This window comes from Mytilus trossulus, chromosome 11 (genome assembly GCF_036588685.1).
Source record: "Mytilus trossulus isolate FHL-02 chromosome 11, PNRI_Mtr1.1.1.hap1, whole genome shotgun sequence".
NCBI lineage: Eukaryota > Metazoa > Mollusca > Bivalvia > Mytilida > Mytilidae > Mytilus > Mytilus trossulus.
The window spans coordinates 10,870,524-11,014,702 of record NC_086383.1 but is presented as its reverse complement, the minus strand read 5'-3'; the positions used below and the strand labels follow the sequence as shown (position 1 = coordinate 11,014,702).

General features: G+C 32.4%; 5 protein-coding genes across 6 annotated transcripts; 4 read left to right on the top strand and 1 right to left on the bottom strand.

The window, feature by feature from the left end:
* The first annotated feature begins 9,605 nt into the window (after window positions 1–9,605).
* Window positions 9,606–11,748, top strand: LOC134689717 (piggyBac transposable element-derived protein 4-like). Its single transcript, XM_063549684.1, has 2 exons — window positions 9,606–9,781; window positions 10,428–11,748. Exons 1-2 carry the CDS (start codon window positions 9,606–9,608, stop codon window positions 11,746–11,748), a joined length of 1,497 nt encoding a protein of 498 aa, XP_063405754.1.
* A 351-nt stretch (window positions 11,749–12,099) lies between these two features.
* On the bottom strand, window positions 12,100–21,143 carry LOC134690725 (uncharacterized). The gene is made up of 5 exons (XM_063550757.1): window positions 19,884–21,143; window positions 17,222–17,332; window positions 15,597–15,683; window positions 14,220–14,315; window positions 12,100–13,635 (listed from the first exon to the last, which is right to left on the bottom strand). Exons 1-5 carry the CDS (start codon window positions 20,406–20,408, stop codon window positions 12,409–12,411), a joined length of 2,046 nt encoding a protein of 681 aa, XP_063406827.1. The 5' UTR covers window positions 20,409–21,143; the 3' UTR covers window positions 12,100–12,408.
* A 10,996-nt stretch (window positions 21,144–32,139) lies between these two features.
* On the top strand, window positions 32,140–42,291 carry LOC134690724 (melatonin receptor type 1B-B-like). The gene is made up of 3 exons (XM_063550756.1): window positions 32,140–32,251; window positions 39,295–39,586; window positions 40,424–42,291. The coding sequence occupies exons 1-3, from the start codon at window positions 32,219–32,221 to the stop codon at window positions 41,266–41,268; spliced, it is 1,170 nt and encodes a 389-aa protein (XP_063406826.1). The 5' UTR covers window positions 32,140–32,218; the 3' UTR covers window positions 41,269–42,291.
* Window positions 42,292–51,890: 9,599 nt separating this feature from the next.
* Window positions 51,891–87,128, top strand: LOC134690723 (cullin-associated NEDD8-dissociated protein 1-like). 2 transcript variants are annotated; one of them, XM_063550753.1, is made up of 32 exons: window positions 51,891–52,085; window positions 55,002–55,103; window positions 55,952–56,019; window positions 56,558–56,670; window positions 57,355–57,455; window positions 57,886–57,952; window positions 59,548–59,646; window positions 60,624–60,750; window positions 61,222–61,384; window positions 61,866–61,978; window positions 62,943–63,097; window positions 63,602–63,710; window positions 64,053–64,238; window positions 64,447–64,558; window positions 64,953–65,046; window positions 66,139–66,256; window positions 69,774–69,905; window positions 70,535–70,568; window positions 71,518–71,617; window positions 73,488–73,573; window positions 74,368–74,568; window positions 75,141–75,305; window positions 76,092–76,159; window positions 76,512–76,606; window positions 76,987–77,090; window positions 77,557–77,624; window positions 80,975–81,164; window positions 82,070–82,258; window positions 82,850–82,921; window positions 83,903–84,074; window positions 85,003–85,149; window positions 85,754–87,128. In XM_063550753.1, exons 1-32 carry the CDS (start codon window positions 52,044–52,046, stop codon window positions 85,882–85,884), a joined length of 3,723 nt encoding a protein of 1,240 aa, XP_063406823.1. In that variant the 5' UTR covers window positions 51,891–52,043; the 3' UTR covers window positions 85,885–87,128. The 2 variants fall into 2 exon arrangements, with proteins under 2 accessions (XP_063406823.1, XP_063406824.1); XM_063550754.1 differs by lacking the exons at window positions 51,891–52,085; window positions 55,002–55,103; window positions 55,952–56,019; window positions 56,558–56,670 and adding an exon at window positions 56,815–56,878.
* A 25,313-nt stretch (window positions 87,129–112,441) lies between these two features.
* LOC134689716 (ankyrin-1-like) lies at window positions 112,442–115,690 on the top strand. Its single transcript, XM_063549682.1, has one exon. The coding sequence runs from the start codon at window positions 112,442–112,444 to the stop codon at window positions 115,688–115,690; it is 3,249 nt and encodes a 1,082-aa protein (XP_063405752.1).
* The last annotated feature ends 28,489 nt before the right edge of the window (window positions 115,691–144,179 follow it).

Sequence of the window (144,179 nt, the reverse complement as noted above, 5' to 3'; positions counted from 1 at the left end):
AGAATTGGTTAAAAAGCTAACTGAATAACCCTCTTAAAATAGAGGAATGTTGATGTTGTTATTGATGTTTTCCTATCAGTGTGATTTCCAACTGGACAATTTGTACTGTCATTTAATTCATTATATATATATATATTTCGACATATATATATACTTTTTGTACGTTTCGACTCACGTATTAATGAATTTAACTTTTCCGGTTTTGGGGGAGGTATTGGTGAGGGAGATCGATTGTTTCTGGTGAAGAATAAATATTAAAAAAAAAATGCAATGAGTAGAGGTAGTAACATATTCTAGAACGTGGTTGGTACCACTATTGGTGCACTATTATATTCAGAGGCTGATAATACCCCCTCCCCCTCTCCACGTATTCAGGTATTTATAATTTGTTGGCGATCAATGTTTTAGATTTCGAGTTTTATGTCGAGGTTAATTTAGAAAAAAGCTTCGGTCGTATCGTTTATATGGGTAATGATAGGGTTCATATAATAGAGAAGTTATGACAAAATAATGTAATGAAAGAAGAATTGCAAAACAAGTATAGAACAGAAAATAATAAAATGCAAAAGAATGAAGGGTAACTGTAGAAAATAAATAAATCATAAAATTATACAATACAGAATACAGAAATAAGTTATATACAGCATAAAGAAATCGTATTTTTGCAGAAATAATAAATAAAAATACAATCGTTTTCATGAAAATATTACAAAATATGCGATATTTTCGAAGATAATGAAAAATACCTTAATAATTCACAGCAATTATCCTTGACGAATAAAAATATCAACCTTACCTCTTACTGACTTACCATTAAAGTGTTGTACATTCACTACCCTGTTCTCACAAAATATAACATGTTATAGATCAACTGTCAAAAATGAATAATTGGGACATATAATACATTCTATAGGGTCAATATGTAGAACATGACGATATTTTTGTTTACAAATACATCTACATGGATATGACATCATTTGGTTCTGTTGATCCGTTTTTTTTAATGTTTTGTGTATTGGGGTCTTTATTCCTAACTTGTTGGGCCATTATTCTCTTTTTTTCTCAATTTATTTTCCATTATTCTCTATTCTTTTCATTTCAGAACTCTATTATTCTCTATTTCTTTTTATTGCAGATCTATTTTTTATATGTTTTAATTTTTGATCTGCACTTTGTGTTCATTACTCTATATTCTTTATATCTAAGCACTCCGTTATTCTCTCTGATTTTTTCTTATTTTTCAGTTTTCTCTATTCTTTATTATATTTCTGACTTTTCTTGTGCACTTTTTGTTTATTATTCTATGTTCAGAAAATCCCATTTAAATTTTATACCCTTATATTAGCCAGTAAGGTAGATACACACATACAATAAATAAAACAAAGCCATAAGAAAATAAAAGTCTTTTTTACTGTAATGCAATTTTTATTTATATCAAAATGATGCATGTTCAAAATGTTTAACATCAGAATAAAGCTTGGTATATTTTCAATAACGATCGGTCAAATGTTCTCTTAAACATTATACATATTATTTTCCAATTTTAAACGATTTTCTACAATATTTTCTTTAAATGTTAGTTTGTTGTTACATCAGACCATAATTCTACGTAAACGTCATTCTCATGTTTTGATTCGTCAAAATTGTAAATTTTCGCTTTATATATCAACTCCTCACATCAGATATATTAACCTTTAACCTAGACTTACCTTGAAGAAGGTCTCGACAAAAATAATAATATATAAAGTGATTCATTTGACGTCTATACATGTTCAGGTAAACTATGTACCTGGACATTTATTATATACATAATTAATAATTATGGCAACACTTTTTATATTTAAAGATGAGAATTTTGTTCATACAAACATAAAATACACAAAAGCATAACCAATTTGAAACTGCAAACAATGTGCACGGTTTTTCCACAGTAGTTCTGGTTGATTTATTTATGATACTGTATATTTAATGCTTTTATCGGATGGCGCATGCAATTCAGAAGATAAAAAACTTAATTCAAATAGTTTGGGGGTGGGGGGTGGGGGTGGGGGTTGAACTGCCGCAAGATTTGGTCATCCGACATTGATTTTTACATATATCCATATGAGTCAATCAATTTTTCCCAAATTAAGTTAAGAGGGGGGGTAGGGGGGTCAGTGAAAAAAATCTGTGAATTAAGTTTTTTATCCTTCATTGAACTTTTGATGTCGCCCCTAAGATGTCAATGAAGTGAACATATTAGTTTTTCACAGATTATTTTGTTATCACTTAGGCCGTTAGTCCTGCCAAATGAATTATTTCTTATTTTGCATGACTAACGTTTTAAAGCAGACCATACGGATTTGTTTTCATTGTTAAAGGCCGAACAGTGGCCTTTTATTACATACATGCATTTAATTTATACCTTGATAGATATGTGGTGATCTCATGTGCTCTGGAAGGATAAGCAGATCCTACTCCACAGGTTGCATAGTTACACTAGAAATATTGTATGTTCTGTAAGTACTTAATCGCAATATCCCTTGATGACAGCAGTGTTAATTAACACTTAAAAAAAGTTAATTTCAATTTGTTGAATAATTCGTGAAATATAGCCTCATACTTTTTCCTTCACTCGCTCGCTCAACATAGGAAGAATGTCGACGTCGGACTACTCCCATAAACGCATATATGATGTTGACTAAAACCAAAGTTGATAGAAATGTTTCGAATTTGGAAGAGGTCACACTCAAGTGTCAAGAAAATTCCTTCCCATGACGTATGTGTGCAAAATACATTGCTGACATAATTCATGTATTTTATTACTTCTTTCGTATGCATAAAGCAAAACTTTAATCACTAGCGGTATTCCTTTACTTTTCATGAACAACACGACGGCTCCACATGTAGAGCCAGATCTGCTTACCCTTCGGGAACACCTGAGATCACCCCCAGTTTTTGGTTGGGTTCGTGTTGCTTAGTCTTCAGTTTTCTATGTTGTGTCTTGTGAAGTATTATCTGTCTAATTGTCTTTTTATTTTTAGCCATGGCGGTGTCAGTTTATTTTCGATCTATGAGTTTGACTGTCCACCTGGTATCTTTTGCCCCTCTTTCATGGTCAATTAGATGTGAAACACCTCATAAATATCCAAAGGTCATTCATTTCTAACTCTAGGAATATATTATCTTTATAGCTAGGAATTATATTATAGATTATCTTAATAGCTGTAATTGTGAAAACATTTGAAATTGTAAGCCCTCAATGCTCTTCAACTTCGTACTTTATTTGGCCTTGTTTTTTTGGATTTTTTTTTTTATTTTGCGTCACTGTTAGTCTGTTGTGGAAACAAACGCACGTCTTGTGTAAAAAATTTTAATCCTGGTAACCATGATGAGTCTATTTAATTTAGATATACATGCAACCTCAATACATTGCATGAAGCAACACAGTTCCCTGTTCTGAAATTTAGATTTATGAAGATGTGGTGTGAGTGCAATGAGACAACTCTCCTTTCAAGTCACTAGTTGTAAAAGTAAACCATTTGATGTCAAAGTACGGTATTCAACACGGACGATTAGCTCGCACCGAGTTGTCTTGTTTAATTCTTAGTTATGATAATTTGGTTTGATTGTATCGTCCATGCTCGTAGCAAACACGTTCCTAAACGTTATTCAAATTGTTTAATAATATTTTATGTTAAAAAAACAACATTATTTTTTTTGTGGTTATGAAATCATAGCTCCTCTACAGTTTAAAGTCAAGACTTTCAGTTCAACGAATTAAACAATGCTCTTGCATTTGTCATTTGAAATGTGAAATGTTGTGTATAGTTAGTTTTATTTATAGACTGTTTATCGTTCTATCTTAAATTTGTGATATATTTCTGTTCCACGGATCAAAAATTGTTTTTAATCTTTAAATCATATTCCCATGTAATTCATTGATATGTTATCTTTATTTTTTTATTTGTATCCTTCTTTATTATAGAATCTTAGTACAATGGAACCGTATAGAAGAATAGAATCTGAAATTAAGTGCGTTGGTACGCACAGAGACATATTAATAATTCTTTATTCCGTAAGCAAATATACAGCTCATAGGATTAAATACATACACAAATTATACAGTTTACATAAACATATACATAAACATATACAGCATTAATATATAGCGGAGTTTGGCATACAATTTACATTGGTAATAAAGGTACAACACAAAAATCAAGTGTTACGAATTTTCTCTGCCTCGTACAGATATTTACCCAGATTATTTAATTCTTTAATATTTCTTACAGATAATTGAACTAATTTGAAGGTTGATGGGTTTCTGTAATAATATATCTTAATATATTTACTTCTGACATTTACATATTTATCACACTCTAATATAAAATGATATTCGTCTTCGATTACTTTCTTATTACACATATTACAAACACGCTCATTTCTGGAAATATTAAAGTATCTTCCAGTTTCTACATTAAGTGAATGTGAATTGATTCTATATTTAGTTACATATGACTAATATAACCTGTTCAATGGTCGATTCAAATAAAATTGCAAAGTATGTCCATCATGTATATATTGATATAAATAACATTGTATTATATGTCTCTGGTATTAATTATTTAATATCGTATTTTTTAAAATACAATATCAAAAAATGTCTCTTTTTCAATAATACAAATAATCAAAATTAAAATGACATTGAAAAACATAATTACGTATGAACTAAAATTTTTCAATTAATTATGTTAAATTTAACACTGAAACAGTTAATTCATGCTTCAACTTCACCATTTCTTCGAGTACCTTTAATACTTTGATAAAGACTCTATTAACCACAGAAATCTCGCGAGATTAAAATCTGGCCGAGTGAAATCACGGGATTTCGCCGAGTTGCCAATCTCTTGTATTATATGTTTCTGGAACGTATTAAAGAGGTTCTGGATTGGGGTTTACATGATAGAGAATAATGGTCTGAAAATAAAAACAATACACTGACTCACGTTAATGTCACAAAAATCTCGCGTGATTTCACCTCAAATGAGCGGGAAAATTCTCATATGAAAATTTGAACTTCAATATCACTTTAACTGTACCACAAAAATTTGGTACATCAACTTTATTTTAGAAATTCTCGTGAATGTTCCGTTAAAAAATGCATGTGATTATCACGTGAATTAACGTGAAAATTGCATGAGTTTTACATTAGTTCTATGTGAAAATCACATATATTCCTTTCACTTGAGTTTCACGTATAAGCTCGTTTGAGGTGAATCCACGGCGAATTCAAGTGAGATTCACATGAATTTAAATTGATGTAAATTTCATGGGAGAGGAATTTCATTTTGTAGAGATAAATGGGCCAGACTTATTACGTAACAGAGAATAATGGAATGAATTTATAAATAGATTCACATTAGTGGGCAAAAACAAAACAAATTGAAGAAAAATAGCCTAACAAAATAAAGAAATGAAGGACCGCCATTAAATTGTAAAAGATGCAAATTCCTTATACAAAAAGATAGTTGTACTTAATATTTATGAGTTGTAAACGCTTCTACTTTTTTCTAGCAATATTACACATTTTACACTTTATTTGATAATTTTCAGCAATTTGGATGAGACATCGGTAAATCGTACTAAGGAAGTTTTAGCTGTTATTTGTTTTCATACGCGGCTTCCTAATAGATTTTGGATTTCATATCAATAAAGATCTTTGACTTTGACTTTTATAACAAAGATGTAAATATATATATATACTTATATTCTAGATTCATTCCGTAATGTAGTCTAAGTAACATATTTTGCCGAGTAATTATATAAACTGTGATGAACAGAGTTGATTGTACTAATGAAGCAAGGACCCATAGTACAATATATTACAAATTGACAACTATAATTTAAAATGTCTTACTACATAATTATCTGTGGAGAAAATATGAAATACAAAGAGAATATTAACAACAACGTAAAAATGAACTCCGTTCAGGTAGAATAATAAAACCTCACATAAATAACTTGTGACAAGCAGAGTTGACTGTACTGGATCGGGAAAAGTCTTGTCAATGGAACAATTCGCCGTTTCAGAATCGAATGCATTCTGAGTAATATTTTCAAAAGTGTACACCAAAGCGTGGTGATTGCGTTAAAGCGTCCCAAACAATTAAAATTCAGCCAATAACGTGACGTTATTTCCATATTGGGGTACGAACAATGAAATTACACATAGTGCTTTAGATTCTGAAACAGCACACATTAACATTTGGTGATTATAAATTCCTTACAAAATCTTTTGCAGGAGGGGAAAACAGGAAATATAAAAAAAGAAGATGTGGTATGATTGCTAATGAGACAACTATCCACAACAGACCAAAATGACACAAACATTAACAATTATAGGTCACCATACGGCCTTCAACAATGAGCAAAGCCCATACCGCATATAGTCAGCTATAAAAGGCCCCGATAAGACAATGTAAAACAATTCAAACGAGAAAAGTAACGGCCTTATTTATGTAAAAAAAATGACCCCATTAAAAGTTCAAATCAAAAAGTGGAGAAGACGATTAATTCTGACTGAACCAAACGTATGATTATGGTAACTTTATTTCCCTTTTCGACGAAAGTTTTGTGGCGTTATAAAAATAGTTCCACGTGTTAGAATCAGAGAGGAGACTGTTGTGTGCGAATGACAGATGACAGACTATACGTTAACAATACACAAGCCTTTAAGGTTTACAGTCGAAATTCGCCGTTAAATTCAGAATCTAATGCATCCTGGGTAATATTTTCATATGTTTACACCAAAACGTCCTGATTGGTTAAAAATGTCATAAACAATGGAAATTAAACAAATGAAGTGACGTTATTTTCAATTTAGGGTACAATGCAATTACCCATGATGCTTTAGAAACTGAAACTGCCAATTGTAACAATTCAAAGATTCAAACACATTACGCTCTCCGTGACATTTGTAAATTTTCTGACATATGCAAAGTTGTGTTTAGTAAATAAAAAAATGATATGGGGTATCCATTCATGACACAAAATCTTTACAAGCACAGCAAAATAAAAAAAACGAAAAATAAAAGTCACACCACTTGCAATGCTCTTTTTTGTTTGTTGTTTTCATCTGTCTTACAACTGTGGTATGGTTTCTTTTGTAATGACTAGTAAACTGATCTTTAAATCATTTTCCAGTGTAGGTTTTTAATAACTTAATTTGAAAAGATTCTTTTTTAATTTTTCAATTTCTTTGTTTTCCATTTTATAAGGGGAGTCTCAGATTCAGTGCAGTGCATTGTAAACAAATCAAATCTTTCAAACAAAATTGCACAATATGTCATATGGTGTTGATTTAATGTACAACAAGGATAGTCTTTCTTACATTGGGAGAAACCGCAGATCTGATGAGTTTATTTTCCGATGATAAAATCTCATGAAATCAATTAGAAAGATTCAATTTAGATAAAAAAATACTGAAGGAATCGTATGAACTGATAAATCGTAAATTATCTGCCTTTCCCTCGCAACATAACAGTTAAACAGATAAAAATACATTATTCCCAAATGTAGTTTCCGATTTATACATTTATACGTACATTAGTATGAATACTCATTGTTCGTGTTATAGCAATATAAGTTACTGTCATTCAACTCAATATAATATGTAGGTCTTTTAACTTTTCGATTGAAAAATTTTACGTTTGTGTTCTGATTATAACCCTGCCGTTTAATTAAACATATTTTTTTTTTAATTTTTATATTTATCCATTTTTTTTGTCCAAATGATATTGATCACTCATTTTACTTTGGCTATTTACTAAAGTGTGTAATATACCACTAACTTTCCCAAGGGAACCTCGGGGTACATAAACTGACCTCAGTGTCCACTGTATGAGGTACGATACCCAAGCAAGAGGAAATGTAGCTTGTATCAAATCGAAGTTGTCACCAATAAGAATGGGGGTTGTCTCTGTGGCTCGCTCTGTAGAACGTAAATGAACACTTATATAGATTAGATCCTTGGTTTTCCCGTTTGAATGGTTTTACACTAGTTATTTTGGGGCCCTTTATAGCTTGTTGTTCGGTGTGAGCCAATACTCCGTGTTGAAGGCTGTACAATGATCTATAATGGTTTACTTTTTAAATTGTTATTGGATGGAGAGTTGTCTCATTGACACTCACACCACATCTTCCTATATCTATTTACCACGACTCTATATAAGTGATAAATAGTTAAGCTGTTTACAACACAAAATGTCTGCTCTTTCCATCGTACCTTCATTTGCCTATCAAGAGTCTGTTATTTTGGCAGCCAACTCACATTACAAAACTTCATTATTGGCTTATTTTTTATTTGAGCTCATCTGGATGGTCTGAATAGGGTTTACAGATACATAATAATGGCCAAAAATTACTGAATATAGAAAAATAAAAAAAAAGAAATAAAGAAAAAAGAACAATGGGATGTAAAAGTATGAAGAATTACTATGAAAAATAATTGAACAAAAGTAACAAAATATTATTGATTACAGCGTTGTATTAACGTGTACAGATGAAACAAAAGCATGAAATACAATACACTTTATCTTTTCATGAAAATTTCAAATAAAAGGTTGGATTTTTGTTCAAGATAACGTAAAAAAACACTGTAATCATCAATTTTGCTACTCTACCTGCATGAGGCAACAATGAAATATTCGAATTTGAATTAAACTTTCAAAATGTTAACCTTTATTTTTATTGTAAATGAAACTGTTCAAATTATAGAGGTAGCAGGCTGAAATCCAGTCGAAATGTTTTTATTATGAAACAGAGTAACTTTTATAAGCCATGACATTTGCCTGTAAAAGTATTTGCATTAATTTGGATATACAGCATACTCATATCATATATTTTGTTTTCTCTAATTTTTGTGCTATTTTCACATTTCCTGACCGGTGTGAGAAAAATATTTCTCCTCACTAGTGAAAAATCTGTTCTCGGCAAATGATTAGTCGAAATTTGATTATGACGTCTAAATGTTTTGTTTTCTTCTGAGTTTTCCTATTGTGACGTCATGAAAAAAGGCGACAATGCCTGATGACGTCGCATATAAAGAACACAAGTTTCTGAAAATCTTTGAAAAAAAATCATTAGAGAAACAGATTCCGACACTATAACTCGTGTATTACGATATTTCTCCACTCTCGACAGTTAAATTTTAGTTATTTAAAGAGCTCGGCAAGCCTCGCGCTTTAAATAATAAAATTTAACTGTCTCGAGTGGAGAAATATCGTAATACACTTGTTGCAGTGTAGGAATCTATATTAACCCTTACTATGCCACAGAGCCTATATTTAGGCTTTCTGTACTCCTTTCAAAAGCCAAACGGTCTTTTTTTAGGCTTGGCAACGGTTGCTTATTTTGCCTGTTCGGTAACAATACACGCAACGTCACAGTTAAGGAAAGGCATATAAAGAGGCTCTACAGGGGATACGTATACAATTACATTGCACAAATTTTATTGTTTTTTGGATTGCATAAATTGGCAAGACTTGCCACTTTTGCCGTCATCTGATTATGACGTTATGATACACATATGACGTCATAACTGTTGACAGCACCAAAAAAAAAATATGGCAACTAACGCTTGGTTTAGAGTATATCCACCAGAGCCAGACGAAAACCTAGACCAAATGAGGACTAATCCAGGCACAAAAAACATGCCTAGACGAAATTCTGCGCCTATTACCTATTTCTACTTGATGTTTAGCATCAGTCTTCTGAAGAAAATAGTTAAAGAAACAAACAGGTAAATGTAGCTACATGTACAAACCGTCAACATATTTGACACTTTGAAGAAATAAAAAAAAAGTCGCTTAAATTTTACATGCTCAAGATTATCAGACGTCCAACAAATTTATAACCGTATTATGCATTCAAATATTTTAAAATAGCCATGTCAAACTGGCGGCAAAATAAATGACGAAAATAGAGAAATTACAACATGGCGCGATCTGTTGAACTGGTTTAGCACGAAGGATCATGTTCAATGCGTTCTTCATTAACCATGAACATTCAAATTTGTAACAGTTTGCAATTCGGAAATTATCTATATCAATTTTGTTTGGTCAATCAATAACGGCAATCAAAAATCAGCTCATTACATCCGAAACAAATTTAATCTTGTTGTCTATCTCTAAAAATTAGTTTTAGATTTTTGTCCATGGACTGATCGGTTTATGGCGACAATGTTAAACGCCCAACCATTTAAAATTTTGCAACTGAGTGGAGGAAAAAAGCACTTAAAATATCAAACATTATCAAAACTAAATATTTGTCGTGCAACGTGCCAGAACAGGAGCATTTTTAAAAATATTTCTATATTGCAAAATATGTTGGCTTAAATATTCATAAAATATTCATGCATTTGAAATAAACTAGTCATGTATTTGTAGGTATGCTAATCAAGTAATACAGAAAAAGATAAGAGAACATACCTACCATGCATCATCGCGTCTAAGGTTGTGGACAAAATTAGGCAAATTAACACTGGCAGAACTTAAAGGATTTTTGGCAACGATTTTTAATATGGGTATTGTTAGGAAACCAACTATTCCCATGTACTGGGTAAAGAGAAGTAGTCAGCAAACAATTTGGTTTAGGAAAATATTTTCTAGGAATCGTTTCCAACTGATACTCCGTTTTTTTCATCTTGTTGACAACCGGAAAACACCACAGAGAAACTCCGATCACTATAATCCCGCTGCATGGTTTAAACCCATTGTTGATCACGCAAACATGCAATTCAAGAGATATTATACGCCTAACAGGGAACTGTCTATTGATGAGTCTCTAGTCGGTACAAAGGCCAGAACTGTTATGACACAGAACATACCGACGAAAGCGCACAAATTTGGCATTAAGTTATGGATGCTTGTGGAAGCCACCTCAGGATACATAATCCATTTTTTACCTTACCGTGGAAAGCGGTATGACCCCGTACCGGCTAATGATACCCAAGGCAGTCATATAGTAAAAAAATTAATGACAGAAGCTGATTTATTTCACAAGAATTACCACGTCTTCTGTGATAATTTCTTTACTTCTATTCCGCTTGTTCGACACCTGAAAACGCTTAGAACCTACTTTACGGGAACCCTCCGTGCTAACCGACAAATGCCAGAGTCACTCCGGAACCCTCAGCTGCGGGAAAACGAGTCTTTATTCATTCGACAGAGAGAAATTATGTGCGTTGCCTATAAAGAAAGGCAAAATCGCACAACGGTTCGCTTTGTCACATCCGCCGTAAAAGCATCAACACCAGCACACGGACATAAGCCAGTTGTATCTACCGTTTACAGCAAATACATGGGTGGATTTGACCTTAATGATATGATGAGTGGGATATACGACGACAAACGAAAAACGAAAACAATGTGGAAAAGACTTGCCATCAACATTTTTCACCGTATGGTGCTTAAGGCGTACATTCTTTACACCAAAAACACCGACGGAAAATTACTTTCGAGGTTAGAGTTCATTCAGTCAGTTATTGACGCACTTGCAGCTGAACAAATTGAAAACCGACAACATAGAGACAGAAATGTACCAGCCGCCAACCGACCACAGAGAATCGAGAAACTGGAAAGAGGGAAACAGAAGAATTGTATAGTTTGCTCGCGCTTTAACCAACGCCGTAGGGCAAGTACTAAATGTGGAAAATGCAACAAAGGAATTCATGGCATGTGCTTCAATCAACATGTTTGTGAAGAATAAAAATACATAATAGTTAGTTGCTTTTTATACACATATTTCATTTATTTCCAGACTGACCCATATAGCTAGTCATAGAGAATTGAATCTTTAATACGTTTCACGGTAAAAATCAAAATACATTAAAAATTATCCATAAATGTACAAAAAAAAAACTTATTCATTTTAAAAAAGGATATGTTTCGATGAGACAAGCATAACAATATTCGAGTTTGACAGATTCACTTTTATTAAATGATTTGAATTTATATACAAAAGATCCCTAATTTAGCACTTCGAATCACTTTTGAACCCGTAGGCTTTCTGGTGTTGTCAACTGCGTTTGAGATCAAAACGTTGAAAACCATAAATCTGTACACACCTCCATCTGTGCCCCTCAATGTGACGTTCCCCCATTGTCGACGTCATAAGCGGTACAGTTGCAATTTGAATAGCTAAATTTGCCTTGGCAAAACAAAGAATCGCTGTGGCACTGTATATAGTTTGTAATTCGTCGTTTCAGAATCTAATGCATTCTGGGTAATATTTTCAAAAATGTACACCAAAGCGTTTTGATTGGTTTAAAACGTTATAAACAATGGAAATTAAACCAATGACGTAACGTTATTTTCACTTTGCGGTACGAACAATGAAATTACCCATGATGCTTTAGATTCTGAACGTTTAAAGAGTATCCTCATCTGATGATTCATGGTCGCCATTTTTATTCAACTGTTCAAGTCTATGTCCAAGTTTACTCTGAAACGATGCGGAATGATTCAACCGGGACTCGCCAGTTTTAAAGTCCTTTGGTTCCATTTCTTCATTGATCTGAAATCCTGCATTGTCTTTAACTTCAAAGTTCTCTGATTCACTTTGTCCATCGGAGTGGCACCCTACAATGGCTTCCGCTTGAAGATTTCCCGATTCCATTTCACCATCGGAGTTGCACCCTACAACAGCTACAACTTTAGGCACCACCGATTCATTTCCGTCAGAATGACATTCGCCAACGGCTGTTGCCACCTCTGATACTTTATCTCCCTTAGAAACACTTCTCATAATGATATCTCTCTTATCTTTATTCTGAATTGTAATATTATCATTTATACTTTCTTGTTTATTGTTTGTAGAAATCGGAGACTTGCTTTTAGTATTAGTTTTAGAACAAGGTGGTTTGCTAAAAATATCTGTATTTACATAAATTTGTTCCTCAGGCATCTGATTTCCCGTTATATTTGTATTTCCAAATGCATCCGACATCTGGTTCTTATGGTTCGCAATATTTCTATTCGGAATATTGTTACTTACAAGATTGGAATTTTTTTTCTTTAAAGGTAAACAATTTAACGCGTACATATCTTCATGAATATTTCCTTTTTCTACACTATTGCTGTGCATATAAGGGTCGCCATCTGCTTCTAAATTATTATGTTTCGCATCAGTTACCAGTCTGGATGCTGATTGGTCAGTTGTTTGAACGATAGGTTTCACGTTAGCCATAGTTTCGTAAAGGTCTGCATGATTAATTCCCGCCTTTTTTGAAATAATGTTTCTTTTTTCCTCATCAGTGCTATTACTATGAATTCTATTATTAGATTGCGGAACAGGTTGGACAGAGTCTGATCCTTTCTCTTGCCCTTTGGCAATGTCAGGTGGCTTAGTTTTGTTAATAGTGTCACCGACATGCATCGATTCATATTTAGCTGTCGACAAATGATATTCGTTCTTAGGAACTTGTAGAGTATTAGAATTTTCCTGAACAACTTCTTTTGCTTCTTGTCTCTTGAGTCCATGAACGGACATATATTTGTTATCGTCCGTTGTTATCTTCGGTTGCTCTTTTGGCTGTTGGTTTTGCCTACCTTTCTTTTTTGTCCTTACATACTCGTTTTGGATACTTTGAGTGAACTAAAAAAACAGAATTATTATTTACATTATAGCGTTATGTGGATAAAAATAATCACCGATACATATGATAAGATGATATGAACTGAATGAAACTTGAGTATAAAATTTGAATTGCAATGAATAAGGAAAATATAAAAGTTTCAACACTACATCTTCAAAGAACCAAAAGTATAAATTAATCTGTGGAAAATAAACGACTTAAATTATAGGAAATGTAGTAACGATTACAAAAATGAAGAATGTAAGCAATACTTTTAGAAATTGCAGGAAGATTTGATAGTAATATAATTTTCATCAGAACTTTATAGAAATAGAAAAATGCGATAATTATTAAACGAAAACAATACACAACATGTAAAACAGAGCAACACAAATTGAACAGTTTTTAGAGAGGCGAAAGATATTAGAGGAATATCATAACCCATTTGTCGGTGATCAACTGTCATAGCGATGGTAAAACAAGAAAAACAACAAAGACAAACAACAGTATACAAACACCACATAGAAAACTTAAGCAACACGAATCCTCCCCAAAAAAATGGAGTCATGTTATGTCATCAGGGTGGGTGTAAAAATGTATCAACCTGTGTTTCCTTGGTCTTGACTCTACATGGCAGTTCTTCATATTTATTCTCCTCAACAGTAGATCCGCTTGCTCCATTTGAAAAATTCTGTAAATTCTGGAATACAATACATACTATAAGCACAAGTTACAATCGCAATTCTAAATGTGAGGCAAACATTAAAGATTTCATAAAGAGTGATAGGGTGATATCGCTTCGGGTGATATCGCTTGATGTCAATTCGATGTATAATTTTAATTTATCATATACTTAGCATTAATATGATAGCTTTTGCATATGTGTAACGAACGGAAGTACACGAGCCATAATTGCCCACCCAGGCTGATAACCCATATCAGCCCTTTCTGATAACCCATATCAGGGGCGTCTCGTGAAAAACCCATAACAGTGCTTCTCGTGCAAGTTACTTCCGGTGTTTCCGGTATCGGTTGTTTACTTTTCCATTGTGACGTCAGATATTTTTTTAGGACGACGTCAAAATTTACGTGAACTTTTGTAGGGATAATTTTAAAAGTACTTGCTAACAAGTGCCATTGATAATTATAAATCATTTTATGGTACAACAAACCTGGAGTAATAATGATCATAAAACTCTTTCAAATTTTCAATGTTTCAAAATGCCTCTTTAAAGTTAGTCTATAGGAAATGTTACCATACATATATATGGAAGTAGTGATGCTGTTGGACAATTATAGTATATTTGGTTCATAACTTTCTTTTTTTAAACTTGTTTATAAAGTTTTTGACTGTTTTAGTTGTTGCATTTGATTATCTGCCTTACATAAAACTATTGTCGGAAGTATATGATAAAGCGATTAATACATGGCCTTTTTCATATCAGCCTGGGTATCATCCCTCGACCCATATCAGCGCCTCGACTCCGTCTCGGGCATATATGGGAGTCTCGGGATGATACCCAGGCTGATATGGAAAAGGCCATGTATTAATCTCTATATAAAAATAAATGAACCTCGTCATTGGTTGAATAAACATTGTATGACATTTTAAACAAATCAAAACGTATTTTTTTGTACGCTTTTGAAAATATGTTCACCACTGAACATTAAAGAGGTCAACAAAATTTTCAGAAACATTAAATCACATAGTTATACGACGTACCGAATATGTATGAAATATTTGTCACTGGACATAAAGAGAGCAACACCATTGTCGACAACTTTACATCACAAAGCAATGACCTCCTGAATACGTAGGAATTGTTTGCCATCGGACTTTAATTAAGCGAGCAACACCATTGTCATCGACCCTGGCTAAATCACAAGTTATGACGTCACAAATATCTATGAAACATGTGCCACTGTACGTTAAGCAAATCAATCACTGAATTACATAAATATGATACTATTGATTAAATACCTCAGTTCCCTTTATTTCATCAGGGATAGATGCATAAGTACCAATGTCTCCTCCTGTTGTTGTATTAATATTGACTGGGTCAGAATTCTACAACAAATGAATAATTCTCATCTTACTATACAATTTATCTATTTATCTATAATACTAAAATTACGAGGTCCAATTTGTCAGCCGTCATCACGTAAAAACGACGAATCACAGAATTATATATAACTAATATAGGACAGGGGTGTAGATTAAAAATTACACCACTCCAGGCCCTTTTGTTTTCCACGAAATTAATATTGCCAATAATTAAGAAGTTCCGGGTCGAGTCCGATACCGATACCAATAGTATATTCACCTGTTACCTATTACCTTATCTGTACGTTCCGCATCTGACAGGCGCACCACCAAACGGTGTATTCAGGATTAATATGCTATATACACGGGTCATAATCACAGGGTTGACACTACTAAATTGTCAAATTGCTACCTATTGTAGTATTTTAATCAGTAAGACTTTCTAAGATAACAATACGAATACTAAAAATCTGGACTAAAAATTAGACGTATAGGTACAGTTTTCAATTTGTTAGTGGGCATGACGTAAAACAGCGAATCAAAGAATTCATCTTTATTTATAACTTATATAGGACAATGCTGTTGACTCCATTCCAGAACCTATTGATTTCCAAATAATACATTTTACCAATAATTGATAAGTTCCAGTTCGACGGGTTCAAACAGAAAGATTTGAAAACAGAGAAAATTGTGTATCTTATAATCGGCATGACTTTATCAGATGACAATGCTAATACTTAAATAAGGCTTGCGCATAGTTATATACTTTAATTCAGTCACGGACCCGTGAGATCACGGGTGTGTTCTAGTATATTTTATATTTAAGTTATACACACGATATTGGGTTAATGTACACCAATATGTTTATAATTATTGCAATTTAACGGGGTTTTAATAAGTAAGAAGAAAGATCATTGATGCAATTGGTATCGCTGTATTGTATAGCCTGGTATAAATTACATTTTAATAGACATATTGGTTTTAATAAATAAATATACAACACAATATATGTAACTGATTTTGGAAACTTAAAATAATCACGTAAGCCAAGCATGACACATCAGTAAAGCTAAAAATAATGACTGACAGAAAAATCTCAAATATAGACTAAATTGTATGTTTATCAAGGCTATAAGGTTATCTCCCCTTGTATCTAAGAGAAAAATATCAAATATAGACTAAATTGTATGTTTATCAAGGCTATAAGGTTATCTCCCCTTGTATCTAAGAGAAAAATCTCAAATATAGACTAAATTGTATGTTTATCAAGGCTATAAGGTTATCTCCCCTTGTATCTAAGAGTTGAAACAGTTATTTTTTTCCCTTTGACTTTACTTTTTAAGCTTAAGGTGGTACCCAACACTTTTGCTAAAATTAATTTGGCTCGTTTAATTTTCTGCTGAACATCTGCTGTTTGACAATCTAATATGGTGGAATATGGATTTCAAGATTTGGGGTTTGCTCTTTCTTGATGAATATAAATTTGGAACAGCGCTTAAGACACAGCAATTGACAGGAATAAAGTATATTTTGGTAAACTGTCTTTATTTATAAGATAATACCTGAGAATCGACTGGTATGTCTGTATAAGTATTTCTATGTATGTCTGTATAATTATTTCCTTCTTCCACATTATGGTCTCGATTGGAGGAAGTTGTCGATAGTTTATTCCGCTGTAAAATTGTTAAGTTTGATTACCTATATGTAATAGTAATTGCGTTTCAGGTCAACGAATACTAAATGAGCTGGTGGTTTTTATTCAGATCATTTCTTAGTGTTTGTGTTGAATTCCTCATAATATGTTACTTTATGAAAATGCTTGATCAGTTATTCATAATATCAGCACTTGACAGCCAAAAAAATAATTGTAAATTGAAAATTAAAGAAATAAACTATAATTGCTACGAATATTTAGTATTCACATTTTTAGGTATACAATCAATATTTATTGAACACGTTTACTTTTAAGTAAAGAAGAAATACACGTGACATACGCACAATTTAATATTAGGGGCTTCAAAATAATTCAACAGAATTCGGCACTTTACGGCCATTCGCCACAACTCGACCGAGAGTCCGTTCCTCATTAGATAGAGAGCAGCGGGGTCTATCGAGGTTTGCCGATTGACGGTTGTATATATGCATCCGAAAACTGGTCCAATTCAGAACTTATTTTTAATGTTGACGGTTATGTCCATGTGTTTGTAATTAAAATGTTTAGTACCGAATAAAATTGAGAATGGAAATGGGGAATGTGTCAAAGAGACAACAACCCGACCAAATAAAATAACAACAGCAGAAGGTCACCAACAGGTCTTCAATATTGCGAGAAATTCCCGCACCCGGAGGCGTCCTTCAGAAGTACCGAAAACTGTTTCTTTTATAACATTTTTGGAATTTTGAATAATCAATACCGAAAACTGTTTCTTTTATAACATTTTTGGAATTTTGAATAATCAATGCTCTTCAACTTTGAACTTGTTTGGCTTTATAAATATTTCGATATGAGCGTCACTGTTGAGTCTAGTGTAGACGAAACGCGCGTCTGGCGTACTAAATTATAATCCTGGTACCTTTGATAAAATTGAGAATGGAAATGGGGAATGTGTCAAAGAGACAACAACCCGACCAAAGAAAAAAACAACAGCAGAAGGTCACCAATAGGTCTTCAATGTAGCGATAAATTCCCGCACCCGGAGGCGTTCTTCAGCTAGCCCCTAAACAAACATATACTAGTTCAGTGATAATGAACGCCATACTAATTTCCAAATTGTACACAAGAAACCAAAATTAAAATAATACAAGACTAACAAAGGCCAGAGGCTCCTGACTTGGGACAGGCGCAAAAATGCGGCGGGGTTAAACATGTTTGTGAGATCTCAACCCTCCCCCTATACCTCTAGCCAATGTAGAAAAGTAAACGCATAACAATACGCACATTAAAATTCAGTTCAAGAGAAGTCTGAGTCTGATGTCAGAAGATGTAACCAAAGAAAATAAACAAAATGACAATAATACATAAATAACAACAGATTTCTAGCAGTTAACTGCCATGCCAGCTCCAGACTTCAATAAAACTGATTATGATTTCATCATATGAACATCAGGCACTATCCTTCCCGTTAGGGGATTAGTATCATACCATCATAACATATATGAGAAGAACATAACCCGTGTCATGCCAACAACTGTTTTTTAAATAAATGTGTTTAGTTAACTTATTATGCAGTAAGTTTACTTCAATAAATAAAAATGCACAATTAGATTCAGCCACGATGATACATGTTCTGATCATCGTGGAATGGCTCTAATTTCAACATTCTCCAAATAGCAAATCCATATCTTGACGATTCGTAAAGATGCTTTTTCCAATAGAAGAACCCTCATCGACCGGCTGAGGCCACCCGCTGGGTGCAGAGTTTTCTCGCTGCATTGAAACGCCATTGGTGGCCTTCGGTTGTTTTTTTCTCTTTGGTCGGGTTGTAGTCTCTTTGACATATTCCCCATTTTCATTTTCAATTTCAGCAGGCACTTTGAGGAGAAAAGCAGTTGTATGATTTTAAATTCAAACATGAAAAGTTCATTTATTACTTTTCATCGCTTCAATGTTATCTTTTCGACAACGTAATTTTCGTGGCACTAGGTAATGATATATTGATTAGTGTTATACACCACTTTGACCACTATTGTGCTATAATGAGGAGCGGTTATTTATTATCTAAATATTGAATGCTTCTTTTTGTAAATTCATTGGGGTGTAAAAGCGGTGACCGAAGTACATTCTGTATGAAGCGTGGAAGCGCTTCGTTCGAAAAATGTGCGCACGGTCAACGCTTTTACAACCCTATGAAATTACTAAAAGAAGCATCCAATACTCAAAAGTATATTTTATCGCTATGATCATGAAAAATCGATTTTTATTATTGATTTCTTTTCAGCATAACCTGTGCACTGAAATACCCATAGAGAACCAACGACTTCGACAGGATAAATGAAAATCCTTGTCAGTTAAGTTTGATGTCGAGCTAACCGGCCTCAGCAGCGCGGGATTCGAAATCACAACTTCAAAAATCCCTACGTGAATATGAAAAAAATAAAGTCAAAGAAACAGCGCTTTTCTTACTGTTTTTCTTCTCATAAAACGTAGAATTAAATTGAAATGAAGACAGTACCATGCACCAATTAGAAATAATGAAATGTTTTACCACTTGTATGATGGCTTACATTTGGTACTTGAATCGTCTTTTGTAGTCTGTAGAATTTAGATCTCCACCGGCAGCAGCAGAACACAGATACTGTAGCTACAAATACGGCCAACCCAGCACTTCCATATACTATAATTTCTGCTAAAGATATATCACTGCTTTTTAAAACAGTATTTGCATACAAGATGGATGTCATTTGTGTAGATAATTCTGTAATTTCAAACAATGGCGTAGTTACTGTTGTCACCTCTGGACAACTGCAATTACTCTGTAATTGTCTGAACCCAAAGTTGATCGCACAAAATTTATCACATTCTAAACAAAAAGACGTATTAACTACTGTTATTCGTACAAAGTCTTCAGGACAGGACAAGACGCACATGTTTTTAATTGTTGTATTGCTATTGGATGAGTTACATGTCTCCGGATATATTTTGGATGAAAGCAGATGCATTCCGAATGGACACTGCAAATCACTTGACACATTTGAACAAACAGGTGAGCAGCAAGTGGTGTTTTCATTAATATCATATTGATAACACATCCGAAGTGATTTTACCTCCTATAAGAAAAAACAGTTAAATCGTGATAATGGTAGCAAAGTAATTAATTTCAGTTAGTATTAAATTATTGTTATTGTCGAAATGTAATTATACGAAAGGTTGTTTTAACAATTGTTTGTCTGGTCAGTTTAAAAACTAATTATCAAGGATGGGGTAGTGACTAAACTAGTGGACGTTTGTTGATAGCCTTTCGGTGATGTTTGCTCTTTAGTCGGGTTGTTGTCTCTTTGACATATTCCCCATTTCCATTCTCAATTCAACTGTCTATTTATTGTTTTATAATTCTTTATTTTATTAAATAATTGACATAAAAAATCATTGTAAGCATTGAATGAATTTCAAATTCGGCAAGGATTCATGATAGGTTAAATTAAAAGAATACATTTATTTCTATATACGATAAGCCATTTGCTAATTGTGTGCGTCCGTACAATGAACCTTAGTTACTCCAGTCATACATCAACGCCATTGACTCTTGTGGATAGTTGTCTCGCTGAATTGGCAATCCGACCACATTTTCCTTTTCTTAAGGTGGTACCTAACACTACAGGGAGATAACTCTGTAAAATCAGCTAAACGTTTTAATTACGTTGTGTTGATAAGGGAAAAGTAAGCTTCTCAATGATCAAAATTAGCGTTTGTCAAACTGCTATATAACAAGTGTATGTTTTCTGATAAAACGGTTAATTCAATTTTTTTAAATTTTATATATTTTTGTCAAAGGGTCAAATTAAATACTTTGTCAAAATTTTATGAAAATTTAACGAGCCAAATTAATTTTAGTGAAGGTGTTGGATACCACCTTAATTCGACATTATTATTATCTCCAAGACCTGTTATCTTGCCTTTATTATGAGCGAATGATGGTATTCAAATTACTGCGTTACTGTACGTATATAGAAGTTCAGTTTGATATTGCGGTACGAGTATTGAGTCTATCTATTGTCAATTTCATAAAACAAAAATCGAACTATTTGGAATGATAACCTGTAAATGTATAGATACTGCTTAAATTGCTGGATAAAAACAATATAAACGTTCTTATATATTGTTTTATAAAAACATTGGTATAAAAAACAGAATTATAGCATAGCTAAACCTTAAATTCTTTTTTTTTTTTGGCATATGTAAAAAAGAGAAAGAATAAAAATAATATTATACTAGATTTGTTTATACTTATCTTTAAAACGTATAGCAAGTAAAATAAAAAGATCATCCATAAAGATATAATGTACACCATTTCGCTGAGGTCAAAATATGTACGAAATGTACTGTATTATAATTCTTCCGGTAAAATCAAATTTTTGAAGGAAGTCTTCGTCTAAATTTATATATCAACATTCTTCTATTGTCATAACTACATGTATATCTATTTAAATTGTAAATGTTTCTCGTATTATCAACGCGGAAGGATATCACTTACCTATTTACATTATTAATATATACACGCATATACCTATTAAAAAGTTAAAAAAAAATAAGGAAATACAGGAAATTTCCAAAATTGTTTTTTGTAATGTAATTTTTCAATATTTTAGACATGAGTCACGTCGTGCAGCAATCTAATCATAATATCGATCTAACTTGTCGTAACTTGCGTCATATATGAGTATAACAAAATCAGAAGTCTTTATTTTAATTAGACTGGTCGTGAAAAAACCCAGATATTTTAATATGAATGGTAATTTTCCCTTTGATCTTCGAGTTGGTTAACTTAGTTAATTTTAGAAAAGTGCAATAAACGGACCGTTTTTTAGTTATTGAACTATCCGACCCCGCTCACGGTTGACTGATTTTTAAGGAAATGTAAAGAATGGGAAGAGATTAAACCGGCGCTAGCGCTTTCGTCCCTTTTTTTATATTTATTTTTTTATGAAAACGGGTTTTGTCTTTTCAAGATAAATGTGTCAAAACTATAAGCCATATGTGCAGTCGTTTAATTTCCTTTTCTTCGTGACATAAGCATGTTTAAAATATTTGTCCCTGGACAGTACACATCAATTGATCGTTCTTTTTCCTTGCGTTGGAAAAAGGCATGTTTACCCGTTTACAATTGGGTTTAAAAAAAATGACTATTCTTTTTACAATCTGTATCCCTTCTAAAGATACATGTTTTATTAGTTTTCAAAGCAGGCAACATACCTTAAAATATATTACATATATCCCCTCTTGTCATGGAATAAAGCATATATAAAAGAGGATATTAATTTTATTGATTATTATTCTCTTTTCTTTAATCCTTTTTTAATAATCTTCATTTTCCGTTATGGTTCAAGGTCCAATTAGTCTATATTTTTTTTTTCAGATATAAAAAAAGAAGATGTGGTATGATTGCCAATAAGACAACTCTCCACAGGAGACCAAAATGACACAGAAATTAAAACTATAGATCACCGTACGGCCTTCAACCATGAGCAAAGTACATACTGCATATACAGTAAGCTATAAAAGGCACCGAAATGACAGGGGTAAAATAATTCAAACGATAAAACCCACGGTCTTATTTATATACAAAATATTAACGAGAAACAAATATGTTACAAATCAACAAACAACACCTACTGAAGTACAGGCTCCTGACTTGGGACATACACATACATTCTAAACATGTTAGCGGGATCCCTACCCTCTCCCTAACCTGTGATAGTGGTGTAACAGTAAAACATAAGAAGAACTATAAAAATTAGTTTATATAGATATAGGAAGATGTGGCGTGAGTACCAATGAGACAACTCTCGATCCAAATAACCATTTATAAAAGCAATCCATTATAGGTCAATGTACGGCCTCCATAACGTATACCTGTTTGTCTCTCTATACTTTTTTAAAAGGGGTGTTATTCTGCAATGTTTCAAGATTATTTTCTAGATGCGGTATAGACGTCTTTGATATTGTTTTTCACTGTTTGTTGTCTTCAAAACGTTTTCTACCTAACCTTTTATTTTAGGATTCAAATGGAATTCTATCTATGTGAATTGTACGGATCCCCGCTAGGGACATGCAAAGAAAAAAAAATATATTGTGCGCACAACTTAAATATATTGTGCGCACAAAATAATATATTGTGCGCACAAAATAATATATTGTGCGCACAACTGAAATATATTGTGCGCACAAATTAAATATATTATGCGCACAACTTAAATATGTTGTGCGCACAACTTAAATATATTGTGCGCACAACTTAAACATATTGTACGCACATTATAATATACTGTGCGCACTTAAATAATATGGTGTGCTCCCAAAATTAGGAAAATAGTTTTCAATTGACCATGACCTCATTTTACGTGTTCGTGTTATGTGTTCGGTATCGTCATATCTCAGAATTGGTCTTTTTTTTTTTAAAGGTATACATGGTATAGTTAAACTGGATTTAATGTACAAAATAATTATAAGGCGCGCAAATCATATAAGGGCCCTTATTGTTTCTCAGATATATTTGGTTCTTCAATACAACAAGAAAAAATCCCGCACACAAATGCGTGCTTCAGCTGGCCTATAAACAAAAATATGGACTAGTTCAGTGAAATGGACGTCATACTAAACTTTACAGTTGTTTCTCGTTTCTCGTTTTGTATATAGATAAGACCGTTGGTTTTCCCGTTTGAAAGGTTTTACACTAGTAATTTTGGGGACCCTTTATAGCTTACTGTTTGTTGTGAGCCTAAGATACTTGTGAAGACCGTACCTTGACCTATAATGGTTTACTTTTATAAATTGTGACTTAGATGGAGAGTTGTCTCATCTGCACTCATACCATCTCTTCCTTTATCTATCCAAAGTGTATACAAAAAACAAAAATTTAAAATCCAACAAGATCAATAAAGGCCAGAGGCTCCTGACCTTGGACAGGCACAAACAATCGGCTGAGTTAAACATGTTTTGTGAGATCTCATCCCTCCTTTTATACCTCTTGCCAATGCAGATTAAAAAAAAGCACACAGCAATATCGACAGTAAAGAAGCACGTGTCCGTTGTCAGAATAGGTAATAAATGAACCTTAACAAAATGACAATGATACATAAAATAACAAGGACTACTAGCAGTTACTGACATGCCAGCTCCACACCTCAACTAAACTGATTGAAAGATTATGTTTTAATCATATGAATATCAAGCAAAATCCTTACCGTTAGGGGTTGAGTATCATGCCATCATAAAAATATATGAGAAGAATATAACCCGTATTTGTATGAGCTATGTTGTATATGTATATAGATGTCTCTTTGACAATCGCATCGAGGGTCACAAAGTTTTGAATAAATGATACCCCAAAAACGGACCATATTTGGAAAAAATGAATCATAATTGTGTCGTTTATTTTCAAAATATTCCACTGAGGAATTTCATTGGCTAAATTGTTTCGTAACATTTTAGTTTCAAAATGAATACGAACAACATACTGTAAAATTTTATAATGAAATCGATCAAAAATAGATACTATAAGTGACCTCTTATCCCCTCTTCTATTAAAGACCATTAAACAGAATGAAACTATAACTTGACCTGAAACATTTGTATTCAACGCTTAAAAATTTAAATCAGAATAAGCATACTGTTCAATGTCGGGAGCTTGTTATTCAGTGATTGTCGTTTATTGGTGTGGTTCTTATCTGTTTATCGTTTTGTTATAGTCATTTTGGGCCGTATAGTTTGCGATTTGGTGTGAGCCAACGCTCCATGATGAAGACCGTATTATAGACAATAATTGATAACTTTTAATAAATTATGAATTGGATGGAGAGCTGTCTCATTGGCACTCATATTGCATCTTCTGCTTTATATATGTACCCAGTTTTATCTTTATTTGATCACAACTTCATGGTGAATTTCGTAGACTGAACACACCGTCACATTTCAATAACGAACAGTACATTTTGGATGAGAACCTTACTTAACCATGATCAAACATAGTCATCTTTGATAAAAAAAAAAAAACAAAAAAAAACAACAACAACAAAACAACTTGTACGTGTATTCAGTTTTCAGTGGATTTGACTTACTTTACACTTTTACAATGATAGTACCTTCTTAGAAACCACATAGTTCATTGAAGTTGGTGACACTAAAACTTCATCATAAACTATCACCAAAACATTTACAATAAACAGAGACGGACGGATGAACGGACGTAAAGACTTTAAAATATACACAATGTAATGACCATCTCTGTCGTCGAACAGGGTAACAAAATCAAAGTCATGAATTGAGTATAAGTGCAAAAAGTACTTTTTGTCATATTTGTTACAAGAAAACAGGTAAAGCTATAGTATCAAAGTGTACATAAGTTCGATAGTTTCCTCGCACTTTTGCCAAGTCTTCAAACCGTTCCAATAAACTCTGATATAAAGTGGAGGCTTCCAACGCATTTGTTGGTAAACCAAGTGTCAGACGAAATAAACGTTACTTCTTCAGTATTCCTGTCAGGAGTTGATACAAATGCAGTGATGAATATTTCCATATATTCTAGCCCCATTTCAAAAGAAAACTTTTTGCATTTCTCCATTCTGTCACTTTAAAAAGGAGACATTGAAGACCTGTACCATATGTAAGGTCCAAGAATTTAACGCACACTAAATTATTTTGTGCGCACAATATATTTAAGTTGTACGCACAATATATTTAAGTTGTGCGCACAATATATTTAAGTTGTGCGCACAATATATTTAAGTTGTGCGCACAATATATTTAAGTTGTACGCACAATATATTTAAGTTGTGCGCACAATATATTATTTTGTGCGCACAATATATTTTTTTTTCTTTGCATGTCCCTAGCGGGGCTCCGTAGAATTGTCTGCTACACAATTGTATGTAAGTTTTTTGCGTGTTCTTTATTATTTTCAATGTCAATATTGTAAATGTATGTCAATGTTACGTGCTTTTATAAGCAAGATACATTGATAAAATCCTCTTTTTTCCAATGCGTTTCGATTAAAATCTATGTCTTATCCGTTACATTTTGTTTCTGCTTTCCGTTTCGAAGTTTAAGAATATTTTCCTGATTGTTTGCGTCCGGCCCAGTGACGTATAAACATGTAGGCAAACATTGGCGTCGGAGGCTCATTATGTGAATAAAAATAGTGCCATTTTTTTTTATTGTGTATTGGCATGATTGTCTTAATACGTAAATTACTTGGTCCAAAGTGCTTTGCATCTATGACGATTTAAAATGATTCCATGTCTTTATTTTATCCGGTATTTTATATTGTATATATATTTTAAATGTGGAAATAAAAATGGAAAAGAAAAAATACTAATGCTAATATTGATCGGAAGATGTATAAATTATGTGATTACTTTTGATTTTGCAAGTTCAATATCTCTTGATGTTGTTGCAGACTGATTTATTATATCTAACTGTAGAGTAAAGACGCTGTTTGTGTTTCCATCTTGTCTAGAGAGTTACATTTTGTGATAGAGTACAGGATTTGTAGAGACGCTGTGATGGTACCCATCTTGTCTGATTTGTAAAGACGCTGTGATGGTACCCATCTTGTCTGATTTGTAAAGACGCTGTTTATGTTTCCATCTTGTCTGATTTGTATAGACGCTGTTAATGTATCCATCTTGTCTGATTTATGAAGACGCTGTTTATGTACCCATCTTGTCTGATTTGTAAAGACGCTGTGTATGTATCCATCTTGTCTGATTTGTGAAGACGCTGTTTATGTACCCATCTTGTCTGATTTGTGAAGACGCTGTGTATGTTTCCATCTTGTCTGATTTGTAAAGACGCTGTTTATTTGTCCATTTTGTCTGATTTGTAGAGACGCTGTGTATGTACCCATCTTAATTGTCTGATTTTTAAAGACGCTGTTAATGTATCCATCTTGTCTGATTTGTAAAGACGCTGTTTATGTATCCATCTTGTCTGATTTGTGAAGACGCTGAATATGTTTCCATCTTGTCTGATTTTTTTAAAGACGCTGACTATGTATCCATCTTGTCTGATTTGTAAAGACGCTGCCTGTTATTTTTAGGATCTGGATGGGGTCTTCATTACTGTATATATTCCATTATTTTCTAGACAGCATGGCATTTATTGTGTAGCACTAATAGAGTTATGGTGACTCGGATATCAATATGAATAAGGTACTGTTGGTCACTTATGTTTTTGGAATTTACGTAATATAATATTTTTAAAAGAACAATGAACTCTATAGCAGAAGTACGATGAAGATTTGGCTGCAACGTCAAATTTCCAGATCTAAATATAAAGTTCTCGGTTACAAAAAAATACACAAATTAGAAAAAAGATGAACGAGATTTAAAGAAAACCAGTTTTGAGTAAATTTTAAGTAACAGTTAGGTTTGTTGTTTTGTATTAAGAAAATATGTTATGTTGTTCAGTTACTTCAAACGGACTAAGTCAATTAACACTAATGACGTCATAATCATAATGAACAAAAGTATTTTACATCATTGTTTATTTTTTCCCGGTTTTAAATTCTTGTCCTTTGTACATTTTGCATAACGAGGGATTCATTATTAATATCAAAATTCCGACTTCCTGAAATTGCAATGTAATCACTTGGAGAAACCATTTGAAAGCAAAATAGATATTGAAAATACTGGGAAAGCCAGAATGAAGAAGATAATGCAAGTCCAAAAGCAGAGAAGAGTGCACAAACTCCACGAGTCAGATTATACATTCATTCAGTATTTACCAGCATTTTTTTTAAATTTTTTTTGGCTTTTAAGTTTGTTGCTTTCTATTTATTGTTTTTAAGGTATAAAAAGTATAAAAAAATATTTATAAAGGAATGATCGACTGCAATCAACGTTCTTTCATGGTTTTCTACGGTTTACAATGGAATTTAGAATTAAAACATAAGAAATGACTGCAATATTTTTTCTGTCTATGAAAAAATAACATAAAAAATTTGGTGCACACCGAATAACGCGCTTATCGGGTTATTTAACAGTGTGCACCACATTTTTTATGTTATTTCGAATAGACAGAAAAAATATTACAGTCATTTCTTATATTTTAATTCTAAATTCCATTGTAAACCGTAGAAAACCATTAAAAAAACGTTGATGACGTCACGGCCACATGACTAAATTATGTCTATGGGCTCATAACAAAATAACGTCAGCCAATCAGAAGACGCGTTACATCCAAAATTAAACTATTTAATTTTTTTTTTAATAGTATTCAAATAAAACAAATTACTAATAGATATTTTCGAAATATCGTCCACTCCGTAGACACTAATATATATAGCGACATTGATACATTCCAGGGGCGGATCCAGCCATCCTTAAAAGGTGTTCCCGACCCGGGAAAAAAGGGGATTTTACAACTAAATGTATTATTTCATATGCATTGATCGATCAAAATATCAATATCTATGTAGCAGCTAGGCTAGCTACAGGTCCAAAAGTCATAAATCGCGACACTCTCTTTACACGAGACATTTAGCGTCTCCTATCTGACTGACGTGAGTGTGTACTTGTGCATCCAACTAAACCAAATGAATTCTCACTTTGGTCAGGGTAAAACTGTCGCTTCATATAGAATGCCTATATTAATCTGACCCTTGCAGAATATCGGAGAGGGGAGGGGTCGGGGTGCTCTTTCTTTGTATGTAATGTCATGATAGGGTCAATACAGTTTCCATAACTTCTTCGTCTTCCATCTTTCTTGGTATTCCCGGCTGTGTTTTAATCAACCAAGTTTTCTCTATTTTTGTCACTTTGGTATTCCATTTATACATTGCACACAACATGGAACCCAAACAAAACAGGAAAAGGTTCCATATTTACAATTTTCCCTACGCAATATATGAAAAGATTAACATTTTTAAAATCTAAATTAAATAAAAAGGGTGGCGAACCAGAACCCAGAGGCATCCCCTATCAATTGAGTATTTATGTAGCCCCTCCCTCCCTCCCCCTAGTTGAGAATGACACCAGTTCTTTAAAGTACATTTACAAAGACAAATACTGGGTCACAATCTTATAAAGAAAAAGTTTTCGTATTTGATAAAATGGTATTTCGAAAAATCTCTAAATATACTTCAGAAATTTACCCAAACGAACTTACTTTAACTAAATCTAACATAAACAGCAGCAGTTGTCCTTTTCTAGATTTAGACATTTCAATTTCAAACGGGAAACTTCACACTAAAATTTACGACAAAAGAGACGATTTTTCATGTCCTATTGTTAATTTTCCTTTTTTAGACGGCGATGTGCCGTTGGCTCCATCATACGGTGTTTATATATCGCAACTCGTTCGGTTTGCCCGTGTGTGTTCTGATGTCATAGATTTTAACGAACGTAATCAATGCATCACTGGTAAATTGTTGTGTCAGGGATTTCGATACCATCAATTACTTAAATCTTTTACTAAATTCTTTCATAGATACAAAGATTTGATAAGTAAATTTGGCTATACCTGTAGAAAGCTTATTAAAAATGGTATTTCACATCCTAAATTTTATGGTAATATTGAACTTAAAGCGAGGAAATCACTATGTGAACCTTGTAAACTCATCGAACCTTTAAACAAACTTATAAGTAAGAGTTATCGTACCAATATTGTAATTAGATCTCTGAATATAGTTCACATTGGCACTAATATTGATTTTGTCATTAGCAAATTAAAACATAACTAAATTTCATTATCTTTTGAGGCGAGATGTATAGAGACACAGACACGTTAACTTTTATTTCTATAGAAGTCGCTCTTCACTATACTACTACCTGTCGATACATTTATTTTTGGCATTGCACAAGTCATGTCTTCTTTGACTATTAATGACGTTAAAATACTAAATCCCTGTGATGTGTTTTAGTCGATTTTAGTCTCTGATGCATGATTTTTTACTATTAATTGGTTTTGTCTTTTAACTTGCTGTCAGTAACTGCGAGTACTCTTAAATCGTATTTTCTTGTTAATTCGACCTGTTGATACTGTTTATAATGCTTTTTTGTTATTTTTTTTATTTTTATGGATCTTGTCTGTACACCAGCTTTGATTATTTGTAATATCTTCAATTTTTCACTTATTCTTACAACATTTGTATAAAGTTCAAGATTATAAAAAAACGGTTTGTTTTCTAAAGTGAACATTGATTGGTTAAATATTTCTCAGTGTGTTTGAATTTGTTTGTTAGCTTTTTGGTCATGAATGTTTGTCTCTAATATTTAATTTACTGTGCATTTGTATTCAGATATCGCAGATCAAATTTATTCGTTCATCGTGAAATCATACGTTTTTTGATTGAGTTAAGTCTGCCAATTGATATTTTATTGTATGTTTTTCTATGTTATGTTATGCTATTGTTTCAGAAAAAGGGAGAAGGTTTGGATCCATTAAAACGTTTAATCCCGCTGCAAATGTTTGCACCTGTCCTAAGTCAGGAATCTGATGTACAGTAGTTGTCGTTTGTTTATGTAATAGATAGTACGTGTTTCTCGTTTCTCGTTTTGTTTATATAGATTAGACCGTTGGTTTTCCCGTTTGAATGGTTTTACACTAGTAATTTTGGGGCCCTTTATAGCTTGTTGTTCGGTGTGAGCCAAGGCTCCGTGCTGAAGGCCGTACCTTAACCTATAATGGTTTACTTTTTAAATTGTTATTTGGATGGAGAGTTGTCTCATTGGCACTCACACCACATCTTCCTATATCTATCTACGTAATTTGGGAATCCTTATTTTAATCATTTTCCAATTGTAACCCGGAGCCGTCTTAATATGTTGCTACACAAGACAACTAAAAGACAGGTACATGTAAGGGTCAAAGTAAAGTAAAAAAGATAAAATTGAGAATGGAAATTGGGAATATGGCAAAGAGACAACATTCCGACCTAAGATATAAAAAAGAAGATGTGGTATGATTGCTAATGAGACAACTGTCCATAAGAGACCAACATGATACAGACATTAACAACTATAGGTCACCGTACGACCTTCAATAAAGAGCCGATAACAGCCAAAAGACATAAATGGGTCTTCAACGCAGCGCGAAAATTCTTATGATGTTAAAATTAAGTAGGTAGGTGTATGTTTTGGTCGTGAGGTTTTATTATGGGTTTTTAATACATTTTTGTAAAGATACCCACAAAGTTCACCTTTGAAAATTTCTTCTAAATCTCTCACCTTTTACTCTGTATTAATTCAGTTTCAAAACAGGAATTAATTGAAAGAAAAGGCAAGAAAAAAGCAGATACCAAAGTCCAAGGCAAATTAATATGATTAAAAAGGGGGAAGTCAATAAAAATGGATACGTCCACCAATATTAATCAACGGAAACGTGGAAAACAACTTACATAGTCGTACCTAGGTTCAGGCATTTTTCGAAGAATCTAGTGGGTTAAAACTGGTTTTATAAGAGAGAAAAAATTAGACAAATTATAAATATTTAAAAAACATATGCGCTCGTCAATTAATACGCAAAAACCATAGGTGATAATTATGTGTATTTATCTTGAACGCTAATACTTATTTCTTTTCCAAAATTAGACATGTATTTACCATATTGCGTAGAAATTGACGAAATAAAAATTAACAAACGGTAAAAGGAAAAACAGGTGGTTGGTTAATTAGGTGAAAATATTCAAATTAGCGAGATTAACAACTGCTAATTATCCTTAATTTTCTGCAATTTATCGGTAATCGCTGTCATATTAAACAATTGGTTTTTTTTTAAATATGCATTAAAATTGCTATGATGTTAGCACAGTTGATATCCAATGAAAATGGATTAATACGTAACCATATAAAAGTGAATATACTTAATTAGAAAACAGTTGCAGATCAAACAGACTGAGTGGAAGATGGAGTCAGATATTAATTATCCGTGTCTACAGGTAAGAATTGCAAAATATATTTATAAGAAATCATAGGAATGTTATGTGATTCAACAATTTAATATATATAGGTAAGAAAAAGATATTCATTTATTAGGTTTTAAAGGGTCCTGATTTTAACAATATAATGAAGGGGAAGGTCCTTTTTAAACAGGTATGAAACTTTTTTTTTTATTAGAAATAAAAGCAAAGGTTCTGACTTTCAATAAAGCAGACCAAATGTAAAGTAAAAATATGTGGTTATTTTTAGAATTCCAAGAGGTAAGGATCTGATTTTCAATAATATATAAAGGAAAGAAATAAATAATATATCACTTAAAAGGTCCTAATTTTTTATAATATAAATAGGTAAGAAAAATGCGGATTTATTAGAATCCAAAGGAAAGGTTCTTATTTTCAACAATGTATTCAGGTAAGAAAAAACGTATGTAATTATGACAAATTAAAGCAACGTTTCTGATTTTCAATAAAGCAGTCAGGTTAGGCAAAGTATGTAATCATTAGAATTCAAGGTTCTAATTTTCAAAACAGGACCAAAAAAAAACCAACATGTATTTATTAGAATCAGTCAAAGCAAAGTTTCTAATTTTTGAACAAAGTGGACAGAAAATTAAGGCAATAATATTTATTTATTAGCATTCAAACAAAGGACCGATGCACAAAGGTCCAAAATTAAAAAAAAAAAAGCAGAACGTTAAACAAACATTCACCTTTTGCCAATATAAATCTTTAATGTTTTGAAAAAAAACCCGTAAATCTTGATTTATATTTAAACGTATTTGGCTCTTTCAGTAATGGTCAGAGTGAACTGTATTATAAATTATTAAAATAAAAGTAAGAAGATGTGGTATGATTACCAATGAGACAATATCCTCCAAAGTTAAAATGGAGTGGGTGTAAGCAATTATAGACAACCGTAAATCCTTCAATAATGAAAAAAACAAGCTATATACAGGTTATTTTATGTTTTGATTTGCAATAAAGCTAGCCGATATGAGTTGGTGTGTACCTTATATACATTTCTAGTTATACCCCCGCTTTCAAAAAAGGGGGGTATACTGTTTTACCTCTGTCTGTCAGTCAGTCAGTCCGTCCCATGAAACTTTCGTCACATTTTTCTCAGGAACTACACATCCACCCTTTCTGTAATTTGGTATCAACATGTATATATGTCAGCCATACCGTGTGATGCGTTTTCAGATTCGTCATTCATCGACTTCCTGTTTACCGAACACTTGTATTATTTTACACATGATATCCAAGTTGAAAATTTTCGTCACATTTTTCTCAGGAACTACAATACAAGGATTTCTGAAATTTGGTTTCAGGATTTATATAAGTCAGTTATACCGTGTGATGCGTTTTCAGATTCATCACTCGACAACTTCCTGTTTACCGAACACTTGCATATTTTTACACTATTAATATTACCCACTTGCGGCGGGGGTATCATCAGTGAGCAGTAGCTCGCAGTTTCACATGTTTCATATATCAATACTAGTGTACATGAGGAAAGAATGTAGTGAAGTTTTTGTCTTTTTTTATTTGTCTATATTAAACAGATATTCAGAGTTTAGAAAACATATTTAAAAATGTATCTCAAAATATAAATACAGTCTCTCATAATTCGTAATAGAATGGTACTTGTATTTTACAATTTGTAAATTGTCTGTTGTTAATATACTCTGTATGTACTATCTGTATTGTAAATAGTGATCGAGACTATAATAAATATTGAATCCGAATCTACAAAAACCTTAGTGTCAACTCATCTGACTCATTAAAGTAATGTTTAACTGTACAAGAAATCATTAAAATGTAACAATAAGATATGGTATACTTTCAAATTAGACAACACTTCCTTAAAAGCTGTTTTTTACCGTTTTTAATGACAAAAATTATATCAGAAACCAAAAGAAATCTTACAGAGAACCGTGTTGTTTACTTGTATATATTTCTATATTTTATGTTTAATTATTAAGATACGTTGAGACTTTATTCTTTCAAATAATTTGTTTTCTTGAATTGTCTATTTTAATCAGATAGTCACATTTTCGAAAAAAAGTCTTGAAATGTGTTTCTAAATATAAATTTGTTTGTTCATATTTAATCTCACCTGGCTCATTAAGTCAGATAATGTTCAACGTGAACTGTACAAATAAATTCATAAAAAGATTATTTGAATTGCGGAAATACTAACTTTTTTCATCAGTAAATCCTCGTGCTATTATTCACCTGTGCACTTTATTTTGGGACCACGTGCTATCATGAATGAAAAGTTTTATTGAGTGATGCAATTGCTTACGGAATAACAAGTGATGTGCCGTTAGCCAATCAAAATAAAGTATTATAATGAAACATACATCTAATGTAATTATATGGTAGTAAAATACGGGATAAGATGATGAAGAGGAAATTTCATTTCCGATTATGTTCCCAAAAGGCCTCAACATTACAACATCAATAATTTTCATAATTCAATACAAACAATGAGATAACAAATAAAAAAAAAAATAAGGATAACAAATGTTCTCCAAGAATATTTAGATTAGAAATATATATACAATGTGGTTTTTTTTTCCTTTAAAAGTAGGCATATTAACAATCTAACCCATTAATCCGGGTGAATAAAACAGCATGATATTATTAAATAATTTTCATATTGATTTCAATGGAAATGTTTTTGATATGAGATTCTTTGTTTCTTAAATTTAAGAATTATATCCAATCTTGGAAGTATTATATTGACTTTAATTTTACTTCCATGCTGCAATAAGCTAAGTATTTATTCACATATGACAAAAACTAGAACTAGGTGTATATCCATGTTGTTAAATACCAAGCCGAATAATGACGTCGAAGACGAGGCGCATGATCTTTTCGATTGCAACAATCTTAAGGATACTCGAAATGATGTTAGATATCATTGCAAAAGTTTATACTTATTTTTATAACTTGGACAGTTAAAACAAATTCATTTGACCAGCTTCTCAAAATTGGCGCAATTAGATGATTATTTTATTGGCGCAAATGATACCTATAGTTTTGAAAATTAGGTGGCGCAAAAGAAGTATTGGCGCAATTAAGTTGTGGCGCAAATCAGTTACTTTTTGGCGCAAAAATATATCGCCCGCGATATGTTGGTTTGTTCATTGTCCAGTGAACTATAATACTAGATGTTGATAACATTTGCGTCATTTCGGTCTTTGGCGAGATACTTATTGGCAATCAAACTGCATTTTCTTATTTTTTTTCTCAAGAAATAGAAAATATAAACAGATACTTTCTTTTTACTTCTATAAATGAATATGTTCTCAGTATATAGAGGCATCATACATTGGTGTTAACTGTATTCCGGTGCACCATTCAGCTTCTTATGGTGCATTTGTTATAGTAGGGTGTGTATGGGGTTTACTGGGTAGAGAAACATTGGGCAAAACAAAGAATAATGGGGTGCTAAAATATATATAGAATATCTTAAAGAAAAAATAAAGAATGGGATAAAAACAAATTGATTACAGAAAAGAACAATGTCATGGATTCCCGTATTCTTGACATTGTTCTTTTCTGTAATCAATTTGTTTTTATCCGATTCTTTATTGTACGTATGTTTCTTCGTTAAAAGTTTAAACCGATTCCCGTTATGAAGTAATTACAGAATAGATGTTATTTTAAACTAAAGAATACATAAATGATGGCAAAATCGAAACATACAGGTCTGGTAAAGGCTTTTTATGCCCCACCTACGATAGTAGAGGGGCATTATTTTTTCTGGTCTGTGCGTCCGTTCGTCCGTCCGTCTGTCCCGCTTCAGGTTAAAGTTTTTGGTCAAGGTAGTTTTTGATGAAGTTGAAGTCCAATCAACGTCAAACTTAGTACACATGTTCCCTATGATATGATCTTTCTAATTTTAATGCCAAATTAGAGATTTTATCCTAATGTCACGGTCCACTGAACATAGAAAATGGAAGTGCGAGTGGGGCATTCGTGTACTGAGGACACATTCTTGTTTACATATATATTTTAATAGCATGTAAGTCAATCCTTAATTACTGTAATCGTCCCTTGTGGTCAACTGCTTTTAAGATACATATGTACCATTCTTCAAATATTTGTTCATATATTATATGTTTTTTTCGATTGAGATACTAACACAATGTTGACTGCTGTGTCCTTACTTTTGACATTTTTACCTACTATGTCTGTTTGTTTTGTTCATACATCGTTGTCAATATCATGGAATTTGATATAACTGTCATACTTGTAAGTGAGAGGTTTAGCTAGCTATAAAACCAGGTTAAATCTATAATTGTCTACATAAAAAAATGCCTTACCAAGTCATAAATATGACAGTTGCTATCCGTTCGTTTGATTGGTTTGATCTTTTGGTTTTGCCAATTGATTAGGGACTTTCCGTTTTGAATATTCCTCGGAGTTTAGTATTTTGGTGATTTTACATTCTGTCATCGTTCTTCCTTGTTGGCATATGGAAAACTTTCAGCAGACACGATCTTGACAAGAACAATATATATATACATGTTTGTCTACTATTTGATTAATTTTTTTCATATATTAATCATAAAACTAACAGCGGGAAAACTGATGACGCTGGAACAAAAGACAATGACTTTTTTTTATATAAAAGGCGACAAAATCAATAAATTCATGTGTTTACTTCGTTAACCGTGATGATTAAAAGTCTATCTTAACCATATTCGTGCCTGACCTGTTAAAAGTAATTGTAATTTGACATATACCTTCAACTGCCTTAGAAGACGCTTGCTACACTAAAATTTTATAAATGTTGATTTTTGCTGCATATTTAGAAAAGAAAAAATCATGTCGATACAAAATCTAAATCACTTTACAGTAAAACAAAGCATAAGTCTGTACACTGCCACCAACTCTTTCGATTTATAAATATTGTCTTTGCTTGAATATAGCGATTTTAAAGTCATAAGAAACCTCAAATCAAAATAATTATGCATATTGTTTTCATAACTTAATGGATAGTTTTCATTATACAACTTATGTACATATAGTTATTTTCTGATGAAAATTCTTTAATTTGTCCACATTTAGATGAAGTTTACTCATTTTTAATTGCTTCCTTTTCAGGATTCAATTTGCCGACATATTTTTCGATTTTCCGAATGAATAGTGACCTGAGCGTTACCCTCCTCGTAAAAATCCGGTGACCGCAATATGCATGGATCTGTCATTAAAATACACAAGTATCTGATTGAACATGTAAACACATGCTCATTACCCATGCTTTTTGTTATTTGTTAACTCTAAGGTGACAATCGGTAAACTTCGGTTTCAAAACACGGTATTTAATGAGGAGCCATATTTGTTAAATCATAATAGACGATTATAAGATAATTTTGTGTAAAAAATGAGAAAATCGTGCACAAAGGACTAAGTTTATGATATATACATTCTCGTTTGAATTGTTTTACATTGTTTTATCGGGGCCTTTTATAGGTGACTATATGCGGTATGGGCTTTGCTCATTGTTGAAGGCCGTACGGCGACCTATAATTGTTAATGTTTGTGTCATTTTGGTCTTTTGTGGATAATTGTCTCATTGGCAATCATACCACATCTTCTTTTTTATATTCATTAGTTCAAGAATTGGATAAACATTATTTTTCACCACTCACTCGTTTCATATGACTTTAAATTTATGTTTTTTTAGGTTTTAAATTTCAAGAAAAATATCGTTTCAACGTAGGTAAACCAATGATAATGATAATGATAATGCTGATAACAATAATAGCGGTAACCAGAATAGTGATTATAATAATATAGCTGATAATAGTTAGAAATAATAAATTGATAATGACAGAGACATATAATACAATTCGCCGAGTTGCCAATATCTTGTTTTATATGTCTCTGATAATGATAATGATAATGATAATGATAATGATAGTAAATAGTTATTACTATTATTATAATGTCATTCGTTCCAAAGGAAATTTGATATTGTAATTTTGAATAATTCGCGAAGCGGGTTATTTAAAAGTGTGAACCACATTTTGAGGTTATGTGAGGCTATTTCAAGTAAACAGAAAACAGTTTGAATGATTCATGAAAAAACTTTACATTGATGATGTCTATGAGCTTATAGAATGGAATCAGAAGTCTTGTTACATCCAAAATTAAATTATTCATAAGTAAGGCTTAGGTTATATTAACATTAATTACCGTTTTAGTCAGGTATAATATATTAATATACGAAATTTACTTATGAATTAATACCAATATGGAATAAACGTAAATACCTTTGTATAGACGTCATACAGCACCAAATGACATAAGCTAAGCTATATGATTATTGGCTTCCAAATGTTGAAATAAGTTTTGATTTATTTGAACATTAATATAAAAGTATCGGTACAACATGCGAGTTATATTTTTTTTCCGTTTTCGTTAATACCAAAGATCCAAAATGATTTTATATCATTCAATTTGAGGATAGTTGTATATATTAAGTTCTGTATTTAAATTAAATATGCATGTTATATTTTCTTTAAAAAGTTATTGAAAAGTTAAGTTGACAAAGAACTGAAGTTCCCGAAAATTTTACAGTGTAAAAAACTGTTTACTCCCAAAAGCCGTATCACGAAGGGCACTACGGGGTTTAGTTTAACTATGACACGCATATGAAAACTATTTATGTTATATATATTATATTGAGCAAATTCGATCACCATATGGAATGAAATATAAGAGACCAACATTCAACCTAAAAAAAGGGGGGTATTTCTTTTTTCTTTTTTGCGAACACAGATATATTTAGTTTTTCGATACGATCAATCATATTATTTGTTTCAAAATTTAATACTACAGTGTATGGGTGAATTAGCATTTAGAATATTTGTTTTGTCATCTTAGGGGGGAAAACAACCCACTCCCCCAACTCCACCCAACCCCAGGAAGTTAATTGGTTGTGTCCTAAGGACATTGGTACCGTGAAAACCGTTATACCATCGTAGTTATAACATAAACGTTAACAATATTGCTTACTTTTTCAGATGATGAAAAATACATCAGATGGACTCAAGAATCTGACATGTCTGCAGAACGACGATGACGGGAGACCGTTAGTGGTGAATCCCGCCCTTTTTGACTCTCATTTCAACCTGGCAATGATTTACATATCAATTATAGCAGTGGCGCTTTTTATTGGAACTTTTGGAAACTTGATGATATTACTCGTAGCCTTTTGGTCAAGGGGATTGAACAAAGTTGGTAAAGAATTTATGGTCAATCTTGCACTAGCCGATCTCTGTGTGGCTGCCATTGCTGACCCAATGTGTATTGTAGGTAAGAATAAACACGTTATAAAAAAAGAAGATGTGGTATAATTACCAATGAGACAACTTACCACAAGAGACAAAAAAACACAGAAATTAACATCTATAGGTCACTGCTAGGTTAAAAATAAAACATTGCTCTCATTTTAGAAATAAAAATAAGATGTGATATAATTTTGGGACTTCTCTCCAACAGAGACCAAATGACGTAGAAGTTTGTGTTTCAAGTTGGGGAGTTGCATGTCTGTTAGATATGAATTGTTTCATTTTCCTGTATACATAAGTGTAAATTAGAAACATTTTTTTTTTTAATAAACTCATTAAGAAAAGTCCCAAATTTAATAAAAATTAAGACATTGCACCTTTTAAAGATGAATGACTGGTGCATCAACTCGGTGTGGTTTTCAGAGCTATTTTTAAGATGTTTGTACATTTAGGTTATTTAGAACCAGAGTTATCTCTCAATGTCCATTTTGGTAAGTTGACCACGTTGGATTACTGCCTCTTTTTTTTTTATACATAACTGCTCATCAGTTACCTAGATATAAACAGGTAAATGTAAGCTGCTGTTCATTTTTAATGCAAAAATTAAAAAAATATACAATTTTTGATTAATTTTTTTTGTGTAAGGAATGATTCATATTTTTTTCTGTGTAGAGTTATACTAAAAGTGTACACCACATTATTTATGCAATTTTGTATAGACAGAAACAAATATTACAGCCGTTCCTTATAATTTAAATCTAAACTCTATTTTAAGCCGGACTGAGTAAATATGTAAGCCAATCAGAAGACGCGTACATCCAGAATTAAAAAAAAATATTAATGTTTTAAATTGTCATTGTAGGTGTGATAAAAGGTGAGCATTTTTTCAGTGATAAACCATGGCTGTGTAACTTGATCGCCAGTATGTGTCTGACCGCCTGTTTCTGTGCTTTCGCCAGTCTAACCATGCTGTCATTGAACCGGTACGTCTACCTCTGTCACAACGAGATCTACGACAAAATGTACGGACGTATAACTTGCATTGTAATATGCGTTATGTGTTGGATTGCTGCCTTTCTTTGTGAGTTCCCGAATTTTGTCGGATGGGGCGGCCATTACTTTGACCAAGAGGCCAATCAATGTATCTGGGATCGAACAAGCAGCTTGTCCTATACTCTTTTTGTAGCGATTGGCTTAATTGGTTTTCCTCTTCTGACGATGACGATTTGCTTCATTCTTATATTTCGTCGGATTTGGAATACCAAGAAAGCCCTTTACGATATAGACAAAGGAAAAGATGGACGGATGGGGAAGGTCATGGTAGAGAGTTTCCGAGCAGCCAAGACTATATTTGTCATCTTCGTGGTTTTTGTCATCTGCTGGACACCGTATGCTGTGGTCATTGCCATTGATGTGGAGAACACACTCCCAATGCCGGTTCACCTGTTTCTAACACTTCTGGCACATCTCCATTCGAGTTGCAATTTCATCATTTACTTCGTTGGCAACAAGAGGTTCCGAGTAGTTCTGGGACGTATCTTGGGATGTCATGACAAAACAGCTATTCTGTCCGAAACCAAGAGTTCCAGTGTTCCGGACAGTCCAGGTACAACCAGATATAATAATTTTAGTGGAATAAAACCACAGCTGAAGATTACTAAGAAACAGACATCGACCGGATCAGATTCCTTTGATGGTCATATGTGATATGACATTAACTCAGGGGTATTACCTTGTTTTTCTTTGCCCCGCCTACGATAGTTGATGAATTTCATTTTTTTTTTGTCTGTCTGTTCGTCCGCATGACATCAACTTTAAACATAGTACAAATTTTCCATATGATGTGAAATATTGAAATTGTATGTCAAATTATGGTGTTGATCCCAATTACACGGTTCACTGAACATAGAAATGTGAGAGGAGGACATAAGTACTTACAAACATATTTAAGTATTTCGTTAAGGTAGTGTATCAACTTGAACTAAGTGGGAGATACAGCAATTTTCATAAGGTAAGGGAGGGTATTACACTGACTGCATAAGAGAGAGCCCGTGCCAGTCATGCTCCAGTGATTCCCTAAATAATCAACCAATGTTTTGACACAAAAGGGGGCCCTCAAAAGCTGCCTCTCAAACTTAAGTTCACAACACATTTTTTGGGGTGAACCTTTGAAATTTTGACTCCGATTTGATATATATACTGCGAAAAAAAAAGACGTAGGATTGTGTTCGGGCAAAGATTGTGTGAGGACAAACATAATAAGATACAATGCAATAATTCATATATGATCTCACGAAACATAAAAAAGAAAATCAAGTAAAATGTCTTTCACATAAACTCACCAAATGTCATCATCAAAAGTTTGCATTATTTTCGTTGTCTTTAATAATCGATATTATAGAGAGAAAAAAGCCTATAGTTTACCATCTGCCACATTTGACATGTGATGTTATATTTAGTTACCAAATATCATTCAGATTGCTTCAACTTCACGAATGCTTTTATTTTTTATTTGTTACCCTATTTATTTTTTACATTTTATTTCATTATATAAACATCTTGAATCTTTTTTAAAATTTTATATTTATTGTTGAACAATGATTTTTTTTGAAATATATTATCCTCCTGCTCAGATTTATAATCCTTTGTTTTATTCTTTATACCTACATGTTTATCATATTGTAAAACCTGACTTTACTTTGTTTGTTAAATAAAATATTTGTTTATAAACACATTTGAGTCAATATGTTATATGGTTTATAGACATTTTGTTCACATATACCGAGAAAATAAGTTACAGTTGCGTATAGAGACCAGTCTTTCAGTGTGAAATGCCAACACATAAGTCGTAAGTTCAAACGACGCTCATATCCATGTGTCATGTGCGTTTCGCTCCGATCTTAAGGTTTTAGACCTTGGTTCACGGAAATAACTCTTTAAATCAGTTATGCGTTTGTTATAGACCAGATTCATCAATGTATCTTATTAAGCATTTACCTGAAACAGATTGGAAATAATTAATGTATCCTAGAAGCTTAGAATATATTTATGTAAATGGCTAACGCAAACGTACTGCTGATTTTAAGAGTTATTTCCCTTATCTATCCTCTTTTTCTGATAAGTACAAAGTTGCAGAGCGTTGGCGGTCCAAAATTCCAAAAAGTTGTGCCAAATACGACTAAGGGAATGTATGCCTGGGATAAGAAAATCCTTAGTTTTTCGAAAAAATCAAAGTTTTTAAACAGGAAATTTGTAAAAATGACCACATTGTTGATATTCATGTCAACACCGAAGTGTTTACTCCTGGGCTGGTGATACCATCGGGGACGAAACGTCCACCAGCAGTGGCATCGACCCAGTGGTGTAAATAGTTACCAAAGGTACCAGGATTATAATTTAGTTTAGAGGGTTTGTGCTTCATGCATATCATATTGTTTTTCTCTGTCGATGGATGATTGTTTATTACAATGAAACTTTTAGACCAAGGGTTCTTAAAAAAATACACTAAAGTTGAAGTAATCTTATGGCAAATTTAATGGACGTTATTCTTGAATAATTGTGCAATATATTAAGACAATGGATTTATCTCACTGGTATAATATCAACGAACCCGTGCTACTGTTGAAGTCTGTTTATACACCATGGAGTACGTCTAAGCACCAAACAATAGAAACACGATGGTCAACATATTTTCTGTATATTTTTCGTTTTGTAGAGTAGTGTTGTCTCTTGCGACTTCAGTTTTCTTTTAATTGCTTTGTGTATATGTCCTTCTTTGTGGTGAATTTCATCATCGATATCAAACAAATATAGTATTGATTAAAAAAAGCGGGTTAAATATCCAAGACTTATTTAGATCGGTCAAATATTTTGACTTGGTTTTCCGTATGTTGTTGGATTTTTGTAAATATCAACGTGAATAATATACAGTATATATATTTTATAGTTTGTTCTTATGTTGTACTGTTATACCACTGTCCTAGGTTAGGGGAAGGGTTGGGATCCCGCTAACATGTTTAACTCCGCCACATTATTTATGTATGTGCCTGTCCCAAGTCAGGAGCCTGTAATGCAGTGGTTGTCGTTTGCTTATGTGTTACATATTTGTTTTTCGTTCATTTTTTTTTTACATATATAAGGCCGTTAGTTTTCTCGTTTGAATTGTTTTACATTGTATTATCGGGGATTTTTATAGCTGACTATATGCGGTATGGGCTTTGCTCATTGTTGAAGGCCGTACGGTGACCTATAATTGTTAATGTTTGTGTCATTTTGGTCTTATGTGGATAGTTGTCTCATTGGCAATCATACCACATCTTCTTTTTTTATATTTGTGGGTTTTTTTTAGACTTGAAAACAAATTAACTATTACATGTACAAGAATCAAGAAACTTTCAGCAAAAACATACAAGTTGTTAGTTATAAGCAGAGTAACTTTTTCAAGTGACTTTTATGAGGCTAAACTTTAAAAATGTTTTTGTCCTCAATGCTCTACAACTTCATACTTTATTTGGCCTTTTTAACTTTTGTTGATTCGAGCGTAATTGATGAGTCTATTGTTGACGAAACAAGCGTCTGGTGGAAATACAAAAATGTCAATCCTATGATTAGATTTTTTATAGTGACAACCGTAGAAATTTAATCTGAGGACGTCACATGTTTTCCGCAGCATGTGAGCTACAATTTACAATGCACAGCCAATCAATAATAGATCGTACAGGCTAATTAATGAAAGACCCAACTTATTTATGTGCGAAACCATGTGCTGTGTAGGAGCGTAAAGATACTAAATAATTTGCATTGCTGTAAAACATCACATATATTTTCTAACTTTGAATTGTTTCAGTGACAGTAAAAAACAAACATGTCGCAAATCATATATTACAATGCGAAATTTCGAGACTGTCTCACCTCTGTTTCTTTTTTTTTTCTTTTTTTTTTTAAAGATAAACAGTTTGATTCTAAATTGTTTGCAGTAAAATAATTCTAGGGTGTAAGTAAAACAATCTTTTTTCTATTAGAAATTGACAAAAATAAGTTTAACATTGAATTTTGTCCTGTAAGTTTAATATTAAATAAACTATAGATACCAGGATTAAATTTTGTATTTACAACAGACGCGCGTTTCGTCTACAAAAGCCTCATCAGTGACGCTCGAATCCTCAAAAAACAAAAAGGGCAAATGAAGAACGAAGCTGAAGAGCATTGAGTACCAAAATTCCTAAAAGTTTTTTTCTTTAGCCAGTTAACAACAAATGTTCAGTGCTGATAACAGTTAACACTAACATAATAACAGATAGCAATGGTTTAAAATTTCAATAACAATTAGCAACAATATTGAAAAATTTATGTTAAATATTTTGATTTTTCTCTCCGAAATAGAAGAATCTTCGCAAATAAAACGCAGGTAGCTTGCAAAAATCTGGAAATGCATCCCTTTTGAGGCACACGAGTTCAATCTAGTTTTGATATTTAAATTAATCATTGTCAAATACCAGCACCCTACCCTATAGATCGTTATACAGTAAACTTATACTACATATCACAAGGTGTTTCACACACCAATCTTATTAAAATTGCTGATTTCGTTATACTACATATTTACTATAATGAAATCAGAGATCTAATGACGTACATGTAGGTTTAAAGGAGCAGCTCTTTTGTTGCTGTTCTTCGTCTTAACGTCGCAGTGAGGCTTTCAACACGTGAAAGAAAACACTATCACGTCTCTGTAAATTTAAGACCCTAACACTGGTGAACTTACTGTCAACGATAATATTATGCATCATCGACCAATTGACAGGAGAAAAGAAACAGCGCTGTAATAGCTGTTCTTCGTTTCAAAGTCGCAGTGAGGCTTTCAACACGGAAGGGGGAGGGGGACCAACACATATAAAAAGAAAAAAAAACACAATCTCACTTTTTTGAAAATTTTAGACGGCCCCTAGCCAATGCGACAATTATCCACCATAGACGCAAAATGACGCGAGTGTAAAGAAACCAAACACACACACATAAAAAAACACCTCTCTGCAAATTGAGAACCGGTGGATTGGTTTCCAATAAGACAATTATCCACCATAGACCAAATGACGTTGGCCTGTGTAATCAACTACTTTTTCTTTTAATAAAAATTTGAAAGCAACATACTGAAAGATTGTAAAATAGCGATACCATAGAGGCGAAAGATACCAAAGGTACATTCAAAATCATAGGTAAAAAATTAACTGAAGAAACATGGCTTGAAAGGGATCGAAAGACCAACAAACAAACAACAGTACACAACATAGCATTCCATGTATATCATAAGAAATAGAAGCAAATGTTTAATCTTTCTCGCATTTTCTTGTATATAAAGTGGCCTCAATGGCCAAGTGGTTTATGTAGTTACTACTGTAATCACTAGTCAGTCAAAACTGAGGTTGTGAGTTCGAACCCCGCTTAAGCAGTTGCACTCAACTCCAATCATAAGTTTTCCTATCAAAGGTTTTCTAGAGGCACATAGGCTTCCTCCACCAATAAACTGGCCGTCACGAAATAGTCTAAAAGGGGCGCTTAAAAGAGGTGTTAAAACACCAACAATTAACCAATCAATCTAGTATATACACAAATATCACAAACTTGTAATGTTAATTATTGCAGTCTTTACTCTTCACTGAGTCTTTCTCACGACGGTGTTCTTTGTTTAGAAAGAGAGAGAAATGTCTTCATCTTTTGCTGCTGTTCCTTTACTTTTTATGTATTTTTACCTATAATGTTGGGAGTTTTTTTTATCACACATTGTCGTCAATGTTATGGAATTTAATGTGACTGTAATACAAGTGAGAGGTTGACCTAGCTATAAAACCAGATTTAATCCAACAAGTTTTGAAATTTCCTCGGTGTTCGGTCTATTTGGTAATTAACTTTTTATTATAAGCTATTTTGAGGAGGTATAATTCATGATATGATAAAATGTATTTGTGTAATTTTAAACAGTAACGTACTGTTTTTGATAGTCCGGCAAACTTCTTACCTAATAACTGGATATTATAATGAGATAGTACACTATATTTATCAGATTTACACAGAATTATGGAACGAGTTAGCTTTTTTCTTGTCCATTAAGTCATGCACATGTTTTTGATTGCCAATAAATTCCAGATATGCTACAGATAAAGGATACAGATTTTTTTCATTATCCTTACTTACGCGACTTATATCAAAGATAAGTGATGGTCAGTGTCAACTAACTCAATTAGTATTCTATTTATATTATTTCCATAAAGATTAGGCGAGGATTGCATTGGGAATATAGGAGAGGCCTAATTTGGTTTACATAATATAGACTAATGGGCTTAATAGAGATTAGACAAGTTCAATATATTGTTTATGAATAAAAGTGTGCTTAGTGCCTTGACTTTGAACAAATAGGAGCTAAGGTTGTAAACTTGAAGTTAACGACCCTACATTCAAGGAGGCTTGGTGATAGGGAAAATTCGATAACCGCAATGTCTAGACTATAATAAAAAGCCTGTTAAGCATTGACATTGACAAAAATAGTATAGCTAAGGTTTACAAAATAAACTGACAACGCCTAGGGCTAAAAATGAAAGGAGACAAACAGACAAACAATAGAACGCATGACACAACATAGAAAACTTTAATCGTACAATTGTTTCGTGAAAAGAGTCACATGAATTCCTAGGCAGGTAGGGATTTTACAGTAGAGGATATAAAGCAATACGAATGTCTTGATTTTGTTAGGCATCGACTATGCCTATATGTGTTTGTGAGGCTAGGGTGAAGGTTTAAGATTCAAAAGATTGATGGTTGATGTCTAGCTAAAAGGATAGTTATTATAAGAAGTATCAGTGTTTACGTGCCTATTTTTTTTAATGAAGGATCGTCAATATGTACTATTGATGTACATTGAAGACCTGTTGGTGACCTGCTGCTAGTGTTTGTTGTCTGTTCTATGTCGGGTTGTTGTCTCTTTGGCACATTCCCCATTTCCATTCTCAATTTTATTAATTAAGTTAAACGTATATATCAATCAGAACGGAATAGATATGATAATACCAAACAGGGTGTACTGCTTAATTAAAGGGACACGCTGGTCTACGGAGGGCAATGCACATTGCAAATAACAAATCTTATATTACGGATTGTACTGCGTTCTTTAATTCACCAGTCAGATGTTATGGTACATTATTCATAATTCTTCGAACTTTTCATCATGTATAACATAATTATCATGATTAAATAACCAGTAAATTAAATATTTTTGGACATAAAATTTTCAAGCTAAAACGCTGAAAACCGTTTTCCGTTCGGTGGGGGGCTTTGCCCCCCTGAATCCCCATTAGGGCTCTGCCCTAGACCTGCTGGGGGCCGCTTAAGGCCCCCAGACCCCCGGCCGACTGGTGCCTACAGTTGGCTGAATACTTAGCGATGCCCCTGGAAAATGTTATGATGCTGGATCTTCAAAGTGCTCAATGAAACCTGTTTCTAAACTATAAGTTAACATCAGTTGTAACAGCAATAGGCGGGCTTCGTATATAGTTATTGAAAAAAATTCTACCCAATCTAGGACGGTGTCAATCAGATGTAGATACAAAAAAAATATGAAGACCTGATAAGAGTAAATACAATCTAATGATGTGTCTTTCCTCTTTCAATATAGTATTTAAAAAAATATTTCTCTGCCATAAACACAAAAGTATTCCCTGTTCCAAACTTAATAACAGATTAAATGGTCTGCTTTGAGTCATTAAACAAAATGGTCAACTTATACATTTAAGTATCTTGTTTAGGGAGAAATAACTCATACGTTGGAAGAAAAAAAACTGATTCGAAGAAAGAATTCTCTAAAATTGACATTCAAGATGCTTTTTTTGTCACTTTATCTGTTACGTTCAGAGAAGGTGTTTTTTATCAAACCGAATTAGAATTGCCACGGGGACCAACTGTGCTCCTTTATTTTTTTGTCGGCTTGTTGCTTTATTCATTTCAGGAAGACTTCATACAAGAGCTTCGAAGAAAAAACAAAAAAGACGCTTATAATTTATCCTTTGATTTGGCGTTCCGCTTTATAGATGACATTCTCTCCGACTGCATAATTGTACTCTTGATGACTATTTTGAATTACTCTATCCCATCGAAGTTCAAAAAAAAAGGATACAATATATGCAGTTATGTCTGCCGCATATATTGACTATTCGTTGTTATTTTTCTGTGATGTATTGTTGATGTTTAACTGGATACGTTTGAAAAGCGGGCAGTTCTTTCTCCAGTGACTTAATTGAAGACCTGACACATACATGTAATGTTAAGATGATCACCCATGCACGCCTGCCTTGTAAGGGCGGTGGTTTCTAACGCTGGAACTGATTGAAAAAAATAAATTTAAAGGGCAGTTTCAATAGGAGCTGTCAGTCTAAAAGTTGTTATGGTAATGATGTGAGCGGTGAGATTTATCTTTAATAGTACGCATGGCTCTAGGCTCCGTCTGATGGATGTTCTTTTCATCTTCGGTATCCGTAGCGACGACATTTGATTCACATTCACAAATAAAAACAGTGAATATTGCGTAACGAAATTTCTGTACATATTGAATCAGATATATTTAATTTTATGTGTCAACTTTACACCTAATTATATAAAAAAAAACTGTTGTCATTAATTATCAAGACCAAACTATACATAGAGCTAATATTATATGTGCAGCTATAATGTAATTGTTCAATAAATACATCGACGATTGTCACTTTCACATGGAAATAAGTGCAAAGCCTTGTACGAAAATCTTATATCTATTTTTGTTGAGAGGTAAAATTCCAAACTGGGTTAGTTTTTTATCTAGTGTAAACTGGGGTAATTAATTCGGTTTAGTTAATCCAGGTTCGACACGATGCAGCTTTTTATAGTGTGAACACGTTGTGTCAGCTCTTCAGCGCTATTTACACTTTACAGACCATCTACAAACATTAGGTCGAAATAAAACAGCTGCGACTTACTTAAATATAATATGGTTTATTTCCTATATATATCAGTTAATCAGACACCCTTTGTTTAACACCAACCATCTGTCAGTTATGATGATGATATATTCGTTATTCTATTTTATATTTTTGGGAGCATTACATAGAATAATAGCTTTGACTACATCAAATAAAATAATGATGAAATAAAATCAGAGACATATAATACATAATATAATGTATTATATGTCTCTGATAAAATGAAATAGCCGCAGTTTTTTTTATAGATTTATATTGTTGAAATTTACTTAATTGTGTGAAGTAAAAATTCAGTGTAATGATAAATAATTAAAGAAAGGACAGAAATGTAACACACTATTTTTCTATTTAAACATCTTTTTTTTCCTTAATTCTATATTCCTTTAAAAAAATAGATCACTATTTCTCTTTTAGAATATCAATAATAATAGTACCGTTATATTTATCTTATTCATATTTTTCTCCTCAGTATTTTTTCTTTTTTTTTTTTTTTTATCCTCGTTTTTTATTAAAAATTTTCTATTATTTAGTCCGTTGGGTGCTTGATAACCGATTGGTTTAAGTAGTGCGGCGACTACTGTATTACTTAGCCTGTCTGCACGTGCATGGTAGGGCAAAGGGTCCACTCGACTCATATCCAACTATAGCAGTAATCACGTGACTTTTGTGACGTCACACATCACCCATATCAAGCCCAAGTAAATTGTATAGAAATGCATAGTGGTTTTCTGGAATCGATGAAATACATTACTTTAAGTTCATGATACTAAAAGTGTTGGTCTTTGTAGTAATTCCTCATATATTTAGAAATATAAATATTCCTTTTGGAATAGTTTAAATTTTGATCTTCTCCCTTCCAAATGCTTTTGAAAATTTGTCTTGTTGTCTCGATAGTTCACACTGTTAAATCATACAACTACGATAAATATTGGATTTTCTGTCGTCTTTAGCCTTGAATTGCGATTTAAACAAAACAGATGGAATAATTGTGGGTCTTTGTGCTTATTATTATATCCATAAATATTTGAAATATCGTATATAGAATAGTTTAATTTTCTAGTATGTCCCTTCCAAATTGATTTGAAAATAAGCTATTTTCAGAAAATCTGCTATTATTTTTCAAGATGTCGACCAGATTGACAGCGTGGGGCGACATGGTAAAAATATAATTTGTACGATTTTTACAATGAAAATTAAATAACTGTTAGATGCTCGCGTTTTCAGTCCTCGTCTTACCCTAAAGCAGCATGTTATCGAACATTGGTTCCTTTTTATCAAGCTTAAACATGCTGTTGTCATTTTTATAAAATTTTGAAAAAATGGCGAACAAATAATTTTCAAACGTAGAGGATGTTCGACACTTATTTTGTTAATGCACATAATTCAATTTATTTTCACTGTTTTTATTGCAATTAAATATGACACGTTATTGTAACTATAAGAAAAGCCGTAAACATAGCTAGATTAAGGAGATATTAATTAAGTCATTACATCAACGTGATCAAAGAAAACAAACATGGCACCTAATCACGATGTAAGTTTTGACAATACCCATGTAGATGCATGTTTTGACAATACCTATACCGGTTAGTGTTGTCCGATTATCAATGAAATTCTTTGCAATATTATTTTATATTCATAAAAGAAGACATCGAATGGATATAAAGCGAGGTGAACTAAATATATTTTTCAATTTTCTTTAAATAATTCATCAGGTAACAAGTAAAAAAAAATCCTAATTAAACCAGTCACATGCAGAGTTATCGAACGTTATTATGACTGTAATATAGTTGCATATGTGCTGAATATATTAGCTCCGGGCAGCCTGGCTTTATCAACCCACTAAAAACTAACTGCAACGAAATACCCTGCCTCTTATATTCTTTTTTGCCAAACAATACTAGAGACAAATATATAATACCTCCACTTTTTTATCATAAATATGGCTATGTCATAGTAAAATACCATTAAATATTAATGTATTTACGACTTTGATGTTTTAATAATATAACTTTAATATAAAAAGATAACCTAGTTAATGTCAATATTTTCTTGGACATCAGTCGCGGATCCAGAAATTTTCACAAGTGGGGGCCCACTGACTGTCGTAAGAGGGGCCCGCTCCCTTCACGCTTCAGTGATTCCCTATATAAGCAACCATTTTTTCTCCAAAGGGGGGCGGGCCCCCTGTGCCCCCCCCCCCCTAAATCCGCGTCTGGACATAGTGCAGATATAATAAGTAAGCAGACGGTGACCAATATATATAAGCCCTCATTTCAAGATTGAGTTGTAATCTATTAGAAAAAAACAAAAGTTGTGTCCCTTGTCACATAGAGGTCGCTAAGCGGAAACTGCCATTTCTCTGCGAAAATAAAATTGTTTTGGCATGTGAAGCCGACACACAAAAAACAGAGAAAGAAGAAATATAACAGAACTGACAGATAAATTCAATCATCTTTGTTCTCTGTCAAAACAAGAAAAATGGCGAGTGTATCGTATCATATCGCTAATCTTTTGGAAAAGGTAGACGTCATTTGTCATGATCTAAATTTTGCCGGCACCGTACCAATGTTACTTATTTTACGATAGAAAACAAAAGGTTCTAATCATTGAATTGGGATAATTTCTTTTGTAACGAAAAAAAATATTTTGAAATCGTCCTTTTCCCTGCAAAGATGGGCGGGACAGGACCCCTTGGCAATGGCAATGTCTGCTAGTCGGGTTTAATATATCTCCAGTAGTGCCTCCAGTCAAACAAAAACAAAATCAAAGAATGTCAATTATTCAGCAATTGCAGACAGACATCATGTCCTACAGATTCAGAGTTCACAAAATCTATTTTCCCCTGGTAGTCCTTAAAAGAAAATCTGCCTGTCCTTACTATTAATTCTATTAAAAAATACTAAAATTGTGTCGGTCTTATGCAAAATTTTGGGGGTAAAAACCCTGAGGACCACCACTTTTCACGAACTCTGCAGATTGTTTGTGAATATTCTATAAGGGTGGTAATGGGGGTACCTTCATAATGAATAAGGGTATGGAGTTAACAGTAAATTTTTGTGTAAAATGTGTATGATGATAGAATAGGGATAAGAAAATCTATTGATTTTGATGATTCAGGTAAATGTTTTCCCAAAAATACAGATAACGATTTACATTTGAAACCTCTGTCAAATCATGACAAGGATAATTAGATGAATCATGGGAAAATATTAACCAATTTGACGCTAACAGCCTGCACTGCGGTAAACATGGTTAAGGGCATTGATACTCTCTTCTATCATGTCTATCCTTCAATACTTATTGGTACCTACAAATATTTTTTTTAAATTTTAGATACATATTATGATACAGTGTTGAAGACTCATGTAAAAAGAAGATCACATAATTCAGTTAATAAGAAAAACCATTGATTTCCATTGACAATAAACTAGATATGAAACCTATGAAAGGGAGATAATTCTTTTAAATAATCCTGAACAAAACTATTCATCTTTTACTGAATCAAGGTATATAAAATCATGTTCATTGTTTTATTTAAAAGTCAGGGGTACTGTGTGTACAAGTTATTTTTATTTATTTGAAGAGGTAAATGATAATTTTCTTATGTTGGTTAATTTGTTGTATCCATATTTTTTTTAAGGTTTAAATGATCTCTCCTTAAATATTATAAAAAAAATACTTGCACTTGTATGTTTAAGTAATTTTTTTCAGCAACCCCTAAAATTCTCTTGTATTGGAATGAGAAAACATGCCTTACACAATTTTCTCTGATTACATGTAACTCTTTATTTCAGACCTGCCAACTTTTGAAAATCTCCATCGGGGATTTAGCGCGCTACAAGATTTTTAAGGGTTACAATTCTAGCGACTTTTCAGTGAGCATTGCTTTTTTCTCCTAAAGTAGTCTAAGTTCTCTTCTTTTTCTTTTGGTATACTAATGATGAGCATGTAGGCCTTGATTTTTTTTATTTGCATGATTCTTGTACTATTAAATTATAAAATTGACAAAATAACTGAGGAAAAGAGAAAATGGCATTAAAAATAAAGGATTTAAAGTAGAGACCCCCCCTTTCCCCCCTCCAAAGACCTTCTTATCTATGAGCCTTGACTCAAAACACCTAAAACAACATGTCCTAAAGTAAGAAGGATGAAGACAGATTTTGATTTAGTCTTACTCATGGTCTTTAAGTATCAATGAGAAAACGGATAAAATTTGAGTTATCTTTCTTTGTATTCAGAGGTGCTCTTTCCGGCGGAGGCTTATACAGTAACACAGTCGAAGTGTGTACAAAATGGCGTCGATTTTAAATCAACAGACACACGATGTCTGGTTTCAAAAATTAAACAAATTTCAAGATAAATGATGTTTTCTTGAGAGTTCTTTACAGTTCTCATCTTTTAATTATTTATGATTTTGCTGTGGAACTACGGCAAATGTTGCAAATTGTGCTTGTATGATAAATTGATTAAAATTGAAAGGCTGTTTGACCAAATTAATTTTGAGGACTGTTACGACCCATTTGGTAATCTGTTACATACAACCACTAATTATGACACCTGTTGTGACTGTTGATTAGCATAGGGTCATTAACTTGTCATAATATGTCCCCAGGTAAAATGATTGATTTTTAAAAATTCACAAAAATACCTTCAAAATCGGTAAACAATAACTTTTTCGGGTATATTTGTTGAAAATCAGGATTTTGACTAATATTGCGATCCCGATATTGGGATTCGGGTTGAAGGGTAAAAATCGGGATGATACCGCGAAAATCGGGATAGTTGGCAGGTCTGTTATTTTTTATTAGTTCAACCAAGAAACTAAATGATCAAAGATGTTGAATAATTGTGCAAGGCCTTCAAAGACTACCCTCTGGAGGCTTGCAAATCAGCAGTGTTTTCAAGATAACAGACAAATGAGATTTTCATGGTCTATGAACACATGATGAATACCTTTGAATGAAGTTTAAAGACATTTGCAAAGGACAGACAATTAAAAATGCTATAAGAGAAGGAATTCCTGAATATCTAAGGGACATAATTATTAAGCAATATAAATGTATAATTATATTAATATTTTAATACTTCTTCAAGTAATTGAAATAACTTTGTATCCCTTACTCAATGTTACTGGCATACATGCATGAGTTATGAAAACAACACAATTTTAAACATAATCTTGTTTAGTAATAATCATACAGTAAGGAAAGAACACAGTATTTTCAATTAATACATGTAGGAAGATGTGGTATTAGTGCCAATGACACAACTCTCCATCATGTAAAAATTTATAAAAGTAAGCCATTATAGGTCAAGGTACAGCCTTCAACACAGAGCCTTAGCTCACACCAAATCGCAAGCTATAAAGGGCTCCAGAAATTACTAGTGTAAAACCATTCAAACTGAAACTAAGTTTTTATTATTTTTACTTTACAGATGACTTCAAACGATAAAGACTTTAGATTTATGGCTACAAATGATTTGATGACAGAACTTCAGAAAGATTCTATAAAGTTAGATGATGACAGTGAAAGAAAGGTTTGTAACATGATTATAGTGTATAGCTGCAATAAGCCATATCAGTTAATAAAAAAAGAAGATGTGGTACAATTGCCAATGAGACAACTCTCCACAAGAGACCAAACTGACACAGACTTTAACAACTATAACGTGTAGAATATCTTTTGGATAATAAAGTTGATCTACTAAACATGTATATAATATGTATTAAAGTTATTAAAATAATAGAGCAGCTATAAATCTAGAATGTTATATACCTTGTATACTGTAAATTCAGAAAATATTGAGACGTTTATATTAATGCAAAAAATGCAAGAGGGTTATATTCACAATGAGTTAAACTCGCATTTTGAAAATTATTATATGAATTAATCAGGATTTTTCTCAATATTGCAAAAATTAAAATCGCATTAAAAAAGACAAACTCCCAATAAAAAATGCGCACAATAGTTTCTGAATTTACAGTATGTCATGATTATAATATAATGTCCAATTCAAATTGAATGGTTCATTAAGGTTTTGGCTGTTTAAAGCAATACTTGAATAATATATTTTCTGACTTTTCCTCATGTATACATGCTTGTAAAATAATGACACACTACAGATATTCTTTTTAATGTTAATAACTGATCGAATTTTCATCCAGACTTTGACCCTAAAATATCCTAAAATGTAACTTTTTCATCTTTCATGTGCTCTGTGTGCACAAATTGCCTTACATATGTAGAAATGAATCTTTGTCAATTGTATGCAACCAAACAGAAATCACATTTAGGATAGCAATCTGAGCAGGTTTATAATCCCTGCTAAATTCCCTTATGTTGTTGGCATCTCTCTATCTATCAATGTTTTTGTTGTCTTTGTAGGTTGTAAAGATGCTGCTGAAGCTATTAGAAGACAAGAATGGTGAAGTCCAGAATCTGGCTGTTAAATGGTACTTTTAATATTTGCACATAAGTTTGCACATGCTTGTCCACAAGCACGCCATTCAAGAATTAACAAATTTCTATCAGGGCTTAATTTTGCTAATGAAAATTCTTTATAAGTTTGGTATATTAACTTGATTTTATTTGACTATCTTAAATTCCTTATTGTCAAACTATTGTATATGTTTGGGTTAAAACATTGTGAAAAGAATAAGGAGGACATTTGGATGTAGAATGTATTCAATTAATATGGCATTTATTGTAAAACAATATTTCTGTGTTAATTTATTTATATTGTGATTGTCATTATTTTTACAAAATTATGTGAGATTATCTATTATGATTAAATTCTGTATGAAAATAATGCTATAACATGAATAATATAGTATTTAAAAATAATATTTTGTAATTTCAATCCTGTCATGTTTTGCAGTCCCCCCCCCCCCCAAAAAAAAAAGGTATTATCCAACAATCTGTCTTTATAATTTTAAACACCTCAATTTTGCCTCTTTTGAAGAAAATAATACAATTATGTTTTTGTTTTAGCCTTGGACCATTGGTGAATAAAGTGAAAGAGTTTCAAGTAGAGACCATTGTAGATACCCTATGTAGTAATATGATATCAGATAAAGAACAGCTCCGAGATATCTCAAGTATTGGTAAGTAATATGATATCAGATAAAGAACAGCTCCGAGATATCTCAAGTATTGGTAAGTAATATGATATCAGATAAAGAACAGCTCCGAGATATCTCAAGTATTGGTAAGTAATATGATATCAGATAAAGAACAGCTCCGAGATATCTCAAGTATTGGTAAGTAATATGATATCAGATAAAGAACAGCTCCGAGATATCTCAAGTATTGGTAAGTAATATGATATCAGATAAAGAACAGCTACGAGATATCTCAAGTATTGGTAAATATGTTGATATCTGCTAAACAGTTGATGGATTTGTATACAAGTAAAATGTGCATAAAATGATAATATGGCTGGTGATTCATACAGACATATTACTTCATATAGTTCATTGAAACATGCATTACAGCGATAGATAATATATATAATTGTTATAAACACCAACATTGTCTATTTCACACTAATTATACACATCATGCAGTGATGCACATTTCATATAGATTACCATGATTAATTGCAAGTAGAAAGTTTTTGTTTAATTTTTTGTTTCACTAATTTTGCAATAAAAATGAAATCACCATAATATTTCATTGCGTTAATAGTAAGATTTGATCATACCCCATGTGTGTTAAAGAGGCATGACAACCAATACCTCAGTCTCGGTATATATTTTCTTAATGCAAACAACATTATTTAATTTTAGGTTTAAAGACAGTGATCAGTGAGTTGCCTCCCTCTTCTACTGCACTAGCTTCCAGTATATGTAAAAAGATAACAGGCAGACTTACCAGTGCTATTTCTAAAGTGAGTAATCTCCCTTTCTATATCTACTATGACGTAGATGATACAAATAGATCTATATGGTGATGGGAGTCTATTATTTAGGGGGTTTATTATTTAGTTTTGTTAAATTTTACTCAATTATGCTGATTTTGACATGATGAACTATAGATCTATAGAACCAACATGTTTTGTGGCAAATTGTTTGTCCTTGATTGACATTAATGTCATGAGTCATGAAAGCAAAGAAGATGGAAATTATGAAATAGGATTAGAAATAATGTTCTACTGAAAAAACTATTTTAGAAACCCTGTTAGCTAAACAATTTTTTCTCTGGCTGTGATATCTTAATACGACATGTATGATACTGCATAGTCTGACTATTTTACATGTATGTTGAAAAGTATTTAAAAGATCTTGGTACACATCTGATATCCATATTTTCTATTGCAGCAAGAAGATATGTCTGTACAACTAGAAGCTTTAGACATTCTAGGAGATTTGCTGAGTAGATTTGGAGGTGAGTGCAAAAGGCCTTCCTTAGGAGTTTACTATTTATAAAAGTAAAATACATTATTGAGTATTAGATTTGAACTTTTTTTAAAGAAAAATTGGATGCACCTAAATAGATAAACAATAAAATTTAACATCATTTGAAAATTTGATAAATATAACTAAAGTAGAACCTACATTCAAAGGTCACACTCAGGATCAAAGAAAACTGGCACTATTATCATGATTATAGATTTTAGGTTTGAAAAGCATACATTTTAGTCCAGCGGGACAATAATTTGTGTGACAATTAGGGCTGTTCCAGAAAATACTATGTCCCTCCCAGGGAAGGCAATTTTTTTTTAAATATTATGTGGGTGGTTGTATTTGAAATACCAAAATGCAAAGGGAGTGCTGTTCTAATTAAATTTTATTTCTGTGGGTGGTGGGGGTTAAAAAAAAGTGCCGTCCCTGGGGGAAATAGTATTTTCTGGAACAGCCCTTACTAATTAATACAAAACACAGATCTATTATCAATTTATGATATCTCACATTTATTAGGGCCGGGCCCCGACTAAAAGTCGGGTCGCCCTATAGTGATCAGTCTGTCCGTCCGTCCGTCCGTAACACTTTAACTTTGTGTCCGCTCCATATCTAGAAAACCATTATGATTTCATACTTTATACTTTACATGTTTATTAACCACCACCAGAGGGCGTGTCATGATGTATGTACAACTTTCTAGGTCAAAGGTCAAGGTAAAAAAACTTTGGTTTCAGTTGACAACCCTGTGTCCTGTGGTGATGATCGTGTCCGCTCTATATCTTGAGAACCCTTATGATTTCAAAGTTTATACTTTACATCCATTTTAACCAACACCAGAGGGTGTGTCATGATGTATGTACAACTTCCTAGGTCAAAGGTCAAGGTCAAAAACTTTGGTTTCAGTTGACAACCCCGTGTCCTGTGATGAAGATCGTGTCCGCTACATATCTAGATAACCGTTCTGATTTTATACTTAATACTTAACATGTTTATTAACCAACACCAGAGGGTGTGTCATGATGTATGTACAACTGCCTAGGTCAAAGGTCAAGATCAAAAACTTTGGTTTCAGTTGACAACCCTGTGTCCTGTGGTAAAGATCGTGTCCGCTCCATATCTGGATAACCTTTATGATTTCAAAGTTTATACTTGACATTCATTTTAACCACCATCAGAGGGTGTGTCATGATGTATGTACAACTTCCTAGGTCAAAGGTCAAGGTAAAAAAACTTTGGTTTTAGTTGACAACCCTGTGTCCTGAGTTGAAGATTGTGTCCGCTCTATATCTTGGGAACCGTTTTGATTTCAAATATTATACTTGACATCCATTTTAACCAACACCAGAGGGCGTGTCATGATGTATGTACAATTTCCTAGGTCAAAGGTCTGTCTGTCTGTTGGTCTGTCCATCACTTACAATTTTAATTCACACTATATTTATTTACCAAACGTTATTGACAGCGGGGCCCACAGAGATGGCTTCCATCTCAATGATATCTAGTTGGTCTTCAGTTATGTTTCTTTATAAAGTTCTATTTAGTTTAAGATTTTATCTAATTATTTTGTTTTATTTTTAGGTTTGTTGATCAGTTTCCATCCTAGTATTATGCAATCCTTGCTGCCACAGTTATCTAGTCCCAGACTGGCAGTCAGGAAGAGGGCAATCATTGCTTTAGGTTAGTCACAAAGGCCAATATTTTACTCCAATTTGTATGCTAAAAGATAGATTTTGCTCAGATGTGTATGCTAAAAGATAGATTTTACTCAGCTATGTAGGGTTAAGGTGGTACCCAACACCTTGACTAAAATTAATTTTGCTCGTTTAAATTTCATAAAATATTGACAAATATTTACTTTGACCCATAGACAAAAATATAAGAATTTTAAAAAACTTGAACCACACACTTTCTCAAAAAATTTCAATGAATATAGCAGTTTGACAAAGACTAATTTGATAATTGAGAAGCTAAACATCTCAATAATTTTGAAATACAACGTGATTAAAACGTTTAGCTGAATTTTACAGAGTTATCTCCCTGTAGTGTTAGGTGCCACCTTAAAGATAAATTTTACTCGGAAATACACATAAAAAAATAGAAGATGTTATACGAAAGTTTCTACTCTGAATCAATAATAAAAGAAATATATTTCACAGCTGTTTAAGGAAATGGTATGCTCAATTGCACATGTTAAAAGAAAGATTTTACTCTAAAACAGACATCAAATGAAATATTTTAATTAGTTGCAGCTTTTTAAAGAAATGTGTTTTAATACTCAGAAGCTGTAAAAAACTGAAATTACGGGTGTTTACTCCAAAAACATCTGATAATATTGCATACATCAAAAAGAAGTGCAAAAACCCATCATCATTACCAGGATCAAAATTTTATATTTAACATCAGGCACACGTTTCGTCTTCAAAAGGCTCATCAGTGACGCTTCAAAATAACAAAAAAAAGGTTTAAGGCTAAATAAAGTAAGAGGTTGAAGAGCATTGATGGAAAAAAATCCTAAAATTTGACCATTCATTGTTTTATTTCATCACTAACAATATTTCGTACTTGAAAAATTGAAATCTATAATAGAAACTGACATTAATCATTTATCAGAAGATACCTGGAAGAAACCTCATTGATCATTTTCTAATTTACAGGTTACTTAGTAATGAGTTGTAACAACACATTGTTTTTCGAGTTGATAGAATTTTTACTGACAGAATTGAATAAGAATACATCAACATCCACTACTAGAACATATATACAGTGTGTTGGAGCAATCAGGTAGGATTTATATAGAATTGCATATTTTTTTCAGTTATAACACTTAACCTCCATGACTTCGTCAGCAAGAAAATCAAGCAAGCAAATTTTAAAAATATTTTGTAAATGGAGGGTGGGCATGGATGTGCTTATTTTAGAAAGTGGATCCAGGGGATCGCATGGCAGTATTTTGACTTTCTTTCCAGTAGCACCTATGGCGAGTATAAAATAACAATGTTGAGCTGAGATCCACCCATATACTCATTCTATAAAACAAAAACCAATTAATAGAAAAGGTTTTGAATGCACAAAATCATCTTGCAATAGATCAAACTTGATTGTCTCAATGTAGTAGTGTAGTGGTCTGATACATGTCTGTGTTAGTGACCAAATTTGTCAGAAAAAAATATATGTGTAAGTATGTCTTTGATTGTGCATCTCAAAACATGTATTGAAATTTTAACAATATATGAATTTATTTAATATTTTCAGTCGACAGGCAGGTCACAGATTTGGGGAACATTTAGAAAAGATAGTGCCACCTATTATGAAGTTTTGTCAGGAGGAAGATGATGAACTGAGAGAGTACTGTCTCCAAGCTTTTGAATCTTTTGTCAGAAGATGTCCTAAAGAAATATCATCATTTGTAACTAATGTTAGTTTTATATCTTTAAATTGAACAGATATATCATATTTAAAGAGATATGAGATGGATTTTTATGAAAGCACAAGTTCATCATAGTAATTATTACCCAAAACAGACAATACAGTAATAAGATTAACATGTACTTCAGTTGATCTAAATTTCAAAAATCATCTGTTGTACAGAATATAATCAAATAGTTTTAACATTTTTTTTTACTTGTATATATTGTAACAGAAATTTTGAAAATTACCCTTTGAGCTGTTCTCAAAATAAATGTAGGGGGGGAGGCACTTTTTAATTCACCCCACCATGCATGCATTATAAATAGTATATGCCATTTAAATGTTCAAGCAATCTTTCTTAAATAACCACCACCTATCAAATTTTAATATAAGTGCAGGCCTTCCTTCCACCCCATACAATTAATTCTGGAAAATTATTTGTGAAATTAGCTGGTTTACAGTAATCTACACGTTATTCCTAATTTCAGATAATAAAAACCTGTCTTAAGTATATCTGTCATGACCCTAACTATAATTATGATGATGACGATGATGGATTTGGTGATGAAGCTATGGATGCTGAAGATGATGATGAAGATGAGTAAGTCTGACCTATTGATCTTTTAACTTAGATGTCATGAAATTAGTTAATGAAAATTATTGTGTATCATCAGTTTGATATTGAGTCCAACGTTTTAATGGCCATAATTCAGGTCAAATCAACCTTTCTACCATTTCAGCCACCTTTATGTAACTTGCAGTCAGTTAAATTTAACATAATTTATCAAAATCTTATAATATTCTGATATATTTTTACAGACTAGCCAGGTAAAGTGATTAAAGTTTTGTTTTAGTTATTTTGTATTGGTATTTCATTTAAACTGAAGACCTCCATGAAGAAAAACCATGTCAATCTATGTTTACCATCACTGCCTCTACTTACAATTGGGCGTCTGTTTAATTGTAGCACATCTACATTTCTTTCAATTCATTTATGTTGAACTATAAAAAATCACTTAAAATTGGATCCCTATGAAATTACGATTATTGAGGTACTTCCAGTTGTTTTTACATGTTATATGAAATAATCCATTCACTTTTGTTTTTGCAGAAATTGTTGACTATATTGTTCTTTTAGAATTTATAATTAGTCTTTTAGATTGGTTTATTTTGTTGTAAATTTTTGTATTATTGTATTCAATTATAACTACCAAGCATTATTGTTACTCTTGGTCAATGGTCATGTGATTGGTCAGTGCCTACTATCACAATTTACTAATCCTTATTTAACCCCTTAACAATTTGCTTAATTTGTTTTTAAATAATCTGTGTTCCATGTGAAATATATTTGGAAAAAAATATCTTTGCTCAAATTCAAATGTCATTGTGCATGTTGTGTGTTCATGTTTTATGATATTTTTTTATAAGAATTAAATATTTCTTTTAGTAATATGATTTGATTATTGATGATTATCTATATATATAATATAATCAAACAATTCCTTAAATATTTCTGGTCATTGCTTGTTTTAAGTTTAAATGAATATTATTTACCATATTTATAGAGAAGGAGATGAAGAATATAGTGATGATGATGACATGAGTTGGAAAGTCAGACGAGCTGCTGCTAAATGTTTGGATGCTGTTATTGCTACTAGACATGAAATGTTGATGGAATTTTACAAAACTGTTTCCCCAGCTCTCATTACAAGATTTAAAGGTAAGGGAATTCTACAAAACTCATGTTAAATGGCTATGTTCCTCTTAATATATTTTTTTTGAGAAGTTTGAAAGTTTGTATCAGGAAAATTAAACTTTTGTTTTCCCCAAAAAAATCCAAGAATATTATCAAATTATCTCCCCTGATAAACTACAACAGAGAAGCCATACCATATTTTGATAAAGGGTGACAACAATGTAATAGTTTATTGGTATTACATTTACACTTGCTACTGATTTCCTACTCTCCCAGAAAATTTTGTTTGCGTTCATTATTGGAATTTTGAAAAATGGACATAAAAAGTGATAGTAAATTTTTGAGATTTTAGAAAATTCTGCAAACAAAAATTATATAAGATATCGTAACATGAGTTCTGATTATTGCAATAGTCTACCAGGCACATTATTCTTATTAAAAATCCTGGCAATTATTTCCAAATCAATAGTAGCTCTCACACTATTGATAACATTAAATATTAAGAATACTACCTATAACATTTTACAGAGAGAGAAGAGAATGTAAAAGCTGATATTTTCCATGCCTATATCACACTGTTGAGACAGACCAGACCTACTGTAACCTCTGACCCTGATGCTATGGATCAAGATGGAGGGTAAGACTTTACAGTCAAACCTGTACTCCTTAAACCAGAGATAATAGAACTCTCAAAAGGAGTGACCTTTGAATGTAGGCCTTGTAGTCATGGCAGTAAAATATGAAACAAAAATTTAAGCAATAATTGAAATTAACCATAATGGCCAGTATGACATGATTAAGTTTCAGTGCATTTTTCTAAAGAACTACAAATTATGCTTTCTGTTATTTGGATGTGAGCATGTTTCACCTTGTTTTTTCTTTTAGATCCTTAACTTTAATATCAACAACCTAGTTATTGAATGCTTCTATCATAAGTGAGCAATATATCATAGCCAAACTTGTAATTTTCTGTTTCAAGACCAGTTTCCATGTTACAAAATCAAGTACCAGATATAATCAAAGCCATACACAAACAATTAAAGGAAAAGAGCGTGAAGACAAGACAGGGATGCTTCAGTCTACTTACAGAATTAGTTGTCGTGCTACCTGGTGCCCTAACAGACCACCTACAGGCATTAGTTCCAGGGATACAGTATTCTCTAGGGTAGGTATAAATTATACTTCTCTGCTATTACAGTCAGATCACTTGCAGTTACTGTGAATTCATTTATTTTCGTGGATACCAATTTTCGTGGATTTAGGAAAACTTATATGTTCGTGGATATTTAATTTCGTGGTTTTGGAGAAATCTGCATAAAAACCTATAGAAAATTTGGAAGTTTTATTTCAGATTTTATGCATTATTTTTTCAGAGATAAAAACTCCAGCTCCAACATGAAGATTGATACATTGTCCTTCCTGAACTGTATCCTAACTCACCATAGTCCTGTAGTATTCCATCCACATGTTAAAGTTTTGGTACCAGTAAGTATTGAGACTGTAGCATAAGTATTTAGATTTGCATAATGTGTACATTTTATGTTAAGTTTGGCCTATTAATTTAAGAAAAAGTATGCACACATGGAATGGGTAATTCAGAACTATTTAGCTTGCTTCTGACTATTAAAAAGTATAAAATCAAATATTTGTGAAATTTATCTATAATTTTATTGAATAAAAGCAGTAAAATGAAAATATGTCCATACAGTTTTGTTTTAAAATTTTGTGTAATTGCTTTGATCATTTCTATCTTCACACAAAAGAAACTTTTGATTTGTTACTTTCCATGATATTCACATGATATTATTGATTCATTCATTTAAATGTTTTTCAGGCAATGATAGATCATTTAAAATAATTCAAATTTTAACTTTTTTAGCCAATAGTACATGCCGTTGGAGATCCATTTTATAAAATAACATCAGAAGCTTTGCTAGTAACACAACAGCTAGTCAAGGTCATCAGACCATTAGGTGAGTAAAACTTTTCTGTTATAAAGAGGACACTCCTGTACAGGTTCACCAACAATAAAAGTTGTGCTTCGTTCTTTTATACCCCACCTACAATAGTAGAGGGGCATTATGTTTTCTGGTCTGTGCGTCCGTTCGTTCGTTCGTCCGTCTGTTCGTTCGTTCGTTCGTTTGTCTGTCTGTCTTGCTTCAGGATAAAGTTTTTGGTCAAGGTAATTTTTGATGAAGTTGAAGTCCAATTAACTTGAAACTTAGTATACATGTTCCCTTTGATAAGATCATTCTAATTTTAATGCCAAATTAGAGAATTTATTCCAATTTCACGGTCCATTACACATAGAAAATGATAGTGCGAGTGTCGAGTGGGGCATCCATGTACTGTGGACACATTCTTGTTTACACTGTTCAAAGTGGCGAAAAATTATGACTGATTTTAAGCAAAGAATTTTCATGAGATCAGTAATCAAAGACATATCATCAACACTAAAAATTAACTGACACTGGTATGTTTCATCACAGTTTTGCAGCTTTACAATATAAGCATAGATATTAAGAAGAATTGTTTCTGAAAAATGTATATGAAATGGTCATGTATCATTAGCACTCATACCACATCTTCTTATATCTACATGTATGAATTTACAGAATATTTATCCCTGCCCTTCAGGACATATAAATCCTCACTCTTCCAGTAATGTCAATATATATAATATGTAAATATTCAAAGCATATTAAAAAAAATGACACTGGAAGAAATTAACATAAAGTCATTTTGATAAGTAAATCAGGGAATTTTTACCCTACAAAATGTACATTTATCAAAATTAGGATATAGTTGGAATTGGTTCAAGTACTTTAAATTCAGAAATAATGCCTGCATTTATTATTGGAATTTTGTCATTTTAGACTTAAATGTGATTTAAATTTTTATGATTTGTTAAAAATCCTGTTTAGCTCATAAAAAGATATTTCAAAATGTGAGTTTAAATTATTGTGTTTACAACTCTGTCGCATTTTTTGCAATAATAATATCTTTGCAATAATTTCTGAATTTACAGTAATAGTACAATAATAGTTTTATGAAAATATTTACAGATGTACAAGTGAGTTTTGATTACAAACCATACGTAAAAGATTTATACAAATGTACGCTGAACAGATTAGTGGCTGCTGATATTGACCAGGAGGTTAAGGAGAGGGCCATTTCTTGTATGTAAGTCAATATTTTATTATTTAGGAAATCTTTATACTGATAAAGAATAAAGATAGCGACATAGTAGCCATTCTGATAATCGTCAATGAAGATAATAGTACACTGGTTTAACCCTTTCATCGCTACACAAAAAAATAGAAAAATGGCTGCTGCTGCTGCATTTTTTTTTAGTTCATTCATTAGAACAGTATTTTCCTTTTCAGACTGCTGTATCTTTTTTATTATATGAGATACAGAGAAAGTTAATGCATGAAAAATGCTCAGGAGAGCATTAACTGTAATGTTAGGCAATTATTTTACTGAAATTTTTATCAGGTTACCTGCGTTTTCAGGTAATTAACAGGTAAAAGGTGTAATTTATTACATTTGTGTTGAATTTTGAATAAAAACTACTTTTAGTCTTCATTTATTTTGTTGTTTTATCTGCCATATTGTAAAGAAGACACCAGTTGCCTGATTCCGTAGCGTATTGTACCATACATAACGTTTTATGTAATAGTGGCACAAATAAATAGCTCCGTCCTAAAAAATTTCAGTCAACCTCCGTTTTCCCCCCTTTTTAGCTCACCTTAGGGGGTCAATTGACCATTTCGGTCATGTTGACCCCCTAAGGAGTTATTGTCCTTTATAGTCAATTTTTAACAATTTTCATAAAATTTGTAAATTTTTATTAACATTTTCCACTGAAACTACTGGGCCAAGTTCATTATAGATAGAGATAAATGTAAGCAGCAAGACTAGTAAAGTAAGATTTACAAACACATCACCATCACCAAAACACAATTTTGTCATGAATCCATCTGCTTCCTTTGTTTAATATTCATAGACCAAGGTGAGCGACACAGGCTCTTTGGAGCCTCTAGTTGGTTATTATCTTGAATATTATTATAGATAGAGATAAACTGTAAACAGCAATAATGTTCAGCAAAGTAAGATCTACAAATAAGTCAACATGACCAAAATGGTCAGTTGACCCGTTTAGGAGTTATTGCCCTTTATAGTCAATTTTTAACCATTTTTCGTAAATTAAAGTAATCTTTTACAAAAATCTTCTCCTCTGAAACTACTTGGCCAAATTAATCCAAACTTGGCCACAATCATCTTTGGGGTATCTAGTTTAAAAAATGTGTGGCGTGACCTGGTCAACCAACCAAGATGGCCGCCACCGCTAAAAATAGAACATAGGGGTAAAATGCAGTTTTTGGCTTATAACTCAAAAACCAAAGCATTTTGAGGAAATCTGACATGGGATAATAATGTTTATCAGGTCAAGAACTATCTGCCCTGAAATTTTCAGATGAATCGGTCAATCGGTTGTTGGGTTGCTGCCCCTGAATTGGTAATTTTGAGGAAATTTTGCTGTTTTTGGTTATTATCTTGAATATTATTATAGATAGAGATAAATTGTAAACAGCAATAATGTTCAGCAAAATAATATCTACAAATAAGTCAACATGACCAAAATGGTCAGTTGACCCCTTTAGGAGTTATTGCCCTTTATAGTCAATCTTTAACCATTTTTCATAAATCTAAGTAATCTTTTACAAAATCTCCACTGAAACTACTAGGCCACAATCATCTTTGGGGTATCTAGTTTGAAAAATGTGTCCAATGACCTGGCCATTCAACCAAGATGGCCGCCACGGCTAAAAATAGAACATAGGGGTAAAATGCAGTTTTTTGCTTATAACTATGAAACCAAAGCATCTAGAGCAAATCTGACAAGAAGTTAAATTGTTAATCAAGTCAATATCTATCTGCCCTGAATTTTTCAGATGAATTGGACAACTGGTTGTTGGGTTACTGCCCTCCAATTGGTAATTTTTAAAGAAATTTTGACGTTTTTGGTTATCTTGAATACTATTATAGATAGCGATAAACTGTAAACAGCAATAATGTTCAGCAAAGTAAGATCTACAAATAAGTCAACATGACCTAAATGGTCAATTGACCCCTTAAGGAGTTATTGCCCTTTATAGTCAATTTTTAACAATTTTCATTAATTTGGTAAATTTATGTAAATTTTTACCAAATATAGTTCTCAGTTACTAATGGGCAAAGTTCATGATAGATATAATTGTAAGAAGCAAAATCGTTCAGTAAAGTAAGAACTTCAAACACATCACCATCACCAAAATACAATTTTGTCATGAATCCATTTGTGTCCTTTGTTTAATATGCACATAGACCAAGGTGAGCGACACAGGCTCTTTAGAGCCTCTAGTTCTACGTCTCGTAATGATCGATCAAATCATATTTCCCACACGAACTTAATGTAATAAATACATTGAGATAACAAGAAACCTTTTAACTAATCCTCGTTGTTAGTTTCGCCAAGGAAATGCTAAAATTTTTCCATATTTACAGCTTCGTTTCCGATTTCCGCCATTTGCATTTGTCAAAATATTTGTTTTTATTTTCCTTCTATTTTCCTTCTACTGCATGATTTTACTATAAAAATTGTCGGGATTTCAAGCGCAAATGAGACCTTGCATATCCTAGATTCAAACGATGAAAAATTAGAGAGAACCCAAATGAAAACCGAATGGTTTAAGAGTCCTAATGAAAAATCCTTTTTCATCGCGGCATATGCCGCGAATAGCAGTGGCGAACGGTGTACGTCTTCGCGGCATATGCCGTGTATAGCGTTGAAAGGGTTAAAAGGAATAACGTAGATTGAAGGTTTATATGCCTTTTCATTTTGTGTGCTCATAAACACTGTGATATTTTATAATTAAGTTGAGTGATGTAAAGAAATGAATGAACAAGTGACATAGAAATTATAGTCAATGATTAAAGTGTTTGAGCTATTTTCCTAATGCTTGTATTTTAAAGTTGTCGTTGGTCTCAATCAATAGATAGGGGATTGGCTTCAGCTTTTATACATTAAACTCTGTATTATACGTAATATCATTTACAAGCATGACAAGCTGATGCACCACCTTTCTATTAATTGCACATGTCAATTTTAATTTCAATGCTTGAGCAAACATTAATACAAACAAAGCAAGCAAGCCAACCAAACATTAAGGATGTCTGCTGCTCTAATTTAAAATAACAAGGATTTCATGTGGTTGCTTAAAATGAAAACAACTTTGATATTTAAACAAAATAAAGTAATAAAATCATTAGTTTCGTGTGTAGTTTTCAAAATACGTGACATTTAGAAAATGGCGGGAAAAGGGTTTTCTTCAGACTTTACTATTTGTTAACATTGGAATTGTTTTTTACCCTTTAAACCAAGAAAAAATAACAAGGATTGAAATGATCTATTGAACAGGTTTATGAAGACAAAAGTGGGGTGTCGTGTAAAAATTTTTTTAATACATTTGGATGGATAAAACCTGAGAAAATCGAAAATATGACAAGAATTCAAAAACATGACCAGCAGACATCCTTAAACTACAAGCATTAGTAAAATAGCTCTAATGATTTTTTAAAACATATAAAAGATTAAAGTTCAAAACAATATAATCTCAAGTATATGCAAGTATTTAATAAATTCTTTTTATTACAGGGGTCAAATGATTTGTAACCTTGGTGACTGTTTGTCAGCAGAACTGAAGAATTGTTTACCAATATTTTTAGAGAGATTGAAGAATGAAATAACGAGATTGACAGCTGTAAAGGCTTTAACTATGATAGCAGGGTAACATAAATATGATATTGACTTATTGTAGTAGTATTGTCTTCATGGTTCACCGTTGACTTTTGTAGTCACATGCTTTGATCAGCAATGATTTGGAAGAGTTTGTTAATCAACACTGATCAAATATATTTCACAGGAGTTATGTCCCTTGGAAATAAAAATTATATAGAAAATGGCATTGAATAGATATAGGAAGATGTGGTGTGAGTGCTAATGAGACAACTCTCCATCCAAATAACAATTTAAAAAAAATTTGAATAAATAAACCATTATAGGTCAAATTACGGCCTTCAGCACGGAGCCTTGGCTCACACTGAGCAACAAGCTATAAAGGGCCCCAAAATTACTAGTGTAAAACCATTCAAACGGGAAAACCAACAGCTATTTTATGCCTGTTCTTTCATTTTACTTTAAAAGTGTCAATATACTTATCATTATTATAAAGTTAGAATTAGCAGTATAATAGTATAATTATAATCTTTACCAAAACTTTTACTAAGCCAAACATTTTTTTTATTTCTGGCCATTTTTGTTCCTGTTTATAACATCATATTACTTCTGGTTCTCATTTTGAATTTCTCACATAAATTCTTTGTATAAAATAAAATTCAGAAATAATTATTTTTCAGGTCTCCATTGAAAATAGATTTAAAATCTGTTTTAGTAAGTATTTTTCATTATGTATACACATTTTAGATAGAAAAAGGACACAAGTTACAAAATGGAGAGGCTGTTAAAAAAATTATAAATATGAACCCAAAGCTATGAAGAAGTGGGGTCATATACTTTTTGATGTGTCAAACCATCAGCCAATAATCTGTTTTCAGATTCTATATCAAAGACTCAATATCAATCTTTTAGCTGAATTAGATACATATAAAAATAAGAATATGAGATATGATTGTCAATGAGACAACTCTCCACCAGAGTTAAAATAAAGTGGATAAAAGCAATTATAGACAATCTTATGGTTTTCAACTATGAGAAAAATCCATATTGTATAGTTGGCTATGAAAGGCTGCAACATGAAAAATATGAAACAGTTCAATTGAGAAAAACTAAATGCCTAATATATGTACAAATTAAAAAACAAATATGATATATTTACAGCATCAAACAACAACCACTGAATTACAGGCTGGGTTAAACAAGTTTGAAGGCATGTCAACTCTCCTCTTTCCTTGGAACATGGTGTTTCAGTACTAATTACACCCTATGTGAAAATCCTGGATTTTAATTGGTCGATAGCCAGTGTATTTTTAAATGAATATCGTTCATTTTTTTAACGCTGCTGGGGTATTTGCCTAAAAAATGTGCCTTTTTTACCCTCTCTGCTGTGGTATTTTCCAAAAAATACTCTATCCGACTGGGAGCTTGTAATGTCACGATCATCAATGCGTTTTTGAACATTAACATTCAGTGTAATTAAACAGATAGATCATGTTCTTACGGCTCCAGAAATTTAACATTCTCTCGACTGGTATTTTTCACAAATACCCCTCCTTAACATGATATATCTGTTACACATCAGAACAAACTATAAAAATCTAGTTTACTTATTTACATGGTCATTCCATGAATCCAAGATTCACATGCATCTATTTCTTTTCAGGATGAAGGTATACCAATCTTGGCCTCATTTTTAAGAAAAAATCAGAGAGCTTTAAAACTTAGTACATTAACCTGTCTGGATGTTTTAGTGAAAAATTATGGTAAGTAAAACTAGAATTCTTTTAAAAAAATCAGGATATAAAAAATTTCTGCAAAACACGGTTTTCTCAATGTTCATATAAACATGAAAGATATAAAGATATGATGATGTGTTATGATTGCCAATGCGACAACTCTCCACAATATACCATATGACACAGAAAGTAACAACTAATATAGTTCACTGTTTGACCTTCAACAGCAAGCAATACTAAGATTATCTATTCACATAGATTGTAGAATCTCTTTTTGTAATGCCATTTCCTTGATATCTACATTGTGAAAATGGTGACATCATTATACACTGTATTTTTAGGCAGTTAAGCTTCCTTATGCGAGCACCCTGGATTTGTGTTCTACTCAATACATGCTGAAATACGTGCCACTGTTATTATCTAGCTGGATATTACGTTATTTATAACTTATTGGACATTTTTTTCATACTTTTCATTCTGGATTACAAAAAATATGACCAAAAGTTTGAAGTTGCACATAGGAAGTAGAACACATTAGGAATCCTACTGTATTTTATTATCCCCTGAGCTTTTGGCTAAGATATCAAAGAACAAATGTATGAAATATTTAATCACCGAAAATCTTTAAAGACAAGTTGTTTAGATTTCCCAAATTGCAAAAGTCGTAGGAATATTGTTTGTCATCAATACGTAGTCAACTACGTCAGTAGTCTAATAAAATAAGTTCGACTGATCACGCTGTTGGCGGCAATTTTGAATTAGAAGACGAAATTTCGTATCTTTTCAATTTGGACGCAGGGGTTCAAATTAGCAGTGGTCAGAGGTCTGCAACCTTCCACTTGTGCAGTTGGACTTTCTACTTGGTTACTAGCTACGCCCGACATGCCCGAAACATTCCAGATCCTCAACCCTAAACCATATTTATTCATGTATGGGACAATACAACAAATCATATGAAATATAGGGGAAGTTCCTGTGGTCACCATACCCCTCCTGTTTAAGAACTTGGAAACAGTTGGGATCCCCACCTCTAAATAAAATGAAATACAGGGGGAGTCCCTGCAGCCACCCCACCCCTCCTGATTGAGAAATTGGAAACAGTTGAAACCCCCACCTTTAAATTTAACCATATTTATTCATTTATGAGAACTGCCGATCAAATGAAATATAGGGAGAGTCCTTAGGGTCACCCTACCCAATCCTGTTTGATAACTTAGTGAACTATTGAACACAAACTCAGATTTCTTTCCAGGGAAGCAAGTCTATTCATACTTTTACAAGATCGTACTAAAGTCAATTACGAACTACTAACAGTCAACCAATACTAACGTTTACTATCAACTAGAAGAACTGCAATCATTGCAAACTTGTACCACTGCAGACTCATGACCATGAAAAAAATATACTTGATATATGTGTTGCTTTTAAAAACTTTATATGAATTATTTGCCTCAATGATTTTTCATTAAATGAACATTAATGTACAATATATGACTGTTTAATGTTTGTTCTTTTTAAAAAAAATCTTTAAAAAAAATTGAAACAACATTGGCACAGTTTTTATATGCCTTGGTTTTTGGTTAACTGCCTACAGCGCTTACAGTGCTTTGATTAAAATACCATTTTTAGTTTTTTTTTCAATTTTGGTTGATTGTGAAACAGCAGTTTTGTATGCAATTCATCCATCCCCCATATGAATTAAACCCATACCACAAAGAAAGCTATGATTTGTAAAATAATTCAAACAAGAAAAGCGATTTATGTGGGTCACAATTTATTTTTTGTTATTTTTTTCTCTCCATTATTTTCTATTCATACTACCTCTTCATTTAAAAACAAAATGTTCAGAAAAAGTAACCAACTATATTTAAAAGGATATGTATTTTGTTATTTTTAGGAACAGCTCTATCATCTGGTATGATATATGAAGTAATGAAGGAAATGCCTATCCTTATCAGTGAAAATGATCTACATGTTTCTCAGGTAAAATTGCATTGTAAAACTTTTACCATTTGTTTTCTATAATTGCAGATACTAATTTTAATGGATTTCATTGGTACAGGTGAAACATGAATATAAATGTTCAACAAAACACAAATTGATTCATACTTTTGTAATAGCACAAAATCAAATACTCCTGAAAATTCATTTTTTTCCATAATCTTTGAAATACTGTTAGTACCCAAGAAAATAAATAGGACTGTTTAATCCCTGCTACAATAAAAGTTGACTTCTACCTGATAATCAACAATAGTTATGAAATATGTGTACAATTAAAACAAAATTTGCATTTATTAACTTTTCAGAAAATATTATTTTCATGCCAATTTTGGTAAATTTTCATGTTTTGCAAACTTTAGTTTGAATTTAAGACATTGAACAAGGGAAATAACTCCATGTCCTTGTCATATTTTTTTTTTAAATGTCTGATCTTCAAATTTATTTTATAAAACTAAATATTTGTAAATAACCCTTTTTTTCAAGATATTCAGAATTTCTGATTTTCTTCTGGAACACTTATTTGTTTAGCAAGTTGTTCAAATATTTGTATCTACTTATAAATACAGATTTTGTTGTTGCTGAGACATAACAATTTCATCAGTCATTATCAGTGAGCTCCATCAGTTGATCAATAATCAATCATTCAATTTATCAATAAATCCGATTTTACTTTACAAAGTATTTGCTTCAAGTTTTTTTCAGAGAAATGTGAAATATAGGTTCATAACTTGTATAATATGGAACAGTTTTATGTATCTGTATATTTGTCTTTTCAGCTTTCCTTACATTTGTTGACCTCCATATCTAAGATACACAAGTCATGTATGGCAACCATACCTAATGAGATATTACCACAGATCTTAGTACTGATTCAGTCCCCACTACTACAAGGGGGAGCCTTGAATGCTTTATTGGAGTTCTTCCAGGCTTTAGTAGCTACGGGACTACCTAAACTTGGTTTTAAAGATCTTCTGCAGGTAAGTATTAAAAGTTAAAGTTTTGAACTTAGAAGCTCTGAGCTATAAAGATTTAACCTATGGATATTTAACCTCAAAGTCTGAACTCCTAATGATAGTAAACAAATTTGATTGAAGTATTTTGAATTTAGATCAATCAATGTTAAAAATATTTTGTTTTTTGATGCAACTGCTTTTAATGACTTTCTGAAACTTTAAATTACCAATAATGAAAATCAAACAAATTTAAGAAATTAGATAATTATGGATTATCACTGATCATCTCAACCAATGATAATCTGTTTATCTCTATTTTACATATGAAGATGTTAACAATTTCATGTCAATTTCGTTAGCAATGCCATGTGCCTGCTTAGTTTCTAGCGATAATTTTCCATCTCAAGCAAGAAGTATGATATGAAAAATTATCACAAAAAAAGATCAAAGGAAAAATGCACACAAAATAGCGATATATAGTGGTATATGCAGTAAATCAACTTGAGATTGGTTAATTTGCTCAATTTTTGAAACTTTAAAACATATTTATTTTTTTGATGAGCACTTATTTAAACCTTGATAATTTTGTGTTTTAGATGTTAATTAACCCAGTGTATAACCCTACCCAACAGACCACGAGTAACATTTTTGCTGTGCACCGACAAGCTTTTCATTCTATAGCTAAGTCTGTAGCAGCTCTGACAGTCAAAAGTTCCTCAGACTCCACCAGTGTGGTAAACCAGTTTGTTAAAGATGTAAAGGTTGGTATTTTCTAGTGAACAGGATTTTGACAAAGTGTTAAGTGGTTTATTTTAGTGTAGAATTGCTTCCCATGGTTTAATTTTCAAAATTTCCATGTTCTAGTCTTAGGCATACAAGAAATTTATGTGTAGAGTATATTTCAGAAATGTGCAAAAACAAATCTGTCTTGAAAATTGCCCACTTTTCAGTAATGTAAATAATTAAAGCAAACTGAAAGTTCGATAATTTTTTTCACACAATACAGTTTCTTGGTACTGAGAATGCTTTTATGTTCATTGGTACCAAGACTATAGAATATTGTACCTCATTTAACATTTAAATTCACGCTTTCTCTATACCAATAAAATCAATAAAGGTTGATACTCCATAAAAAAAGATGATTACATTATAAACATATTCTCATTTTATTCAAAATTGATGTTAAATGTTTGCCATATTGATCTTTTGGCAATTGACAAGTAGCTCAAGAAAAAAATCTACAAATTCTATATTTTAAAATGTATACAAAAATGTATCTTAAACTCATTTTCAAGTACTTGTTTCTTAGGGAAATGAAGTTTGATCTGAAATCCATCATATTGAAACATTTCAAATTCATGATTATAATTGAAATAAACCCAAAATTAGATTTTTTTTTAATATAAATAGTTTCATCTAATAACTGATGTATTTTAAAAATATTTGGGTTAACAAGATACAAACTATCTATGTGTATTTGATCAATTTTATATGTCTGCCATTCAGACGTAGCCCTGAGTTGTACATAAAATTATTTCTAATTGTAGAATGCTAAGTCATCAGATTCAGTGAAATTGTTTTCTTTGTTGGCTTTAGGAGAAATTGGAAGGCATATGTAAGTTTCTAACAAGATTGTGAAACAATGATTGATATTGACTTAACATGCATGAGGGTAGACTTTAGTTTTACAGTGTTGGTTATATAAGAAAATAAGCTTGTATTATCATATACAGACATTGATATTTTAAAAGGAATATAATATGTTTCAAATTAATAAAAGGAATATGATTAAAGTGTTACGTTGCAATAGAGGTTATGTTTACTTGAGTAAAGAAGAGGATCTGAGACTTTTTATCATGTATGAAGTTGTCAAAGCTGATAAAGTTTACTATTATTGCACAAAAAATCTAAAAGATGAATAATAATGATGTCCCAGATTTTAAAATTTTACATTGATATATTTGCAGAGATTTAAGTTCTCACGGAGAAATACAGATGGTAATTCTAGAATCATTTTCGTCCCAGAGTGAAGAAGTAAAATCTGCTGCTTCATATGCTCTCGGTAAGTTATAATGTGTCCTCTTCTACTGGCAAAGAAGATTTTAATAATATACGTTGTATCTTCTTCTTGAATTTTTTTCATCAAACAACTTGGTCAATTTTTAACATCTTGAATTTTTTTTATCAAACAACTTGGTCAAATTTTAACATCTTGAATTTTTTTTATCAAACAACTTTGTCAATTTTTAACAAGGCAATTTTTAATAACTCAATTATTATTATAACAACTTGGTTTGAGTCAAAATGTTTTTGTGTTTTTGCATTGACTAATGATATTTGGTATTTATACTATAAAACAGTTTGTCATTATGATTGTCATGTGACCTTGATCCATAATTTTGCATTAAATATTATACATACATAAAATCTATTTTATTGCAGGAAATGTCAGTGTTGGAAACATGCCTAAATTTTTACCTTTCGTGTTAAAAGAAATAGAAAATCAACCAAAACGACAATACTTGCTGTTACATTCTCTTAAAGAGGTATGTCTGATTTATTATCCCAGACACACACACTTTTTGATAGATGGAGAAGGAAAATCTGTATAGATTGTTATGTCTTTTTAAGGATAAAAAGTTTTTTTTTTATTTTGAAATTAACTTGTGTGAAAAATCCTCTGAAGATTTTGAAAGAAAAAAAAATGTTTTCTTTAGTTTTTCTTCAGCTGAAAATAAAAAAAGTATGTTAAAAGAAAATATTCATGTATTTTATATAAGGGTAAAAGAAGTTGTAAAGTAAGAACAAAAGATGATTTCAAAAATTTATCAGATGAAGATAAATAAGAAAAATCCAAGTTTTACATATTCACGATTTATATTTGTGTTTATTTTGTACTTGTGAAAGTCACGAAAATAAATCGCTCTGGGAAACTATTACGTTTACAGTTGTTGTTTCAGTGACAACATTATCCTATATCTCTTTTTGTATTTTTAATATTTATGTTTACAGATAATAAGCTGTGAGTCGTCGTCAGCAGGTGGAGTAGATACACTTAAAACATATGTAATGACTATTTGGTAAGTAATACTGTTCCTTAAATAAAATTTTCCAAAAAAAGGAGAAGATACTAAAGACTAACTAAATGCCCAATTAGTCAAATAAATACATAGAACTTGATGCCCTAAAACAAAATTGAGGAAAAGAAAAAATATGTTTGTATGCAAGTGTTATACTAAATGCTTAAACAAAGTGAATTGTCATAAGCATTCCAGACCTACTTTCTTTTGGAATCAATAAAATCTTCCAATGCTGATTTTGGCATTTACTGATATATTTAATGAAAGATTTCACATTGATATGAAAGCAATGCAAAGGAGTAGGTTCATTAAGACCCCTTTTTGGCCCCAAAATATAGCAATTTTACAAAATTGTTATAATGTAAACTTTTAGTTATTTATTGGATAGTAGTATGGTTCTGCTACATAAATATGGGCTGTTTTTGTCAATACAATGCACATATATTGGGTACTAGCACCATTAACTCATGCTAAATTACTGAAATCTTAACAATTCCAGCATTTTACTTAAATTTTAGACGGTTTCCGTGTAAAACAAAAGTGGTCGCATCCGTGTTCATCCAAAATATTGAAATTGATGTGTTTTATGATAATACATAACATATATAAAAATTGAGGATGAACACGGATGCGGCCACTTGTTTTTGTCAAAAACCATCTGAAAAGTGACATTTTTTCGCATGTTTGGTAGATTTTTAAACACCCGTCAAAATTTTGACGGGACATATTATGGTATACACATGTCCGGTGTCTGTCAGTCCATCCGTCTGTCTGTCTGTCTGTCCGTCCGTCCGGCGTAAACATGTCGCACCCTAACTTGAGAACGACCTATCCAAATTTCATGAAACTTAATATAGTTGTTTCTTATGATGGTCAAATGATCTGTATACTTTTTGGTGAAAATTATATTTAAACTTTTTGATTTACGGCACTTTGTAACTAAAACAGGGGGGTGTTTAATTCACATGTCGCACTGTATCTCAAAAACAATTCTTGATTATGGCTTGAAACTTTAAACACTTCTTAGTTATAATCTTAATATCTGTATACTTTTTGGTGATGATTCAAAATTTCATTTTTGAGTTATTGAGTATTTTGTAAAAAAGGGGGAGGTTTTTTTTACATGTCGCGCCATATCTCAAAATCGATTTATGATTATTGCTACAAACTTTACACATGTTTTCTTATATTAATCTTAAGATCTGTATACTTTTTGATGATGATTCAAAATTTCATTTTGAGTGATTGAGTATTTTGTAAAAAAGGGGGAGTTTTTTTTTTTACATGTTGTGCCGTATCTCTATAACAATTTATGATTATTGCTTAAAACTTTACACACTTCTTTGTTATATTAATCTAAAGATCTGTATACTTTTTGGTTTTGATTCAAAATTTTATTTAAGTGATATTTAGTTTTTTGTAAAAAAAAACCAGGGTGGGGGGTTTCCCGCCGTGTCTGAAAAACTATATATGGTTATTGCTTAAAACTTTTTTAGAAACTATTGATGATTATTGCATATAACTTCCACATAAGACGTCAGGCGTATCATGCGCTCATGGCGCAGCTGATTATTCATATTTTAGCTTGAATCGGATCGTTTTTAATGACTGAATAAGTTAAAATCTTTCACATAAATTAATTGAATCATATGAAATTAGTGTTTCCTACAGGTGGTTTTGGCGTGTAATGGCGCCCTGCTGCGATTTCTCGACGCCCTGCCCTTTTTGGGAAAAAAAATTGGCGCCCTGCCCAAATTTTGTTGAAATTCCTGACGCCATGCCTTTATCGTCGTAATTAACAACCAGTACTGAAAGACATATTTTTTGCCATGCCTTTATCGTCGTAATTAACAACCGGTACTGAAAGACATATTTTATGAATACCGCTCGAGTTATTTCCCTTCAAAACAAAAGTTCACTAGGACGCCAATAGTGAATACAGATACTAATCACGCGTCCTGATTGTATCCCCCAAGTCCCAGAAACATCGTTTTGCCTAGAAGATTAATGATAAAACATCGATGTGATGCTTAGATCAATTCTTTTGACAGCTGATAGATTTCTAATTTACATAATTTACATTGTTTGCATGGTTGAACAAACCAATGAACAGCGATCATGAGACATTTGTCAAATTGAAAAGTAAAAATTCTTTGCTAACTATTTTTTAAATACAAATGCTTGACCGTACCTTAAATGAAATGAATAAAAATCCAAACTAAATTATTAAAAGCAGAATAATCCAGAAAATAAATGAATTCCTTGATCAAATGTTTTCTTTTGTTTACAAACATGTCACATGATCATTTTAGGCGGGGAAAAATACTTGGGGAAAACACCTAAGTAACAGACAACTATGTCTGGCTATTTATAGACATTTAAAATAAACAGCTGATATGGGTAGTGCTATGAAAGTAGTAAAACTTGGTGTATCTATATTAATTTAATTTGGAAAAGGGTGTAGAGGGGAAGGGGTTAATTTGTAAAGTTATTTTTTTTTTGTAATTTAATAAATTTTGGTTACTAAAAATGACCCTGGATATCATGAATGTGTCAACCTGTTTTTAGGGAAAAAAAGGAGGATTTGTCAATGACAATTGATATGACCAAAGCAATATTTTTATATATATGACATAGTTCTTTCTTGTTTTTAAACACTTTTAAAGAACTGAATTTTGTTTATAATTGTGTTTATTGTTTTAAATATTTCATATATGTTTTAAACACTTTTTCTTGTTTAACAATTTGATTTAATGACTGATTACAGATGTATATGTCCTTTTTATAGTACTAAACTAGTATGTTTTACATGTAAATGAATCCATTTTATAGAAATTGCCTAAGTGCCCTAAAATTGTTGTCCATCGCGCTTAATGTGCCCTCTGAGCTAACAATTACCCTGCCCTTTTTAAAAGCTGCAGGAAACACTAGAAATAGACACTTAAGTGTTTAAAAAGTGGTCAAAATCTTTCGTCAGATGAAACTGAAATTTGAGACCAAAATCGGTCCTTACCTTACTCCTTTTAATTCTTGTTGTTAAAACAATAACAGAAGGACAAAGGCCACAAAACACACTTAACTAATTAACTAGTGAGGAACAACAACCCCAAGAAATAGCAGAATTGATGTTTTTCTGTAGGGTGAAACAGTGTTTACATAGTGCAATTTTTATTTCAATTTTCATTTGTATTGGTTGGTTACCCAGAGAGTACCACTGGTGGTTGGTTACCCAGAGAGTACAACTGGTAAATGAAGTACCTGTTATTCTGTTTTTGGTTAAGTAAGCTAGAGTTAATTAAGAAAACCACTGGTTAATGTATATCAGACTGTTATCCTGTTTCTTTTTTTAGGAATATGTTGTTCCATCACTGTGAATGTCCTGAAGAAGGGACCAGGAATGTAGTATCTGAATGCCTGGGTAAACTAACCCTTATAGATCCTGCCAACTTGCTCTCAAACCTTAAACAACATCTAAATTCTCAGTCAGCTTTAACTAGATCTACAGTTGTCACAGCAATCAAATTCACTATATCAGATCAGGTTGGTAGCTATGTCAAGAATTTGTCTCTGTAATAATACATTATTGCATAGTGGGTATAATTTTCTTGTAGCTAGATTCCATAATCCTGTATCAGGTATAAGCATGGTATTTGAAAAAACAAACAAACCACAGTGGATCTGAACCATTAGATTTTTTAAGTGTTAGTAGTTATGTTATTTGGATATCTCCAACTTATTTAGCACATTAAGGATTTTTGCTAGTCATGTTTTTTGACATTTTGTCAGATTTTATAGTCAGTGTAATGCACAAAAAAAAAATTGCCCACAAACCCCTAATAATTTTATTACATATAGTTTAAAAAGTCACTTTTAAAAATTTCATATAAAATATAAATTTATGAACATATGAATTGCTGAATTTTCGTTTTTTTTTTTATGCCTCACCTACGATACCTACAATCTTTCGTCTGTCCGTACGTCCGTTCGTCCTGCTTGAGGTTAAAGTTTTTGGTCAATGAAGTTGAAATCCAATCAACTTGAAACTTAGTACACATGTTCCTCATTATATGATCTTTCTAATTTTAATGCCAAATAAGAGTTTTAACCCCAATTTCACGGTCCACTTAACATAGAAAATGATAGTGCGAGTGGGGCATCCGTGTACTGGGGACACATTCTTGTTTATAACTAGTTTACCATGTTTACCTCAACCAAATGCTACGAAACTTATACACAGTGCTTATTACCACAAAACTCAGATTAAGTACAAATTTTGGTAGCCTTGTTATATTCAAACAGGGGAGCAAACATTCATAAATACAGAAATTATTCTTTGCATATTTTATTGTGATTTTTGAAGAATGGATAGAAATGAAAAAATAATTATTGCAATTTCAGGAAAATCTGCATACATTTTACTTTATACTCTCTGATTTATTTTTCAGCCACAAGGCATAGATGCTTTATTACGCACTTGTATTGGAGATTTCCTTAAGACTTTGCAAGACCCAGATTTAAATGTTCGACGTGTTGCCTTGGTAACATTTAACTCAGCTGCTCACAACAAACCAACTTTAATCCGAGATTTATTAGATAGTGTTTTACCACATTTATATAATGAAACAAAAGTTAGGGTAAGTAAAAAAAATATATAGTGAAACAAAAGTCTGGTAAAGTCATGATTTAACTATACATACTGTCATTGACCACATCTTTTTATATCTATACATACTGTGTTTAAGAAATATTTTACAAATGTTTATTCTTACGATACAAAATAGCAGATCATGTTTTGAAATCAACTAATCACAGATAAGAATGTTATATATATTTAAACTATATCATCATTTCAATTGTTCATAGAAAATTTTGCAGTTGAATCGAACATTACCATTATGCTTGACTTTTATACTACAGTCTGCACAAAAATCTTTATTAACTACTAGTCTGAAGACCAGTTCCAACAATTTTCCTATGTTTCTAAACAAAAACTTTCAAAAACTTACTAATCTAAATACATTTTTTCTGGTCATAGGCATCAGACTGGTGGTTATGATATAGTACAGACTTATACAAAGGTCCCTACAAAAAATATCTTGGTTCTGGTGTTAGTTTAATTCACATGAAATGTTGAATGTTGTTTCAATAAGCATTACTCAAGTTCAAGTAATATCAAAAGCTAATACATCAGAGATTTCAAAATATAAGTTTATTTATTTTTTTAGAAAGAACTGATAAGAGAAGTTGAGATGGGTCCGTTTAAACACACATTAGATGATGGATTAGATATTAGAAAGGTAAGAACTCAGACATGTGACAAGTACATTTGTATTCAAAATGAGGACTGAATATGTCACCATGTATATCATACAAAATACAAGGTATATATTGTCAGCAATTATTTTCTGTGCTACTTATTTATAAACCTTCTCACTTTTTTCATTTGTATTTGAAATCAACAAAAATCATGAGAACTCTGAGAAATTAAAGTAATTGAATTATTTAAAAGTCTTTGAAATCCATGAAAAAGGAAAAAAATTAAGCTTGTTCAATTTTATATCAATTAAAAATGATATTTCACAAACACTGTTCATCACAAATACATCCCCTCACCACATGATAAAGAGCAGTAACTATTTTGAAGCAAGAAAAATCAGTTTCTGTAAAAACGTTGTGTGGCATGTATACTGTAAAAACAGAAATTTCCATGGAGGATTTAATTTCGTTTATTTTGTGGAAAGAATATATACATGAAATTAAAAAACCCAGGAAAATGTAACCGTCATATAAGAGCACTGCCATTTAATGGAAACCACGAAATTAAATCCCCATGAAATTTTATAAAATGACTAAACCACGAAATTTTAACCCCACAAAAATTGATGTGTCTACAGTATAAACTTACTGAAAAACTGATTATAAAAAATTGTACATATTTGTAGAATAACTATTCTACAATTTAACACCAACATATTAATTCATGAATATAAGTCGGGCATGAGTTAATTTTCAGTTTTGGTTTGTGACAAGTTTTGAATTCTTGGAATAATTATTCATTTTATGACATTGACTATGGGCTTTAAAATAGGAAGAACAGAATAAAATACAAGAACGTTTATCTTTTTCTGTGCAGTCCTAATTTGTTTTGATGCAATTTCATCAACAATAGCTATGTCTAAGGATTTGAAATTGAAATTTTTATTTAACATGGAAATCTTGGTATTTTGTTGCAACCAATGTAATAAATATTTTTATTATTTACAAATTCTATGTTTCAGGCTGCCTTTGAGTGTATGTACACTTTACTAGATTCCTGTTTAGATAGACTAGATATATTTGAATTCCTGAATCATGTAGAGGATGGTTTAAAAGATCACTACGATATCAAAATGTTGACGTACCTGATGTTAGTTAGACTGGCTCATTTATGTCCTAGTGCTGTTTTACAAAGTATGTATTGCCATATAAGCTGAGTCTGATAGAAATCGACGGTATGCAAATTAATTTCAATACATGATATGGTAACTTATTTCTGCTTGACAGTTCACAAAATCTCTATGCACTTTCTGTGACTATTTGAAAATTTAGTTGTTATAAGGACCCTACAAAATAAGCCCAAGTTCGTCTTTCATTTCGCATTTGAATGTTCCAAAATCCACAAAAAGGCTTTAAACATGTACATGTGTACGTGAACTGGCATAAGGTCAATTTCTTTCTGATGCAGCTCAAATGTCAAAAATTATCTCTTTTTTGTATGGACTACTGTAAATTCAGAAATTATTGCATGCATTTATTATTGCGATTTTGTCATTTTAGTCTAAAATGCAATTTTTGATGTTGCCAAATTGAGAAAAATACTGTTTAATTGATGCAGAAAATTTATTAAAATGCAATTTCAATTATTGAGATTATGACTCAGTCCCATTTTTTGCAATAATAAAAACACAAGAATGATTTCTGAATTTACAGTATTTGTATTTTGCAATATTTTATTGACACTTTATATTTATAAACTAATTATAAAATCATGATTTTTTTGTATTGTCAAAATAAAGTTCAATCAATCCATGTCTATGGGACTCTAGTTTTATTATAACATATTTTTTTGTGAATTAAGGTCATTGAAAAAAGGTCATTTCATGTTTTTCCACATATATTGGAAAATTTAATTCACCTAGTTAATTTCTCAGAAGAGTTCAAGATCTTTTCCTTATTTGAAACAACACATTTTTTCCCCAAAAAGGGAAGGATATAATTGGTTTGTTTTGTATCATTCAAAGATTATCTATTCCAGCAGGCCAATATTAGCTTTGCCCCTTTATGTGAGAGGCGTAGGGTATATGATATAAATCACTCATGGTTCTTTCCTTTTTTGTAGAATTGGACAGATTGGTGGAGCCACTAAGAGCAACATGTACAACAAAGGTGAAAGCTCACTCTGTTAAACAGGAGTTTGAGAAACAAGACGAGTTAAAGAGATCTGCCATGAGAGCTGTAGCAGCATTGTTAGCAATAACTGATGCAGGTAAATAGTTTGTTCACATATGTTTTTGCCTCTTAAGACCTTTACTAATAGAAAAATACTTTTCTGTATTTAAAGAACTCTAAAACATCACCAGCTGAGTTGTCAGCACTTCTGGATTGACATTAATCATCATTGATATGGTTATAATTATAAATTTACTTTTTAGAAAAAAAAATTTGAACTTTTTGAAATACTAAGGCTTTTCTTCTCTGGAATAGATTACCATATATTTTTTGGCATTTATTTTTTTTGATCCGAGCGTCACTGATGAGTCTTTTGTGGATTAAACATGTGTCTGGTGTAATACAAAATTTCAATTGTGTTATCTATGATGAGTTTATTTTTGTTGTTCTGGTTTACATTATACACTTTTGCTTCCAATGGTAGAAGAATTTGATTTGTAATATGTGTCAACATCATGATTCATTTGTGAACTACTTTCAAACAGTGGCTCTGAGAATCATCACTTTATGATTAAGGTGCTACTCATTTGTTATACACTATAAACACATTTTTGTAACAGTAATAGCCCTTTTTCGTTGACCTTTACACTAAGCAGTTGCTCTTCTTAACAGCAACTTAGAAATTTGCCTTTCTTTTCCAGATAAAAGCCCACAGATGAATGAATTCTTGTCATATATCAAATCCAACACTGAGATGGCGGCCATGTTTGAAAGTATTCAGAAAGATGCGCAAGCCTCCATTTCAGATTCTATGGTTATGGATACAAGTTGATGTGTTGTCACGGAGATATCATAAAAGTGCTAATTATTGAACTCTGAAACATTTTTACATGTGAACAAATAGTTTATAAACCTTTGTTTTGCTTTTATCATGTTATGTTAAAGAACTTGTTGATGACTGAAATGACAATTAATATCAAATAGAACCTTGTTTTGATTCCTTAATATAAATGAGGTGATAAGATTTCATTCAAGCTTAATTCGGACCTGTCATCTTTTCTTATTGTTTGGGGATTTCTCCTAGAGGAGTTGACATTACTAATAAAATCCTCCATTATAAAAAAATATATCTGAAACATCCACAAATACACTCATTAAAAATCAAAGAGTATTAGAAACTTTTGATATGCATGAGAGATGCATGAGATCATCCAAACTGGTAGATATTTTAAAAAGTTTGCAGGTATCATTTTCAATTTATGAAATGCTTGTTTTTATGCTATATTTATAGTTTGTTTCAACTGTAATATCTTCTCTAACTTCATATGATAGAGGACAAAAGTCAAAAGTATGTGTTGTTCTTTCAGGTAAGCTGCATTTCTGATTGCAAAATATAACCACCTCCAAAACCTGCTCAAGGTCTATGTATCTTAAAGGTACTCTGGTTCTATTGCCAAAAAAATCTGGCCACCATCATAGATCCAAACATTGGAAGTGGAATTAAACACTAACCAACAATCAAAATGATTGAGAAATGATTACAAAGTTTAGACATCCTTATGAAGTTTGTAATTAAACAAATAATTGCTTCAAACTTATTTTGAAAATTTTGTAAACTCTGTTGCTATTCGTAATTCCCAAACTTTTATTAAATTGTCCAATGGGATCATTTTCAGAACAGAAGTTACAACAAAGTTTTTACAGTTCCTATAGATAAAGTGTGACCATTTAATGAGGAAATAAGTTTTAGTCTAACTATGAATCGTACAGTGATATAATCATAGCTCATGTTTGCTACAATGCAACTGTTGTATTTTGTATTTAATTGCTTAGATTATACATTTCATTTCCATTTACAATGTTAGTATAGAAAAATTGTTTAAATAACATTGTACGAACAGAAATAGTTGTATAGAACAGGCATTGTTTTTAATTTGGTATGTTCAAAATTCTGTATGATTTTTGTGAATTTTTACTTCCTGAAGGTCATTCCTTGTTTAGTTGTCTTTAGAAATCAGTCTGTTATAAGATATTCAAATAAACTGTTTGGAAGCGAAATAAAATTTCAAAACAAGACATGTACGATCTTATCGGAAACCATGATTTGAAAAAACTGTATTTGAAAAAAAATTATAATGTAACATTCTTGTGTTTGAGAAGAGATCAACTCTCCATGACATTTATCACTAAATAGAAGATATAGGAATGCTAATCTGGTGACAGCTGTGGCCATATTTGTACGATTTTAGTCCCTGCCTTCAATAGTTGTGGTCACTATTGTCTGTGTCCATTCTTACTGTTTCAGGTTGATGATTTGGTTTATGTTAGTTTACCAAGAAATTGTGGACATTATGAGAATAAGGAAATATAGTATGAATGCCAATGAAACAACTATCTATGAAAGTTCAAATAATGACGATAAAAGCAATTATAGGTCAATTTACGGCCTTCAACAATGAGAAAAACTAATTCTGTCTGTTTCGCTAATAAAGCACCCTACATAAAAAATATGAAACAATTTAAACCAAAACAATTATTGTCAAATTTTGACTACAATTTACATGACACAAACGAATGATGAGTATACAAAGCTCAACACAAAACATAAAGACTGAGTAACCTATACCCCACCAAATTCCATGGGAGATATCAGGTGCCCAGGATGGAAAAGCATTGCCACAATATATGTGGCACCCTTTGTGTTGCCCAGTCGTTCAAACACCGTGATATGTTCAATTTGGTAATTAGTTATCAAAAGTACCAGGATTACAATTCTATACGCCAGACGCACGTTTCGTCTACATAAGACTCATCAGTGACGCTCAGATCAAAATAGTTAATAAGCCAAACAAATACAAAGTTGAAGAGCATTGAGGACCCAAAATTCCAAAAAGTTGTGCCAAATACGGCCAAGGTAATCTACTCCTGGGATAAGAAAATCCTTAGTTTTTCGAATAATTCAAAGTTTTGTAAACAGAAAATTTATAAAAATGACCATGTAATTGATATTCATGTCAACACCCAAGTGCTGACTACTGGGCTGGTGATACCCTCGGGGACGAAACATCCACCAGCAGTGGCATCGACCCAGTGGTGTAAATAGTTATCAAAAGTACCAGGATTACAATTCTATACGCCAGACGCGCGTTTCGTCTACATAAGACTAATCAGTGACGCTCAGATCAAAATAGTTAATAAGCCAAACAAATACAAAGTTGAAGAGCATTGAGGACCCAAAATTCCAAAAAGTTGTGCCAAATACGGCCAAGGTAATCTACTCCTGGGGTAAGAAAATCCTTAGTTTTTCGAATAATTCAAAGTTTTGTAAACAGAAAATTTATAAAAATGACCATGTAATTGATATTCATGTCAACACCGAAGTGCTGACTACTGGTCTGGTGATACCCTCGGGGACGAAACGTCCACCAGCAGTGGCATCGACCCAGTGGTGTAAATAGTTATCAAAAGTACCAGGATTACAATTCTATACGCCAGACGCGCGTTTCGTCTACATAAGACTCATCAGTGACGCTCAGATCAAAATAGTTAATAAGCCAAACAAATACAAAGTTGAAGAGCATTGAGGACCCATGGTAAGTCACATTCAAGGAATCGACGAGATAGTGGTTACAACAATTCAAATGAGTCCTTAATTTTGACCAAAGAAATTCTTTTCATGAATACCTTATTTTACAAAGATTCTGTCTGTCGTATGTCTATCGTCCTTGACCTCATTTGCATGATTCAGCGAATGCTTTGAAATGTGTTTTTTGCTGTCATGTGAATTTTTCTTTTATTACGTTACAAAGTACTATAATTGGTGCATAGGTTTCTAGCTAGGTCTACATGTCCATCATTTTATGGATCAGTGATCAAGGTTAAAATTACTTGATGTGATCCGTTTCTTAGATACTATAAATTAGAGGTCATTTATAAGTTGTGTATGTAATGATTCAAAGATGTATATATCTGTCTGGAAGGTATTGTCTGTTCTTGACCAATTTTCATGGTTAATTGGTCCTGTTAAATAAATGTTATATTTGTAGTAAAACTCACTTTTTTAGACTAATTACTTTAGATATTTACATTACATAAAATTGAGAATGTGTCAAAAAACAACAACCTTACCAAAAAGCAGATAACAGCCGAAGGCCAACATGAGGTCTTCACTGCAGCAGGAAAATCAAAGACCAGAGGCTCCTGACTTGGGCCAGGCTAAAAAATGCGTCGGGGTTAAACAAGTGTTTCATTATTAAACATTAGTGTTGGTTGTCAAATATGTCATCACAAAAATTCCGAAAATTATGACATCCTGTGTTTCCATTATATCAAACAGATTGAAAAACAAATTTTGAGCTGCTTTTTCGCTTTGCTTAACAAATGTTAAGCAAAGCGAAAAAGCAGCTCAAAATTTAAGTACATCAGGTCTTGGTATAAGAGTAGGGAACATCAATTACTGTGCTCCTAGATGCACTTGTCTCCAATAACCCTCTAGAACAACAAACCATGAATAACATTGATTTGGAATTAAGCAAACGGGAAGGATACTTATCACAGTCTACAAAAAGCGGTATACCAGTAAAAACATGCCGCTAATCTATGAAATTGAAGATGGATTTTGGAAATTAAATGGAAAACACATGTCAATTGTTTCAAATGCCTGCCATATAAGAATTAAAAAAACTGATGGAAACTTTGCTGACACAACAGTAAATGAAAATATAAAGAAAGCACGTAGAGCGATGTACAGTCTAATGGATACAGACCTCCATGGAGAGAATGGTTAAGATAGTAAAACCTCTATTTCATTGATAAATAAAGGCAACAGTAGTATACCGCTGTTCAAAACTCATAAATTCATGGACAAAAAACAAAATCGGGGTAACAAATTAAAACCGAGGGAAACGCATTAAATATAAGAGAACAACGACAACACTGAAGTGTTACACACACAGAAACGGACCAAGCATCAAACAAAATCCCACGAGAATAACAAATATAACATCAAAACCAAATACATGAATTTGGGATAGACAAGTACCGTGACACGTCTTATCGCAATGTGAATTTACACTAAAAAATAAGAGAAAACAAACGACGCAACCTTAAACTGTAACACACACAGAAACGAACAATGATATAACAATGGCCATCTTCCTGACTTGTACAGGACATTTTTAAAGGGAAAAAAAAGGTGGGTTGAACCTGGTTTTGTGGCATGCCAAACCTCGCACTTTAACGGCAATGTTAAATATAACATTGGAATGACAACATAATATGACAGGACTATAATATAAATTAATAGGAGAACCTATTAGACAAAGAAACACATGATTGATAGATAACAAAGATAAGAACATATTTTCTGCCAATATTGACTTGTATGTTTGAAATTTAATTACCAAAAGGAAAATACTAAATAATATCCTTATTCAGTATAAAAATGGATCAAACAAATTTTGTCTTTAAATTCCAATGTAGCTGATTCTGCAGTTTATACCTTATCTGGTTTATTCCATATAGAAGCTGAAATCCATGTAAAAGCTATCAATCTATTTGGAAACATTTCTAGAGAAAAATGTGATTCAATTGAATTGCGGCTAGCCGAATGACAGCTACAGATAAAACCCCATAATAGTCTCAGCTGGTTTATCGGTCAATGAATTATGTTTAAAATATGAGATTAAGGACTTGTGCGCTTATTTTAACAACCCGTGTCACTCAGGTGCTCCGGAAGTGTAAGCATATCGTGCTCCACATGTGTCACCCGTCGTGTTGCTTACGCTTATTACTTATAAATGGACAAGTTTTTCCCCTATTAACATTACATACACTCTGCAGTTTTTAAAACATTTATTAGATTTCCTTAACCATCCCGGGTTTTTATCAAATTTGGACAGAAGCTTTTTACAGTATTGAGGCTTCTTCATGCTCTTCAAATTTGTACTTGTTTAGCTTTTTAACTTTTTTGATATGAGCGTCACTGATGAGTCTTATGTATGATCACCTGAGATCACCCTTAGTTTTTTGGTGTGGTTCGTGTTGTTTATTCTTTAGTTTTCTATGTTGTGTCATGTGTACTATTGTTTGTCTGTTTGTCTTTTTTATTTTTAGCCATGGCGTTGTCAGTTTGTTTTAGATTTATGAGTTTGACTGTCCCTTTGGTATCTTTCGTCCCTCTATTCGATACCTTTTCAAGTTGTGACAAGAAACAACATTTCGATCGCGATCGTTAGACAAGAGGAAAGGTATTCTAGACAATTGTGGATTCTTTTAAGTATGGTCATTCCAAAATACATCACTAAACTTTCAATCGATAATTAAAGAAAGACTAGAAGATCAGTTTACACAGTCAGGGTCAGGAAAGGTAAACGATTCGCCTAAAACCCTGAATTATCGCCTATACAAGATATCAAACAATTTCGAACACTACCTTAACGTACTTGATGATAATGATGTAATAACAATGTTGCGGTTTAGGACAATGAACCATAAACTGCCGATTGAAAATGGTAGATGGCAAAACGTTCCCTGAAAACAAAGAAAGTGTCCGTTGAGCAGAGTTGTTATAGGTGACGAATACCACTATGTACTGGAATGCAGCTGTCTCCTGACAGATAGAACACTACGTATTGACAAGAAATACCTAACGAACTGTCATGTTTTAAAATGTAATGCTATTATGAACAGAAACCTAAACTTCAAAAATTGTGCCAATTTATTAGAATTATTAATGACGAACTGGATTTTCTCTGATGTTAACCTGTCGTCTATACTGATCATACCGTTGTAAAATAACTCATATTTAATGCTTCCTCAATAAATGTACAATGCAATGTAATGTATATTAATATGTTTTGCTGTATACCTTTGTTCAAATTAGTTGATACTAGAATAAAATGATATACCAGAAAACCCAGTTAGTAAATAGGTGTAAAAATTTCTTTTAATTTAGTAATTACTGGTAATAACTGGGCCGTTTCAAGAATTACTTGTATTTACTTAGTACATCGGGAATTACACGTAATTTCTAAATTCAAGTATTTACATGTTATTCCTAAATTTAAGTATTTACATGTAATTCCTAATTTCACCTTTTTAATGTAAAATATATTTATCACTTAAATGGAAATCTATGTAGTTTTTGAAGAAAGTCTGTGCATTCGAAGTTAGAGATTTGAAGATTTTAATACAAATTTCAGAAGGTTTTTCGCTAATTGTATTTTTTATATATATATCGCTTTCTATACAAATGTGAGCCCATTTTGAAAGAATATAATCAGTAGAATTTCACACAATAAAAGAGATAAATGCATGTTTTTACTTTAGACGACCAAAGTACTTTTTTATGCAAAATGTTTCCAAAATCTGTGACATAGACTATTTTTCAAATCTTCCTTGAACTTGAACAGACTCAAGATCTGGTAAAATAAATAAAAGCAGGTTTTATACATAAAGCTAACAGTATTAATTGAAGTTATTAAACATAGGCGGATCCAGGGGCCCGGGCCTCCTCTTTCGTTGGAAAAAATTGGTTGATTATATAAGGAATCACTGAAGTGTGACTGGAGTGCCCCCTCTTTAGGTCAGTCAGCGCCCCCTTACAAAAAATTCTGAATCCGCCACTGTTAAGGTTCACGTGGACCCTATGGCTAAAATGGCCGTATTTTCACCTCAACATATTCTTTGAGTACAGGCAAACCTGTGCATCTAGAAAAGTTTTAAAGCATAGCATGCCCTAGATAAATAGAATTCAAATGCATTGTATGATTTAGAAAATTCATAATTTTAGGCCGTGTTCACACCAAACGCCGTGTAGAGTTAACATGTTTACAATTAGTTTAGTGAAGTGTACACTGGTTTCACATTACATTTGTTCACATCTATACACCTTGTTTAGCTACCTGTACATAAGATTTGTTCCCACTTGTAAACTATATGTCATTTAAATGTTCATTACGTAGAACTGAATTCAAAATTTTTGGAAAATTTTTCTAGCGGTAAGGGAACAACCATTTGACTTCAAAAAGGGGGGGGGGTGAGAATGGAAATATTCCAATCCCCAATTTAAAAAAAAAAAATGGTCATACAGATGATATAAAACATATTCTGAATCAAGAGTTTCCCCCATACATTATAGTGTTAAATATTGAATTAAAGTAGTTGATCACCAGCATCGAAAAAAAAGGAATAAAAACGTACGCGCGAAAAAAAATCTGACTCAGATAAAGAAGATAACCCTCCCCCATTTTTTTAAGTTAAGTGGTTGCTACTTTATGAAAGCTATTTTTATAATTTGCAGTAGTTGAAAATACTAGAGATGTCTCGATAACGCATTAGAAAACGTTAGCTGCAACAGCGTGCTTACAGCCGAAAATAAAAGGATTGAGATATTAGGGATCACTACATTTGTATCTTTTCTGTTCGTTTCAAATGGTATTTCTTCTTCAATGAGTATTTAGTAAAGGAATAGGGTAACGTTTTTTTATTTATTTTACGTATTATTAAGTTATTAAACGGAACTGAGATACTAGATAAACATATCATTTACCTCACACTTTTTTTAGTCATGCATTTATGCGTGAATCGTTTTTTGAGTAAAGACCAGTGGCGAATATTTCTGTGTACGTCAAGTCTATTCGGGAAGAACTTTTCAAATGAATAAAGCAGCAACTATTCACTTCATTTTTTGTAGAGGGGGAGGGGGCGTGAGCTATTGATTTTTTCAGGACAAATTTTGGTGACAAGTCGAAATCAATTTTAGCATTATATTTAGTGGCAGCTTCAGGGCAAAAAACTGGAAACATTTTTTGTTTCCAAAACAAAATCCATAGCTCACCACCCCACCCCTTTGCCTTTATGTTTTATACTCAACTATAATAGCCCCTCCCCGAAAATCAATTGGTTGCTGCCTAATGGGTTCGGCAATGATGCTGCTTTGAGTCTTGATTAGGGGTTAATAAAGTACGTTAATTTTTTTTAACAAAAACAAATCTGTAAAATTTAGACAACTTATAATTATCAAAAATATAAATTTTACTCAAAAATAGTTTCCTCCTTAAATATATACACGATAAAACTAATGTCCTAAATGACTAGTTTTGTGTACACTTAACCTACACAAGGCCTACATTGACTATCGACTGTATGTAGGTAAAACATGATTTAAACTACATGTAAACATTGAGTTTTATCAATGGGAACGCAATTGTGTTTAGTTTACGTGTGAGTTACACTAACACAACACCGAATTTAGGTCAATGTGAACACGGCCTTACTGGATTTTGCCGTACACCATGTACACTTTTTTTCGTCTCTGCAGAAGATGATAAAATTAACAAACAGTTGAGTTTATCTTGATATGGTCCACTCAGGTATACAGTTTAAATAACCAATTATTGTCAGGTATCTATTGTCCATCTTATGTCCATGTCAATTAAAAATGCTCACTTTAATTTTTACCTATGGGGAAGTTCTCAAACCTGTTTCCCAACTTAGTTTATTTTGGCACCTTCTGGAGGAATGAAAAAAAGTGCACGGCAAAATCCTGGTAAGTTTTTATTTTCTAAAACATAAAACATACTTAAAATTCTTTTATCAACGGCATGCTATGCCTGAATTTTTTCATAAATGCGCAGGTTTTTCTGTACTCAGAGTAAATTTTGAGGTGAAAATACGGCCATTTTAGCCATAGGGTCCACATGAACCTTAAACATGTTTTAACTATTACAAATAAGTTACAATGTGTGCTACTTAACTCAAAGTTTGTGCAAAATGCATCAACAATAAAAATCAGCCGTTCATTCAAGGCTCACATTTGAAATTGGCTATACTTTCTGAAAATGAAAAAAAGGAACACTAGGTAAATCAATACTATATAAATACAGTACATGGGTATTTAAATCGAACGGTATTTAGTACGTGTGTACACTAATAATGAAGGTAAATCAAAATGACCTTGTTTTTTAATAAATAGGAGTTTACACAATTCATACATGATTAAAGGATGAATATGGATTAAATACGACAAATTAATAACATCTGATTTATTGATTGCTTGGTGGTTAACATAACATCGGAATAAGGTAATTATTTTGTAACTATGAAATATCATTTGATTTAAAAAAAAACATATGAGCAAAAGCGATTAAATAGGTATGACCTAAATGAAATACCATCATTAGCGTATATGGCGATTATTCGCGATGATCATGATATTAAGCATTGCAGTTCAAATCAATTGTGACTCGGGTATATAAGATATTTTATTACGTGTAAACATAACTAAAAAACAAAATGTCACGGATGTTAACAACTTAAGGTTTATGTACCCTTCTGTAGCCATTTTTGTACGAATTTTTCAAACCTCAAATGTATCAAAACTACAGATATAATGAATAATAGAGATAGGCCATTTGGTACTTATTCCAAGGGGAAACTTGTTGCAAAGCATTATTTTTTACTGTGTCATTGCATTTGATAGAAAAAGAGGACTTTGTGGCAAATAAATCAAGATTTTTATAGAAAATCCACAGCCTTTAATACAGAGATTTTTGTTATAAAATTTGAAACAGAAATTACTCACTTGATTTTCTATGATGTGCTAATGTTTATTTTTTACAAAAAGTTCTAAGCAACCTGTAAATTCCAAAACACCTCGTGCTGAGTCACTAAAGTCGAGCGCACCCTAAAAGGTGTACTTGATTTTGGCCATATTTATATTTGTTTTAACCAATAACTACATTTATAAACTTGTTTTAAGGAAATCAATGCTAGCACTGCATGCAGTAATCCTATATCTATCAGTCATCAAATTGCCAAATATGAGAGTACAAGGATAAAGGCTGTGGATTTTCTATAAAAATCTTGATTTATTTGCCTCAAAGTCCTCTTTTTCTATTAAATGCAATGGAACAGTAAAAAATAATGCTTTGCATCAAGTTTCCCCTTGGAATATGTACAAAATGGCCTATCTCTATTATTCATTATATCTGTAGTTTTGGTACAATTGAAGTTTGAAAAGTTCGTACAAAAATGGCCACAGAAGGGTACATAAACCTTAATTCACCGTACGAGTTTCAACATGTGGAAATATCATACTGCATAAAAGACAAGGCTCTGAAATGACGAATGAAAAACAAGAAAATAAAAAGCCTGGACAAAACAATAAACGAAAAGCAAATATGAAATACAACAAAATTCGACAAGCAGTGAATTACAGGCTCCTGTTTTTGGACAGGTACATACATACTGTGACGGGGTTTAACATGGTTTATGAAGCCAAACTATCCCCTCACAAGGGATAGTGAAATAACTATGGAAAGCCAACGGGGTCAAAATTCTTACATCGTAACTTGTCAATGTGTAACTTGTAACTGTGTGATTTGTCAATTTGTATATTGATGTTTTGTAACTTGTCGATTCGTAAATTGTCAATTTGTATATTGATGTTTTGTAACTTGTCGATTTGTAAATTGTCAATTTGTATATTGATGTTTTGTAACTTGTCGATTCGTAAATTGTCAATTTGTATATTGATGTTTTGTAACTTTTGTCAATTTGTATATTGATGTTTTGTTACTTGTCGATTCGTTAAATGTCGATTTGCAAATTGTCAATTTGCATATTGATGTTTGCCGATTTGTAAATTGCATATTGATGTTTTGTAACTTGTCGATTCGTAAATTTTCAATTTGTATATTGATGTTTTTTAACTTGCCGATTTGTAAATTGTCAATGTGTATATTGATGATTTGTAAATTGTCGATTCGTGAAATGTCAATGTGTGAAATGTCATCTTTGTATTATGCTAACGATCATTATGACGACAGATGGCGCTCGGTCAAGTTATTCTTCGGTGTATAAGCCTCCTGTAAGTAGGAGCACCTCCATATGAAAAATAAACCTAAGTAATTTTAATTTATTAATAACAGCAAATGCCTCTTAAAGAAAACAATACAAAAATTGCATGTTTACAGGATCCCAGTTTTATTTTGTTAACTGAGTCAGACGTGGAATTTCGTTCGAGAACGGATTAAACTTTATAAAAATGCATCCGGACTAGTTTAGCCCCTCGACGTTATCGAACTATCCAAATTGTAAGTTTAATGAAATAGTCGTTGGTCAGTGGAATACAACGACTGGATTTTTCAGGTAAATACAATAAGGAGATGTGGTAATAAACCGTATGATTGCCAATGAGACAAATATTCACCAATGCGAAGTTCAAATAAAGACGATTTAAGCAAATATAGGCAATCTACGGCCTTCAACAATGCGAAGAATTCCATATAGTCGGCTATAAAAGGCTATATCATTACTGGAAAAACAGGTACTAGTAATAAACGATTTCTATTAATTATAAAATGCTATTATCGGACCATTTTATTCTTATAGGAGGGGAAAGGGCTGACATATATATATATTAATATACATGCCTACTGAATAGTTCTGGTCAAAAAGCTTAAAATTGCCGCTATATTTTCTTTCTTTAAAAATTTACAACCAAAAAGACCAAAATATTCACTAGTCCGTCGATATCAACAGCTGCTTAACGCCCAGTCCTCCCGATGTGAACTCCACCCGGTGCCACACCTCCATATAGCCCGTCAACCTTACCAAATCTAATATTTTGTCGATCGGATGATTAACTAACCGAAATGATTCACAATGTTTATCAATAAAGCTATTTGTTTTGATAGTTATCAAAAGTACCAGGATTATAATTTTATACGCCAGACGCGCGTTTCGTCTACATAAGACTCATCAGTGACGCTCAGATCAAAATAGTTAAAAAGCCAAACAAATACAAAGTTGAAGAGCATTGAGGACCCAAAATTCCAAAAGGTTGTGCCAAATACGGCTAAGGTAATCTACTCCTGGGGTAAGAAAATCCTTAGTTTTTCGGATAATTCAAAGTTTTGTAAACAGAAAATTTATAAAAATGACCATATAATTGAAATTTGCATGTCATATTAAATAAAAAATAAATCATTTGCAATGAATTTGTAACAATATAATCATAATATCTAATTCACAAACCATGTTGTATTCCGCCTGCCTCTTCTGTCGAGCAGTCATTCAGGATACCTGACTACCATTTTACTCTAAAAATTACTCAATATATACCCCTGGGCCAAACCCCAAATCATGTGCAAATATTTTCATGGAGAAATAAAATTAGTGTAAGCATATTTGAGATAATTGCCTCTGTCATGCAAATGGCGAGATGGCGAGATCTTTTCTCTGACAAGTAAAAGGGAAAAGGCGTCACTTTAGTAAAAAGTGGGTGTATAAAAAGGTGGGGGGGGGGGGGGTTGAGATCTATAAAAAAATGTTTAACCCCTCAGCCGTATTTTAGCGTCTGTCCCAAGTCAGGAGCCACTGGCCTTTGTAAGTCTTGTATGATTTTTAATTGTAGTTTCTTGTGTATAATTTGGAGTTTAGTATGACGTCCGTTATCACTGAAATACTAGTATTCAAATTTGTTTAGGGGCCAGGTGAAGGACTCCTCCAGGTGCGGCAGTTTCTCGCTGTATTGAAGGGTTGTTGTCTCTTTGACACATTCTCAATTTTATGATAATTGTTAAATCGGGCCCTTGCCAGCAATTAGTGTTCTTTTTGAACGAGTTTTTTTTTAATTGTTTAATTGTCTGGTTCTATAACACTGAGAAACCAGCCCCTGGACCACCTCGTATAGAAATATTAGTTTCTGGCTTGAGCGTCTTGTCTGTTTGTCTTGTAGTTTCAGTTTGGTGAGCGTGTTTGAGACGCAACCAACTTCTGTGGATTTGTCTCCTGTTATAAATCTCGCAGGTTGTCGCTGTATTCTTTCAAGCTTATTGATGTTTGTGGTCCCATACTATTGACCATATGATATCCCATTATTGACCTGACCATTGAAATATATGCGGTTTTCTTGCATTCCGATAAACAATATCTCAAATTTCTTATCAGGAATCCTAGTGTTAATTTGCCTTTTTGACTACGTTGGAAATATTGGTAGTCCATTTAAGGTCCTCGTCTAGTTTTCTGGTGCCGTCAGTTTTTATTTCAAAATAGTGCATATTCAATACAGTTTTGATATATAGTATACTTCACTTCAGTTTGTTTTGTAAAGTACAAATATGATATGTGGATAAAACATTTTTTATCTTCATTACTCATGCAGTAGCCAAATATATAAAGATTGTTCTTCCATTTACTTCTTGTATTAAAAGATCATTTACAGGGTTACTGCTCACAAGGAAGCTATTAAACCAGAGTTCCAAATGGTGAAGTTGAAATCATCCCTTCGTAAATTTTACGGACGCCATCACGAGTTGGTTGACCGTTATGGAATAACCGTTTCACAAATGATATCGGATATGTTCCTTACGTCGTAACTACAATCCCCTTCCCTTTCATGAATTTGACCTACCGAATTAGACTATTTACCGGATTTGTAATCACATAAGCAACACGAAGGGTGCCGCATGTGGAGCAGGATCTGCTTACCCTTCCGGAACACCTGAGATCACCCCTAGTTTTTGGTGGGGTTCGTGTTGTTTATTCTTTAGTTTTCTATGTTGTGTCATGTGTACTATTGTTTTTCTGTTTGTCTTTTTCCTTTTAGCCATGGCGTTGTCAGTTTGTTTTAGATTTACGAGTTTGACTGTCCCTTTGGTATCTTTCGTCCCTCTTCTTTTACATTCTTTTCTGAAATTTTCATATTTAGATTATAATATTAAGGAATCATGGGTGTCAAACCATTTCTCCCACTATACATTTAGTCCAAAATTTGCGGCCCAGGATAATATTAGTATAAATTTTCAAGCCCCGTCTTATATTTCATGTATTTAGTCTTATTTTGACCCGGTTAAATATTAAGTAGAAATTTCCTACCAAGTGAGAGTAATATATTTTGCGAAGTTGATAAGGAAGCCCGTTCCAGCGACACATCTATGTATACCTTAATACAGGAAGTGACAAACCCCATCCCAGGTTTGGTGACCAGTACATTAGTAAACAAACATGCTTATTTGAGGTCACCTCTATATAAAACCGAGTCCGTGGTATACATGCCATATAAAACAAACAAATGCATTCATCTATTTGTTTCTTTTATATGTATGTGGTGGTGCACAGAACTGATTTAAATTACTTTGGTATATATATTCCATATGACGGTGCACATACTCACAGGAGGCTTATACACTTAAGAAGAGACCGAGCGCCATCTGTCGTCATAATGATCGTTAGCATATAATACAACGATGACATTTCACACATTGACATTTAACGAATCGACAAGTTACAAATCATCAATATACAAATTAACAATTTACGAATCGACAAGTACAAAACATCAATATACAAATTGACAATTTACGAATCGACATGTTACAAAACATCAATATACAAATAGACAATTTACAAATCGACATTTAACGAATCGACAAGTAACAAAACATCAATATACAAATTGACAAATCACACAGTTACAAGTTAAAAATAGACAAGTCACGAATTAAGAATTTTGACCCCGTTGGCTTTCCATAAATAACTAGAACTACTTATAAAATTCCGAATAAAAAGGCTTAACTTATTAGACCGATACAATTTCAACAAAACTCCTTGATAGAAACACAAAAGACAAAATATAGAGTAATGAGGAGGGACAAACTTAAAAGGCTATAGACACCCTCGCGAATTTGCTGATCTATATACTGTGTCTGTGTCAAAACAAAACAAGCTGACTAATTTTTTACCAATTCTTAGATTATGGTTTACCATCAACTGTGGATTCATTACCATTAGATGGGTTTACCAATTTTCGCGGATTGGGTACATGTGAACAATGAATTAAAATGTTCAACGAATAACATAGTTTCAATAGGCTTTGTAAAGAGTTGACAAACTACGAAATCAGATATCCACGAAAATTGATACCCACGAAAATAAATGAATCCACAGTATTCTCTCTGCTCTAATTAATATCGACAATTACATATTCCCGATTATGACTGTTTTGCCGTGTGAATTCGCTTGGCTATGCAACGTGTCTAGGTATTTATATTGCCAACATGCATGTATTTATTTATGGATTTCTGCTGAAAGTTCAGTTGAATATTCTGTTACTAGTATGTCTTATGTTTGATGTTGTTATTTACAGTCCGTTGCCATGTATGTTGGCGTTTGCTTTTGTTTTTGTTGAGTGGTCCTGTTACTCCGTTGTTTTCCTCTTATAGAAGATGTGTTTCCCTCAGTTTTAATTTGGTATTCAGATTTGTTTATTTTCAATCGAATTAGGTCTATTGAACAGTAGTTAACTACTATTGCCTTTATTTATACGGATAAAATAAATATTCATAGGACCAATTGTAATGTTGCATTGACATTTTTTTTAAATAAGTTTATGTAAATGATCGATGCAAGAGTTATGTCAAGCAATGTCTGGTTCTTTTTAATGTTTTACAATTTTTGGAATTTTGGATTCTCTATGCTCTTCAACTTTGTACTTGTTAGGCTTTATAAATATTTCGATATGAGCGTCACTGATGAGTTTTATGAAGACGAACCCGCGTCTGGCGTACTAAATTATAATCCTGGTACATTTGATAACTATTTACACCACTGGGTCGATGCCACTGCTGGTGGACGTTTCGTCCCCGCGGGTATCACCAGCCCAGTAGTCAACATTTCGGTGTTGAAATGAATATCAATAATGTGGTAATTTTTATAAATTTCCTGTTTACTAAACTTCGAATATTTCAAAAAACTAAGGATTTTCTTAATCCAGGCATAGACTACCTTAGCCGTATTTGGCACAACTTTTATGACTTTTGGATTGTCAGTGCTCTTCAACTTTGTACTTGTTTGGCTTGATACGTATTTCGATATGAGCGTCACTGATGAGTCTTATTAAAACGAAACGCGCGTCTGGAGTACTAAATTATAATCCTGGTACCTTTGATAACTATTACAAGAAAGTTCATCATTTTGGTTATATCGTCTTTTATATTGTCTTTATGCCTGTTTGTTTTTCTTTGTTTACACATTTGTTTGTTTATAAAGTGATTAAGATCATAACACAATGTTGACTGCTTTACCATATTTCTGACATTTTTACCTACTATGTTTTTTACACATTGTTGTCACCATGATGGATGTTTTGCGACTGTCATTTATGTGAGAGGTTACGCATGCTTTACAACAAGGTTTAATAAAATATTTACCACAAATATTCATCACAACATGATGGATGTTTTGCGACTGTCATTTATGTGAGAGGTTATGCATGCTTTACAAAAAGGTTTAATCAAATATTTACCACAAAAGATAGTGCCTGTAACAAGTCAGGAAAATTACCGTGTTATCTTTTCGTTTGATGTGTTTTGATTTTGATATTTGGTTAGAACTGAAAATTAAAACGTATCAAACATGTTGAACAAAACAATATTTCCAGGTACATTTAGTGATTATACATTTATGATTTTGCCATTCAATGAGGGACTTTCCGTTTTGTATTTTCCTCTGAGTGCGATATTTTTTTGATTTTACATTTTTTTGCCTTGAAAATGACCAAATATCCCATATAATCTATGAACTTATTGAGGACATTTTACAAATTAAATTCCGTGAAATTATTCCTGGAACTATTAACACAAATGAAAGATCCTTAGTTTGATAAATTGATAATATAAACAAATAAGTCATCTGTATTTCTTGCCCCTTTATCATGTTTATGTTATACTACAGTACGTAGTCTTCATTCTTTGTCCTTGTTTTCAAATATAAAGTGAACAGTTGGTCAATTTATATTCTGATAAATTGTATGAAACATTATCCATCAACGAAAACGCATTTGAATCTTTTAAAATGATACTTTTAAGTGACCAGCATATATGTAACCGAAGTCAAATAAAATGAGAATGAAAAAAGGGAAAATGTCAAACAGACAACAAATCTACCTTAGAGCAGATAAAGGCCGACGCCACCAATGGGTCTTCAATACAGGGGAGAATACTGCACCCAGAGGTAGGCTTCAGTTGGCCCCAAAATATAAAAATGTACTAGTTCAGTGAAATTATGCGTCATACTATATTCCAATCATTTTAATGAACAGAAAATACAAAAACACACAGGACTAAAAATGGCAAGATACTCCTAACTTAGGACAGGAGCGAAAATGTCGCCAGGTTAAATATGTACGTGAGGTCTCAACCCTTCTCTAATACCAGCAAATGTTCAATAAAGAAACACACTAAAATACGCAGAGTAAACCCAGTTTAAAAGAACTCAAAATCCGATGTCAGAATAGGTAACAAAAGAATCTAATCACATGACAATAATACACAAACTAACAAAGGACTACTAGCAGTTCCTGCCATACAAACTCCAAACCTCAATTAAACTGATTGAAAGATTATGTCTTCATCCTACGGAAATCAAGTTCAATCCCTCACGTTAGGGGTTAAGTATCATACAATCATCTTTATGTTGTTGTCCTGGATATATAAATACACGCGATTTGCTGTAAAAAAAAATACGAAGATAATGATTGATTATCTGCTTTATGTTACATGAACGTCACAAACCAAGAGGGAATTAAATTGGGGAAAACATGCAACTACGAACAAAAAACAGACTAAATCCAGGATTCATTCAAACACAATAACGGAATTCACAGAAGGGCGGACTTTGGCTGTTATGGTTTGATACCGATTCTGTATGTAGATCAGAAATAAAATAATGGCCGTCGTTTATGCAAGTCGGATTTGAAATGATAATGCCTTGCTATGAATCATGAAACTTTGCTAAATCCTATACAAAAAATAATTTTGAGGTTTCCGATTTACTCTCTGAGCATCCACATATGTTTCTAATGAATAATTTAGCTCTCTTCAAATTGTTCAAAATTCAATATTAAAAGGACCAGAGTTATAAAAGTTTTTTTGTTGTAAAAAAACCCCAACACCACAAAAATACAGTTATAAAATAATCAATTTGCAATACAATATTGTGCTTTAAGTATTTATGTTTCATAAGATGTTTAAAATACACTATTTAACTTTTATTCACTGTCTCTTTATTTATTAGTATATATAATCCCTGACAAGATGATGTATATTCTCTTAACCATGTTAAAATACAAGTAATAGATTAGTAAACAATCATTAAAGTTAGCAGTGATTATACATACTTCATGAAACTTTAATTGATTCTACATTATCCCTTATAACACCAATATACTGTAAAATATAAATGGTATACACTTTCTAAATTTATGAATTTGGAAAATGGGTAATATTGTATCGCTACATAAGTATCAGAAGTTATACTAGCAGCAAGACAGCAACATAATGCACGTTGTTTTGAAAGCACTCCATATTCCAAAGTTTACTCGTTATTGCAATGGTCCTTGAGATTATATAATTTGATTATTGTATGTTATTATGGCGCTCCTCATCTAGAGATCAGATTCAAACATTATTTCCAATGTCAGTTTTTCCTTTTCTTCCAAATTCAATATAACTGTTCTTTTGTAGAATGGCATCATTCCTGGCACAGGAGGATATAAATTTTCTACGATTAGCTGGTTTGTTGATAAAGATCGCACCTCGTGCGGTAAGACGAAGGTTTGACATTGAATTCTATCCAGAACAGTTACAAAAATTTCTGAGTAAAAATCGACGTAAGATAGACGACCTAACATATAAGAAAAGAGTCATCACACTGGCACAGTATGATTTATTATATCCAAGAGGTAGGATAAAGATATAGTGTTATTCAATCTGTACACCCCCCAGCACAACAACACATATTGAATGGTCTTGATAATAAGAATAAATGTTCAGTCAAATAAAAACAGAGTAGTGAAATAATACAAAAAAAAATTCGGTTGACCAATTAATATATATTTCAATATGAAAACATGTTTTAAATTTATTTCAATCGTAAAGGGTTTAATATTTTAAAATCATACTCTAAATGAGAAAAACATAACCTGTATCATGCCAATAATTGGTTTTAGAATAAATGTGTTTATTTCCGATATAGAGACCACATTTATAAGTGAATCAATATTGATACCAAGGTATGCCATGTTTAATGACCTAACAACGGTATTGTAATTATATCTTCTATGAATAAGTCTGTTTACAGGTTTGGTTAGCTTTTGAGGTAAATGCCGACATATTTTGTATTATACAGAATATTAACATAAAAAATAAGATGTGAAAGAACTGAACGTATAGGATGTCTGCAAGGTGATTCATATTTTCAAATGATGTCCTTGTACTGATGATATAATCAAGTTCATGTTTTGACAAGGTTATGATATCGAAATCCACGGTGTCAAGCAAAATTCGAAAGATACAGACATAAAGATACTAATTCGAATCAGTTTATGTTTTGCTTGAATAGCTTTCTTATGAGCAGCAATTTTCTATCAAGAAAATTATGATAATCCCTGGAATATCATATCTACTTGGAGATTTATACTCCATATGCTGGAATGCTGATATATATAAATTATAGATGATAAATGATTCTTTAAAAACCATGGGGTTCTCCTAAACAAGGATTATCTTTTGTGCGTTTAGATGAAGAGCGTCCGGTTTCACCTATTACTAAATACGGAATTCCGGTTTTGCGAAGTAGGCATTTAAATGACAATTTTAGTTTTTCAATTGATATCAGTTTCAAGACATTTGGAAGATTTACCAAAATTAGATGTATAGCTTATCGTTTTGTTGTTGGAATGATAGGTAAATATAAGTTTTTTTGGCATTACACTTATCAATAGAAGGATAACGACCAATATAATTATTAAAACTATTAGTCACTATGGTAATTTTAGTTAAGCGATTTAGAACATTGAGACGAGATAATACCCTTTAAACGAGTTTGCCATTGAGTATTGTTTCTTTTCTGAGCTTTATTTTTCAATGTTTGTTTTGCATATTTTTAATTAAAAGAAGAAGAATATGAACTAGCACAACATAATTGAATGAAGTAAATAGATAAAGTGAAACTGTCCCGTTTAAAACGCTAAGCGCTGTATGTCATCAAGTATCCGACAAAATACGGAAACTACTAAACAAGAGGACATAAATAAAAGAAAGGGTAGTTCAGAGTCATCTGACATAATAGAAGAAGGGGTTGGAATAGTGATGTATGAGTTTTAGATACATACTCCTATATAGGTACGAACTCGATCGGACATTCACTCAATTATCATGTTATATTATATTACTATTATCATATCTTTGTTTAGGTTCGTCGGAAGTATCATCAGACATGTTTGATGTATCATTGATGGTATGTTTACTCAGAAATTTTACAGATCTTGACATCCAGGATAGTCTTCCACTGGACATGATTCATACCACAGCTACAGATATTTCTAGGATAAAATTTTACAGGAACTGCATTGTTCATTCAGACAGCGGGACAATTTCTGAAAACACTTTTTCAGAAATAAGGAACTGTGTAGTCGAGGTATTTTTTACTTAAACGTAGCTGGTATGGATAGAAAGTTGCTTATTCAAAGTCAAAGTACACATAGTCAAAATTAGATTCTTAGAGTATCACACTCGACGACAGTAGAAAATTATATAGAATATCATCTTAAATAGATAAAGTAATGTAGCTGGTATGGATAGGAAGTTGCTTATTCAAATCACCAAGTACAAAAGTAAGAAAAGATTGAACATAAACAAGTGAAAGGATCTATATGAAATTCACTGATCAAATCCTGCCTTTACAATAACGTTTATAACATTATTGATACCAAAATAACATCAACAACAACTTTTTTTTATACCATTTGAGAATCTTAAACTTGCTTCAGCAATAATTATTTAAACAAATCAGTGACCCTAGTTATGCCTCTTCGCTAACTATTTATACCATTCAGAGATCATAACGTACATCCGTAAAAAATGTTTATACCATAAACTAAACTCCCATGAACTTTTAATAGATTGATTGCTGTCGGCTCTTTGGATTTAAAGACTATGAGATATACAATAGGAAGAACATAACTTTACACAACTGTACTCGGCTTTGGTCTTAATCTTATATTACTTAACAAGAGTGATTTTTTTGATAATCTTGGTATGGTCAGAATTTGGTTTTAACTTTAAAGTAAGTCTCGACTTGTCTGAATTTAGCTCATCTATTTCAATTATATATTGATCTTACAAAATTCAAAGTTGTTTGGTGGTTTTATATTTATTAGTATTGTAATTTGCATTGTAATTAATAAATGCCATATCACCTTATCTTAAATTATATCCTATTTTTAGGAAATTTTTAGAAATTTTTAAAAATGTGACGTCATTTAGTGCATTTATCGATTTGGCTAACTTGCCTGTGAATTTCTATCGGCTAGTTTTGGTTGTTTTATGTCGTTTTTATTCTGTAGATGTTCACCGTTTTTTTCCAATAATATCTATTTATTAGATAATTTTATATAAAATTATATTTGCAGAAGTATGAATTATTCTATAAAATAAAGATGTTCTTATCCCAGGCAGAAAAACCTACCGTAATGGGCACAACTTTTTGGAACTTTTGGTTCTTAATGCTTTTCAACTTTGCACTTGATTTGGCTTTTGAACTTTTTTTTATCAGCGCGTCACTGGATAGTCTTGTATGGACGAAACGCGCGTCTGGCGTATTGATTTAAAACCTGGCACATTTTGTTAGCTATTATTCAGGTAATTCTCTGTCCTTAATGATCTCCCATTTATATGTATTGTATAATGCTAATATTTTAATGTTATACTCAACACTGCCATAAAAGTCGGAAAATTGGCATGCTACAAAATCAGAGTCAACCGACTATTATTTTTTTATTCAAATGTCCTGTCCCAAGGAAATGGCCATTGTTATATTATAGTACATTTTTGTGTGTGTTTTCTTCGAAATAACTTGGCATTTTCTTAGATCAATATATAATTGAGACAAATGTTCTGAAACTGCATTTTTCTTTTTTAGCGCTGTCTTTGTCAGTCTATTTTCGATATACAAGTTTGAATGTCCCTACGATATCTTTCGCCAATCTTTTTCAGACCAGTCAAGACTTGATTTAAAGTTCAAAATGCTTTAGACGGGTCGTGACTGGTCACGACAGGTTTGAGACAGGTCTAGACTGGTCGAGCACTGGTCGAGATGGTCGAATATTTGTCAATTTCATATTCAGACTGGTTACTTTATACATATTGTGACTTGGATGGAGAGTAGTCTCATTTGCAATAGTACCACATCTTCATATATCTATATATTAAGATTATCAAGAACTCAATCATGCTTATAAAGTAAAGTCGAGACCAAAGCCAAGTGATGTTAATTACAGCTAAGTACTGTAGATATTATTTGGAGTGTTGTTAAGTAAAACTTGTGCTTGACCCTACTGGTCGACACAACATGTAGTCGTTTCGGGCAATGAATATAAATAAACTTATCATTGATGCCAGGATTAAATTTTGTATATACGCCAGACGAACCCATCAGTGTAAGATGATGAAGCATTGATGACTAACAAATCCTAAAGATTTGCCAAATACAGCTAAGGTAATCTATTCATGAGGTAAAAAAAGTATTTAAAAAAATCATGTCTTGTAACACATACTTCATGTCAACACATAAGCTCTGACTTTTTGTAGTGCTTGCTTAATTATGTAATAGTTGTTTCGTACAAAGTATATTCTGCAGTTGTGTTTTGTCTTACAGGCCATATTAAGACTAGTGCCGGACTTAAAGTCAGAGATTGATGCAATGATGAGTTCACCGTTAACTAATGATATAATAGATTTGATACGACTTGAGAAACAGATGGAAAACACCAATCAACATCTGCGTACCGTCAGCCAGAAAATAGAGACATTAGAAATAGAAAATAATAATATAAAAGGTATTTCAGATTTATTGTAGAATAGAACAAGTTGTTTCCCGAAAGGGTTTGCACTTCAACATGATCAAACAATTTCGTCATGGTTTTTACAAATGAAACAATAATTTTCTATTCCTATATGGGAATTTTAATATTTAATGTAAACATAAACAAGGGGTGTAACCCATGTATACGTCAAGGATTGTATGAAAACCAAGATAAATTTGATACAGAGTGTAATTTTCAAAATACCAAATTAATCGGATAGCCATACCCGATATGAGTTATGTTAACCCGATATAATTCCCGTATTATGACAATTGCACTCTGCGTGACTGATATAACATAAAGAAAAAAAAAATAAAAAAATAAAATAAACAACAAACATTTCCTCCCAGTATACACTTATATAAAAAAAGTTGTCGCTGTAATATAGCTGAAAAATGCTATTGATTTTGTTTAAAAAGAGAACCATACAAAATGATAAAGATAACCAAAATACAGTATATCATAGAAGTTATAAAAGAACAGCAAAATCATACCAATATGACAGTTAAAAATTCGCCCAAAAATCAAGAGACGAGGAAACATTCGGAACACAGACGAGGAAACATTCGGAACACAGACGAGGATAAGAAAACAAGGAACGAAATCAAACACGAAACATAAACACTAAAACCAGCAGATCATATTCATTTGACCGGGGTTATTCGCTAGTATTCTTATATTATCCAAAAAGATGATAACAGTTACCTATTTGCAGGGATTCCCGTAACCGTATACTCGAATTATAAAATATAATTTATTTTATAGATTATGGTTCTTGAAAACTGGCATTTTCTTTTTTTTTCTATATTACAAACCGTCAACGTAATCAATGACGTGGACATTATAGCTTATTCTTTCGTCCTGAAAATTACGTAATATCAAGATCTGCAAGACCAAGCCAGAGTTAAACTCGAGAAACTCTCGAATGACCTCAAACCAATGAGAATATTTTATTTGTTATGCTTGGTCAGGGCCTTATCCTAGAGTTGCTTAGAGTTGTTCCGATAATATCAACTAGAGTGCATTCACGTGATAATCTATAAACTCTGAAGTCGATTGAAGAGTTCATGTGAACTCGGCTCAATAGATTGAAAAAAAAACAACAAAAAAACTGCCATAGATTTGTTTGGTGTTTGTGAATTAAGAATTTTGCAAAGAGCTGGAACCCATCATAGATTATAATCAAACAGCATGTACATATATATGTGTAGACTCTACAATACCATTTTGTAGTATTAACAAACAAAAACTTTGTTAATTGGACAATTTTTGATACGATTACTACCTTGAAAATTTTACTAGATAAGGTTTTTGTTCGCTCCGAATATCGTCAAATTATGGGAATGAGAACTAACTGTGCACCACTTAATGCAAACCTGTTTTTATATTCCTATGAGTAATAATTGATAATTAGAATATGCATAGACCTATTAAAACAACATCATGAACATCTCATACAAAATGGAATAACACTTTTAGGTATTTTGATAATGTGCTTGTTCTGAATAATGACGACTTCAGTATGTACACTGCCCCTTTCTAAATCTTCATATTTATGTCTTCAAACGGAAGCTAAAGTACCAACATTTATGATAAAAAGAATGAATTTCATTAACTATTGTTAATTATCTTCTTTTTTAAATGGTGACGTTTCCTTGTCACAATCTAATAGTGTCTATATTTCTCAATTTTTTCGATTCACTCGTGTTTGTAATAACGTATTTTATTTTAATAGAAGAGAATTCTCTGTATTAATGAAAAAGTATTACACCAGAGTTTTCAATATCAAAAATTACTAAAGTGTGTCATCAGTACAAGGTCATTATTCGTAAATACAATTCAACTCGCAGACATCTTTTACGTACAGGTATTTCACACCATTTTTTTATGGTAATATTCTATACAAAGCACAAAAAAGTCGACATTCACCTGAATAGTTAACCAATCTGTAAACAGACTTATTTAGAAAGGATATAGGTACGATACTGTTGTCATGTCATTAAGGATTACTTAACTTTGGTATCACAGCTTTTTTCAAAGTGTTAGCAAGACAAAGGTTCGTTGACTTTCTTTTGCTGTTTGTAGAAATTTTGCTCAAGCATTGTAATTAAGATTGACATCTGCAAACAACATAAGTAGGCAGAGCTTAAGCTGTTTATAGTTAAATAGATTGTTGAAGTGTCCAATTAAATTTAGTTATACTATTAACACGTTTAATTGTGTTGGCTACATGTATGGGAAAGGGTTGAGATCTGACAAAACATGTTGAATTCTGCAGCATTCTTACGCCTATTCAAATTCAGGAGGCGCTGGTCAGTCTCGTATGTTTTGTCAATTTTAGTTCTTTTATATGTTCTTGTTCTTGATTCTATTGTGACATCCGTTTTGACTGAACTTATTCACATCTTAGTCACATCTTATTCACGCCTCCGTGTGCGGGCCTTCCTCGCTGTGTTGAAGACCCAGTGGTTGCCATCTGTTGTTTTCTACTTTTTTTTGGGGTCATTGTCTCTTTGACACATTCCCCATTTTCAATCTAAATTTTATTGACAGAATTCACACCAACATTAGTTAATGACAGATACAAAGATCTTATCCTTTCCTCTCCACAAACAAATTTTTCTATACTTTTGTTTACGAGTACAATAGAATAACATGCAGTAAATAGTAAATAATTAATCGAAGTGTAACAAAGCTGTTTTTGATTTGCATTTTAGAGGTTAGTAGAAAATAATATATTCTAACAAAAACTAAAAACTAATGAATGTTTTTGCAGAAATAAACATTAAAACTTTGACAGAATGGAAAGAAAAAGACATGAAATACATTTCTACCGCAGCATTCACTTTTATACTTCAATCACTAAACCAAAATAGAGGAGTCATTATTACTGGATCTCCGGGTTGTGGGAAATCTATTGTCGCTCATCATATAGCATTGACATTTGAAAAAGAGGGATATGAAATAATTCCTTGTGATGGTCCATCAGAAATACTTAAACATTTTACAGCAGAGAAGAACCAAGTTTTTGTAATAGATGATATGTGTGGTAAATTTGCTCTTAATCAGCATAAAGCAGATTCCTGGGAACAAAACGATGGTAAATTAAATATGCTATTACGCTCTAGTAATGAGAATGATGATAATGATGACATCTCCAGCAAATCAGAGGCTAAGTTTATAATCACGTGCAGGGAGAATATATATGTTCACAAAGCATTTCCTAAACTTGCTTGTTTCTCACTTGTACAATGCAGCTTTAGTACTGAATATAAAATTTCTCCAGATGAAATGAGAAATATTGCATTGTCGTATTTACCTGAGAATACTGTTAACAACATAGAAAACATTTGTCTGTACGATTTCTTTCCTTTTATGTGCACTGTACGGCAAAAACACTAAACAAATTCCAGATTTTTTTAATCATCCCGTTGAAGTTTTGGAAAAAGAAATTTCAGAAATGAAAATCAAATCTGAAACATCTTTTCTCTGTCTTTCTCTCCTAGTTCTGAAGAATAATAAATTTTGTAAAAAAGAATTAATTTCCAGTGGTTTAGAACATTTAGTGAAGACTATATGCAGAGACGCTGAGATTGAATCCTATGTATCCATGGTGTCGATACAAAAATGTTTAAGGAGTCTTCAAGGTATCTATGTTACCGAATCCGAAAATCTGTATACAGCAATCCATGACAAAATGTTTGACATAATTTCAGCAGCGATTGCACCATCTATAATGAATTGTTTAATCGAGTATGTTGACATTGCTTTTATTGCACATCGCATTCAGCTTTCATCATGTGGTCAAAGGAGTGTGCCATTTGTAGTTTATATCCCACTAGAGTTGGAAGAAATTTATCTCAAAAGACAATATAGCGAGGCTTTGAAAGGAAACAACTGGGAAGTCTTTGGAAACATACAGACAGAGAATCAGAAATATAGAAAATTACTGCTTTCTTTTCTTAAAGAACAAGACACATGTCAGGTAACTAATTACGTTGCTGACAAGGATGGAGCTACACCGTTCTTTGTATCATCTTATTTAGGATACGTCGATTTTGTAGAATATTTCAAGGTAAAAAGTCCTGGTCACATAGATGGGAAAGACAAAAAAGGTAGATCCTCCTTCTTTGTTGCGTGTGAAAACGGTCACATTTTAGTTGTTAAATATCTCATGAAATATCTTCATGACATTAATGCAGAAAACTCTGACAAAACAACTGCATTATCTGCAACCTGCCTTAATGGTCACACTGAAGTGGCTCAGTTGTTGTTAGAAAACAGAGCAGAACCAAACAAACTTAATAATTTAAACAAAAGTACTTTACATTTTGCTTGCTCAAATGGTAATGTTAAATTGGTACAGCTGTTACTGAATGGTAAATATAATGTCGATTTAACAATAGCAGATAACTTTCGAAACACAGCTTTACATATAGCCTGTGAAAAAGGGCATTTAGAAATTGTTAAAACATTGATGGAACTTGGTTTGGAAGTAAATCAGAAACAAAAACACGGTAAGACACCACTGTATATTGCTTGCACAAATGGTTATTTTGAAACAGTAAAGTACATTACAAATTGTATCCATGTGATACAGAAAAATAGAACAGTGGCTGATGAATTGAAGAATAAACATACTCTTAAAAGTGGATGGACAGTTCTGCATTCAGCTTGTAATAATGGACATACAGAAGTAGTAAAATTATTGATAGATGTTGGTATGACGGTAAATGACGTAACAACTAAAGGTTTAACACCTCTATTTCTAGCCTGTCAAAAAGGACGTAACGACACAGTGAAATGTTTACTTGATTTAAAAGGCCAAACATTAAAAAGCTGTGTAGATACAACCCTAAAATGTAAAGACGGATGGTCACCTTTACATGCAGCTTGTACAAAGGGACATTCAGAAATAGTAAAGTTATTGATCGATGTCGGTATGAATGTAAATGACAAATCGACATACGGTTCTACTCCACTATATCTAGCTTGTCAGAACGGTCATCATGCAGTAGTAAAATTATTACTTGATTTAAATGAACAAACATTAAATAGCTGTGTTGACGTAACCATAAAAGAAGTGGATGGATGTTCAGTTTTACATACCGCTTGTTTACATGGACATACAGAAGTAGTAAAGTTATTGATTGGTGTCGGTATGAATGTAAATAACATATTGAAGGACGGTTCTACGCCACTACTTCTAGCTTGTCAGAATGGTCATTACGAAACAGTGAAATACTTACTTGATTTAAATGGCCAAGTATTGATAAGTTGTGTAGATACAACCAAACAAGATGAATATGGATGGTCATGTTTACATGCAGCTAGTTTAAATGGGCATACACAAGTAGTAAATTTATTGATTGATACTGGTATGGATATAAATGGCACAACAACTGAAGGCTCTACACCATTATATTTAGCCTGTCAGGAAGGTCATTACGAAACAGTGAAATACTTACTTGATTTAAATGGCCAGATATTGACTAGTTGTGTAGATACAACCATACAAGATGAAAATGGATGGTCATGTTTACATGCAGCTAGTTCAAATGGGCATACACAAGTAGTAAAGTTATTGATTGATACTGGTATGGATATAAATGGCACAGCACCTGAAGGCTCTACACCATTATATTTAGCCTGTCAGGAAGGTCATTACGAAACAGTGAAATACTTACTTGATTTAAATGGCCAGATATTGACTAGTTGTGTAGATACAACCATACAAGATGAAAATGGATGGTCATGTTTACATGCAGCTAGTTCAAATGGGCATACACAAGTAGTAAAGTTATTGATTGATACTGGTATGGATATAAATGGCACAGCACCTGAAGGCTCTACACCATTATATTTAGCCTGTCAGGAAGGTCATTTTGACACTGTGAAATTATTACTTGATTTAAAAGGTCAAATGGTAAATAGTTGTGTAGATATGACCCTGAAAGGTGAAGATGGAGTGTCATTATTACATACAGCTTGTTTGAACGGAAATACTGAGATTGTAAAGTTATTGATAGAAGTTGGAATAAATATCAATGGATCAATACATGGTTGTACACCACTAAATCTAGCTTGTCATGCAGGTCATTACGACACAGTTAAATTATTACTAGATATAAATCCCCAAACATTGAATAGTTGTGTAGATATGATCATAAAAGATGAAGATGGATGGTCAGTTTTACATGCAGCTTGTTCGAATGGACATACAGAAGTAGTAAAGTTATTGATTGATGTTGGTATGAACGTAAATGACACTACGAAACTCGGTTCTACACCACTATATCTAGCTTGTCAGGATGGTCACTTTGCAGTGGTAAAATTACTACTTGATTTGAATGGCAACATGCTAAATAGCTTTGTAGATACAAACATAAGAAATGACGGATGGTCAGTTTTACATTTAGCTTGTTCGAAGGGATATACCAACGTGGTAAAGTTATTGATAGATGTTGGTATGAATGTTAATGACAAAACAAATTACGGTTATACACCACTACTTCTGGCTTGTCACAACGGTCATTATGACACAGTAAAATTTTTACTGGATTTAAATGGACAAGTAATAAATAGTCGAGTTGATACAACCCTAAAAGATGAAGATGGAGACACAGCTTTAAATGCAGCTTGTTCGGCTGGACATACAGAAATAGTCAAGTTATTGAGCGATTTTAGTATGAATGCAAATGATAAATGAAATACTAGTTGTAATAAATCACTATATCTAGCATTGATATAGGGATCATTATGAAATAGTGAACATATTGTTATGATATTGTAATGATTATGTTTATTTATGTTGGCCTAATTTGTGTTGAATGGCCTGATAGTTGTTTACCAAATAATTATATAACTGTGCAGTTTAGGAATCACTGGAACAATCACAGAATGATTGGAACTTTCTAGAATGATCCTTATAAAAGATGCATAATTTAAACTTCTACGTTATTCCAGAAACTTCCGTTGTAACTTTCCAGGATTTTCCACAATGTTCCATTATAGAGTGTTCTAGAACTTTCCATGACAACACTATATATACAGACACTAAAGTTAAACTCTCATAATTAAACTTGGACATAGACATTGATAGACATTAGTATTCACAGCATTTGGATTGACACTTTTATTCTACAAACAACATCATACTGGATTGTGACCTTAGTAGTGAACATAATATTCAGATTGGATTCCGAAAGATTTCCGGATACAGATAAAGATAAAAGATTGGACTCATATTTGACAGTTAAGTTGACAGTTATATTTGTGTAAAACTTCTTGTAAACTTTTGTATAATAAATATTGTTAAATTTTACTATTTATTAGTGTCTTTTGTTGGCTACAATTTAAAGGCGATTTCTGGCCGTAACAGAAATTGGGGGCTCGTCCGGGATACTGAACATATTTTATTCAAAATTTGTTTAATATTTTTATTATAACTAGCCAACAAAATTCTACAAAATGGCATTTGATGCTGGTAAATTTTTGAAAACGCCAGACCTGCATGGAGAGTTTTGATAATTTAAAGAAAGAGGAATTAGTGTTGCTTGCTAAACAACTGAAATTAGCTTTTAAAGTATCTATGAGAAAACAAATTATAAAAAATTTGGTTATAGACAAACTAGTTGACGCAGAAATTTTAGGTGAAGAGGCTCTTGAACTTAAGGTCGAAAATGTTGACGCCTTTAAATTAAAACAGCTTGAATTAGAACAATAACTTAGATTAAAAGAACTGGAAATGAAGGAAAGATTGGAAATAGATAAACAAGAAAAAGAAGATGAATTCAAATTAAAACAAGATGAAATTAAATTAAAACAAGATGAACTTAAATTAAAACAGGCAGAACTTGAAATGAGGGAAAGGCTAGAGATGGAAAAACTGAAAATTGAAATGGTCAAAATCAGATTATTTTGATGCAGCAAAAAATATACGTTTGGTACCAAAATTTTGTGAAAAAACAGTCGACAAATATTTTCCACAGTTTGAGAAAATTGCTAATAATTTGAAATGGTCAATGCCGTATTGGACTACGATGCTGCAAAGTGTTTTTGAGGGTAAGGCAGCTGAAATATACTCCGCACTTCCATCAGAAAAAAGTTCTGATTATGACACTGTGAAACAGGAAGTTTTGAAAGCCTATGAGCTAGAACCAGAAGCATATAGACAGAAATTTAGATCTTATAAAAAGTTTGATTCGCAAACCTATATGGAATTTGCTCGGGAAAAAGAAGATCTATTTGATAAATGGCTTACTTCAAAGAAAACAAAAAGTGTTCATTCAGAATTAAAAACACATTTAGACGACAAAACTGTTGAGTCAATACATGATGCAGCTGTTATATCAGATAATTATACTCTTTCACATAAAAGAAGTTTCAAGGGTCAAAATGTCAATACCTCCAGTGGAAATTACAAAAATCAAAGCACTGAGCATACTAATAGTAAGCCTGTTGCACATAATAAGAGTCAGTCCAGTTATAAAATGTCTAGTCCAAAATTTGATACTTTTGAGAAGAAGTCACTGATGTGTGCTTATTGTAAGAAGAATGGTCACCTGATGGCTGATTGTTTTAGACTCCAGAAGAAGAATGAACGAGATAATAAGCCAAAGACCAGTGCTTGTACGACACCTTATATTACCAGTACATTGGAATGTCCTGCGCGTCAGGCTTTTAAGTCCAGTTTTTGTGATTACATGGAGGAATATAAACCCTTTATGTCTGATGGATTTGTTTCTATTGTTGATACCACTCTTCAGCCTATTAAGATTTTACTGGACACTGGAGCTTCTCAGTCTTTATTGTTAGAAGGTGTGTTGCCTTTGTCCGAGAAGACTTCTGTTGGTGCCTCCATTTTGTCACAAGGTGTAGAGTTGGGTTGTATAGATGTTCCTCTCCATCGTATTTATCTGAAGTCAGATTTGATAACTGGACCAGTTGTTGTAGGTGTTCGTCCTAATCTCCCTGTTGAGGGTGTTACATTATTGCTAGGAAATGATCTAGCTAGGAACAAAGTGGTTGCTGAACCAATTGTTACCAGTGAACCGGTGGTGGATGTTAAATCACCTGAATATGATGCTGAATTGTATCCAGCTTGTGTTGTTACTAGGGCGATGGCTAGAAAACAAAAAAATGAGAATTTGCAAGAAGACAAATTTGATTACATGGACCTTTCTGACACTTTTATAGCTGACATTGAAGGTCCTGGTAGCTCAGAAAAGGCCATTACAAAACCACCTAGTGTTAACAAGAATGTTATTATGCCATGGCCAGACGTTAACAGCCATTCATTAGACCGAGAAAATTTATCTGAAGAACAACATAAAGACCCTGAGGTTCTTCAGCTCAGCCAGAGAGCTCAACCACAGGAGGAAGCAGACAAAGTGGCCGAATGCTATTACCATCAGGACGGCATTTTAATGAGAAAGTGGAGGCCTCCTGATGCTACCCCAGAGGAGGAATGGAGAGTGGTGTACCAAGTGGTGGTGCCTAAAGTTTATAGGCAAGAAATTATTGGTCTTGCCCATGACACCCCCTTGGCTGGACACTTAGGTATAAGGAAGACTTGCCAAAAAATATTGCAACATTTCTACTGGCCCAGACTTAGAAACGATGTTGCAGAATACTGCAAATCATGCCATATATGCCAGGTTGTTGGTAAGCCTAACCAGAAAATACCACCAGCACCTCTTCTGCCTATTCCAGCCTTTGACGAACCTTTCAGCAGAGTTCTAATTGACTGCGTTGGACCTTTACCAAAGACCAAGACTGGAAATGCATATTTATTGACAATCATGTGTACATCTACTCGCTTTCCTGAAGCTATTCCGCTCAGAAATATCAAGACAACTACTATCGTCAAAGCTTTGATCAAATTTTTCACATTAGTAGGACTTCCTAAGTCTATACAGTCCGACCAGGGATCAAATTTCATGTCAGGTTTATTTCAGCAAGTCGTATACCAGTTAGGGATTGCTCAATACAGATCAAGTGCTTATCATCCAGAATCTCAAGGTGCCTTAGAACGTTTTCATCAAACATTGAAGAACATGATTAGAACTTTTTGTCTTCAATTTGACAGAGACTGGGATGATGGAGTTCACTTTCTACTTTTTGCAGTCCGAGAGGCTGTTCAAGAATCCCTTGGATTTAGTCCCTTTGAGTTGGTATTTGGTCATACTGTAAGGGGACCGTTAAAATTGATTAAGGAAAAGTGGCTTACTGAACATACTGACTGGAATCTTTTAGACTATGTATCTAGATTTAAAAAAAAATTGTTTACTGCTTGTCAAATTGCTCAGAAAAACTTAAAAAATGTACAGAACAAGATGAAAATATGGTATGATAAAGATGCCAGGGACAGAGTTTTTGAGCCTGGTGATAAGGTACTTGTATTTTTGCCAGTCCCTGGACATCCTTTACAGGCTAAATATTGTGGTCCTTATACAATAGAGAGTAAAATTAATGATTTGAATTATATTGTAAAAACTCCAGGTCGGCGCAAACAAAATAGAGTGTGTCATATTAATATGTTAAAACCATATTTTGAGCGTACTAATGTACTATGTGATAGTAAACCAGTTGCCACTTTAGACATGGTTAAATTTGAGAACAATCATGACAAACCAGATGTAATTGAACCAACTTTTAGTTGTAAAACTATGGAAGAGACAGTTAGATTGAAAAATTCAGAAATTTTGTCAAATTTAGATTCAAAACTTGCACATCTGTCTTTTGATCGTAGAGAAGAAATAAAAACTTTGGTATTTTCTTTCAAAAATCTTTTTCCAGATGTGCCTAACAAAACAACTGCTGTTTGTCATGATGTTGATGTAGGAGATGCTTCTCCAATTAAGCAACATCCTTACCGGCTCAATCCACTCAAACTTGAAGTTATGAGAAAATAAATTAAATATATGCTTGACAATGATATTATTGAGCCGAGTAACAGTGAATGGAGCTCTCCTTGTCTCCTTGTGCCAAAACCAGATAAAACCTTTCGTTTCGTGACTGATTTCAGAAAAGTAAATTCAGTCTCAAAATCTGATTCCTATCCGATTCCAAGGATAGACGATTGTATTGACAATATTGGTCAAGCAAAATTTGTGAGCAAATTTGATTTATTGAAAGGTTATTGGCAAGTTCCATTGACACAGAGAGCTCGTGAAATATCAGCTTTTGTTACACCAGATGGCTTATTTCAATATACTGTAATGCCGTTTGGCATGAAAAGTGCTCCAGCTACATTTCAAAGAATGATCAATAATGTTATAAAAGATTTAGACTGTTGTTATGCTTATATTGATGATCTAATTGTATGTAGTGATAGCTGGGAACAGCATTTAACACATTTGTATGATACTTTTGATAGATTGTCAAAATCAAATTTGACTGTTAATCTTGGTAAAAGTGAATTTTGTCAGGCCACTGTTGATTATTTAGGGCATACAGTTGGCCAAGGTCAAGTAAAACCTATAATGGCTAAAGTGGAAGCTATTTCTAAATTTCCTCCTCCTACAAATAGAAAACAACTTATGAGATATTTAGGCATGATTGGATTTTACAGGAAATTTAGTTCAAATTTTGCTACTGTTGTTCAACCATTGACTCATCTTTTACGAAAAGACTCTAAATTTATCTGGAGTGAAAATTGTCAAAACGCTTTTGAAAATAGCAAATCACTTTTAATTAATAGTCCAGTTCTGATTACTCCAGACTTTGAAAAACAATTTAAACTTGCCGTTGATGCAAGCGATGTAGGAATAGGAGCTGTTTTATATCAAGAGACAGATGGTAATGTTGAAAAACCTATATCATATTTTTCTAAGAAATTAGATAAACATCAGAAAAATTATTCAACTATTGAAAAAGAGTGTTTTGCAATGTTGTCAGCACTACAACATTTTGATGTATATTTGAATCCCACTGTATATCCTATTCTTGTTTATACTGATCATAATCCTCTCACCTTCATGCATAAAATGAGAAACAAAAATCAGAGGTTGACTAGGTGGAGTTTATTGTTACAGGAATATGATGTAATTGTAAAACATATTAAGGGTAAAGATAATGTAATAGCTGATGCTTTATCTAGAGCTTATTAAATCACTTTGTATATATTATGTATTTTTGTTCATATTATTCATGATAAGTTTTTGTTACACTAAAACTTCTTTTAAGGGGGGAGGTGTTATGATATTGTAATGATTATGTTTATTTATGTTGGCGTAATTTGTGTTGAATGGCCTGATAGTTGTTTACCAAATAATTATATAACTGTGCAGTTTAGGAATCACTGGAACAATCACAGAATGATTGGAACTTTCTAGAATGATCCTTATAAAAGATGCATAATTTAAACTTCTACGTTATTCCAGAAACTTCCGTTGTAACTTTCCAGGATTTTCCACAATGTTCCATTATAGAGTGTTCTAGAACTTTCCATGACAACACTATATATACAGACACTAAAGTTAAACTCTCATAATTAAACTTGGACATAGACATTGATAGACATTAGTATTCACAGCATTTGGATTGACACTTTTATTCTACAAACAACATCATACTGGATTGTGACCTTAGTAGTGAACATAATATTCAGATTGGATTCCGAAAGATTTCTGGATACAGATAAAGATAAAAGATTGGACTCATATTTGACAGTTAAGTTGACAGTTATATTTGTGTAAAACTTCTTGTAAACTTTTGTATAATAAATATTGTTAAATTTTACTATTTATTTGTGTCTTTTGTTGGCTACAATTTAAAGGCGATTTCTGGCCGTAACACTATCATAGTACTAGTAAATGATCTATTGTATACATATTAGATAGTAGTGCAAATACTACTACAAAAGATGGAGATAAATGATTAGATCACCATGTGTAGTGATATAAAGGACATACAGAAGTAGAAAATACATGAATATGATTAACTGATGAATGCAAAGATTACAACTACGTAATATAAAAATTCATACGCCATTAGCGATTGCTTAAAGAAGCGGTTTCACAAATATTTGCGAACTGACAATTGAACATTTAACAACTTAAAGTTGTGTTCCTTGTTACACCCAACCATATCCTTACGAACAGTCAGGTACATTTACTATGTGTCGACTTTGAAGTAGAAGAACACTTGTTATTTTGGCTATGTATGGTTACAATGCATAGATGGCAAAGTCTGGTGGAATAACAATGCCGCCATATCCAGTTGACTCATTACAGGAATTTCCCCTATGTGGAATTAGTGTATTAATGCTGGTGGTGTAGCTAGCGCAACTTCCCACTTGTATGACAGTCGCATTAAGCTCAATTATATTAAAAACAACAATGCGTAAAAATGTCAGGTACAGCAGTCAACATTATGTTACAATCTTAATTACTAGTACTATAAATAAAGGTTATAGTAGTACACCGCTTTTCGAAAGTCATATATCGATTGAGAGAAAATAAATCCGTACATATGTAAATCTAAGTACATTCAGGACAGAAAAATACATAAAAAAAACTATACAATAGTAAATGTACATTTCGACATCCTTTTTATTTCAAAAATACCAGGGTTATAATTGAATACGACAGACACGCGTTTCATATTTGACAATTTTGTTACTTATAAGTCATGCATTAGATAATCTTAACCCCAGCTATTTGGAAAAAATGACAGGTATCATTCTTTAATTGAAGAAATGAATGTTAATGCTATATTAGTAGTTTGTTCTAACTGTAAGTTACTTTGTTATGACGACTTAGCTTACTTGTTATAACAACTTAGTTTACTCTTTATGATAACCAATAAAACAACTATCCATTCAAATAATGAACGACGACAAAAGCAATTATAGCTCACCTTACTGTCTTTGACAGTGCGCAAACAAATTATGTATAGTCCGCTATAAAATATTACCACACTAGAAAAATAGAAAAATGAGACAAAATTGTAACCATTAAATGACTGCCAAAGCTTGACAATACAATTAACAATATGAACAACATGAATAATACACTGCGAAAACTGAAGACTAAGTGTATTTTACCCCACAAAATATGTTATATTTGTAGTAAAACAATATATATTTAAGACTGTCAGCTTTGAATAATTGCTTTATATGAATGTTTCTAAATACGTTCTTTAAATTCATTAAAACCAATATCGCGTCATTCTGAAAATTACTTTTATTTCAAAATCAAATGTTACATTCATGATGACACAAGCGGCAACAATAAAGTTCACAGGTAAAAAAAAAAAAAAAACTGGCCAGACATCGTGTTTAAAACGTAATCATAAGTATTGAATGCGTCTTTTAGTTATTTCATAGGGATGTAAAACATTGATCGTACCCACTTGCCTTAACTCCCCATTAAATATTCAAAAAGAAAAAGAAGCTTACAATTCTTAAATCAACTATCTTAAGCATGTTAAGTAAAGCATAAGAGACATTTCAAACTTTAAAGCAAGAATGATTGATCAGCTAGGTTTAAAACAAGGCGAACAGAGCCTAAATTTTGAGTCGGCTCCTCGTGGTAGATATTGTCCTTAAAGGACGGTTTTTATGAAAGCTAGCTGATACAATGAGCCACACAACGCGCATTATACAGTTTGTTTCCCAGACAAAAGTTATTTTACAGATTTTACAATACGCATGCAATAGTTTTTGTCCAATCATTATTTAAACTGTTTTGTAAATATTAATCCGGGTCCGTTCGCCCTAGTTGGTTAAGAAAGTCTTGGTTTTGTTTTAGTGAAACTCCACATTTTTTGAATTGATCTGGGATTTCTATTGTTTTGTTAAAACTCTCGCATGAGTTTTATTTGCAATACGACAAGTTTCGATGTTACGGTCCTGTGGACATTTGCCACGTTGTCATCACACGTGATGTTACATTAGTTAAGATTAAAGCTTCCATCAAGCGAGCGGATTTATATTATAATCAGATTAGCTATATATAATGACATATAATTTAAAAAAGGCGACAGTAGTTTACTGCTGTTCAAAAGCTTTAAATCGACAGAGAAAAAAAATAAATCCAGGTAACAAACAAAAACCGAAAGGAACACATACATTATAAAAGGTAAACAGCAGATTAACTGAAGTGAAACAAAATCAAACGCCAAAATGCTTAGAATCGAACTAATTGATAACAACTGCCATATTTCTGACTCAGAACAGAACATTTCAAAAAAATGTAATGGCTAGCCAGTTATCCCACTTAATATGACAATGTTTAAGGATGTCGCTTACATGACTTCACTTCGTGACAGGAATACAGTACAAACAAATATCTTAATCATAGGTAAGAAACAGCATGTGAATGTGTTACATCTACACAGCTGATACACGAGGATAAGTATTTCCAATAAGCTATTGATAAACTTATCCCGTGACATTAAATGCTGATTAAAGTATGATCGCAAGTGTATTACCGCCATTTTCAAACGCAGCTGTGATCACCAAGTGAGATACAAACACAAAAGATGTACAGTTTTCCCGGATAAGACTTTGAACCGTTTTTAGCAAAAGAAATATCATAGAAATGTAAGATTTTCAATAAAGTATTTAATGTTTCTATATCAATTGTTTTTTTATGCTTTTGTGATGTTAACATTGGGAGATTATAATTGCAATATGAATTTATGATGATAGCTGTAAACATGATCAAAGTATGTATATTTCTTTTTATTTCTTACATTTTTTATTAATAGTTATCAAAGGTACCAGGACTATAATTTAGTACGCCAGACGCGCGTTTCGTTGATTTGCATGTGTTGTTTGTGTGGATACTGAATGATCTTTGTGATTTGTGTTGTTTCTATGCACTATATGAGCCTTTTTTTTTGGAATAAAGATATTTGATTGGTATTTATATTTAATCAATTCCAAACATAACCGTCTGCAATCAATAAGACAGGTGGCATTGTTACAATATATCCTGGTGCTCGAAATGGGTGGCATTTTAGAAATTGAGATCATGGTCAAGAGGGTGGCATTGTTACAATAAATCCTGGTGTCAAAACAGGTGGCATATGAACAAGAGATCCTGCTGCTCGATATAGGTGGCATTTTAGCAAGTGATCCTAGTGCTCGAGAGTGGTGACATTGTAACAATATAACCTGGTGCTCGAAACAGGTGGCATGTGTACAATATATCCAGTTGCTCGAGATTGGTAGCAGTTTAACAAAAGATTCGGGTTCTCGAAATAGGTGGTATTTTTACAATATATCAGGATGCTCGAAGGTATTCGGAATTTTAACACCTGGACCTAGTACTCGAGATGGATGGCATTTGTACATTAAATCCTTTAGTTCGAGATGGATTGCATGTGTACAAAAGATCCTTGATTTCGAGATGGATGGCATTTGTACAATAGATCCTGGTGCTCGAGATGGATGGCATTTGAACAATAGATCCTTTATCTCGAGATGGATGTAATTTGTACAACATATCCTTTATCTCGAGATGGATGGCATTTGTACAATAGATCCTTTATCTCGAGATGGATGGCATTTGTACAATAGATCCTTTATGTCGAGATGAGTGGCATTTGTACAATAGATCCTGGTGCTCGAGATGGATGGCATTCATGCATTAGATCCTTTAGCTCGATATGGATGGCATTTGTACAAAAGATCCTTATTTCGAGATGGATGGAATTTGTACAACATATTCTTTATCTCGAGATGGATGGCATTTTAACAATAGATCCTTTAGCTCGAGATGGATGGCATTTGTACAATAGATTTTTTTAGCTCGAGATGGATGGCATTTGTGCATTAGATCTCGGTGGTCGATATGAATGGCATTTGTACAATAGATCCTTTAGTTCGAGATGGACGGCATTTGTACAATAGATCCTTTAGCTCGTGATGGATGGCATTTGTACAATAGATCCTTTAGCTCGAGATGGATGGCATCTGTAAACATATTCCAGAATCAACTTTGTTATTATGTTGTCGCTTCAAAGACACCAGTTAGCATACAATATAATCAAACAATAGATTATCATGTTTGTATTAAAGACACCAGAAAACATACAATGTAATCAAACGACTGATTATCATGTCTGCCTCAAAGACACCAGACAGCATTCAATATAAAAAAACCCGATCGATTATCATGTCTGTCTCAAAGACACCAGACAACATATGATATAGTCCAACGACTTATTTTAACAATTCTGTCCTAAAGACACGATACAATATACAATATATTCAAACGATTTACTTTCATGTCTTTCTCAATGACAACATACCACATACAATATATTCTAACGATGTAGTATTAGGTCTATCTCAAGAAAACCATACAACATATTCCAGAATCAACTTTGTTATTATGTTGTCGCTTCAAATGACACCAGTCAGCAAACAAAATAATCAAACAATTGATTATTATGTTTGTCTTAAAGACACCAGAAAACATACAATGTAATCAAACGACTGATTATCATGTCTGCCTCAAAGACACCAGACAGCATTCAATATAAAAAACCCGATTGATTGTCATGTCTGTCTTAAAGACACCGGACAGCATTCAATATAATCAAATGATTGATTATCGTATATGTCTCAACGACACCAGACAACATATAATATAATCAAACGATGTATTATCATATCTGTCTCAAAGACACCAGACAACATACCATATAATCCAACGACTTTTTTTAATTCTGTCCTTAAGACACCAGGCAACAAACAATATAATCAAACTATTAATTATCATGTCTGTGTCAAAGAAAATAGACAATATATAATACAAGCCAACGATGTATTATCATATATAACTCAAAGACCCTAGAAAACATCTCTTGGATAATTATGTCATCGCTCTCAGTGACACAAGAAAATATGCTCAAACAATAGAGTATAATGTGTGTCTCAAAGACACCTGGCAGCATACAAAATAAGCCAATGAATTATTATCATATATGTCCTTAAAACATCACACAACATACAATATAATCCAATTTAATTATTATCATGTCTGTCTGAAATTAACCAGACAACATAATGACATACCATATAATCAATACTGATGATCATGCAAACTCTGTCATTAAAGCACAATACAATATACAAATCATTCAAACGATTAATTTTCACGTCTGTCTTAATGACAACTGAACACATACAATATACTCTAACGATGCAGTATTAGGTCAGTCTCAAAGAAACCATATAACATATTCTAGAATCAACTTTGTTATTACATTGTCGCTTCAAATGACACCAGTCAGCATACAATATTATCAAACGATTGATTATCATGTCAGTCTCAAAGACACCAGGCAACATGCAATATAAACAAACGATTGCTTATGATGTATATCCAAATGACACCAGATAATGTTGACCCATTGATTATGGTGTCCCTCCTATTGACACCGGGCAGCAGAAAATAAAATACACTGATTTGATTATCATGTTTGTCTCAATAACGTTACACTCCATACAACATAATACACCGATTGATTATGTTGTCTGTCTCAATGACGTCAGACAACATACAATATACCACTTCAATTCAATATACTGTTTGTCTCAATGCCACTAGGCATCATGTAATATAATCAAACGATTGGTTATCATGGTTGTCTCAATGACACCAGGCAACCTGCAAAATTATCAAACAATTGGTTATGATGGTTGTCTTAATGACAACAGGCAACATGCAATATAATCAAACGATTATATATTCCAATGATATTAGAAAACATTGACCCATTGATTATGGTGTTCCTCCTATTGACCCCGGACAGCAGAAAATGAGATACACTGATTTGATTATCATGTCTGTCTCAATGACGTTACACGCCATTCAACATAATTCACCGATTGTTTTTGTTGTCTGTCTCAATGACGTCAGACAACATGCAATATACCACATCAATTCAATATACTGTTTGTCTTAATGCCACTAGGCATCATGCAATATAATCAAACGATTGGTTATCATGGTTGTCTCAATGACACCAGGCAACCTGCAAAATTATCAAACAATTGGTTATGATGGTTGTCTCAATGACAACAGGCAACCTGCAAAATTATCAAACAATTGGTTATCATGGTTGTCTCAATGACAACAGGCAACATGCAATATAATCAAACGATTGTATATCCCAATGATATTAGAAAACATTGACCCATTGATTATGGTGTTCCTCCTATTGACACCGGACAGCAGAAAATGAGATACACTGATTTGATTATCATGTTTGTCTCAATGACGTTACACACCATTCAACATAATTCACCGATTGTTTTTGTTGTCTGTCTCAATGACGTCAGACAACATACAATACAACAAATCAATTGGGTATGTTGTTTGTCTCAATGACAACATACAACATGTAATAGAACAATGATTTTTGAAGACAACAGAGTGAGGACAATAAAAGATATAGTTTTTTTTACATTTAATTGATATTGTAAAGTGTGTTTTCTCTATGTTGTGATGTAATGTAAATGTTTTAGAAATGGGAGAAGGTTTGGTACCATTAAAACGTCCTGTCCAAACTCAGGAATTAAGTGTACAGTAGTTGTCGTCTGCTTATATAGTTCATACGTGTTTCTCATTCCTCGTTTTTATATAGATTAAATTGGTTTTCCCGTTTGAATGGTTTTACACTAGTATGTTTTGGGGGACTTTATAACTTGCTGTTTGATGTGAGCCAATGCTCCGTGTTGAAGGCCGTACCATAATCTATAATGATTTATTTTTATAAACTGTTACTTGGATGGAAAGTTGTCCTATTGGCACTCATACAACTTTCTTGCTTTATATAATAAAATAATATTATACTAAAACAAGAAAAAAAAACATAACTGAAATAATGCTGTTAACAGTAAAGAATTTAAATACGTGTAAACGAACGGCGATAAAATTCCTTGAACAAAATAAATTTATGGATTCCACACCCTTGTTTGATAAGTTCTTGAAACAAGGTGTGTTTATAGATGTAGCATCTGTTGAGAACTTTTTATTTTCAGATTAACCCTTATACTAAATATTTACAACACTCATAATTAAATGTATTGAAAAGTACAATGTATAGGCTTAAAACTAGCTAATGTATAGAATATAACGTGTCTACTTAAAACTTACGGATGATTTCAAGTGTAAATTTCTATATTTACAACCTTTATCTTCCTGTTGTGATGAGTCAACATTCAACTTATCACGTAGTACTTATGATGTTTATAATTAAAACCTGGTGTTCAAAGTCAAACTTAATGTATTATGACAGAATATATGATAATATACTTATAAATTACCCGAGTCAGTCTATGTAAAGTGCGGATCCTAAAATATCTTTTTCACTGTATATGCCAAACATTTCTGATGTAGAATGAGAAATAATCAGACGATTTTTTTCTTCAAATTAGTTAAAATGCATATGTTTAGAAATAAATAATACCAGTAAGACAACGTAAGAGATGCGAACGGGGTTTTATTGCGGCTAAAGCCATCTAGGTGTGAAATATATACCGAAATAGATCAATATTTAGGATATTTCACGAACAGATCGTGCAGGTGATTTTAAACTAGCAGGAAAGATGTTGTTGCAGAAAAAATGTTAACATTTTAACTCAATTATTAAAGTTGTATAACGTAGAATATGTTTTGTCATTAAGTTTTTTTTTATATATAGAACTATATTCCACTGTGATGCTTTCTTTTTGCGAGTCATGTTTACCGTCGAATAATGATACTATACCTTCATTTTCACTGTAGAGCGATTCAATAGTATTATATGTGCGGTGCATTTTCACTATATGCATATTTTTTATTATCTCTTAAAGTCTTAATTTAGCCGACTTGCTCAAACACTAGATAAATTAAGAGAAGGATTTGATAAAGTTTAACTTGCGGAGGAAAGTTTGATTTAACACTTTTTCAAATGAAATAAAATGTATTTCAAATTTATTCCATTTAATTTCTTATAAGTCGTAGGGATTTTTATCCTTGGTTTTGTTTATCCATTTCCATGACACTTCAGCACTAGTTGCGTACATCTTGATATAGATTAAACCGTTGGTTTCCCATTTGAAAGGTTTTACACTGGGACCCTTTATAATTTGCTGTTCGGTGTGAGCCAAGACACCATGTTGAAGACCTATTTTGACCTATACGCGTAATGGTCTAATTTCATAAATTGTTACTTGGATAGAGAGTTGTCTCATTGCCACATATCACATCTTCTTATAAATGTATGGATCAAACCGAATCTGGATGGGATAAAAAAGGATAAAAAAACCATTATACTTTCCTAATATATTTATATGGGCTTAATATTAGTGTTGTCAAATCGTACAGTTTTGCCTAACCGGTTACTCGGCTAGTCGTTCGACCGATTAACCGGGCAGTTTAAGTTCATGTTTGAGAGCTTTATCTATAGTATACAACAAATGTTCGTTTTCAAAATACGATGAATTTAAATAAAAAAAGAGAATAGAAATAGGGAATATGTCAAAGAGACAACAACCCAACAAAGAGCAGATATTCATGTTGTAAGGAATACTGGCGAAGTTTCACTTTTAATAATCCAATACCACTATATACTATGGCGTTTGTAAAATCTTCATATTGAAAACCTTCTTAATCTCGTCAAATTAAAATGATTCTTTCTGTTTCTTTTGATGTCTCAGAAAATAATGCGGAATGTTACAATTTGAAATTTTTAAGGTTTATGACCCCTTTTGTGGCCATTTGTGTACGAACTTTTCAAACTTCAATTGTATTACAACTACAGATATAATGTAAAATAGAAATATACCATTTTGTACATATAACAAGGGGAAACATGATGAAAATCATTATTATTTACTATTTCATTGCATTTCATGATAAAAGAGTACTTTGTGGCAAATACATTTTTATTGAAAATACAGAGCCTTTAATTTTTTGTTATAAAATTAAATACTTGGATGGAGAGTTATCTTATTGGCACTCATACAACTTTCTTTCTTTATATAATAAAATTATATTATACTAAAACAACTCTCCATCCAATCGTGTTTACATGGGGTTCGTGTTGTTTATTCTTTAGTTTTCTATGTTGTGTCATGTGTACTATTGTTTTTCTGTTTGTATTTTTCATTTTTAGCCATGGCGTTGTCAGTTTGTTTTAGATTTATGAGTTTGACTGTCCCTTTGGTATCTTTCGTCCCTCTTTTAGAACATAGATTACTCACTTGCTTTTCTTTAATGGGCTAGTGTTTACCTTTTACAACATACATCGTGCTATGGCATTAAAGTTGAGGGCACCCTAAATGATGTACTCGATTTGGTCCCTATAATTATTTGTTTTAACCAATAACTACATTAATAAACTTATTTTAAGAAAATCAAAGCTAATACTGCATGTAACAATCATATATCTATCAGTCATCAAATTGCCAAATATGAGAGTACTAGGATGAAGGCTGTGAATTTTCTATATCTTTAGCATTGAATCAACACAAGGGTACAAAAAACCTTAAGACAGTTGCTTCAAGTATACACTTATTGCTTTCACCTTGATTTTTATACTATTTTTTAGGTGACATTTCGTTTAAAGTATGACAAAGCCTTGCACATCCATATGTAGGTCCACGCAATATTAGATCAAAAGCCTTGCACATTCAGATGTAGGTCTAAGCAATATAAGATCAAAAATAAAATAATGAAGGAAAATTAATCCTTTTTATAAATTCAATCGGATTACTGATTTAAAGTAACTTAAAAAAAAAACCATGCATACTACTCATGTTTTAAAATCTTGCCCAAACTGATAGTGGGAGCCAAAATTTGTTCCAGTGGAACTTATATCAAAGAAATATGTTCTGGGAGAACTTTTTTCACAGACAATTACTATGTAATTTATTCCCTCTCTATAAAATAAGTTTCACACTTTACTGATAGGTGATACGAATTCAATAATAATAAAAAAAATAATGTTCAGAGAACAATTGAAAGCCTTTCCACATCAAAGAAATTTTGAAAAGAAGATAGTTTCTTCCGATTGATGCGATAAATAATGATTTTGATATGCTTGAAAGTGAACTAATGGAGATTATATGCTACTTCCGGTTAAGTAAAGATGACATAAAGATGGTCTCATATGGTAGCTTTTTTAACACTGATTCCAAAAAAACATATAATTTATATATACTTTTGCCTGTAAACCGGTATATAATTGACCATTTTCGGTTTACAAAAAGTCTTTAGTGATAAGTTAATGTATTTAAATTACAAACTATATGGATCCTGAGTACTTTGATGTGATAAAAGTGCAAAAAATAGCCTCTTCTGGTTTTCTCAAGGTCACTTCCGGCTTTCATTTTAAGGTCATGTGTCACCTAACCTCTTGTACTAGCCTATATGGCTTTATAATGAATTTAGTTGAAGTAATAATCAAATAACCTTATATTAAGACATTTCTGGGGCACTAACTCCTATAAGGTGCCTTCTAATTGTATCATACCAAATGTATATATCTTCATTACAATAAGGCAAACATATTGCACTAGTCTTTTAAAGTGTTGTAGATTATCTCAAAACAAGGAAAAGTCAAAATTTAGAACTTGACCTTGACATTTGACCATGACCTCATTTTCTAAGTTAGGACCTAGAGATTACAAATAAAATATTCCAGGGTTATGTGGTTAATAGTTAATAAAATGATTAGTTGAAAACACAAACCGACAGATTTATTTTGTAAAGGTAGTTAACTACTACAAAGAAAAGTATTCGGTTACACAGGGTAAATTCCAAAGCGCATGAACTGGTTGATATCATATACCAAATATCAAAGCAACATATTACGAAACAAATATTTATTGCAAGAACAAAATAATCAGAAGAAAAACAATAGGTCCAGGGCCAGCGCGCAACTCTCACTCCAGATTGAAGAGACATCACCTGACGCGGGTTTAAAATAACGATTTTTTTTTTATATTTTTTCCGGTGGGGATGTTGAACAGAAAACATGTTAAGAGACGGAATGTACACAATGTAATTTCTGTTGTCATTTTAGGAAATTGACATTTTGAGGAACTGAAAATAGTGAATATAAATGCCTTAGGAATAGATTACCTTAGCTTTTATTGGCAAAATATGATTTTACAGATTTCTGAAAGATACCAGACAACATGCAATGTAATCGAACGGTTGAATATCATGTTAGTCTCAAAGACACCGGACACCATACCATATAATTAAACTATTGATATATTTCTCACAGGCACCAGAACTCATATATAATCCAGGGATACCCTTGAGGGAAAAATATCCTATTCAGAATTAACATATGCTATTTAAAGAATGAATAGTAACACAAGCCCAGGATCTGATGGATACACCAGTGAGTTTTTTTTAAATTCTTTTGGATAGATTTAGGTAAATTTGTTCTTAGATCAATCAACTATGGGTATAATATGGGTGAAATGTCAGTATCCCAAAAAAGAGGGATAATTACTTGTATACCAAAGGGAGAAAAACCAAGACAATATATGAAAAACTGGCGACCAATAAGTCTTTTAAACACAATATATAAACTCGGGTCTAGCTGTATCGCAGAGCGTTTGAAGTCAATTTTATCACTTCTCATAAATAATGATCAAACAGGGTTCATTCCTAGTAGATATATTGGTGAAAATACTAGACCAATTTATGATATTTTATTGTATACAGAAGAACATGATATACCTGGTATTCTCCTCCTTATTGATTTTGAAAAGGCGTTTGATTCAATTTCTTGGACTTATATTGAAAGTGTATTAGACTTTTTTAATTTTAAACCTTCTATTAAACATATCACATGCATTGGATCACTACTTTTTATACCAAAGTTCAATCTGGAGTTTCTCAAAATTGCCATCTCTAAGATTTGTTTGAGATTCAGAGGGGTTGCCGACAAGGGGATCCCCTATCACCTTATATATTTTTTACTATGTGCAGAATTACTTGGCATGTTTATACGAAATAATGACAAGGTTAAAGGAATCACAATAGATGACTCAGAATATCTCATCTCACAATATGCAGATGCTACCTCTCTTATACTTGATAGATCAACTGAATCTTTGGATGCATATCTCCGTACTCTAGATAAATATGCAAAATATAAAAGATTTATCAGGTCTTAAAATAAACTTAGAGAAGACCAATGTTGTTTGGATTGGTAAGAAAAAGTTTAGCCAAGAAACTATGTGTGTCAAGTTGGGATTGGAATGGGGTTCCAGCAGATTTACACTTCTTGGGATAAATTTCTCAGTGGATATTAGTGAAATTGAAAATTTAAACCGTAACCCCAGATTGAAAGAAAGTGAAAACATTATAAAAACTTGAAGTAATCGAATACTCTCACCAATTGGAAAAATTACAGTGATAAAAACACTTATAATATCAAAATTAAACCATCTATTCCTGTCCATACCTAGTCCAAATAGCACAAAGCTGAAACATTTTACTGAAAAAATATTTTCCTTTATTTGGGATAACAAACCAGATAAAGTCAATAGAGACACCTTATCCAAACTGCACTGTTTAGGAGGACTAAAAGATAAATATTTAAAACTACATAAAAGGTCTTATATTAACCTGGATAAGAAGAATTAATAGAAATAATTCAGAACTAGAAAAACTATTGCTCTTTTCAGAAAATTTTTGGAAATGCAATTGTTTGGTCCTGATAAAAAGATGAATAATTCATTTTGGAACGAAGCGTTTGATGCTTGGCAAGATCTTCAAATGTACAAAATAACTGTCAAATTAAAACATGCCTTTTATGGAAGAATGATAGAATAAAGATTGGTAACAATCCAGTACTAAATAAAGATTGGACAAAAAAAGGTGTTTGGCTGATCAATGACTTGTTACAGGAAGATTAAAATTTTATGACTTTTGATCACTTTAATAATGTATACAATATTAAAACTAATTTTCACACATATCAAGGCCTAATTTCGTCAATTAAAAAGCATTTAAAAGAATATCAAATATGTCCAAATGACTTAAAGAGAGAAAACGGTCCAGTTTTGCCCTCAGTGTTAAAGTTTTTTTTTAAATCCAAGAAAGGTTCAAAAGATATGTATAACGTCTTGAATGGTAACAAGTCAGATCCTAAACAAAAATGTGAACAAAAATGGTCATTAATTCGCAATGCAAACTTCAATTGGAAAAATATCCATGTAATGCCCTTTCATATAACAAAAAAATCAAAATGGCAGTGTTTTCAATACAGAATAATACATCGAATCTTAGGCACAAATGAATTCCTCCTTAAAATAAAAATTAAAGATACAAATATTTGTAGTTTTGGGTGCGGAGGGGTCGAAACAATAGAACATATATTCTAGACGTGCCCATATATATCAAAATTATGGGAAGACCTTAACTTCTGAATATTTGAGAAGACAGAAATAGAACTAACTTTAAATATTGATTTGGTTTTATTTGGTATTTAAACGAAAACAGATAAAAATGATATAAGAAACATAATACTTCTGTTAACAAAATTCTACATCTTTAAAAGCAAATTAGCTATGGAACAAACCAATATAATAGCACTTGAAAATTATTTAAAGGAAAATTATTAATAGAAAAAATATATTCTATAAAAATAAATTACTCAGTAGGGCAGAAAACTGCTGGAACCCCTGGACTCATTTACTATCATAAAAAAAACCCCAAAAAAAACCCCAAATAGACTCCACATATATTTTATATATTTCATATCCAAACATCCTCTGTCTTAAATCATTATCTGCAATATATCAAACTAAAACAGCTGTGTCTATTAAATATATTATATATTTACCTTTAAGTGTATATAACTATTATGCATACAAATGTGTGTAACTTATTATGTTCATGTGCAAATAAGGAAAAAAGAAATTTTAATATAGAAAACAGTATATATATTTTTCAAAACCTGTGCATTTGTTATACAGATAATTATGTTTGAAAATCTCAATAGTAAACTTCTTTCTTTTTTTTCAAATATTGAAAATTGAATGTATAATACTAACAAGTACTAACAACTGTATAAATATAATATTTACTAATGTTAACGAGGCCGGGATAAGGTACCGGTACTTGATGTTTTAAACTAACAAATATACAGATTTCACTAAAATATAATAAATAAAATATATTATTTAATCCAACGATGTATTACCATGTTTGGCTCAAAGACGTCAGAAAACATATCCAAGAACAATGTCATCGAACGATTGAGTATCATGTCTGTCCCAAAGACACCGGACATCATACAATATAATTAACGATTGATTAGCATGTCTGTCTGAAAGACACCAGACAGCAAAGAAAATAATCAAACGTTTGAGAATGGTGTCTGTCCGAAAGACACCAGACAAACTACAAAATCATCAAAAGATTGATTATCATGTATGCCCCAACGACAACATACAACATACAATATAATCAAACGATTGAGTATCAAGTCTGTCCCAAAGACTTTAATTTCCAAATTGTACACAAGAAAATAAAATTAAAATAATATAAGGCAAACAAAGGCCAGAGGCTCCTGACTTGAAACGGACGCAAAAATGCGCAACAAAAAAACATTTTACAAATTAAGAATTGTATAATTATGGAGGATATTCCTTTCCATACATTGGCAGAAGGTTTATGACATACACTCTTCAATAGTACGTGTGTACATGGATGATAAACGTCACAATGGCCTTGTTTTAACAAGAAGGATATGTCTTCTACTATGAAAGGATGAATATAGAATAAATGCGATAAATTGATAACATCTGATTTGTTGATTGCGTGGTTAAACACGAAAATAACATCTGAATCAGGTAATTATAGTTTTGAAATAACTGCGCAAAAGTGATAATGTATGACCTAGTTTCGAGATAATGGAATATAACTGTTTTGTCGAGTATGAATTCGCATTGCAGTACAACGTGTCTCGGTATTTATAAGGAATATGATTATGTATTTTTTAAAGAATTGAAAGCTTCTTTTTGTAAATTGATAGGGTTCATGTGAACCCTTTGGCTAAAATGGTCGTATTTTCACGTCAACATTTACCATGTTTACTCTACAGACAAACCTGTGTATCTAGAAAAGTTTTAAGGCAAAGATAGCATGCCCTAGAACAACAGAAAATCAAATGCATTGAATGATTTAGAAAATTCATAACTTACCTGGATTTTGCCGTGCACTTTTTTTTTCGTCCCTGCAGAAGAAGATAGAATTAACAGTTGAGTTTCCCCTGACATGGTCCACTCACGTACAGAGTTTAATTACCAATTATTGTCAGGTATTATTTGTTCATCTCAATCAACACCGCTCACTTCAATTTCTACCTGTGAGAAGTTCTCAAACCTGTTTCTAAACTTTTTTTTATTTTGGTACCTTTTGGAGGAATGAAAAAAGTGCACTGCAAATCCTGGTTAGTTGTTATTTTTCTAAAGCATGAAATATATTTGAAATTCATTTATTTAGGGCATGCTATGTATTAAACATTTTACAGATTTGTTTGTACTAAATGTTAATTTTAAGATGAAAATACGGCCATTGTAGTCATAGGGTCCCAATTAAAATGAAAGCGTAGTCAAAATAAATATGATGAAACGTCGGTATACAGAAAAAAATAGCCTTCTTATTCAAGATGACATAATAAATTGGACTTGTAAATAGTTTTATACTGCAAATAGTTGTGTGTATTTCCTAAATATATATAGTAACACATCTATATTTTGAGCAATGTCAATTTTATAAATGTTCACTTTTCCACATCTAGGGGTTCATTTAGAGGTGAAAATAAGTTTGAAATGTGTGTTACAATTTTAAATGCTATCAATGTATTAATTCAAGTTGCAGTATTTAAAACATCATGTCAATATAAAAAAACAAATGTGGAAGTGCTCTGGAGAACGTCGCCCTTCCCCATTCAGTTTCTCAGACTCAGACCATAGGTGGCGTGCTATGTTTTTTCTCTGGACAAACTTTCTTTTGCACCTTCTGCAAAAATACAATCTATATTTTTGGCGACAAGTCTTTTTCTTTCAATTTTAGCATTACATATCGTGGCATTTGAGGGTGAAACAACCAAGATTTTTAAATTGTTAGATTTTGTGAAACTTTAAGAATAGGAACGACATCTTCAAATTTCAAGAACAAGCAAAGACATCTTTGAAAACACTTTAAAACTATTGTTAACCAAGAATATTCTTTGGAATATAAAAAAATCCGATACTATGAAAGAAAAAATCCTTCTTATAATCATTTGACAACTGAACTATGATATAGGTACTACAGTAAACAAAAGGGGGGATTTTTCGGGACGCCAAGATCTGTTTTTTTTAGCTTTGGATTTCGGGATTAGTCATATCGGGATCCGGGAATTCCTTTTTCGAATTTCGGGATGTCGGGATTTTAATTTTCTTAAACCCGTGACCTGTTTTCAAACCCGGGAATTCGGAATCAGGAACCCCTCCCGTCGTAAAAAGAATAGTGGAATGTGAAAATATGGAACATGAAGAAAATCGAATGATTTCCCTTAGTCTCCGAATAAATCTAAATTATAAGTATATTCAGTGCTGGTTCAAAATCAACTGACCATCAAACAAAGTTGTATTAAAAATTTACAATGTGGTTGGGATTCATCAAGAATTAAACCGAGTCTCGACACAGTACAAATAAATTGACAGAAAGAGTCAACAATATATAAATAACACATAGCTGAGAGGGTGAAAGAACAGATTGGTACTCCGAGAAAACATTGTCAACCGCGGCGAAGCCAAGGTTGACAATGCCTTTTCGAGGGGTTCCAATCTGCTCTATCACCCTCTCAGCTATGTGTTATTCAATTTATTATACTGAATGTCCTGTCATTATTGGCTTTTACAGATTACTTTTATTTTAAAATATTTTGTATGACGTCACGTTCATAACAACGTTATGGTCATTAGAAAAAAAAAGTCAAGCAAGATGTTTTATTTTATTTATTTTAACAATCGATAATAAAATCTGAGCCAAAACGTAGAACTTTAGCATTGTAATTAATTCCTTGATGTAAATTCAATTCATTGTTCTATGAATTATCGATTTCTGATTGGTCTAGACGAGAGGGTAACATTAAAAAAAATTGTGATTTTTTCGGGCACCAAAATCCGTAATCAAAACCAACAGAAAAACCTTAATTATCAACACCAACAAGAGATTAAAACTTGTCCTGAATATACAAAACTTGCCACTGAAGTCAAACAATCATCTATCATTTAACAAAGTCTATATTTTATTAACTAGATTAATACGATGTATGGATGTATAATAATTTATTTTACCTAAAAAATTCCAATATTTAATCAACAATATAAAATATTAAAATAACACAATAAAAAATCATCAATTGTCATCATTACACAAATGTCATTTACTTCTTCTGTTGGATGGGACGACGTAGAAACTGGTTGATTTGCTCAATCACCATAGCGGTGTATGATGAATCTGAAGTCACATTTGGATAGAATGCAGTTACATATCGTCGAAGATATTGTTTTCTGGTGTCGTCTAGTTGTCTTTTGCTCAGCTTTCCACCGCCTCTATAGAAAAAATACACGCTAAGGTTGTCTGCAGAAAAGATTTCTTGAAACAAATACTTCAGTAACAAAACGGCAAAAGCTCCAGGTGTGGTCGAGCTGCTTGCTGCTTGGTTGAGGCCATTTTCTGACAGACGAACTCCATCTGGAATGTCCGCGAATAGGTGCATGGGTACGGATCTTACTGTTGTGGATGCTGTTGGAGTTGTAGGAAGAAATAAAGGCATAACTGGAGGAATTGTCGGAGTAACTGGTGTATCTGGTCTTTCATCTCTAGTAGGAGTATCAAAGTCTGGGAGCTGGCGTTGGTGGAAAGTTGGAGTTCTTGGCGTAGTTGGAGTAGGAGGTGCTGTCAAACGGAATGATTGCTGTCTTTGCATGGCCACCAGGTAGTCGATTTTCTTACTTTGAGAAAGACTTATACGTTCCATCTCTGTCTGCCTTGCGTTGCATATTTCAAACTGTTTATACATAGCGGCCAGATTTTTCTGTATTGTAAATGCAGTTGGTTCTGCTTCTGTAGGAGTAGGTGTTGGATCAATTGGTGAAGTTGGTGATGGCGCTTCTAGGTGCAACGGCAGTTGTGGAGAGATGGAGGGTGAACGAAAGGCATATGGATCGTGAATACCTTCTTCCATACTGAGTAAAACGGCCTCTAATCTGGGTTTCTTTGATGTAGTGGTTTTAGGCATTTTTTCTTTTGCATATGACATATGGTGATGCTACTGGTGATTGCGGTGAGTGTGGCGATGAAGAAGTTGGAGAAGTTACTTCTGAGTTTTCTGTTTCTCTGGCTTTCATCTGGAGATAGTCACCAGTATCTATAACTTCTACAGATTCAGGGGAACTGGTACTGTTTCCGTACATCATTGGGTATCTGCTGCCTACTCTTACACGACCTTCGGTAAACTCGCAAAGGCAATTGTCAGTTGTGATGTCGACATGTGTATTCAAAAATACAAATGTGGGGGCCACGATATTAACCCTTCTGCAGTACATACATGTACCCCTAACAATTAAAATGTCACTTTAGAATGATTTTATAAAAAGCTCCGTAAAATATTTGCATCAGTAAAGTTCGGTATTCCGATAATTAAACAACCATGCCTAAGTTTAAACTTTCACGCCGAGACAACTTGGAAATTATTGTCCTTTACAGACAGAGTTGGCCCGTTCATGCCATTGTTAGGAGGTTAGTTGAAATAGGTATAGATGTAACCTGGGGTACGGTGATGAATTTCATCAAACGATACCAATACGGAAAGATTGGGTATGAAAACTTCAATCATAAAGACCAAAATCTACCGAAATTTCAGTACATAACAGATCAAGACATCAGCTTTGTGAAGACAGCACTGACTGAGAATCCAACAAGAACAGCTACCGATATTAAACATATCTTAGCAGACAAAGGCACTCACACCAGTAAGTCAACTGTGAGAAAAGTCATTGATGCAGCCGGATTCACAGCTTCTAAACCCAGATACGGTCAAATGGTTAGAGACGTTAACAAGGGAAAACGGGTCCAATTTGTCAGAGAGATCTTTTCAAACGACAATCATTTTAACAATGTCATTTTTACAGACGAGTGCCCCGTGCAGTTGCATAACAACAAGATAGTTATCTATCGAGAGAAAGACTCTGTAGCACCGGTTTTTCGTAAAACCTAAACACCCACTTAAGGTTCATGTGTGAGCAGGTATCAGTCGAAAAGGTAGAACACGAAAATTAATCTTCGAAAATATCATGACCACAGCGTTTTACATCAACCCATACTGACATCGGGTCTGATATCTTTCATAAACCCTGTATATCCTTCTAGTCATCGTCTTCAGCAAGACAACGACCTGAAACACACAGCAAATGCAACTAAAGCATTCATGACTGAAAAGAGTCTGGAGAGAAGATCTAACCATTCCAATCTGCAACAACTTGTTTGATCACATCTATAAGGTTCTACCAGTAGCAGTTGTAACAGGTGGAAGAGCTACAGGAGATTTACCAAGGAAAATTTTTCCCAGAAAGATCGAGTGGCAAGTCCCTACAGTATTTCAACAGAAAACTCAAGACACCAGAATACCAAGCTAAGATTGCAAGTTTAAAGTTGAAATACAGAAGACGTTTTATTACTATACAAAACAGTCCTTTTAAGGGCTACACAAAATTTTCAAAAAGAGTCTGAATGTTGTACATCAATCAATAAAAACCAATTAAGCTCTAATCCATTTCCTCTCTTCTTGTTTACTTCTCTCATGTATGGCTAATTTGATAAAATTTACAAATTTTGGCTAAAATTGTGATGTAATATATTTTTTATAGCTAATAATTTTTGTTTAAATCGATGACTAATGAACACCCTCAATTATTTCAATTCAAATATTTATTGTCATATAAACTCTTTCACCAATAAGTTTGTGACAAAATATATAAATGCAAAAAGCATATACAAAATACAAATATATTTTGTGAATCTCCACAAACGCCGTTTATTTAATACTTATTTTATTTTTAATAACGTTTGTCAGTTTTAAATTATTTTATGAATTTTAGACAACTCATATATAAACATGACAAAATATAATCAATTTCTTGTCATTAAAAAACATTTCATATTTCATATTATAAGTATTCTGTAACATGTTCATGAATTACGGATTATCAGGTGCAAATCAAAAATTAATCATGCATTACAATGTAATGTTCGATTGTCGGAAACGTACATTTGTTGACACATTTCAAACAAATTCGTAATTATATAATTAAATTAAATTAATCAGTAGTATCATTAAACATAAAATGAACTTGACCTCATTCATTTTATAAAAGATGTTTTCTAGCGGACAACAATTTACAAAATCCTGCCGACAGCACGAGCTAATATTGGCGGTAAAATACTTAACGGTAAACATGAGTCATATCAATGGGTCAGATTGCCAGGGTCACATAAGTTTATTGATTGACGAAAAACTTAAATGATAAGGCTCTTACGGGTATGGAGATGTGGGAATTTTTTTACAACTTATTTATTTCCCCGATTTTACAAAAATAATTCAGTTAGTAGAATTGAACAATTTGGATGTGTATTTTAAATGTTTCTTTTTTAGAAACTTTTTATGCATTCACAAAAAATAATTATCCTTTTCTGTTTATTCAGCCGTTAATTCTTTCATAAAATGGTTCCGCTGATCATGGTCAAATTCCAGCAGTTGTTGACATGAGTAATTAAACGCAGAGGTTCTTACGGGGAATATGAAATCGGACGAAAAATTAGTTTTTAGTTTAAAACTGATTAATTTCCAAAGTTTTCAGTGAATAACGATTGTTTTGTACATGACTTATATCTAGCATGATTAAATATCTAACTGAGCTGAAATAAACAATTTCAATGTCCATATTTTAGCTAATAAGTAAAAACTGAAATATTTTTTATCCGTCATTTCATCCATTAAAACGGTGAAATATGTTACAGGATGCTATCGTTCATTAATCTATAAAATGTACAGGTAAGATTACAAATTGATCAATCACAGCTACAGATTGATTTACGTCCTTCCAACAAGATATTACACAGGTACATCACTGCAGGGGTAATTACAGTCCGGCGGATGTCCGACTAGTCTGTCTTCTTGTCCCATTGGACATATATAGGAGCAAGACTTAAAATGTACTGTATTTATAGGTCTAAAAATAACTTCGCGTTTATCTGGGTCACGATATATAAAATAGGTTTATACATTTTGCTAGACTTTAATAAATTGTTTAAGAGATTAACAATTGAATTTCTTTGCTACTATAATGAAAACAAAAAACTTCCACATTTGCTCACTTAATTGTCAAGGTTTAGCGAGAAAGGAAAAACGCTTAAGATTATTCACTTGGTTTCAACAACAGAAACGCGCCATTGTAATGGCACAAGAAACTCACTTGTCAAAAGATATGATAAAGCAAATTAACAATGAATTCCATGGCAAACATCTTCATAGCCTAGGCACAAAACAATCAAGGGGAGTTTCTTCCTTTATTAACAAATCACTAGACTTCAAATTAATTAATGAATTTTGTGATAAAGAAGGGAGAATTATTATAATTAATGTAGAAATTCAAGATAAGATTTTCACCTTAGTAAACTTGTATGCACCTAATGAAGTTCATGCAAGAAACCAATTTTATAAAAAAGTAAGTAAATTAATTGAAGAACACACTCTTGGTGCTCTAATAGTAGGGGGAGATATGAATGATCTACTATCAACTTTAGATACAAAGAATAATAAACTAAATAAAAAGTTTAAAAAGCCAGTCAATGGTTTAAAACAATTAATTAAAACACATAAATTGATAGACATTTGGAGACAATTAGATAAAGATAAAAAACAATACACATGGAAAAGGAAAAATTCTACAAATGAAGCTAGTAGAATAGACTTTTTTATAATATGCACACAAGCACGCATAAACACTGTATCTGCGGATATCAGGCCAGCAAACATTTCATTCACAGACCACCTGACTATTTCGCTGAAATTAGACATTTATGCAAACAATACGGGTAAAGGATATTTTAAAATGAATAATAGTATATTGACTGATACTCAGTACAATCAATTAATAAATAAGTTAA

Excerpts from the sequence above, each read along its gene's own strand:
- LOC134689717 (XM_063549684.1), top strand. The coding sequence starts at position 9,606 with ATGGCAACTAACGCTTGGTTTAGAGTATATCCACCAGAGCCAGACGAA. Across the intron at positions 9,782-10,427 it reads ATAGTTAAAGAAACAAACAG|GTATGCTAATCAAGTAATAC; the intron begins GTAAATGTAGCT and ends ATGTATTTGTAG.
- LOC134689716 (XM_063549682.1), top strand. The coding sequence starts at position 112,442 with ATGAAAATCAAATCTGAAACATCTTTTCTCTGTCTTTCTCTCCTAGTT.
- LOC134690725 (XM_063550757.1), bottom strand. The coding sequence starts at position 20,408 with ATGTGTTATCAATATGATATTAATGAAAACACCACTTGCTGCTCACCT. Across the intron at positions 17,333-19,883 it reads AGACGATTCAAGTACCAAAT|CGGAATAAACTATCGACAAC; the intron begins GTAAGCCATCAT and ends ACAATTTTACAG. Across the intron at positions 14,316-15,596 it reads ATGAAATAAAGGGAACTGAG|AATTTACAGAATTTTTCAAA; the intron begins GTATTTAATCAA and ends ATTGTATTCCAG.
- LOC134690723 (XM_063550753.1), top strand. The coding sequence starts at position 52,044 with ATGGCGAGTGTATCGTATCATATCGCTAATCTTTTGGAAAAG. Across the intron at positions 66,257-69,773 it reads GAGAGGGCCATTTCTTGTAT|GGGTCAAATGATTTGTAACC; the intron begins GTAAGTCAATAT and ends TTTTTATTACAG. Across the intron at positions 69,906-70,534 it reads GCTTTAACTATGATAGCAGG|GTCTCCATTGAAAATAGATT; the intron begins GTAACATAAATA and ends ATTATTTTTCAG.
- LOC134690724 (XM_063550756.1), top strand. The coding sequence starts at position 32,219 with ATGGAGTCAGATATTAATTATCCGTGTCTACAG. Across the intron at positions 32,252-39,294 it reads TTAATTATCCGTGTCTACAG|ATGATGAAAAATACATCAGA; the intron begins GTAAGAATTGCA and ends TTACTTTTTCAG. Across the intron at positions 39,587-40,423 it reads TGACCCAATGTGTATTGTAG|GTGTGATAAAAGGTGAGCAT; the intron begins GTAAGAATAAAC and ends TTGTCATTGTAG.